General features: G+C 40.5%; 1 protein-coding gene and 1 long non-coding RNA gene across 4 annotated transcripts; both read right to left on the bottom strand.

Annotated features, from left to right (window-relative positions):
- Positions 1 to 46,564: 46,564 nt before the first annotated feature.
- Positions 46,565 to 112,452, bottom strand: SLC38A4 (solute carrier family 38 member 4). Of its 3 annotated transcripts, none has more exons than XM_045184187.3 (16): positions 112,354 to 112,452; positions 73,646 to 73,875; positions 69,827 to 69,917; positions 69,201 to 69,316; positions 66,767 to 66,840; positions 66,207 to 66,299; positions 62,392 to 62,473; positions 62,219 to 62,301; positions 62,061 to 62,119; positions 60,921 to 61,193; positions 60,709 to 60,788; positions 59,335 to 59,435; positions 57,448 to 57,572; positions 51,480 to 51,624; positions 50,228 to 50,325; positions 46,565 to 48,772 (listed from the first exon to the last, which is right to left on the bottom strand). In XM_045184187.3, exons 2-16 carry the CDS (start codon positions 73,762 to 73,764, stop codon positions 48,671 to 48,673), a joined length of 1,641 nt encoding a protein of 546 aa, XP_045040122.1. In that variant the 5' UTR covers positions 73,765 to 73,875; positions 112,354 to 112,452; the 3' UTR covers positions 46,565 to 48,670. The 3 variants fall into 3 exon arrangements, with proteins under 3 accessions (XP_045040122.1, XP_024431542.1, XP_045040121.1); XM_024575774.4 differs by lacking the exon at positions 112,354 to 112,452 and adding an exon at positions 105,402 to 105,653; XM_045184186.2 differs by lacking the exon at positions 112,354 to 112,452 and adding an exon at positions 84,305 to 84,445.
- Positions 112,453 to 133,679: 21,227 nt separating this feature from the next.
- LOC112318420 (uncharacterized) lies at positions 133,680 to 135,774 on the bottom strand. Its single transcript, XR_002976211.3, has 5 exons — positions 135,361 to 135,774; positions 134,588 to 134,769; positions 134,223 to 134,460; positions 133,957 to 134,130; positions 133,680 to 133,758 (listed from the first exon to the last, which is right to left on the bottom strand). It is a non-coding gene; the product is annotated as an uncharacterized lncRNA (long non-coding RNA).
- Between the last annotated feature and the right edge of the window lie 8,405 nt (positions 135,775 to 144,179).

Here is a 144,179-nt window from a genome sequence, read left to right as displayed (position 1 = left end):
GGGTACATTTAAGAGACTAAATGGGAACAGATTTTTTTTTTCTGTAAGCAACACCTTAAATTCTAGTGATGATAATGCCAGACTTACTTAAAAATTTTGGTTTCTCAAAGCACATTGTTGCTTAAGAAACATTTTATTTTCTTTTTCTAATATGATGATTAAGAACACTAGTTTAAGAAACTAAAGAATTATGGAATGTTAGAGCATGAAGAGGTAGTAAAGATTTCCTAGTCCAGCCTCCTTGTTTTACAGATTGCAACACAAGTGGGATTATGTGTCTTGTTCAAGGCCATTCTTTAATTCATTCATTTAACAAATATTTACTGCATGTCCATCATGTACTGGGTATTGTTCTTCTAGTTGAGATAACAGCAATGAGTGAAGCAGATGTGGTTGCTTTCATGGATTTGTATTCTAATGGAAAGGGAGATATCAAATAAAAATATATATTGATATATTAGGTCAGGTAATGGTACATGTTAAGAAAACAATTAAGCAAGGTAAGAGATAAAGAGTAATGAAAGAGAGTGCTCTTTTATATAGAATGTTCAGTGAAGGTGCCTTGAGCAGAGTCCTGAGTGAGGGGAGGGAGTGAACCACATGGGTGCGTACCTGGGGGAAGAGCATTCCGGGCAGAGGGAACAGCAAGTGCAGAGGCCCTGAACTCACACTTCAAGTTCAAAGTGGCCAGAGTGCATAGATGGAGGGAATGTGATCTGGAGTAGCGAGAACACTGTTTAGCTTCACTGTGGACTAGCTTTCAGGCCACCACCTCACGGTGATCGACTGAGGGTTTCCATTAATTAGGTGACTTAATGGAATTAAGATATCAAGTGTGCTCTCACATTTGGCTGCTTTTAAGTACTTGTTTTAAAATAAGGAATCACAGAATTCCAAAATCCCTGTTGATTCCTGCAAAAACCTTGGCAAATGATTGCCCACCGCCCGGGTTGTGCTGGTGCTCCTAAGGCAGCATTTCCATCACCGGGCTGTTTTGAATATTAAGTTCTTCCTTGCACCGAGTCAATATCAGTAGCTCTTTCAGCCTTCACAGCACGTATAACAGAGCCTGCATGTATTGGGAAATATTATACATGTTCCCATTTGAACTTCTATACTAGATTACTTGTTTACTTGATACTTTTTTTCTCATATAGTTTGAGGTCAGATTTTCATCCTGCTTAATTTCTTCTGCATACATTTGAGTTGATCTCTCTTGCTTTTAGTAAGGGACATTCAAGCCCTAAGACACTTTTCTTGGTGGGGTCAGACCACACGTCTCCAGCCAGGGGAAGGTCGTGTTGCTGTTGACTAGTGAGGAAGTAACCACCAGCTCAAATCCCTGCTGTCTGAGTTTTTAACCCACGTTACTGCTCATAAAACACCTCTTCCTCGCCCTGTGCTAGCACAGTTTTCAGTCCCATTTTCCAGCATTTAACTTTATTCAGTTGCTTTGATTAGATCGGTCCATTGTTCAAAATTATAAGGATATTTTGAATTCTCATTTTAAGACAAACAAAACCTACTTGTAAGAAAATTACTTTGCTTCACAAGTTTTTTGCATGATGTCACTTATTTTCATTATATGAATGATGTTTTGTGGCACAGATGGAAATTTGTGTGTTGTTTTTGAAGTTGTGGGAACGCTACACCACCTTCACAGAGTGGAGGCTGCCCCTGGGGCTTTAGCAGAAGCTCTCTGTTTCCTGGCAGATCAGTCCGCAGCAATTTGTCAGCTTGATTTCGACTTGCAGCAAAATGTTGGGTGTAGAAAAACTTGGCATCTCAAAGGACAGTGAAATTCCTAAAAGTCTTGCCAATGTCCCATCCCACAGTGAGTTTTTCTGATTTTTCAACTATTTGGAACAAGGATGGAAATGGGAATTTGGCCAATCTGTAACACAAAATGATGAAGTTTTCTAGTAGATGAATTATGACTTCATAATAAGAGGGAAATCTTTAAAAGATAGAATGAGCATAAATAACAAACATTACCTATAATGGAGGTTTAACCATTGACAAATGTTCGAATTACCACAGCCTCAGAGTAGGCACACAGTAATGACTAAGGTCCAATCAATTGTTCCAGAATGGGGCTAGATGTTCATAAAACCTTTATTTATTTTTTTATACTATGGAAGCAAATCTATCACAAAACACATCTTGTAGAGGGTGATATTTTCTGTATTATTATTACCAGCAACATTTCAGATATACGCATCTAGAATGAAAGTGTAACAGTTTACCATTTTATTATCTAGATACCGGCTCAAATGCTTTCTGAAAATATAAAATTGAAACTTCCTCAGGATAAAAAATAAAAAGGAAATTGGGAAACGATGGCAGTACTTGAGTTAGATTAAAGAAAGATAAAAACTGTAGGTTGAAGGAACTAACAACTTGTAGTCAGTAACTTAGGTCTACAAAGCAAAATATTCTTGGCAAAGGTCACAAAGTAAAAGCTATCCTCAAATTTATTTATTACATTTGTAATGGGTTTTGAGCATTCCCCAAGTGACTGCATTAAGAGCTACAAAGGAAATATCTTTCTATCTCTTTATTTCTACATTATTACCATTGTTTTTATTATTTTGTAGTATGTATTTCAGTGAACTATTATAGGACAATGGTATTAATTCATTCTATTCAATGGTATTCAATCATTCTATTACTGTTTCCTTTTGAAAATCTAGTTATTTATTCTTGTTTTTTTCCAGATGAAATTTATAATTACACTTAACAATTAAAAAAAATCCTTATTAGGAAACTAAATAGAATATCCATACATTTTAATAATTTTAATATGAAAGAATTGACAACTTAGAATAAAATATCTTCCCATCAAGTTAAATGGGATTTACTTACAATTATTTTTAGTTTATTTTATGTTCTTTGGTAAAATTTTGAAGTTTGATTGAAAAACTTACACATTTCTGGTAGGCTAATTGTTATGTAAGGTCTTCTATTATGAAAACCATCTTTTCCATTATGTATTCTAAGTTTTATTGACATGTAAAAAAGTACTTTATTTCTTTGATAAGTGATCACCTTTGTAAGTTCCTATATAATTTTCTAGTTAATTCTCTGGGTTTTTCTTTTGTTTAATCTACTGGTAATCATAACTTGGACTCTCCTTTATTCACAATCTCTTATCTGAAATTCATTTTGAAAATGGAAAGGTCACAAGTTTGGCACTGAAATCTGACTTGGATGGATGTGATGCTGTTTATATCTATATGTTTTCACTTTATATATATTTACACATTTTAATGTAGAAATAGTGTTTGTTATGGAAATCTGCATCGGTTTCTGTTATTACATGATACATAGTAAACTAACTTTTCTAAAATATGAAAACTTCTAAATTCTGGAGTACATTCAACCCCAGGGTCAGGAAAGGAATGTGGACTATATTCCTATCTCCTTTTCTTTTACTTTTTAAAATTGAGTTGTCTAGAATTTTCAGTGTTGAATAAGTGATAACTTATATTCTGTATTGTTTTTTAATTTAATGAAAATGTAGTGATCTAGTGTCTTAGAATTGTGTATGATACTGGCTAAAATCAAGGTAGACATTCTTGATCATTATGGAAAAACTATCATTATTAAATTAGCTTTCTAAAGGAGTTGGATTTTTTCCTTCAAATATATATTTTGCACTTACTGAGGTGATAATACTATTTTTCTCTTTTAACTCCGTGGTAGTTCGCATCAGTTCTTCACCCCTCACATGACTTTATAGTTAGTTCCTCCTAAAAAAAAAAAAAGTATTATCTCTCCACCCCTTGCCTTTGGACTCAGTCACATAACTTGATTTTGGTTCATAGAATGAGGCAGCAATGACAGTGCGCCAGTTCTGAATGTGTGCTGTAAGGGGTGGTAGGTGTTTCCATTTGGTCTCTGGTACCTTCGCCACCATTGTGAGAAAAATATGCCTTTGCTAGTCAGCTGGCCCAAAGAAGATGAGAGATTTGTGACTAGGAAGTAATAAGACCTAAATCCAATTAGCTACCTTAGAAGGTTAATCTTATTAATTTAGTTGTATATCATATAACCTAATCTTTTTTAAAAAAATCTTTTGGAAATAAAGAAACCATACACAGGACAACTAGTCAAAGCTGGAACACTTGGCAGCAATTTGAGAGGGATTAGAAGAGGAGTATTTTTGAATAGGCGTCCTGCTGGATATGCTGGCCTAAGGAGCAATGTGGGGTTGAGGTTTCTGCATCTGCATGTCCTGTAGCCTTGCGTTTATACCCAGACTCCCCTGAAATACAGGAGTCTGGCTATGCGCAGCAGAAGGGTGAGAAAATGCCAGAAATGCCATAAAAGAAGGGTTGGTGATGGACTGATTAAGCTCTGAGTCAGTCCTTACCTGTATATTTAAGGGCTATTGGTTCAACTAGTTTAGGTGATGGTTTGGTGACCCCAAAGAAAGCCTTTGTTAAAAAGTTCCAAAGAGGCTTCTTTCTAGGGTCTCCATCAAGTCCAAAGAAGAGGCAATTTTCATGACATCACCAAGTGCATTTTTGGGATTTGTCTCTAAGCCCAGCCCCCCAGAGGATGAATTACCCACTTACTGTTGAGGGAAGGGGACAGAGTGAAGATGGAAAGGGCCATTTCTCTCAAGTCTAAGACATTGGTGCACTTGCAGTTTGGCCTGAATAGTTTTTAACACAATATGACCCCAAAGGAGACAGAGATAATCTGCGTAATTCCCAAGTGAGTACTCTGAAGAAACAGAGATTCCCTCCTCTGAGAGGAGCGCGGTTCCCACGTGAAAATTCATCAACAGACACCTCATTTAAAATGAGTGGGAGACTAGAGGAGGGAACTCTCACGCACAAGTTACCCAATCCACACTACTGTCACAACAGGAAGTCACTATATTTTGAACTTTCACTTTCCTCCAATGGACTCTTCGTCTGCAATAGTTCCTTCCTTCCGAGTCTGTAAGAGTGTTCCTCTTTGTTTCTCTGGACTCGCATGTGGTTTGCGTTTAGACCCCGTGTCCTGAATTGCAATTCTTTGTCTCCCTGTGGGGAGGCAGGACAGAGGCAGTAGCAGTCAGGACTGGAGTTGTTATGAAGCATAGGTGAGCCCCCTACTGGAGATGCCCAGAAATATGTGTGTGGTGGTAGAGATTTTGTAAAAAACTAAAAGTCCTGTATTAGCAGTTGAGGCCAAGAGTCTACAAAGTATGAAGTAAAACTATAACTTTGCCTCCTGCCATACCTGTAAACTGAGACGATAGGTTCCGGCTACGTAGTACAGGAAAGTAATTGTGATACTTAGGATTAATAAAGGTGAATGAAAATGAGGAGCTACTGAGGTTCTTCTTGACATCTTTGGCAAAAGCTGCTTGAATCATATTTATTTGAATTTAGGGTTTGCAATACAGAAGTATTTTCTCAGGGGATATTTACTGACTGACTATTATATTTTCAATACTCGCTGGGTTCTATATAAGATGCAAAAGAAATATTACTATCCCTGCCCTTAGGGGCTTATAGGGGAGATAGCACAGGTGCCAAAAACCTTAGAAACAAAGTAAAAGTGGGAGTTAGAAATATATGAGGTCTGTCCAGAAGGCATCCAGCTATGTAATATGAAAAATAGAGACATTTATTGAAGAAGATACAATATACAAGAAACATTGTACATAAGACAATGACACCTCAGTCCCCTTCAAAGTAGGCACCTTGGGACCTCACATAGTTCTCCTAATCACCATCAGCTGCCCCGTTGTATTTTCTAAAATCTCATCGATAGTCTAAAATCTCTTCCTCTTCCAGGGTGATTTTCGTTTTGGGAACAGCCAGAAGTCACAGGTCACCAAATCTGGGCTGTAGGAGGGCTGAGTCACCTGAGTGATTTGAGGTTTCATCGAAAAACTCTGCACGAGACATAATGTGTGAGCAGGTGCATTGTTGTGATGAAGCTGCCAATCACCAATTATAGCTGTGGCCTTCTGAAACATCCAAATAATTTCCATGGAGGAATGTTCAAGCTTAATGCAAAATTGGATGCAGATTTATTGCTCTACTCGCTCAGTCATTTTGAATGTGATGGCCACACAGTACACACGCTCACTCAACGGTGTCTACCGCTGCCACCAATTAGTACAGTGAAGTGGTCATTCTTTCCACAGGTGTATTCCAGTCCACTCGGCTTGGCTGAAAGATTACATCAATGTCATGCTAACCTTTCTTGTTGTATTAACAACAGCTGGACTTTTTCTGGATAGACCTGTTAGATATTTAGTTGATTCTCTTAACTAGTACTTGCAGTTGGCCCATATTGGTGGACTCGAGGTGAGCCATTCCCAAAGCTACCTTGAAATGAAAAAAACAAAGCGGATATGCAGCTTTCCTGCAAGCCATCTTCTAAACTCCTTTTCTCTTTGCTTGGATTTTTTGCTTAACTGTCATTTTGCTTAATCACCATACAAATGAAAACTTGCTGGGCTTACACCATCTATGGCTAACATTGACTCCACTGCACATGTACGTGTCCACTGCTTAGAGGTTTCCTTATGTTTGCACCGACTCCATAATTTCATTGCATCAAACACTCTGAGTGGGTAAATTACATTTATAAACAATCGCCTTTATAATATATTTCATCTAATTTCAGAAGTCATTGATTGTAAAATGCACCATTATTTTATATATCACTAAGGGAAAAAAACCCTGCCAATTAAACTATACCACTATGCTTCTTATCATTCTGAATTTTAAATTGATGCTTGTTCAAAGAGCTCTTTAAGCATTATTTATAGAGAATTTTACCATATATCCCTCTTGTGCTTATATTAAAAGGAATATATAAACAAAATAAATTACTTAAGATATTCCTAAAACTGTACTTTTAGAGTTCAACTCTTCTAAATCACCTTTAAAAAATTTATCTGAGATTTTTTTAAATAGTGGGGGTTGAAATCTATTTCCATTTTTTCTTTGATAATCAGTTGTTCTGGAAGCATTTAAAAATAATCTATAGTTTCCCTATAGATCCACAATGCCAGCTCTGTCATATACCAGGTTTCCATGAAGGGATGGGTCTGATTATGGGATCTCTATTCTTTTTCATTGGACTGTGTTTCTATCTCTATGCTTAAATATTAAATTACATAATGACTGAGTCTTGCTATTTGATAGAGCAAGTCCCCCAGCCTAGCTCTTCTTTAAGCCTGTCTTGGCCTCTCTTACTTGGCTATTTGCTCTTCCCTTTCCATTTTAGAATACACTCATCAAGGCCTTTTAAAACTCCTATTGAAATTTTGATTAAAATCGTATTGAATATGTAGCTCAACTATTGGATCATTGCCATGATTACTATAGTGAGTCTTCCTCTCCATGCATATGTGTTGTCCCTCAGTTCACATCTTCTTTAAATTCTTTCAGTAAAGTTTTATACCTGTTTCCTGCCCATCTTTCCCATCCCTCTCCTCTCTGCCAACCATTAGCTTGTTCTCTGTACGTGGGGGTCTGTTTCTGTTTTGTTTTGTTCATTCATTTGTTTCATTTTTTTAGATTCCATAAGTAAGTGAAATCATATTGTGTTTGTCTTTCTCTGTCTGGCTTATTTACTTGGCACAATGCCCTCTATGCCCATTCACGTTGTCACTAGTGGCATGATCTTTGTTCTTGTTATTGCTGAGAAATGTGGAATATTCTTTATCCATTCACCTATTAATGGCTACCTAGGTTTCTTCCATATCTTGTCTATTTTGTCTTTTAAAATATATAATATATTTTATCTTATTTAGAGAGCCTAGCCTCATCTCCTATCTGGATTGTTTTCATCATTCTTTTATTCAACCAATAAATATTTATGTGGAGCACCTACTATTAAATCAAGAAGCTAGCTTAATATTTTTACCTTCTTTTAGTTTCTTTAAAATATTTTAATACAGCAAGTTGGGTTTTCTTCTTTTTCTTCTTAGTCCTATGAGTTCTCTCTGTAATCAGTGTTTAGTGACAAATGACCTCGAAATCTGGATGCTCTAAGTCCGTGCAATACTTTATTCCTACTTCCTTGGTTGCTTCCCTCTTCTGCATTACATATAAAACAATGAAAACTAGATCGGTAGGTTTAATCTCCAGGCAGCAACAGCAAAAACACCATCAATTTAGCCCAAGGCACAGCTTTCTATAAACCTGATTCTTTAAAACTACCAGACTTTAAAAAAAATTGATAAATGTAACCAGTTTAAAATATTTGCTTTGTTTGATATTGTTTTATACTGTAGATATGAGACCTTAGGAATATAAAGCACTTAATAAACCAGTTGAATCAATTGACGTTAAATGTTTACTGAAGAGGACTAAACATTTTCATCTTCCTTGTCTCTTCAAAAAAGGAGAATAAAAATATAAATGTCATGAGAGACAAAGATGGACTAAGGATTCCTTCCACTTTAAAAGTGGCTAAGGAGTTGTGAAAGCTAAATGCACAGTGGGTCCCAAGTAGATCTTGGGCCAAGAAAAAAATTTCTATAAAGGACATTACTGGGACAGTTAGAGAAATTTAAATAAAGACTAAATTAGGAAATAGCATTGTACTGTGTTACATTTTCTGATGTTCTTAGAAAGCATACTCTGAAGTGTTTAGGGGCACAGAGAAGAAGAGAATGACAAAACAAGTAAGACGCACAGTCACGCATAGATGGCCAAACCGGGTGATGAGTATCAGAGTTCTCTGTAATAGTTCTGGAAAATTTCCTGTGAATTTTAAAGTATTTCAATATAAAAAGTAAAACAAACAAACAAAAAATATAACAAAGTTATAAAGATGGTACCAGAGAGAAGTCCCTTGGTGGAAATCAGAACTCAACTGTTAAGTGAAATTTGCATGTCATTTATCTATGCTTCTTATTGTGAATCAATGTTATATATATATACATATATATATATTCATTATCCTGGACTCAACCTAGCATACAACTATAAATAGTTTATAGTTAATGGTGATTATAAGTTACAGAAGTTTGAATTTAATTGGGGTAACTTGTAAAAAGCCTAACATGTATTAGCCTTGCAGTAAATCTTCGTAGCCTTTCCTCCCTTCCTCCCTTCCTGTTGCGACAATTCTCAGGTTGATGTTGGACACAAAAATATGATACTCTCAGTTGCGATGTCTGGCAAGTAATGGAGGAGAATTATGCAACATGCTCAGACCCAGCTCAGAAGCATTTGCATCAGTTTCTATGCTCATGAAGTGTTTCATATTCAATGAATCTGAGCTGAGAACAGCTTTCTCACAATATTGATTAAGTGTTCAGTCATGTTCCATTTTCTGGAATAATTTCTTATAAATTCCATATCTTAGAGCTAGGTGTGAGGGAAGTAAAATTGTTTCTGGTGAGTTTAGATGGTTTTCTCTTATATTCTATTATGATTTTCTTTATTTTATTTACATGTTTTCAAGCCTTTTCTGAATAAAAGCAGAATCAATATTTTCCTTCAAGGTGGAAAATAGGTTATCTGAGTAAAGTGGGTGACTATTTTCTCAATAGAGGAACAAGAGATATGACCTAACAACACATTGTTTAAGACACAGACTAGAAGATAGAGTCAAACTTTAAAATGTTTGGAGCTTCAGGACATTTCAAAAGTACAAGGAGACAATGGGAAGAATATTTGAAATTAGGGTTTGGCAGGGGTGTCCAACCTTTTGATGTCTCTGGGCCACATTGGAAGAAGAAGTCATCTTGGGCCACACATTAAGTACATTGTGACATGTAATCACACAAAAATATCTCATAATGTTTTAAGTACATTTATGATTTTGTGTTGGGTGGTATTCATATCCATCCTGAGGAAGTCCAGGAAGCTCAGAGAGTCCCAATAAGCTAGACCCAAGGAGGAACACACCAAGCTACATCACAATTACATTACCTAAGATTAAAGATAAGGAGAGAATCTTAAAAGCAGCAAGAGAAAAGGAGACAGTTACCTATAAAGGAGTTCCCATAAGACTCTCAGCTGATTTCTCAAAAGAAACCTTGCAAGCAAGAAGGGGCTGGAAATAAGTGTTTGAAGTCATGAAAGGCAAGGACCTACATCTAAGATTACTCTATCCAGAAAAGCTGTCATTTAGAATGGAAGGGCAGATAAAGTGCTTCCCAGATAAGGTCAAATTAAAGGATTTCATCATCACCAAGCCCTTAATATATAAAATGTTAAAGGGACTTATCTAAGAAAAAGATGATCAAAAATGTGAGCAGTAAAATGACAACAAACTCACAACTATCAACAACTGAAAGTAAAAACAAAACAGACCAAGCAAACAACTAGAACAGGAACAGAATCACAGAAATGGAGATCACATGGAAGGTTATCAGTGAGGAGGGGGTGGGGGTAAAATGGGGGGAAAAGGTACAGGGAATAAGAAGCATAAATGGTAGGTACAAAATAGACAGAGGGACGTTAAGAATAGTATAGGAAATGTAGAAGCCAAAGAACTTATATTTACGACCCATGGACATGAACCAAGGAGGGGACGATGCTGGAGGAATGGGGATACCTGGCAGAGGGGGATACAAGGGAGAAAAAAGAATGGGACAACTGTAATAACATAATCAATAAAATATACTTAAAAAAGAAAACATAAGTCCATATAAAGTGTGTACATGAATGTTCATATCAGCATTATTCATAATAGCCAAAAAGTGGAGACAGCCTAAATGCTTACGATGCATGAATAAACAGAATGTAGTAAATCCATGTGATGCATTATTTGGCCATAAGTGGAATGAAGTACTGACATGTGGTACAACATGGATGAGCCTTCAAAACATTGTGCTAAGTGAAGAAGCCAGTCACAAAAGGCTACATAACATATGACTTAATTTATATGGAATGTTCAAAACAGGCAAAATCATAGAGCAGAGAGTGGTTGTTAGGGGACGGAGGGGAAGGGGAAAGAGGAATATTTGCTAGGGAGTATGGGATTTTTGAGGGGGTGATGAATATGTTCTGGAGTTAGACAGGGGTGGTTTTACCACTTTGTGAGTAGTCTCAAAACCAGTGAATTGTATGTACACTTTAAAATAATGAATTTTATGGTTTTTGAATTATGTTTCAATTATTTTTTTTTAAGTGGCTTAGATTTTCCTTTGTGTCCTGAGCACCTTGCCCAATTGGATACCCTCTGAGTAAATCATTTAACTTTTGCTCAAAGAAAAGAATTAGAATAACAGGATAAACATTACAAGAAGAAATGTTTGATGTTAGTACCATCCAGTCATTCAAAAAATACTTAGTGATGGATTCTCTCTTGCTAAACACTAGGGATATGGTTTGAGCAAGACAAAAATGCACCCTGCTTTTAAGTAGCGTAGAGCTGAGTCAGAGAACTGTGTACAGTTAGAGTCGCACAGTTAGACTTGTCCTTCCTCCGGAAGTGTTAAAACACCTTTAAATCACTGAGGTGTGTAAGCAGAGGCTGGATGACCAGCTGTCGGGATGTGGAAGTCAAGCCTTGGTTAATTGTCCAAGAGCCTGTGAGGCTCCATTAGACCTGAAATACTGATCCACTGACAAACCTCATCAATGTGCCAATGATCGCTACCTTGGTTTATATAATAAAGAAAGTTAAAAAGTGCTTCTGGATTTTGGTTTTATACTTCAAAATGGTTATTCCAGAACTGAAGGCATTAAAAAGAGAATGCATGTGATTTCTACTGCCGTTACATTTACCTATTTTTCCTCCCCTCGTACATTCTGTTTGTTCCCAGCCTGCTTAATCTCTATGCGGGTTTTACTGTTTTGTTTCTCCCTGTAAGATTCGTTTGTCCTTTAAAATTCTTTGCAGCAGTCTTTGCCTGAGAGAAAGAATGGTCAGGTTTCATGGATCTTTTCCAAAAAAAATGGGACCCTTACGATGCTACTTTTGAACAGTTTCTCAATCGAATAGACTTGAGTTTAAATCATGGCTCTTCCTTGTAACAAATAGATGATCTTTCTCAAGTTATTTTATTTCTTAGTGTCTTCACCTGTAAGAACATTTGACTTGCAAGTTTATTAAAAGCTTTGAAAATTACAGTCTTGGTTTAGAGAATGGCAGCTATGATCATCAAAATTATTTTGGCTCTGGCTGGTGGGACTCAGGGGACTGAGCGCCGGCCTGCAAACCAAAAGGTCACCGGTTCAATTCCCAGTTGGGGCACATGCCTGGGTTGTGTGGGCCAGGTCCCTAGTTGGGTGCATGTGAGAGGCAACCTATCAATGTTTCCCTCACACATTGACGTTTCTCTCCTTAGTCTCCCTCCTTTCCCTTCTCTCTAAAAATGAATTAATAAAGTCTGTTAAAAAAGATTTTTTTGACAACATAAAGATGAATTAATAATGATCCAAGGATGATCTTTTTCATTTTTACAAGATTTTTATTCAAAATATGCCTCTAATTTTTAATATAAAGACCAACCAAATTGTTTTCCTGGGATAGAGAAGAAATATTTGAGTATAGAGAAGCTGTGTCGGATATTAGGAAGAATGTTGTATCTGGATTTGGAGATTTGAGTTCCATCTGTAACTCTAATGTAAGTAATCATGTGATCTTAAATAAGTATTTTATATTTTTGGACCTTGAGAGCTTGTTTGGAGGTTCTAGCAGGGGAGCGCAGCTACTCGTATACCCTTGACCGAAGACCGGTCCTCTCCTCTAGTTGGGAAGGTCGTCCTCTTCGACCGAGCGCGCAGCTTCGGGAGGGACGCACATGGATCGGTGAGGGAGGAAGGGGACACCCGCCTAGCCAGCCAGATCAGCCGAATCAACCCTGGCAATCAATGGGGTGACAGATGTCGCAGCCAGATCGCCCTCACATCCGTATTTTATATTTTTGAACATCAAGTCTCTCATCTCCATAATGTAGGGATTACCTTAGGTCAGGGGTGTCAAACTCATTTTCATGAGGGGCCACATCAGCCTCGAGGTTGCCTTCAAAGGGCCTAATGTAATTTCAATTCCTTAACAGTTAAGGAGTAGTTACATTTATACAGTCCTGAAATTATTTCGGCCCTTTGAAGGCAACTGCGAGACTGATGTGGCCCCTGGTGAAAATGAGTTTGACACCCCTGCCTTAGGTCAACATTTTCCAGCAGGGTTCCTTGATTAAGTCAATTTGGGAAACTAAGTTAACTAAACTAAGTTAAACTAAATTAACCTTAAATAAACACTGTAATACTTCTCAGAAACTACCTATAATAATATATGTTATAATTCTCATGTAGGGAATATAATATGCAATGTTACTGAAACTTACTGGGATGCTGAACCACTTTTTGAAAATCTTTTTTATTGTATTATATTTTTTCCATTACCATTTATCCCCCTTATACCCTCTTCCACCTCCACACCCCACCCCTCGCCTCTGCAATCTCCACCCTGTTATCCATGTCCATGAGTCCTTTTTCTTTTTTGCTCAATCTCTCCACCCCTCAGCTCCCCCCAGAGTTGTCAGCCTGCTCTCTGTGAGTCTGTCTCTATTTTGCTTGTTAGTTCAGTTTGTTCATTAGATTCCACATATGAGTGAAATTATATGGTATTTGTCTTTCTCTGACTGGCTTATTTCACCTAGCATAATGTTCTCCAGGTCCATGCATAATGTTGCAAAGGGTAAAACTTTCTTCTTTTTTACAGTGGAGTAGAATTCCATCAGGTAAATGTCCCATAGTTGTTTTATCCACTCATGGACACTTGGGCTGCTTCCAAATCTTGACTGTTGTATGTAATGCTGCAATGAACATATAGGTGTACATATTCTTTTGAATTGGTGTTTCGGGTTTCTTCAGATAAATTCCCAGAAGTAGAATTGCTGGGTTGAACCACCTGTTATAGAGCATCTCACAAGACCAGCGTGGCACAGAACACACGCCGGGAAATGATACAATATCTAAGGAAGGCCCTTCCAATTCTAATGGTCTGAGGTGAGCTGCCTCCTGCCCCTAAGAGTTGTCCAAACTCAAGGGTGTCTAAACCTCTCTGAGTTTTAGTTTTATGTCTATAAAATGGGGCCCATTGCTATCTGCTTACCTCACTACTTGGTGGGAGGGTTAAAGAATGTGTTTGAAAGTGCCTTATAAACTATAAGGCACTCCAAAAATGCAAGGTCTCTTCATATCATTACAACATTTTTTAAAACATGAAGGTTTGCTGAAAATATTCAAGAAAATATAAACAACAGATGTACACACATCTTTATACCAAATTTTAAACAGGAAAGTATGCAAAATTTCTTTCTCCCACACCCAGGGAATTTCCTGCTTATTGTTTGGGCTTGGATTAACTAATATGATGCATTTTTAAAGTATTTGCAATTTTTCATATGCTCAAAATGCCTATTGGTATAATTAACAACTAATTGAACTGTGAAGACCCACTAGGTTCTGTAATTGCTGAGGGACAGAGGATACTCACAGAGATTGTGTTTCTCGTATCTGCTCTCATAGAATATATTCAGTGCCTTTGGTATGTGGGAAATGGATACGGGAGAATGGGTACTGGGTAAAGATACAGATATGTGACGAAGTGGAAAGGATAAGTATGTCTGGAGCCAGGCGAACTGAGTGTGGTCTGATTACTTCACTCCCTGGCTTAGTGGCTCTGGGAAAGCCATACCCCTCTGATAATGAGATCTTTCCTCTATAAAATGCTTTTTTAAAAAAAATAAAATGTTGTATGGCTTTTGTGAAGAAAAATTGAGACAATCCCTTATAATTCTAACTTGCTATAGAAATGCTGTCTTTCTGGCTCTGATAAAGCATTTGAAACTCGTCAGTGGTCCCCACAGCGATGAGCACACAACACACATGGGAAGCCATTGTGTCAGCGTGGGCACTGGCTGGTCAAATGGGTAATGGTTAATGTGGTCTGTTAGGAACTACTATGAAAAACTGATTGTACAAGAATCAAGAAAACAGAACAGATAAACAAGGCTCTAAGGGGATGTGGTTTCCATACCCTTCTTCATCTTGAATATCCAGAGTGGAATGCGTGCGGGTCACAGGAATATCTGAATGCTGCTGTGACGACCCCAGGCTCTTCCTCCTCAGTTCACCCGGCAAGTGCTGTTGGAGTGAGCACACAGCTCAGACTGTACTCCCCGAGCAAAACTTGGGGTTCTTCCGGGATGAGGCTTGTGGAATCACCCAGGAGCTCTCTGTGGATTGTTAACAACAAGCTGGCTGGGACTGGAGGTCCCACTTTCCTAGTGGGAGTGGCTGTACCTGAACCCACCTTGTCAAAGACAAGGCGGCCTCTGGACTGTGGCCTCTTTCCCACAACAGGAGGGGCTGCTAAGTCCCATAGGCCCTCAAGGTCTCCAGGTCCTGGGCGCTAGTGTTTGTCACTGTTCACCAGATCTACAAGCCCTGAAGTTCAATTGGCTCAACACCTGAGTGCAAAAGTGATCGTCTCCTCCCCTAAAAAGTCCACTTTCCTGCATATGCCATAAGGAGAGCAGGGGTCGTCAAACCTCCTCAGATCACTCGTTTCCCCAGTAAAGCTTGCACCTGATGCCTGTTCTGACGTTGTGGAATCCACCTTCATCCACTTCACCACAGAGCCACGCGTGCATGAGTACACACAGGTCCCCTTCTGGTTTCTTCCCTTTGCTGAGTTTTAGCATTGGGTGTAATTTCTCTTCTTCAATCCATGTGGATTGAATTTTTTACTTAATGAGTTTTCTGAAAGTAGAAGTATTAATACTATTACTCAAGGGATGATACATGTTCTTAATGCAATGTTATCCCATAAGTACTCCTGCCAGCTGAAAATAAGGTCTGGGGGAAGGAGGCTCCGGGGCCTCCCTAGGGCGGGCTCCAGAACATCCCGCTTTGGGCGGTTCTTCCATCCACTCAGCCTCTGGAATGTAGCCAAGCAGGGATCAGGGACTGGTTCTTGTCTAGGCAGATTTTAGTCTGTGAACCCAAGGGCTCTGGTAGTTTCTTTGGGAAGGTGAAGCTTTTAGTTCTTGAAAACCTGAACTACTGTTACTCAAGCTGGTCTCTGGCTACCTAGTCTTCTTCTGTCCATCATGATACAATTGATCCTCCAATCCTCAGCAAGCAAGAAGGGGTGATGCCTGCTATTGGCCAGAGGTTCTAGGGTGGGACTGGCAGTCTCCCTACTGGGGCAGGGCTAGGGAACCTCATTGAGATGAAGGGCATACAGCTATCATCCAAAGTACAGGAAGTCTAAGGGAAGAGTTCACCTGTTCTTTATCATTTGCTAAGAAAACTCCGTATTATCTCAATCAGGTAACGAGGCAGAGCCCTTTCTCAGATCAGAAAGCCTCATGGCTTTCTAAAGGCATATCAAATTTCCTCTGCAGGGTGAGCATTTGAGCATGCCTTCTGGCTGTGACACTTCATGACGAGTATGTCAGCCTGCTTATAAGAACTAGTTAGTGTTTATTGGATTTCCAGGAAATACAGGCATAGTTCTATTTGCTTTACAAAATTTAACCCTTTTAATCCACAGAACAGGACTACATATGGCAAAGGCCCTTGCATTAACTCTTTTCTATAGATGAAGGAATAGAGGCATGGGTAGTTAGTGTCCTGCCTTGGGTGGCGCAGTGAATAGGTATGGGAGGACCAGGAATGGGACCTAAATAATTTGGCTCCGAAGCCCGGGCCTAACTACTGTACCACCCTGCCCTTCCAGGTCCTGCCACCCCTTCCATGTGGTCCCGATTTACCTTACAAGTCCATCTCTTTACTTTCCTGGAGACAAAACTGGAGCACTCGCTCTTTTCTGAACAAAATCCATTCTCTGCATTCTTTCATGATTTTTTTCTCTGCCTAAAATGCGCCTCTCTATGCTCCATCTCTGCCTGTAAATCTCACACCCATTGTTAGGGAGAGTTCATCTCAAGGATACCATCAAAGCAAAAGAAATGGACATTTGCTAAGTTCCTACTATCTTTTGAGTGCTGCACCAAGGCCATTAAAATAAGATATTTTAGTTAACCCTCAATCTAACCCTTTGGCATAGGACAGATAAGAAATGGGCCCGAGGTGAATTCCGTGCTCAGCTAGTGAAGGGCAGGGCTGCTCTGACTGCAGCTTGTGCCCCGCGGCACCGCGGGCCCCAGGTGTGTCCTGTTTCTCCCTCGCTGCTCTCACGTGGCATTGTGTGCATCCCCCAGGACGCTTGACCATACCTTACAGCGTGGGTGTTTGTGCAATACCCCTATAATCAGACTTCTGGTAGCAGAAATTGTGTCATGCTCCTTTTCCTTCCTTGAGTGTCCAGCCTAGTCTGTTGTACCTGATTTATCTAATAAATGTTTGTGTAATTGAATGACACTGAATGGAGGATCGGGGAGGCAGCCTTCATGGGACATACAGGCTCACGCTTGCCAAATCCAACACTTCTTCCAAGTTCAAAATAATGAGCTGTCAGTTCCCTTGAGTTGCTAAGTAAGCCTTTTGGGAAGAAAGAAGTGAGTCAAAACAAGCAAGTACGTGCCTCGGTCCACCAGGAGAGGAAGCTCCTGCTTTCAGACATGACGAGTTCCCCAAATATGCGGTGTTCACTCCAATAGTGTGCATCCAGCACCACCTGCGACGGTACAGGCGTGTGCAAACCAGCTCAGGAACAAAGAGACATCCCAACCCAGAAGCGCCAAAATACATTAACACACCACAAAAGCAGCTTAACTCGAACGTTACATGGCTCCTGCAAAAGGAAATAATTTGTTTGGTCTCTCTTTTATCATATGCCATGTTTTTACTTAAATGTGTCTAATTAGCCTACGTTTGTTGTGTGCCAGGTGTGTAAGTAATTAGATAAGGACCCTGAGGCACTGTGCCTATTCCACCATTGTTGGATCTTGAGTTCCAGAAAATAAAATAAAATAAAAACCTAAAACCATAAAACCCAAAAATGAAAAAAACTGTCTTCTTTAATTCCTGATTTTCCTCTCATTCTGAAGCGGAGGGCTGAGAGCCATAAAGATAGCCTATTTTATTTTTTTATTTTTCAATTACATTTTACGTTCAATATTATTCTGTGTTCATTTCAGGTGTACAGCTAAGTGTTAGAAAACCATGTACTTTATAGAGCAGTCTTCCCACTGCTTCAAGTGCCCACCTGGCCCCACAGTTATTTTGATATCATTGACTATATTCCTATGCTGTAATCTATTGTAATTGAAGTTTTAAAATAAAAAAATCAATTGATTGTAGATGTATAGGTTCATTTCTGGACTCTCATTTCTACTCCATTGATTTATATATCTATTTATGCTAGTACTACACTAGCTTTAATCACTGTAGCTTTGTAGTAAGTCCTGAAATCAATTAATGTGAATCCTCCAGCTCTTCGTGACAAAAAAAAAAAAAAAGATAATCTAGCCATTCGGGGCTGCAAAGGACTTTCACAATGCCAGCCCTCTCTATCTTGTCCTGATTCCAGAGGGCTGGAAAACGACAAGGCTTTAGAATACCTAAGCCTGATGACCCAATCACCGTAAAGTACTGGGGGAAGAAAAGAAAGAGCTCAGTTTACATTTTACCCTGTACGTCAGGACACAGGGATGTCGAAGCAGGGGCGGTAGACATCTGATTTGGAATCAGTCAAAAAGCCTTTATTCGGAGGGAGAAAGAAACCTGATGCAGGGCCATCCAGAAAACTATTGCAGTCGTTTTCTGAAAGATGATAAGGACGTCATAGGTCAGTGTTAGCAGGAATGATGAGGCAAATTGGGGATGTATTTGGGAGGGGTTGGAACAGTGTCGGTGATTGACTGAGGACTGGTGAGGGATGAAGATGATTCATTCCCTTTTTGGAGGCTTGGTGACTTGGGTGGATAGTGTCGTCACCACCTGAAATATAGAACTCGGGAGTAGCAGGAGAGACGAGGAGAAGATGCTGTCGACATTGTAGCAGCGTAAGGCTGTCTTCTCCAGCTTTCTGGGTGAAGTAGGAAGCAATGCCATCTGCTAGTAATGGGAGGAGCAGTAGTGTGTCGGGGCCCTGAGGATGGTGGAGGCTACAGTGATAACTGACTATGGAGAAGAGGCTGACCAAAGGTGACAAACAGCGGAGGGCGGAGCTGAGGGCTCAGCTGAGCCTGGAGAAGGCAGATCAGCAGAACAGTGTGAATTTCTCTGGCAGTGTCAGCTGCCTGGCAGCTGCGGGGAAGCAGAGTGTGGCACCAACAGACATGAGACATTCCATAAGGCATGGTGAGTACTTGCTTCACCAAAGTCTCGCCTGAGATGGTGAGTAGTGTCTACCCAGGCCAAATACTGCTGAACCACACAATTTGTGTTTTAAACTAATCACTGTGGAAAACAATATACTTCGAACAGTGATTTTAAACCTTTTTTGTCTTGTGACACACATAAGTAATTATTGAAATTCTGCAGCACACCAAAAATATATTTTTTGCCAATCTGACAAAAATGTAGGTATAATTTGGATTTATTCACACTGGGTGGAATTATTTGGGTAGGTATACTGGGTAGGTATAATTTGGATTTATTCACACTGGATTATTGTTGTGTTGGCTGTTGTCATTTTTTTTAAAAAATTGACAATCTAAGGGAAAAGAGGTCAGTGCCCCTGACTAAATAGTCAGGTATTGCACATTTTAAAAATTCTTGGTGCACCTGCCATGGTCCGCCTGTTGGACATCGCTGACTTAGAGAAATCAGTGTGAGGAGAGAAAAGGGAGCTACAACTGGAAGAAGGGGGACAAGCCAGGAGAGCAAGCTCTGCAGAAGTTATGATTGTGGTCTCAGGCAGAATTAGTTGAGATATGACTGAGAACTTTATGACATCAACAGAAAGGTGGATTTTTTTGGTAGTTTTTTTTGTTTGTTTTTATTTGTTTGTCTGCCTTTATGTATGACTGAATCCTTAAAAGAGAAAAAAATGCAAATGTATCATTTTTAAGAGATAGTATGCTTTGGCAGGTAAAACCACAGGTGCTGGTAAATCAGCTCCCTGAGTTCAAATCCCACCTCTACCATGTTAGAGTTGTGTGGTCTTCAATAAGCTACCTAACCCTCATCTGTAAAGTGGAAATAATCATTTTACTTAGTTATATGGTGGTTGTAAGAATTAAATAGTTTAATACATTAAAGGGCTTGGGGAAACTGCCTGGTACATATTAAAAACTCAATAAATATTGGTATTATTCTCATACATATTTAACCCAAATGTTGTCATCTCAAAGAATCACCTTGATCTTGATATTAAAATGAAAGTGGCCAAAGGGCAGGCCCTGTTGACGGTGCCCTCCCCAAGATTTGTGTACCTTCCTGTGGAAGGCAGCAGCTCTTGCTCGCTAAACTCTTCCACTCCTTTCTCACGTCCTCTGGTTGTTCTCTGTTTTCCTACCTTGTCGGTCCAAATGCAGACCACAGTCTCTTGTCCTGGATTTCCCCAAGGTACCTTCATCACAAGGCAAGTTAGAAGAACTTTATCCAAGGCTTTAGAGGGTAATAGAGCAGCAGCTTATATCACACACTGCAACTTACTGTGGAATATCACAGAATGCCTGTGTCGTTGAAAGTCCACTGGATCTTCCCTTGGCCAGGAATGGCCCCTGGGCCCTGCTTTGCCTCACAGAGCCAAGTTACTGAGCCTCTTCCTCTCTCTCTCTCAGCTTCAACTTTCTCATCTCTCTTCCTTTTCAGCCTAGTCTCCTCACATCCTCTTTCCTGGGCTGCCAAAGAAACTCCATCTTTAAAAAAATATATTCACAGCTGTTAAATTCCTCTTTGTTTCAGACTTCCACCTTCCAGAACCATGGCCTATCCAGGTGTTTTGTCAAATAAAAAAACAATCTCACTAAAAAAATTTTTTTAAAAGCTGCTGTTGACTTTTAAAACAAGTCTTCCCTCCTTAAATGCACTATGTTAACAATTAACAAATGCTACATAGTGCTGTTCTAATATAAATATCTGCCTTGGTATATCAATAATTCATAAACTCTGGTGAAATGTCTCCTCTTATACAGTTTGCTACTATTTTGTGGAGGATCACATTGTTGTTTGTGAGAGAGATTAATGTACAGTTTTCTTTTATTGTAATACTCCTGACAGTCTTTGGTGTCAAAATTATACTGGCCTAAGAAAATACGTTAGGAAGGCTTATTTTTTTCTCTTCTCTGGAAGAGTTTGTAGGAAAGTATTGTTATTTCTTCTTTAATGTTTAGCAGAGTTCACAGTGAAAACATTGAACCTGGATTGTGTGTGTGTGTGCATGTAAAGGTTTGTTAATGGGAATTGAAATTATTTTTATTTTAATGTCTCTCATATAAAAAAAGAAAAATTATTTATAAATTCCTATAACCCATAGTTTCTATACAAACATGAGAGCAAAATTAATTAATATGCTAAAAATCAACAATGCTATAAAAAGCATAATATTCAAAATTAACAATATTATTTCAGTGTGTTGGATAATTGTTTTCCTTGGCTAAGTTGCAATTTGAAACATGAATCTGGTGTTGGTTGGGTCTTCTGAGATTGCTCTACCTAAGCTCTCTTGAGCCAAGGGATTACTCTAGTCTCCTATCTCTTTTCTTCATTTAAAATATGAGAAGCTTTTCTTATAAGGTACACAATGACATCATTTGGCTTTCATTTAGCAGAAATGCCTCATCTACATACTAAATCCTCACATTGTTTTCTTTTTGCTACCAATGTAGTGCTCTTAATAGAAGGCTTTCTCCAATTATCAATGCTGGGAGGGGGTTAGTTTTTGATGAGTAACTTTTCATACTGTCTCTCTCTTATCATTAACTCTCTTTATCAGTGATCTCTTCTATTGAAAGAAGTTCCACTTTCTGTCTCTCCTTTCCTGTCTTTCTGTTTCTTTTTTTTTTTTAAGATTTATATTTATTTATTTTTAGACAGAGGGGAAGGGAGGGAGAAAGAGAGGGAGAGAAGCATCAGTGTGTGGTTGCTTCTCACTCACTCCCTACTGGGGACCTGGCCTGCAACCCAGACATGTGTCCTGACTGGGAATCAAACCAGCGACCCTTTGGTTTGCAGGCCAGTGCTCAATCCACTGAGCCACAGCAGCCAGGGCCTGTCTTTCTGTTTCTCAGTTCCCTGGTCTTCCCTCTCTCTTGCCCTTTCCTTTCCTCTGTTTCCCTTTTTCTGCCTTAAGAATAGGGTTTTTATATTATTAGAAACTGTTTATATTATTCTTTTCTAGAGTAAAGCTCTTTCGACTTCATTATAACAAGTTAATATTTGTAAAGCAGTAAAAATAGTTCCAGGCACATAGTAAGCATTGTTTGATATTCATCTTTATTTATTTATTAATTTAAAAATATGGACATACTTAGGCGTACTCTGGGACCCCATTTGCTTTACAGTGATTTTTTAAAAAAAGCCTTCAGGAATTAAACCACTGTGGATGGGATCCAAGAGAGACATATTTCCCCCCAGTTTTATTAAGATATAATTTACATACATACATTGTATTGGTTTAAGGTGTACAACATAGTGATTTCATATGTGTATATATTTTGAAATATTTACCACAATTTTAGTCAACATGTATCACCTCTCATAGTTACAAAATTTTTCTTGTGATGAGAGCTTTTAAGATCTACCCTCTTAGCAATTTTCAAATGTGCAATGCAGTATTATTAACTGTAGTCACCATGGTGTACATTACATCTCCAGAACTTATTTATAACACATGTAACTGCAAGTTCTTGCCTTTTGATCACCTTCACCTATTTTGCCCATCCCCCCTCCCTGCCTCTGGGACCAAGAGATACCAATATGATCTCAGTATCTATGAGTTCTGTTTTTTAGATTACACACATAAATGAAATTATACAGTCTTTATCTTTCTCTGACTTACATCACTTAGCATAATGCTCTCAAAATTCATCCATGTTTTTGCAAATGTTGAAAAATTGGCTTATTTTATACTAAATCTTGCTCTTAAGTGAAAAACATTAGAGGGTGATTTTAGTGCTGCCACGACAAAGACCTTAAACATCATCCATGCTGTAGCTGATATATTGCAGGGAGAATATACTGATGGAGAACATTAGGTCTAATTTCATGTGATTAAACTTAAATATGCATAAAAGTAACCCAGTTAAGGGAGATCCAAGGTGGCAGAGGAGTAGGTAGAAGCTACACTAACCTCCTCCCAGGACCAATCTGGAATTTCAACTAAATTGTAGAGAAAGCATCCTGAATAAACAACTGAACACTAGCTGGAGAGAAGCCTTATAACTAAGGACAGACAGAAGAAACTACTTTACCATAATGTGACTGGTAGGGAGTGGGGAAACGCTAGAGGGCTGGCTGGGCTCCCACGGGTGGCAGCTGAAGATCTGGAGGGATATTTCAGAGGCTGGGGGTTTCCTTTGAGAATTGTGGGGTCTAAATCCCAAGATGGGCTCCCCAGCCTATAGCACCAGAGCCAGAAAGGAGCTTAGGTAACATCCAGCTATGAAAAGCAGCAGGGTTTCTGTTGACCAGGGAGAGATGGCTGGAGATGCACAGAGCTTCTTAAAGGGCCAGTGTACAAAATTTTGTTTGCAGCCACTTATGCTGGGCTCTGGCAGAGCGAGGGCAGAGTGGACTAAGACACTTCTGGAAAGTCCTGGTTTGGTGGCCCTGGGAAGAGAACTGAAGAAATAGCCACCAAGGTCCCTGTGCCTAGTCATTCCCCATACTGCAAATGCCATTTTTCTCAGGCAGAGCACTCCCCTCCAAATGGCATCAACCTGAGGGGAAGCAACAGCCCTGCCCAGAGGAATTACTCTGCCCCACCCTGTGGAGTTTAAGTCAGGCTACTGATCAAGGCTTGATTAGCTTAATAACTGATCAGTTTAGTAGCTGATTAGTTTAACAGTTAAGATGGAAAATACAAACACACAGCCAAAATGGGAAGATAAAGAAACAGAACTCAAATGAAAGAACAAGAGAACTCTCCAGAAGAAGAACTAGATGAAATGGAGGCAAGCGATTTACCAGACAGGCAGTTTAGAGTAATTATAAGGATACTCAAAAGCATGAAAAATGACACAGAAACCATTATAAAAGACCAGCCAGAAATGAAGAATGCCATATCTCATTAATATACTGGAAGGAAGAAACAGTATGTTAGATGAAGCAGAGGGTTCCATCAGTGATTTAGAAGATAAAATAGAAAAAAAAAAAAAAAAAAACACCCGATCAGGGCAGTGAAAAGAAAAGAATTTTAAAAAATGAGGAGAGCTTAAGAAACATTTTGGACAACATGAAGTTAACAACATTTGCGTCATGGGGATACCAGAAGGAAAAGAAAGTGAGCAAGGGACAGAGAACCTCTTTGAAGAAATAATGACTGAAAACCTCCCTAATCTGGTGAAGGAAAAAGACACACAAGTCCAGGAAGCTCAGAGAGTCCCAAATAAGTTGGACCTAAAGAGGCCTACATTGAGACACATTATAATTAAAATGACAAGGCTTAAAGACAAGGAGAGAATCCTAAAAGCTAAAAGAGAAAAACCTACAAGGGAGCACCAATTAGATTTCACCTGATTACTCAACAGAAACATTTCAGGCCAGAAGGGAGTGGTGTGAAATATTCAAGGTGATGAAAAGCAAGGACCTAAAAGCAAGGCTACTTTACCCAGCAAGGCTATCATTTAAAATTGAAGGAGAAATAAGGAGCTTCCCAGACAACAAAAAGCTAAAGGAATTTGTTAACACCAAACCACTACTGCAACAAATGTTAAAGGGCTTGCTTGAAAGAAGAAGGATGAAGAGGAAGAGGAGGAGGAGGAGAAGAAGAAACAGAGAAAGAAAAAAGCAGAGGAAAACAGTCTAACAATAAAAATGGCACTACATACTACATACTACATAGCTACCAATAATCATCTTATGTGTAAAAGGCTTAAATGCTCCAACCAAAAGACTTAGGGTAGATGAATGGATAAGAAAACAAGACCCATATATATGCTTCCTCCAAGAGACCCACCTCAGATCAAAAGATACACACAGACTAAAAGTAAAGGGATGGAAAAAAGATTCATGCAAACAGAAATGAAAAAAAGCTGGGGTAGCAATACTTGTATCAGACAAAATTAGACTTCCAAATAAAGGCCATAATAAGAGACAGAGAAAAATATTACATTATGTTAAAGGGATCAACCCAACAGAGGATATAACTCTAGGAAACATTTACGCACCCAACATAGGAGAACCTAAATATGTAAAGCAAATCTTGATGGACATAAAGGGAGAGACTGACAGAAATACAATCATAGTCAGGGATTTTAACAGCCCATTGACTTCAATGGATAGATCTTCCAGACAGAAAATCAATAAGGAGGCAGCAGCCTTAAACGCGTCACATAAGATCAAATGGATTTAATAGATATCTTCAGAGCTTTTCACCCCAAAGCAGCAGAATATACATACTTTTTAAGTGCACGTGTAATGTTTTCTAAGATAGACCACATGTTAGGACACAAAACAAGTCTCAATACATTTTAGAAGATTGAAATCACATCAAACATCTTCTCTGACCACAATGCTATGAAACTAGAAATCAATCACAAGAAGAACACTGAAAAACACACAAAGACACAGAAGCTAAATAACATGTTATTAAACAATAAACAGATCAAAATGAGATCAAGAAAGAAATCAAAAGATATCTTGAAACAAATGAAAATGAGGACACAAGAATCCAAAATCTGTGGGACACTGGGAAAGCAATCCTAAGAAGGAAATTCATAGCATTACAGGACTATCTTAAAAAAAAAAAACCAAAAAAAACCAAAAAAAAAAAAACCAGAAAAAGCTCAAATAAACAATCTAACTTTACACTTAAAGGAACTTGAAAAAGAACAACAAAGCCCAAAGTGAGTAGAAGTAAGGACATAATAAAGATCAGGGCAGAAATAAATGAAATAGAGTCTGAAAAGACAATACAAAAGATCAATGAATTCAAGAGCTGATTCTTTGAAAGGATAAACAAGATTGATAAACCTTGAACCAGACTCATCAAGAAAAAAAGAGAGAGGACCCAAATAAATAAAATCAGAAATGAAAGAGGAGAAATAACAAATCACACGAAAGAAACACAAAGGATTGTAAGAAAATATTGTGAACAACTATATGCCAACAAACTGGACAACCTGGACAAAATAGATAAATTCCTAGAAACATACAATCTTCCAAAACTAAATAAGGAAGAATCAGATAATCTGAATAGACAGATTCACATGATCATATCAATAAATGCAGAAAAAGTATTTGATAAAATCCATCACTCATTTATGATAAAACTCTCAACAAAGTGGGAATAAAGAGAACATACCTAAACATGATAAAGGCCATATATGACAAACCCATTGCCCGCATCATACTCATTGGGCAAAAACTACAAGCGTTCTCTTTAAGATCAGGAACAAGACAGGCTTGTCTGTTTTTACCTCTCTTATTCAACATAGTATTGGCAATCCTAGATGTGGCGATCAGACAAGAAGAAGTAAAAGGCATCCAAATTGGAAAGGAAGAAGTGAAACTGTCTTTATTTGCAGATGGCATGATACTGTACATAGACAACCCCAAAGGTTCCACCAAGAAAGTATTAGAACTGGTAAATGAATTCAGCAAAGTGGCAGGATACAAAATTAATATCCAGAAACCTGTTGAGTTTTTATATGCCAATAATGAACTAACAGAAAGAGAAATTAAGAAAACAATCCCATTCACAATTGCTTCAAAAAGAATAAAATATCTAGGAATAAATCTAACTAAGGATATAAAAGACCTGTGCTCAGAAAATTATAAGACACTGAAGAAAGAAACTGAAGGAGATACAAATAAGTGGAAGCACATACCGTGTTCATGGATGGGAAGAATTAACATCATTAAAATATCCATACTACCCAAAGCAATCTATAGATTCAATGCAATTCCTATCAAGACTCCAATGACATATTTCACAGGACTAGAATGAATATTTCAAAAATTTATATAAAAGCACAAAAGACCCTGAATAATCACAGAAATCTGAGAAAGAACAAAGTTGGTGGAATCGCACTATCTAGTATCAAACTATACTATAAGGCCATATAACCAAAACAACATGGAATAAAAACAGACATATAGATCAATGAAACAGAATAGAGAGCCCAGAAATAAACCCACACCTTTATAGTTAATTAATATTCAACAGAGGAAGCAAGCACATACAATGAGCTATAGATAATTTATTCAATAAGTGCTGTTGGGAAAATTGGACAGGTACATGCAGAAAAATGAAACTAGATCACCTTCTTATACCACACACAACAATAAATTGAAAATGGATCAAAGACTTAAATGTTACACCCGAAACCATAAAAATCATAGAAGAAAACATAGGCAGCAACATCTTGGACACTGCATGTAGCAATATTTTATGGGTAATATCTCCCCAAGCAAAGGAAACAAAAGAAAAAGTAAACAAATGGGACTACATCAAACTAAAAAGTTTTAAACAACAAAAGAAATCCTCAACAAAATAAAAAGACAGACCACAGAATGGGAGGTCACATATGCTGATACATCTGATAAGGGGTTAATATCTAATTTATAAAGTACTTAACAAACTCAACACCAAAACATCAAACAACCCAATTAAAAAATAGGCAAAGGACCACAATAGACACTTCTACAAAGAGGACATACAGATGGCCAGTAGACATATGAAAAGATGCTCAATGTCACTAACCATCAGAGAAAAGCAAATTAAAACCACAATGAGATATCATCTCACACCTGTCAGAATGTCTATCATCAATAAATCAAAAAAAAAAACAATAAGAACTGGCGAGGATGTGGAGAAAAGGCAATCTTTTTGCACCTTTGGTGGGAATGCAGACTGGTGCAGCTACTGTGGAAACCAGTGTGGAGATACCTTGAATAATTAAAAATGGATCTGCCTTTTGACTCTGTGATCCCACTTATAGGAATATATCCTAAGAAACCCAAAACACTAATTTGAAAGAACATAAGTAGCATTATTTACAATTGCCAAGATATGGAAGTGGCCCAAGTGTCCATCAATAGACAAGTGGATAAAGCAACTATGGGACATTTACACAACAGAATACTACTCCACCATAAAAAAGAACAAAACTTTACCCTTTGCGACAGTATGGGTGGACCTGGAGAACATTATGCTAAGTGAGATAAGCCAAATGACAAATGACAGAGAAAGACAAATGCCATCATTTCACTCATATGTGGAATCTAGTGAACAAACTGAACTAACAAGGGAAATGGGGACAGACTCATAGGTGGAGAGCAGGATGACAGTTCTGGGGTTGGGGGAGAACGGGGAGCAGGAGAGGGATTGAGCAAAAAGGCAAAAGGACTCATGGACATGGACAACAGTGTGGTGATTGCTAGGGGGGAGGGGTATATAAGGGGACTAAAAGGTAACGTAAAAAAATACAGTAAGGTTAAATAAAGTTTAAAATAATAACCCAGTTGTTTTACATGCTCAATTTTGCATTTCTTTTAACACCCAGTTTCACACTTACTTGTACTTCTGCTTAACAAGGCTGGATACCGGTTTTCCAGAAAAACTCAGGAAAATTTGAAAGGGAACTACACACCTATTTATCACATGCATAATGTATTTGGGACAATTTAATTATAACCTAAGTATGGGTTTCTTTTAAAAGTACCTTAAAGACAGTAAGAAAGTAGTACACAGAGAATAAACACTCCCAAGTCAGAGCGAATGTACCAGAACATGCATTCAGGTCCCACATCCCGGGAAGCTCATCCCCGGAAAGCCTCGCCGGGAAAGATGTTTAAGCCTTGCAGGATGCGGAGACAGATTCTGAGTGGGAGACCCGACTCCCGCTGACCTGGGCCCTTACAGCTATTAGCTCCTTTGTTTTCCTGCACTTCAAGCACAGTTGTGTTTAATACATTTGTTTGATGGTCTTTTCATCTACACGTGCTTCCTTATGTTTTCCTGAGTTATGACCAGCCCATATGGGGGTATTATGTGCAGGGCTCTCAGCCACCAAGATAGCAATTTACCCCTTAAATCCCTTCAAAGGAGCGTTTTACAACCTCTGCCTCTCAGCTTTTGAGTGTGAGGAAATGACCATTTTAAACAAGGGTTGCAATAGACCTCAAATTTCTCACCTTGTTTGTCAGATTTAACCCCTTCAGGAGTAAACAGGATGGCAGAGTGGGTGCTCTCATCAAGAACAGCCTTTAGCAGAGTTTAAGTCAAGAACTTAGAGACCCTGAAGGTTGCAAACCACCCTTTTACCTGGAAGTACCTACTTTGTAATGTGAATTCTTCAGCAATGCTGATGAAAACACGTAAGGGATATGTGGCCAAGAAAGGATCCAGCTGTTTCCTCCAACCTGACAGGGTTCTCTGTCCAGCATAGTAAGTGTGACTGACAGATGACTACCTTACAGGTAAGATGACCATATATCCCCATTTTCTAGGATAGTCCTGGCTTATGCATATTGTTCCTGCATCTGTCCAGTTCATAGCCCCATTCACTCTCAAGCATGTCCAAATTTGGATACTAAACTTAATGGATAACTTACCATATTTATAAATAAACAAGAGGTCAGGAAAAAGTCACATCAGGATATGTAGCATCTCCTCTTGTCCTATAGGATTTCTGGAGTTCTGATAAATTGTGATTTCTGCTTATTGAATTAAGAACTCAATGGAAATTCCAGGGACGTTGTGTGGTTGGGCTCCTTCCCACCAATCTGTACCCTGCTGAGCACTGTACCCTCCCTCCAGCCTTCTCTTAAAATTATACAAAACAAGACCATTGGCATCATTTTGCTCCTTTCCCACTCCCCGCCTTTATCTCTCCTCCCTCTCCTCTCTCTTCTCCTTCTTCTTAAACAAGTGTTCCAGATTGTTTTTAAGTTGCATTTTCTATTTGAGGAATTTTTGCTCAGCAGTTGGAATACATATTACAGCTTCATGATAGGAAGTTATGTATTTTAGTTATATGCTTTACTGGTTACTTGTTCTATTTCTTCCACTCTTGTTCTATTTCTTGTATCCCATGTTATTCCATTTCTTGGATTACATTTTTATTTTGACTAATATTTTCAGAAGGTTTGTGGGTGGCAAAATTTCTAAATTGCATGCATGTTTGAAATTATCTTCATTTTGCCTTCATACTGGAATAGTAATTTGACTGGGAAAAGTTTCCAAATGCTTTTCCCTCAGAGTGTTTAGGCTATTTCTCCAAAGCTTTCTAGCCTCTCCGCTTGCCAGTCAGAAGTCTGGTGCCAGATTCATTCCAGCTCCTAATTTTCCTTTTCTTCCACCCTCTCTGTGTTTGAAAGTTTATGGCATTTTCTTTTATCCTTGGAAGCCATAAAAATCCTCAAAATGCATTGTTTCTTAATATTTGCATAAAGCACATGATGAGCCCTTTTAATGTGAACACGTGTCTTTCTTCAGCATATGGAAATTTCCTCCCTTTTTTCCTTTGATTTTACTTTTTCCTCCATGCTCTCTATTCTCTGGTTTTATTGGGTAAATATTAGATTTCTGGATATAGCTCCATGTTTACTAACTTTCCTCTCATAGTTCTCTTCCCCCCCTTTTTCGTGTTCTTGGAAAAGGCCTCATCTTAAGCTTCCAGGTTGCTCAGGAAGCCTCCAGTCCTCACCACTCTTCTGTTCAACCCTCCTACCGAATTTGCACTTCCGCAACCCAATTTTTAACTTTCAGGAATTATTTACCGTTCTCATGCTTGAATTTCGTACTACTTTCTTATTTAATAGATAGGATTTTCTTGAATTCTCAGGAGACATTTCTTTAAATAATTTTTTAGGATTTATTTCATTTCTTCCATTAATTTTGCTTCCCATGAAAATAATTCCTCGATTTATTCCATTCTTTTTTTCTCAAATATTGGGACCTGGCTCTATAGTAGGTGGGCCTGTGTGATAGGGGGGCTTCTTCTGAAGGCCAGAGAAGCCTCTGGTCTGTGTATGGAGATCCATGTCCACAGTGAAAGCAGAAGTGACCTGGGATATTACCCTGTTTACATCTCCAGCCCCAGGGCTCATGCTGGCATTGCTTAGAAGTAAACTCTATTATTTGGAGAGGTATTCTTAGAACTTTTGATTGGGGGCAAATGCTACAGGCAATTGCCTGGAAAGCAGATTCCCAAAATCTGTTGAGTTTTGCCAACATCCAAGTTTAGCCCTTGTGCTTTATGTCATACAGAAATTCCCCACGGATGTGGACAACAGTGTGGTGATTACTGTGCAGGGAGGTGGAGGAGGGTGTGGGGCTGTAAAAGATGATGGACGGAGACTTGACTGGGGGTGGTGAACACACAATACAGTGCACAGATGATGTGCTGTACTTGTGTGCACCTGAAACCTGTATAATAGTATTAACCTGCATCACCCCAATAAATTCAATGAAAAGGAAAAAAAAATTCCTAATATCCTGGTCTGCTAATGCCAGCTTTTTGGTTGTCTAGTGCTTCTAAGAATTTGATTTCTTTTTTCTATGACATTTAGAAGAAAGCAATAAGTAGTTCATCCATTTTGAGCTTTAAAACACATCAATTTACCAACTATTCTAATCCCAGAGAAGATTTGCCCAATTTGAACTGTTGGACTTCATAGCCAATAAAGGTGACCGTGAAACAGCCCTTCCTACATGCTTCCACGCATTGGTTTCTAATTGTGTCTCTAATTTTATAATTTAACATTTTTTCTAATTAATTCATGTTGAAGGAAATCCTGTCATATGTTACAGCGTGGATAAACCTTAAGGACATTATGCTGAGTGCAGTAAGCCAGTCACAAAATGACAAATACCGCATGGTTCTACTTACATGAAGTGTCTAAAGTAACCAACTCTTACCAGCAGAAAGTAGAGTGGTGGTTGCCAGGGACTGTGTGGGGTGGCGGTGGGGCTGGGGGGAGGAGTTGTTCAGCATGTTCAGAGTTTCAGTTTTGCAAGATGATGAAGTTCCAGAGCTTTGTTCCACAAGACAGGACTTTGAGTTAACGCTGTACACTTAAAAATGGTTCAGGTGGTACTTTTTATGTTATGTTTTTTCTACCCCAATAAAAAAAAAGTCAGAGCTTTGAATCTTAGTTTGAGAGAAGCTTTGTATGTAAATACTTCAGGAAGAGGGAAACAATGGGTTTAAATTCAATTGTCACTAAAATGACCGCTGCCAGGTCCCATCTGAACAGCAGGTTTTCCGAGGAGGAAGAAGGTGAGGACTTGAATCTCTGGGGTTCCTAAAGGGTCTGGGGACTGCACGACACGGTGCCAAAAGGTTAGACAAAATGCTGATGGTGTCTCGATGGTGAGGGGCACATTTAGGGGCTCAGCAGTACAAGTTTGATTGGTACATCATGTTCCTGCAAAATTCTTTCAAGGAGTCAAAGAATGTTCGGAAAATGAATTTCCCGTGGGATTCTGCATGTGGTTCATGAAGCCATGCGCTTCCTTCTCTGGTTATATTGTATGTGTGAATGTGCTGTGAAGAGTGGAAAATGTACACGGTTACTATTAATCATGATGAAAGCAGCAACAAGACGTTGTTTTGACCTACTTTTCTTTTTTATATCCCCAGTCACCTAACTTGCTAAAAGCTAAATTTAAAAAAAGTCCTGGGTATTGCCAACAGCTTCATTCGTGAGAATAACATCACACTAAGTGGTAAGGAGAAGTTATAAAATATCAAAATTCCAAATAAATTAACTAATGTATGAAAATTAGGAAGTATTAATGTTATCATTTGATGGAAGATTATTAAAAAACAGTACACTCAAATTTTTAAGCTGGGAGCAGAATTATCCTTACAAAACGTTAACAGTTTTAAATACCTCAGAACAAACTATTCAAAAAGTAATATTTTATTTCAAAAGGGTCTTGCTGATGTGATTTTCTGCCCTATATTTTCATTACTATGATTTGCTTTATAAATATGTTCTCCCTTCTAATCAAATCAGGTGACTAAATTCCTGTACTGAGATATCTGATATCAGAAGACTTTGTTCAGGTCATTTAGAATTCATGTTAGCCCGATGTCTATAAGAAACTGATAATCATACATATTAACATGGAAAAAGGAGACATTCTCACAGAAAAATGAGCAAAGAATATGAGCAAACAACTTTCCAATGATGAAGCCATTGTTATTAACATATTACTAGATATGTAGTCAGATTTATGCTAATTAAAATAATGAAATTCTGTATTTCCTCACATAGAGGCAATTATTAAATAATGAGACTATCAAGGAGTCATCAAATTGTAGGAAAATGAGTACTCCCATATACTACTGGTGAGAGAATAAATTTTTGCAGTAATTTCGGAGAGTAATGTGGCTGTTTCAATTAAATTAAAGATGTACAGACTATTTGTATAGAGGGAAACATTTGCATCTGTATATAGGAAGATATGAATTAAGGTCTTCATAATTCACTGCAGCATTTTTGTAATAATGAAGAAATTAGAAACGATAAATGACTGTTACTTGAGTAGTTAAAGAAAATGTGATATAGTCATACCCATATAAACTTACATTTAAACATGACACAAAACAACATTATATTTTTATGTATGATGTAAAAATGTAGAAAAAGGTCTGGAAGAATACACAGAGACTATGAAAGAAGAAGCTTCCAGGTCTCCAAAGTGCCCATAACTGGCATTGGGTCCTTTCAGCTACGTTCAAGGTCCAAGAAAGTCTCAAGGCCAGCCCAGACTCAAGGGGGCTTCCCTCGTGGTGGGGGGCGTGGCAAGCACATGGGCCGTGGTAGTGGTGGTGGAATTATGGTGACCATCTTTGGAGATGATCTACCTACTCTCCTTTCCCTGTTTTAAGCAGTTAACATCCTCCAGCTCTTGGCTCCTTTATTCTCCCATTTATCTCCATCAAAGTTAGCTTTGAAGAAGATTTTACAGGATTCTTTTACTTGAATTGTGAACTTGAAACAAGATAAGCCCTTTTAATGGAACGTTTACATTTTATGTCTCTCTCAGATTGTGACAAGAAATGATTTATCTCTCTTAAGGCAAGTTCAGGCATTACCAAGAGGGGAGAGTGCTTTTCAGAGTTTTGCTTTAGAGTCACACCTCATGGTTTTCTAAGTGCTTCACCCCATCCACCTTCTTAAAAGCTGGCTGGGCATGAAAGGGTAATATCGCCCTGGAGGGACTGAGTTCTCCAGTCACAGATGCTGCCCAGAGCTCGGCTCTGAGCTTCTGAAAGGTGTCCATTGTTACCTGAAACAGAAGTGTCCTGTAACCACTTTCCCACGGCTTTCTGGGCACAGTTAGTTATTGGCCGTGTCAGATGTCAAATACGAGAGGGGCAACAAGAAGTCATCTAGTCATCTATTCAAACATACACGTTGAGGTCAACGTAGCTGGACACCGTACAAGACACTGGGTGCACCGGAAGTGAACAAGACAGGCAGGGTCTGCTCTCACAGACTTTATAGTCTCGGGGGATATGTAGACAAGGAAACAACAAGAGTGATATGTGTTAAGTACAAATAAAGGGAAATTACAAGGGGCTGTGGGAAGACCACAGAGGGATCTAAACAGTGGTGTGCTGGTCAGTGTTAAACTGGCTCTACCAAGAAGACAAAACAAAACAAATACCCCTCCCCCTCATTTGTAGTGTTGGTCAATTTCCACAGTCTAAAAACTCCAACCAATTTCAAGCTATTGACATGATGTTACTGATGGAGTTATAAAGAGGTGCTCTGTATTGGTTGGCAGATCTTGAAAGCTAGTACAAGACAACTGTGGTGCTTCACTGGACCTAAACAAGATGGGGTAGGAGGAGGAGGGGGATGTCAGATGTCAGAAAGGCTTTCTGGAGGTAGACCCTTCGAAGATGAGAACTGCAGGACGGAGAAGAATGAGCCACATGAAGAGGGTCACAGAGAAGCGTTTCATATAGAGGGAACAGCATGTACCATGGCCTGCAAGGTGAAAGAGAACATAGCACACTTGGAGAGTTACAGAAGATGAGTGTGAGTCAAGGCCATGGTACTGAGTGGTGTGTGTGTGTGTGGGTCAGGGGGGAAGTGGCACATGTGCAAGTGTATGTTTGGGTGTTGTGTGACAAGTATATATGTACATGGTACATTAAGGTAGGGATGTGTGTGTGTGTGTGTGTGTGTGTTTTGCCTCTAGCTGATTAAACAAAAATACCATTGGCTGGGTGGCTGAAACAGTGGACATGTATTTTGCACAGCTTCTGGAAGCTGAGAAGTCAAGGTGCCTGCAAATTTGGTATCTGGTAAGGGGCCTCTTCCTGGCTTACAGAAGGCTGCCTGCCTCCTTGCTAGGTTCTCACATGTAAGAAAGAGAGAAAGAGCCCTGCTCTCTTTCTCCTCTTTTTAAAAAAAATTATATTCTATTGACTATGCTATTACAGTTGTCCTGACTTTCCCCCTGTGCTCCTCTCCTTACAGCACTCCCCTACTCCCTCAGGCAATCCCCCCCCCATGGTTCACGTCCATGGGTCATGTGTGTAATTTCTTTGGCCACTCCATTTCCTGTGCTGTACTTCACATCCCCAGGGCTGTTCTGTAACCACCTATTTGTACTTCTTAATCCCCTCACCTCTTCACCCTTTCCCCCACACCCCTCTCCCATCTGGCAACCATCAAAACACTCTTTGTATTCATGATTCTGTTTCTGTTCTTGTTTGCTTAGTTTGTTTTTTAGATTCAATTGTTGACAGATATGTATTTTTGCCATTCTATTGTTCATAGTTTTGATCTTCTGTTTCTTAAATAAGTTCCTTTGACATTTCACATAATAATGGTTTGGTGATGGTGAGCCTTTAGTTTTTTTCTTGTCTGGGAAGCTCTTTATCTGCCCTTCGATTCTAAATGAGAGCTTTGCTGGGTAGAGCAATCTTGGCTGTGGGTCCCTGCTTTTCAAGACTTTGAATATTTCTTGCCAATCCCTTCTAGCCTGCAAAGTTTCTTTTGAAAAAGCAGGTGACAGTCTTAGGGGAGCTCTTTTGTAGGTAACTTTTTTTTCTTGCTGCTTTTAACATTCTCCCTTTATTTTTTACCTTTGGCATTTTCATTATGATGTGTCTTGGAGTGGGCTTTTTGCATCCATCTTGTTTGGGACTCTGTGCTTCCTGAACTTGCATGTCTATGTCCCCCACCAAACTAGGGACGTTTTCTTTCATTATTTTTTCAAATAGATTTCCAATTTCTTGCTCTTTCTCTTCTTCTTCTGGCACCCCTATGATGCAAATGTTGGACCCCTTAAAGTTGTTCCAGAGGCTGCTTACACTATCCTCATTTTTTTGGTTTTTTTCTTCCTGTTCTGATTTATTGTTTTTTGCTTCCTTATGTTTCAAATCATTGATTTGATCTGTGGCTTAATCCGATCTATTGTTTCCCTGTAAATTGTTCTTTATTTCAATTAGTGTATCCTTTGTTTCTGACTGGGTCTTTTTTATGCTGCTGAGGTCCTCACTAAGTTCCTTGAGCATCCTTATAAGCAGTGTTTTGAACTCCGCATCTGATAGATTGCTTATCTCCATTTCATTTAGCCCTTTTTCTGGAGTTTTGATCTGTTCTTTCATTTGGTCCATGTTCTGTGTCTCCTCATTTTGGCAGCCTCCCTGTGTTTGTTTGTATGTATTAGGTAGAGCTTCTTTGACTCCATGACTTAGTAGTGTGGCCTCATGTAGCAGACATCCTTGTAGGGTCCAGTGGCACAGCCACCCGTATCACCCATGCTTAGGTACTTGAGGTGTGCCCTTCATGTGGTCTGAGTACACCCTCATCTTATAGTTGAACCTTGGTTGCTGTTGGAAGATCAATAGGAGGGATACACCCAGGCCAGTCAGCTGAAAAGAGTGGCTGTGACCACTGACCACCACCCTTTGCGCTCTGGGGAGGATCAGCTGTGCGGGGGCAGGGTGGTGGTGCTCTGTTGTGGTCTTTAGCTGTCTACTGGGTACACTGGCCCTAGGGTTTCCTGGGTGGTGCAGGCCAAGGTCAGTCCCCACCTGTGTTTTTCCCAGGGCCACCCTGGCTAAGCTATAAAGCAATCTGAGATGGCTGCTACTTGTGCTGGACTTGGAGATTCCCAGGTGAAGCCAAGCTATGAATCTAAGCCGGCTGTTGCTAGTGCTGGGCCTGGGGCTCACTGAGGCTAGCTGTTGCATGTTTGAGAGGATTTAGGAAGTGTCTCTTTCTCCTCTGTTAAGGGTACTAATCTCTTTATGATGTACGAGGTCATCCTCATGACTTCCTGTAGTGTAAGGCCTGACAATTATTTTATTTATTTCTGTTTTGTAATACAAGTGGCTGACTTAAAACTTTGATTGCAGAGACATCTATTTCAAAGAGGTTCCACTTCTAAGACAGCTATCTCAACTAAACACACAGCCAGACACACAAGAGCCAGGCCGCCTCCCCCATTGAAGATCCTTTGTTTTAGAGACCTTGGTTGATTTCAATAAGTGTCCACATGGAATGCTTTTTTTCTCTCTTCCAACACTTTAAATTCTCACTCTTACATTTTAAATTCACCAATAGAGAGTGACCTCACAAAACCTCAGTCCCACTCCCTTGACCCCAATAAAAGCAGAACCCCAGGCCCATGTTCTCTCTGTCTCTCTGTCTCTCTGTCTCTCCCCCTTCTCCCTGCCATGTTGCTGTGTGACCCCAGGTGTGCTATGCAATTTCCAGGTCCTGTGAGTTATAAACCTTTATTCTCTTCAAAGTTTCCTGATGGCTGTTGAGGAAGGATATCTTGCAATCATAATAAGAAGTGCAAAGGCTGGTCCAGCCACTACTTTGGTTTTGATAGGCTGAGACCAATACAAAACACGTCATCTAAACCTAATTACCTCCCAAAGGTTTTACCTCCAAATACCATCAAATTGAGAGTTAGCGTTTCAACGTATGAATTTGGCAGTGATACAGATATTCAGTCCACAGCAGTCTGGGTGTGTTACTGATGAGAGAAACGTGGGACTGGGGTGTGAGGAGCTGTATAAACCAGGAAGGCTATCCTGGCTCTCGGCCGTAACACAAGATTCTGTCCAAACTGTGGGCCACTGTGTCTTTCAGGGAGATTTTAATAATATCACAAGAACCCAGCAATTTTCCAACTTTCACTTCATAAATTTTCCTCTAGCTGAAGGCTCCTTTGTGGACTCCGAGGGCCCCTAGGGAAGATCCAGTTCAGTTCATTTGTGTTTTCTGTGGATAGGGCTTTGATACAGGGAGGGGCTTTCCCAGGTCGCCTGGCAGGGAGAAGTAACTGCCCTTCAGGCCTTCAAGTCTCAGTTCGCAGACTGTAACTCTGCCACCAGTAGAGCTGGGGTTGGAAGTAAAATAATTTAATTTAGTTAACTCGTATTCTATAAGTAGTAGTACATAAGTAGTCCAAGTCCTTCATAAACCTCTGCTAAGCAGTACTTCATTTCATAACATTATTAAATAGGAAATTATTCATGTGATAAGCATCCCTTATAGGTAAATAATTTTTGATGGCATAGTCTGTCTTATCCTTTCACTTTCTTGCACAGCAAGGCGAGGACTGCTGTCATCCTAGCAGCTACCCCCTTTCCAACAACCCATCAGTGGAGGACCAAGTTTTGTACCTTTAGAAAAAGAGAGCAAAGCAAAATGGCAACTATTTTTGTCCCTCTTTAAATTGCTGAGTTAGCATAAGCTGGAAGAAATGCTGATTATACTTCTGGGAACAGAGGTTTGGGCTTCACACCAGGTTTAGATAACCTCTTATTCACCAAGTAAAACTTGGTGAGTTTCCAAAATTTTAAGTTAAAAAGCTGACGATGATGGAAGAAATATGCCCATCACTTTATGGCGAACAGTCAAGTTTTCCTCTGAGGCGATAATACCAGGCAGCGGACTATAAAGTAATTAATCTCAAGTAACTTATTCACAAATAACTTGGGAGCACAAAATGCTCTTGTGCCGGGTGAAGCTGGGTTAGGCTCAGCAGAGAAGAATTGGGTTTCTGTTTTTCTCCCTGCAGGGCTGGTGGAAAAACCCCAGCTTAGTGACACTTAAACTTAACGTCAGTCTTAGAGTACAGATCGATGCCCAGGAGCCTCTTGCTAGAACTGCACGCTGCCCTGGCCAGGCTTGGAGCTTCAGAGATCAGGAGGCCAATTGCAGTGTGGTGAAATTTCACTATTACTCCTCTGTTCCTGGAGCCCCTAGGTCCCTTCAGTAAAATGGGTATAATATATTTTTTTCCATAGTAGACTCTATGCTAATCAATTAAACTAAAGTCAGATGAATTTGGAAAAAATTAGATTGCAGTGAGTTCATGTTTTATTTGGTTATCTTCTGTAACCTTCCTTTGGTCTGGCCTGGCTTCTCAATCCCACCCCCAAAACACACACACACACACACACACACACACACACTTCCATCCTAGACTCGGAGTGGCACATGGTGATGGTTACCATACCATTTTGTACTACCGTGCACAGAACCCTAAAAAACATGAGTCCCATATCCTTTCGACCACAGAAGGCTAAGGTCTTTTTTTTTTTACAAAAGCATACTTTATTGAATGTAAGATTTTTTTATTTTAAGATAAACCATGATGTTATATACCGCTAGAAGAGGAAAACTGCTGCTAATTAAAATGAGACACAATGCTTTCTTTTCTCTTTTTATTTGTGTCAGTCTTGCTAGAGGTTTTTCAATTTTATTGTTTTCCAAAGAACTAGCTATTACTTTATTGATTTTTTTTCTGTTGCTTTCCCATTTTCTGTTTCATTGATATATGCTCTTTATCTTCATTAGCTATTTTGTCTGCTTGCTTTGGGTTTATTTTGTTCTTCTTTTTCTTAAAAAAATTACTTATTTGTTTTTAGAGAGAGAGGAAGAGAGGGAGAGAAACATCAATATGAGGGAGAGACATCAATAGGCTGCCTTTTGTATGCACCCTGACCGGGGACTGAAGCTGCAACCCAGGCGTGTGCCCCGACCAGGAATCAAACCAGTGACCTTTCACTTTGTGGGACGATGCCCAGCCCACTGAGCCACACTGGTCGGGGCTTTTTTTTCTAGTTACTTCATGTAGGAATTCAAATTATTGATCTGAGACCTTTCCTTTTTCTAATGTAAGTGTTTTGTGCTATAAATTTACCTGTCAGCTCTACATTAACTGCACCCGACATATTGTGATATGGTTTTTTACCCCATATTTATCCATGTCTATGTGTTTAAAATTTTTCTTTGATAATTCTTTTCATCCTTTTTCTGTGACCCATGGAATATATAGAGGTATGTTGTTTGAATTCCATGTCTTTCTGCTACTGATTTCTAGTTGATTCCATTATAGTCGGAAAACATACTCTGTATGATTTCAATTCTCTTAAATTTGTTGAGGTTTGTTTCACGGCCCAGAACGTGGTCCATCCGGATGAATGCTCCATGGGTGCTTGAAAACCCGTGCATACTGCCGGTGGTGGTAGAGTGTTCCATACATGTCAGTTAGAAACTGTTGATTATGTTGTTCACATACTCCATGTCTTCGCTGATTTTCTGTCTAGTCATCCTGTCAGCTTCTGAGAGACGAGCGTGGAAGTCTGCACCTACAAGTGTGGACTCATCTTCAGCTCTGTTGTTTTTGCTTCATGTATTTTGGGGTTGTGCTGGTTGGTGCGTGCACATCTAACATTAGTATGTCTTCCCGCTGGATTGATCCTTTCATTGCTGTGGGCCAAAGAGGGACGCATCTCTGTCTCTAGTAATTTTCTCCGAAGCCTACTTTAGCACATAGGAATACGGCTACTCCTGTTTTTCTGTTATTATTTTTTTCATGTTTGTCTTCTCTACCCTTTTACTTTCAAACTACCGAAGTCATTGAATTTGAAGTGAGTTTCTTGCAGTCAGCCTAGAGTTGGGTCATGATTTTTGTTCATTTTCCAATCTCTGTTTTTTAACTGATATACTTACACTTTTACATCAAAGTAATTATTGATGTGTTATTGCTTAAGTCTGCCCTTCTATTATTTGTTTTCTCTCAATTTTTTTCTGGTTTTCATTTCTCAGCTTCCAGCGGGTTACTTAAACATTTTTGAGAAATTCATCTTGATTTATATAAAGTGTTTTAAGTGTGTCTCTGTGCGTAAGTTTTTGTAGTGGTTACTCTGCGTATTATAGCACATGTAAGTGATTTAGTCTATTGCTATCAATATTTTACCACCTTGAGCAAATTGTGAAAACCTTGCTTTTATTTAGTCCTTTTTACCTTCCTCCCATAAAAAAATGTTGCCTTGAGTATCAAATGGCATCTAACATTTGCTTCAATCATGAAATGTGTTTCTAAAGCTCGTGAAGGAAATGATAGTCTATGGTATGTATCCATATTCCTGGACTTTTTGTTTGTTTCTTTCTTCTTTCCTGATGCTTTATCATTTACTTTCTGTTCAAAGATTTTTCTTTAGTCGATGTTTAAGGATAGGTCTGCAACAATTCTTTCAGTTTTTCTTTTTCTAGAAATGTTATTTCCCCTTTATTCCTAAAGAAGAGTTTTGCTGGATATACCTTTTCAGTGACAGTTCTTTTCTCTCCTCATCACGTGAAAAATGTGCCACTTCCTTCTCATCTCCACATGTTTCGCTACGAAATCCTGTGACATTTGAGTTAGTGTCCCCTACAGGCAATGTGTTGTTTTTCTTAGGATGCTTAGGATGTTTTCCTTGTCTTTAGTTTTCAGTTGTTTGAATATTACTTGGTGTAGATTCCTTTGGATTTATTTTATTTAAGATTCACTAAGTTCTTTAAATATGTAGCTTGATGACTTACACCACATTTTGAAAGTTTTCAGCCATTATTTCTTCAAATTGCCTTTTAGTTCTAATCTTTTTTTCTTTTCCTTCTGGGACCGTGACTTTTTACCTTTTGTCCCACAGGCCCGCAGCCCTTTTTCTCCCCTTTCCCTTGCTCTTTCTGTCCCCCAGAATCTCTCCTCTCTATTGTCCAGATTAAGTGAATTCTATTGATATTTATTCAAGCTCACAGATTCTACCCTCTGTTATTTCCATTTTACTACTAAGGACATCCAATGAATTTTTCTTTAAATTTTCAGTTGGCTCTTTTCTAAAACTTTAGGCTTTTTGCCGACATGGTCTATTTTTTTATTTATTTAAAGAAAATTTGTAATTGATCATTGAGGTCTTTTTATAATGGCTGCTTTAAAATCCTTATCAGTTAATTTGAATATCTGATTTGTCTCAGGGTTGGCATCAATTGATTATCTTTTTCTCACTCCAGTTGTAATTTTCTTGGTTCTTGGTATGATGGGTAATTTTCCATTGTGTCAGACGTTCTAGTTACATCTTTTATTTTGCAAGCAGTCACTCTGTCTAGGCTTGGCACACAGGTCCTGGTCTACTTTGTGGCTGTAGAATTAAATCACAGTTTAATTTTAAGAATTTGGCGTTTAACTTGGTCTTTCTGGTTTATATGGCTCTGCTGGGGCTTCTGCTGATCCTTGCTGGTGCTAGTTGTAGGACAATAAAATGTGTTCTTTTAAGCCCTCAAGTGTGTGGTAATTTGTTGTAGCAGAGAAAGGAATCGAATGTAGAGTTCGTGGAAGTTACAGGCATATCCGTGTTTGGGAGAGCGTGTGGGGTACAAGGGCAATAAGAGCAGTCCCGTTTCTGTGCATGCTGCTCGCTCTGCTCCTCCCTCTCTTTGCCTGATAACTCTGCTGTGTCCTTAAGGGTTCAGCTCGGGAGGCATCTGCTGCCAGAGATCTCTGACTACTCATCTCTCCCCAAAGCTGACTTGGGCACTCCCTTTAGATGCGCTGTTGAATCCTGGGTGTATAATGTAGCACTTTCCATTTTATACTGTGACTGTCTGCATATACGTGACCCAGCCTCTAGACTGTGAAAGAACTACTCTGTTCCTGTGCCTAAGGAAGTATCTGGCAGACGGACTTCACTGAACAAACGTTTATCTATTAAATTATTCAGTCTGCGTGGCAAGGCAGAGTATTCCTCAGAAGCATTTGACTTGTCTAGTCGCTTTCAGGACCAATCTACAAAAATCATTACTGTAAGGTATTCTTTATAGCTCTCTGATGATCCCTTCTTTATGACTATTGCTAAGCATTTGTGCTAGAGATATGACTGTTGTAAGGACCTTCTGATATTTCCAATGATCTCCAGCTAAATGGTCTTAGTAGTTGCATTACACAAAAATTATCCCAGCAAAAATGAAGAAACTAAAGCTCAATAAAATTGAATGACTTGCTCATATCAGGAGCCGAGGCTGAAAACTGCTATGCTACACTGTTTTCTGAACCAGTCATTCCTTTCTCTTTCCACGGCCCCTCTGGCTAGGGTCTGTCCCTGCCTTTCATCCTCTGCTTCGGGCACCAGCAACTGTCCCCTAATTGTGAATTGCCCTTGCATCAGTTCTGCCTTTAGACCCAGCTGAAAATGTAAAAATATGTAGGCATGGGCAGCATGCTTTATGTGTTTTTCCAGAAAATATAAATTGGTGGAAAGAAATTTCTCTTTCTTAAAAGTTTTTTCTAACTATTAAAGGAATTTTATAGAAAATTTAGGAAATAACAGAAATGTATGAAGATGAAAACTCGTATCACTCATTGTTTTGCCGTCTGTAAGTACCTCCTCCCCCTTTCAGTTTTATTGGGAGATGATTGACATACATCACTGTATACACTTAAAGTGTACAGCATAATGATTTGATCATGTATGGTGAGATGATTACCATAATAGGCTCAACTAACATCCATCCCGTCATAAAGATACAACATAAAGACTGACATCTACTTTTAACATTTTAGTTCTATTTCCTTTTCTCCTGTTCCTGTTTTACTGTTCCATGCGTTTTTAATATGTGAAATGAGATAAGAAAACATTTATTCTTTTTTCACCTAGTATTACACCATAGTTTTTTATTTCATTAGCGATTACTCAAAAACATTTTATTCCAGGAAATGAAGATACTAGAATTTATTTAACCATTCCACAATTTTGGACATTTGAAGTATTTCCAAGTTGTAACCTGTTATATGTTGAAAGAATAAAAGTCAAATCATTTTTCTGATTATTTCCTAAGACTAGAGTCTCAGAAAAGAAATGAGTGGATCAAAGAACATGAACATTCTATTTCATAGTTTCCTATTGCTAGCACTTAAAACAACACTTCTTCACTCTCCAGTAGATCTGATGGTCAGAAGTCCAACTGGCTCAGCAGCCAGTGCTCTGCTTAGGGTACTGGCTGTACCCCACTACTAATCTGCTTAGGTTTCTCAAACCATAAATGAGGGCATGGGTGCCCTGGGCTCCCGTTTGGAGGCTCAGGAGGAGAATCATCGTGGCTCACTTAACTTGCTGGCAGAATTCATTTCCTTCTCACAGTTTCCATGTAGTCTCTTCCATCCTCAAGGCAGTAATGGCGGGTGGAGTCACTCTCATGCTTTGAATCTTTCTCAATTCAGCTGAAGAAAATTCTCAGATTATTCAGGACAATCCCCCTATTTTAAGATTTGTACTTCAATTATATTGGTGAAGTCCAATATCCTATGTAAGGTAACACATTCTCAGGTTCTAGGGATTCCGGTGTGAACATCCTCGTGGGGTGGGGGCATTCTGCCTGCTACAGACATTTTTAGGGACCTTTGTGAGCATCGCAGGAATACTGTCCAGATACACTGAGCCAAGATTTCTGCCACCAGCGTGGAATGGGAGTGGCCAGTCCCCACACTTGGATGTCTGACTCATAGCGAGGTCAAGCTTTGAAAATACTCATTAACCAACCACTTTTCTTCTGATGTCATGTCCATTACCCATTCTACTATTGGATTCTCAGTGTTTCCCTTACTGATTTTTACTATCTCTTCATACATTAAAGATACATTGCCCTTCTTTTGTAGTAGCTAGTCTTGAAAAGTTACTTATTCTGTAAGGTACAGGATTGTTTGTTACTGGTGTGCAGTTATGGGCATTCATCACTGCTCTTGGGATTTGCTCCGTGGTGTCTGCTTTCCAAGGCAGCTATCGAGTAGTTCTTCCTAGACTGTCCACAGGCTATGTTTTGACTCTCACGTTGAAGTTTTTCATTTTGATGTGTGATGTGAAGAAAGACCCTAAACTTATTTCTTTTTTCAATCAGTTTCTTAAATACTGTCCATTAAATAATTAATGCAAAACTTTGATTGGGAAAAGACAGTCACGAGTGTGCATGCTGCAGAAGCAAAGGCTGTGCCTCCTGTTTCTGCACATGAAGCAAAAGGCAGAGTCAAGAGAAGACAGCAGAATTTCCAATGTGGTACATAAGAACCAAATGGAGTAGTTTCTCCCATTTCACTTATATGTGTTTGTAACAAGGGCTGTGAAAACTATCAAAGTAGATGGCAACTAGCCAATATGGGTTTTTCCTATCCTGGGCCTGTCTGTGTAGTACTGGGTCTCAACCAGGATTCAAAGTGATTTAGAAAAAGTTATTTTAAATCAAATATCAGTACAAAACAAGAGGTAGATTAGCATATATTAATAAGCTAGCTACGAGGCCAAAAAAAAAAAAAAGAAAAACCCAAAACCAACCCAAAAAGAAGACTCTTCCCTCCAAATTTGAAAATCTAAGCATTATTTATGACAACGCCATGCTGATTAATCTCACCCTAGGGAGACAGGGATGGCAGCCCTTCCAGCCATGAAGACCTGGCCCCAGGCAGATGGGGTTAAGGCGCCCTCAGGAAAACGGATAGGTGCGCCATGCACGCCATGTACTGAGAAAGCAGATCTGCAGTCCGACAAAGGACATATATCCAGAATACATAAGGGACTCTGACAAATCCACAATAAAAAGACAACTGAATTTTAAAAGTGAACAAAGTATCCACACACACTGTATAAAAGGAGACATGAGTGGGCATGGAACACATGGATGTGGCCAACACTAGTTATCGGGGGAATAACAATGAAAATCACAATGAGATACCATTTCACATTCACTTGAAAGGGTATAAAGTATGAAATACAAGGCCAAATGTGGAGCAGCTGGAACTTGTTTGTATTACCGGGGAAAGTGAAAATGGTAGAATCACTTTGGAGAACTATGTGAAAGTATCTCGGAAAGTTAAGCACACACTTACCACATGACCCATCATCCCACTAATTGTCCACTTCTATCAATCCTCAACACTCATATGTTGCTTTCCTTTCTCCCAAATCCTCCGCATTTTTATTTACTATCTCATGATTCTTTTAGTGAAAAGAATCCCTCTTTCCACCTCAGATAAATTCTCTCCAATTAACCCTAAAGACTCATTTCTTCCACATTTATTCTAGGAGGTATATATGTGATGACATAAAGGTGATGAAGGTTAGCTGTGTATTTTGCCTGAATAAGAGGGCAACTTTTTTTTGACAGCTATAGACGTTAGTTATATGTCAAGAATAACAATGAAAATAGAACCCATACCAATTTAGGAAAGTCAATATGTAGATTTAAAGTGTTTTCTTATACAAATAATTCATATTCTTCAACAATAGAAAGAAAATCACATCACATCATTTGAAAAGTTCATTTATTATATACTAATATACACTTTCTGTAATAAAAAAGCCTCCCAATACATTGAACCATCTTACAAATGAGATAAGAAAATAAAATTTTCACCTGTTCGTAAATGGGGCTAAATTAGCTGGTACAAGACGGGTACGTACGCCTGCCCCGCAGTCCGTGAGCTCCTCCTGCAGTGGCCACGAGAAAGCGGTGGCGCTCTGTTGTTTGGCACGGTTGTGCTTCTCTTGAATGTTTATGTAATTATACATGCTGATGTTTTCAAGTCAGTCATTTTAAATGTGACACATTCAAAATATATACAGATGTTGCAGTTTTCCATTTTTTGATTAATCTTTGATATTTACATTTAAATACATTCAGATTAAACATTTTTTAACACTCAGAAAGTACCTTTTCCATTTGCTATCTCTTTAGATGAGGGAAAATATACCTAAAATGCTATTTGGTGAATTTTTTTTTCCAATAATAGTAACTTAAAAGTTATGATAGTTTCTAGTAATGCTCAATTTTCATAAAAAGTGCACCATTTTACATATTGCACCCCTAGAAAAGAATACATGAAACAAATACATACTTTCTTACAGCACATTGCAGACAAACAATTGAAATGTGATTTAGTATTATCATACTTGTAAGATACTTATATTTCATACTTGACTTTACTAACATGTAAAATATATAACACATGTTCTTGCTCCTGATTTGAAAAAAAGTAGCAAACTCAATTTCCTGTATGTCGAGGAAGTGAGCAAGAACAACGGTTTGCTTCTCTGTGTAGTGTTAGCACTTTTGCTTCCGTGGAGAACCACTCAACATTATATTAAATGGCAAATGGATGTCAGCAAATACCTGTGTGAGATACAATGAACTAGATGCTATTTGAGATATGCTAAATTCAATGAACATTAGTATTAATAATTATTTTGCAAATAAGAACTTACTTTCTTGTAAATGATTATGATGCTATTGTAAACATTGAAGAGCATTACTGAACTATATATAACTTGGGTGGCAAAGTTAAAATATCCTCAATAGACAGATACATACAAATGGATTTTTGAGTCCATCAACTTAATTCCCTGCCCCCACCCCAAATAATATAAATGTTTTGACTGTAATGAGAGAAAAACTACACGTGTAAAAAATAAAAATCAAATGTACCATACACTAAAATTCCGACGACTACAGAATAAGATTATATACATAAACACATAGCAATCACAGTTTCCTGCACTGAATATTTACCAAATACAAATGTATCAATACTGGGTAGTACACCTCCACATGAACTGTGGTCTTCTAAAAATTCTGAATGAGGATGGAAGACGAGAGGGAGAGCATTGTTCAATGATAAAAGTACAACGAGAGGACTAGGAATAACATTACAAAGCAAATGCCTCCAGAACAGACAGTTTAGTTATAAGCATTATTTTTGTTGTTGCTCTATAATTTAAATAAAACCCCTCTCTTACGTTTACGAAAATATCTAAATGAAGAAGTCACTAATTCAAAGTCACAAACAAAGTGGGCAAAATATTCTTTGACTGTTGACCATAAGGTACTCTGGCCTGGTGTCTGATCATTCATGTGCCTTACTGGGACAGTTCAGAAGACATGCCTTTTGCCTCTGTTGTTAAATAGACCCAGAGTACTTGGTGCAAGATTAGGGAAAGGCATTAACTGGTGATAGCTTTGCCACCAGGGCATTTTGTTTGATGTTCTGAGAATACAAGTACTTGGTTCTTTGGGAAGGAGGAGGGGACAGGGGAGCGGATTATCCAATGACCACGATACTCAGCTACCTGTATTCTGCTTATACAGCAGCAAAAATACATCATCTTATTCGCCTCTTGCGAAACCTGGGTAGAAATGTGCACCACAAATTTCAAACACATGAACAACCATTCTTGACAAAAATGATGATTTCCTCTTCTGAAGGTGCCTGGTGATACTGCTAGTAAACGTCTTCAGAGTCTTCTTGTTATTTCCTATGACTAACATCCCAATCCTTAGGGCAAAATAACTCATATGTCTTTTGGAGCATAATTTGCAACCACTTCCAGTAGAAAAAGAAGGTAATTTTCTTTGGGTTAGTGATGCTTGGAACTTGGGGGGTTGTAAATCCAGTCAATTATAATGAGCGCCATGCTCCCACTCATGAAGATGATGCCAACCACAAGGAAAATCAGAGCCTGCAAGGCAAAGAGAACTTGTGAGGGAGCCCAGAAACAGCACGTTGTTTGCCAAACAGCGCTCCGATTTGCATAGTCAATTGTATTATTCCTACAGCTCAGATACCCATGCCTAGCAGTTCAGCCAATTTAGAACCCTAGTAGGGGAAAGTGGGTAAATACATTGGAGAGATTGAACTCAACAGTTTAAAATACAGTAATGGTTCACTGATGTGGTACAAAAAAATGATGGAATACCCTGTGACACCCGTTTCCTGTTACATTAAAAATCAAGTAACAGAAAACAATTTAATGACCTGGGGAGAGCTCGCAATGTTTCAGGTGAAAAAGGGCAGGTCATAAAAGAGTAGCATGTTTGATATAATCAAAATTTATAAAGAAAACCAATAAAAATAAAATCCTAATACATGTTGCATATTCCTTGGGGGGGAACAAAGTGTGTATGTGTGTGTGTGTGGAACACAATGTTTAAGAATTAGAACAGTAGAAGCAGCCTTCTATAGTACTGCACAGGTCAACCTCCTAATTCTATATATGAAGGAAGCAGCCGCTAATTTTTTTTTCAGTAGAAAGAATCTAGGATATAATTTTACTCACTTTTACATCTGATAAAATTGCAAGTGGGTATCTCAAATAGGACAAGTAACCTGCCAAGGTCACATTGTTATAAAAGTCCAAGAAGGATGGGCTACATAGAGTAGAAACCTAGGGGTGAGATGAAGGGGGGAGCTTTCGATGCCAAACTGTCCTCAGTGCCTAAACAACTGGACAGGTGGATGACTCCCAGGCAAAATTCAGGGTAATGCAGTCAGAGGTATTCTTTCCAAGCCTTAATATAAAACCTGGTTAAGCAGTCACTGATAATATTCAATTATTGGAAAAACAATTATTTCTAGTATATATTTCTATAGTTTTATTATGGAAAGGAAATACGTACTCTGTAGTTTAATGAAACTACATTTTATATCTAAAGAGGTTAACTGGAAACCAAATGCTTCCATTCTGGACCTCAGTCCACACCAGAGAATGACAGGTAACTGTGGAGGGGAAACAAGAGCAACATCTTTTCTTTTGGCCTTACAAACACAGTGAATATGGCCCAAGTGTTTGAATTATTTCATAGCGCTGCCAGGGAGACTAATTCCTTCCTGCGCAGTTCCCTGTAGATGGCGCAGCAGTGGCCGAGTGGTGGAAACTGGTGTACATGTCGCCGGCGGGAAAACTCCATTAGCCTCTGACAGGTGGGGAGAACTCAACACAAGATACTTGACATTTGACCAGAAGAAATCCAGGAATCTTCTGGGTACCAGAAGTCCTCCCCCCTTTCTCTCCAGCTCATCTTTAATTTTTCATTCTTGTTCATCAACTCATTTTTTTTAACAATGTGTATTTTCTGGTTTATTCTAAGTTGTTAAAGAATTACTTATAATGGAGGAAATTGCAAGCCTTACTTACCCCAACCTTCTGGGGTGACCGAAGAGGTTCTTTCTTGACGAGTTTAAGATAAAAAGCTGCTGGGAGGATGAAAATCAGCATAGTGGCAGAAGAAGCGCCTGAGGAGAGAAACACGGGGCAGGTCAGTGGCTTACAGAGAAGGTCTGGCGCAGCTCGGCAGTGACCGAAGGCATGAACTTCGAACACACCACGTCCAAAGCTACCCTCATCTTAACACTGAAAGCACCATACAATCCCCTTGGTTGCTTATTCAAAGGAGATAGATAGGTTCATAAAGAAAATTAAAATCTACCTAACATCATAGCTGCATACTAAGTATGCATAAGCTATAATTGATAATAAAACAACTGGTTGTCACACATGTACAGGAAATTAGTAATACTGTCAACACCTATGAAGGAGACTGAACTCATCACACACCCTTCCTATCTACTTCTGACTTTTCAATTGGCTTACACCTAAGTTTTAGAAGTTTTATATGGTACTGTATTTTAAATTGGAGTAACCCTTCAAATCAGCAGAATAAAGAAATTAACTATGTTAACAGGCCACACAGTAAAGGGAAATAATATGCTTTACAAAATCAGTCTTATCCTCCTCCAAAGATACCCTTACTGCTCAGCTAATGCTCACAGACCTGAGAGAGCATCCCGTAGGTAAAATCTATCTTCCTTACTTTCTGATGCAGAGTTAAGACCTAAATGCAAATCCTGGGTCCAAGGTATAGGACTTGACTTCATGGGGCTCAGTTTCCTCGTTTGTCTGAAAAGGACTAGATGACCTATAAGGTAGCTTTTGGCACTAACATTTTCTGATCTTGTGAATAACTTCCAGTGTCACCTGGGAGGGAGGGAAGGTGACACCTGGAGTCCCACTGGACTGCTAGGAATCCTGTGAGCCTGAGACCAACGGGGATCCTTGACCTCCCAGCAGAGGCTCCCTGTGTGCCATTTAAGGAGCTTGAGTCAACTAAATAAAAAGGTGAAGGGATTAAGAAGCACGAATTGATAGTTACAGAACAGTCACAGGGTTGTAAAATACAGCATAGGGAATACAGTCAGTAATATTGTAATAACTGTGTGTGGTGCCAGGTGAGGACTGGAAATACTGGGAAACCACTTTGTAAAGTGTATGATTGTCCAACCACTATGCTGTCCACCTGAAACTAATACAAAGTAATATCGAATGTGAACTGTAATTGAAAAATAAAACTTAAAAAAATAGATAGAAAAACAAAGCCTTTCTGACTTACCTATGAATCCAAAGATGTATTTTATAGTTGGCACAAGGATGACCAAAACGTTATTAAGTGCAAGAAGCATGACTGCAATCAGGAAATGTCTTATCCAGCTGAAGGGTCTTCTGGGAAATAACAGTGTGGTCACTGAGGTACGAATCTGCAACAAGAAAGTTCAAAGGCAAGGTCACAGCTTTGTTTTCAACTTTATTATTTGAAATATTCTCATTGCTCTGGAACATTTTCTTTTTTTTAGATTGAATGTATTGGGTGCATTGGTTCACAAAGCCATACAGGTTTCAAGTGCACAACTCAACAGAACATCATCTGCACCCCGCACTGTGCGCCCATCGCCCCAAGCAAAGTCTCCTTCCACCCTCACTTCCCTCCATCTTTGCCCACCTCCACCTCCGCCCCGCCCCCTTTCCCTCTGGCTATTACCACACTGTTGTCTGTGTCTCTGTGGTATGTATATATGTTTTTTGGTTAATCCTTTCACCTTTTTTCCTCCAGTCCCCTACCGGCCTCTGACAGCTGACAGTCTGTTCCATGCCTCTGTTCCTATTTTTGTTTGCTAGATTATTTTGTTCATTAGATTTCACATAAGAGTGAGATCGTATGGTATTTGTCGCTCTCCAACTGGCTTGTTTCACTCAGCATAATAATCTGTTCAGCATCTTCTTTGTTTCTCCCAGAAAAGATCTTGATGCTGACCTTCTTTAGAATTTTTTTACTGTGGTAAAATACACATAGAATTCACCATCGTAACCATTTTTAAGTGTACAGTTCAGTGGTATTAAATAAATTCATATTGTTGTGCAACTTTGATGCTGATTTTTGATGTGTTATTTTTCCTTGATATATTTATCTTGTGCTCACTTCCTCAGCATTCAGAATTTTTTCTTAAAAATAATCTCAGTCAGAAAAAGATAAAATATCATATAAGAGGTATAACTCAGAGACACATTAAAACCCTTGTTGATTTCTAATTATGTCTCATCAGATTGGATCACGTATTAAGGGTGAACACTGAATTGATTTGCTCGGGATTGCAAATGGAATTTTTACAAATCTGCGTTTTCCTTAATTTTGCATTGTACTTAACTTTTTTCCACATGATATATATTTTTAAATATAATACTCTGTGTTTACTCCTTTCTTTCTCTCCTCTTTTATCACCCCACCCCCAATTATAGATTATAAACGTACAAACAGCAAGCAACTAATAACGTTAACATTCCTCCGAGTTTCTAGATTACAGTCTTGCACACAGCAGGCACTCAATAAATGTTGAATTAAATTAAGCAGAATGAATCTTTCTCTTCCCTTCAGGATCCTTGACGGATTTCAGCCCTATTTTAACAACCGAAATAAGTAGGTGAAGGGTCAAGAGAGGCTCCTTTTGCAGCAGCAGCAGCTCAAGTTACTCTGATGTAACCGGGTAAAAAGGTCCTTGTGGGTGAAGGGAGGGAGCGCCAGTCCTGTCCGAACAGCTTAACAAAGTTGAACATAATCTTATCTTTGGGATTGTTTAGAAGACACTTTTGACTTAGTGGAATTAGTCTATTGGCTTTTCAATAAGTGAGCACTTCAGTGAAGCTGGGACTTCACACTTTTAGAAGTGCTGGGATTCATTTTCACTTTAAAATCTTACTTCTGAAGTCTCTTGTGGCATGGAGATGGGAATTTACTTGAAAGAGAGAAAATGTAAAATATAGTATTTTGAAACACATGTATGAATGACAAAAACTTCGAACGGAATTGCTTGCAGTTTCTAATGTGACATTCCGTTCATTCCACTCCACCAAAAATTAAAGCCATCTGTTCGGATTTAAAAGGCAATTTCATTTCCAGAATGGCAAACCAGATAGTCTCTGGAAATGGTTTAAGGGAGACTTTGTAACAGATTTTAAAAATTGGATTAGCGAAAATTATGAAAGCCATTGTGAAAAGGACCGAGGAAGGCAAACGCCTTGATTTGTTTTCCCAGCAGGCTATAAATTCTACATTATGTCCTACAGTTCCTGCTTGCTTAATATTGTCCAACTGGTCTAATTAGTAGGGTTAACATGAGCTTTCTCTGGTGCATACATAGTGCCTAAGGATTTATTTGTCTGAAAGTGCTAAGTTTCTAGAATAAACAACTAGAATATAGGTTATTTTCAGGCAGAGGTCACATCTGTGTGCTTCTTAGTCTTTTAGTAAAATAATGCCTTTAACTCAGTAAGCCGAGTTAGAGGCAATCCTATATGTAGAGTATAGGATTCTGCATTAGGATTCTACATATAGGTTTCTAACAGTCATATGGTTCCCAGAAGCACGAAGGTTTAGGCCAGTGAGGTAGGAGGCAGAAAGTTTACAGGAATAATGGTCGGAGAAATGGTGGATGCTTGCTCCTCCTAGTGAATAAGGAATAACAAAACCCTGAACAGAACCGGAGCTATAGAGAGCTGCCAATGCATTCCTGAAGAAGGCAAGCAGGCAAACATGGAGACAGCAGGCTGCTGGTGATAGTAGGCAGAGGTGGGGAAAAATAGAAGGAAACTTTCAGGTCATTCCATGTTAAAATGCAACTTTGAGAAGTGAACCTGGGATCGAAAGATCCTCAGCAATTCTGTTGTCCTATATCAGGATAGAGGTCACTCTGGCCAATTACCCACAAAGCACTGCCTGCTGTTCCACTTATCTAAGTGCCCTTTCCTCCACAGACACAAACTGATAAGAACCTGGAAATGTAGGTCAGATGCCGTGGGGGGTGGGGGGGAGTCCCCAGCAACAGCCATGGCTTCAGACTCAGAACGACTCCAGAAAAGTTCTGTGCAGCTCTAGAGAAAGTGTTTTGAACAAGAGCCTCTTTGGAGGTGCTATGTTGTAATGTGGGGACCTAATGTCAAAGTCAGAAACGCAGTGAGAGGGTAGAAAGGGGGAGCCTTAGGTCTGACTTCTACCAAAAGGGAATAAATCACAGTATTACTTTATAGGATTGCTTAGGACAATACCTATGGATCACAATTCAATTCTAGTTTTCCTAGCAACATCTGCCATATTTCTATGTCTATACCTACAGACACTTCAGAACAGGAGATCTGAAGGCAACATACCTGAGAAGAACAACTGTACTATGGTAAAATAAAATAAAAGCAGAGAATCTGAGACGATCTCTTTTTTGTAAGCTGTGGCAGGTGGAACTTGAGCATCTGTTCTCAATAAGCCTGTTAGGATTACTTGTTTTTCTGCTTTTCATGGTGTGTGTGAATTTTGCTACGTAAAGGGAAGCACGGCTAACATGGCATGATTAGTCCGTGGGGAGGAGTTGTGGTCCAATAGTAGACTCCGCTGCCTCATATCATCTCCCTTCCATTACTGAGAAAGAGAAAAGAAATGCTGGATTGCTAGTGAAAAAGCAGAGTCTTAATTCACTTCACTTATTCATGTGTTCATCCAACATTTCAAGCTGTCACTGTGTGCCTTTTACTAAGAAGGAAAAAACTAACCTGCTGGGAGAAAACAATATGACAAATGGATTAATCAAAAGAAAAACCTTCAACCATCCCACAGCAACAGAACCCTTCTTCTGTCGTCCTGGGCTTCTAGGAAAGAGATCCCAAGTATATATTGAAAGGAGGATAATACTGAAAAAAAAACCCTAAAATTGACATATTTTAATCCACAGTAGGTTTTATTGCTTGTTTGTTTTATTATTAGTGTGGGGACATCAAGATAAAGTAAATAAACTTCTTACAGGTCAAGAGTCTCTTGATACAGAGAAACCTGTCAGGAGAACCACGCGTTACTCAGCACTTGACACCTGGGAAACCTTGGCTCTGAGACCATAAGAAACGAATAGAAACACCGCTAACAACTTTTCTGTCCCTTTGGGGGAAAAGTGTCTGAATGCAGCCTTGCGGCACTGGGAACAAGTGACAAGGACACTGGACCCGCTTCCCTGTCATCCATCCATCACACCCACAGAGGCTCCCTTCGTTCAGCCCAGACCCTCATCCAAGCCGGGATTCGTGACGAATGTCAGCAAGGAGAACGGTCGATGCTGTTGCTGAAAAGGAGAGTTTGTACTTCTCCAGAAAAGGCAGGAGACCGTTTGGAGACTGTTTTTCTTAGCGAACTTTTCTGAGACTACCCTACGCCAGTCTCCGTGTATGTCCCTAACCTCCAGGGACTTACCGCCCAGGAACATGTGGACAAGTATACAGATCATCTCGATGTGACACTGTGAGGGCAAAACAGAGTTGCACGCACAATGTTTCATAAAAACTAAGGTTGGGTAATGAAGGATGATAGCAGTTAATTATTTTTCTGAAATTTGTTTGTAATGGCCAGTTTTGGTTCTAGTGGACTTCAAATGGGGGTATATGCAACCTACTACGACCCCTGATGCTTAGAGTTGTGCCAGTGCCTTACCTGTGACACAGGGGAGAATGCCTATGGGGAGGGCAGGGTTGTTAATGTCAAGGTGAAAAGGTCATCAGTAAGTGAAAGGCTGACTTGTACTTCCCATTGTCATGACCCAGCCCTCAGGGTCACTCCTGGCACACAGCTTTAGTTCAACTGCTGCCGACTAGCTGTGTGAGCAAAGCCGAGTCTGTTCATCTCCTGAGACCTCGGCACTGTAGTCGGCGTTTATGAATAAAGCAACACAGAAGCACACACCAGCCTTCTTTTATAAAGTGCTTTGATTGAACAATGATGTTTCTATGATGTCCCAAAATTTAGTTAGTGCTCTCTTTACGCACAGAAAGAAGGGCTCTGATATTCTTTTCCCAGTGACGTCGTTGGCTTAGAAACGTGCCCCTATGATACACTTTTAGTCTACAGCTGTCTTCTGCCTAAAAGACGTTATCCTTGTACCCACCAAGGAGCCGACTTTAGGCTAAAGCTGTGTGCATGTCATTTAAAATACTCTCAGATATATGAGAGGCAAGACATTATTTAACAGTAAATATTAGCCAACATAGTAATAAGGATCTGATTTCATGCACTCATGAAAAAGGAATGTGCCAAAAAATATTTCAGGACACAAACTGCATTTAAAGTGACCACAGAGTCATTATATGAGTAGTCCTCATACGCTTGGCCCTGTATGGAACATTCCGTACAGGACAGTGCTGGTTACTGTGTCGCTTATTTTTTCCCCTAAAATGAATGAGTAAATTCAGTGTTTATGAAAGGAGAAGAGTTGGCAGGAGAGCACAGACCTATGTTTATCCATAGGTGGTGGTTTTAACTCACACAGCCCAAATCTCCACCACCAGCCCTGCTCTGTGATCCCAGAGCAACTGACGTCAATGGCAAATGCCAAGGAGGGGCAATGCATTAAGGACATGTGTCAATTTGGGGGGCAGGAGAAGAGATATATGATGGATAATATCACATTTTCAAGAAGTTTGGCTTTAGGATGTAATTTACTTAACATGAATCCCCTTTTCATTAGTCTTCAAGGAATTACATAAGGTGACTTTTAGATGTTATCGTTGCACAGTAAACTGGGGGAAAGATGGAATACCTTCAAAACTATGGTGAAAATGTAATATGACTTGCAAGTTATTGCGGTTTTGGCTTTCAAGAAGTTATATGAACTCCCACTCATTTCTACTAATCCACAAGTAGAAGCTCAAGATATGATTTTTGAATTTGAATTTAAAAATAAATTTCAGTCTCAATAAGGCTGGAAAATAAATGAAAATAAATTTTGTGATTTTTCCCTACACTTCAAAAATACTTAACAACAAAAAATAGTTGCTCTACTTACATATTAAGTAGTCAATTTTAAGTGGCTCCAAGTAGTTGTGGGGAGAAAATGGAGACAACTGTACTTGAACAACAATAAAAAAATAAAAGAAAAAAAAATGTCTGCCGGCATTGCAATTGCAAACTCACATTATAATTAAGTCGATATCAAGTCAGAACATACGTACTAATCTATGGAGTCAAGCAGGATTCTTTCCTCAAAGCTCCATGTACTTACTGGGAACAGGACGATGGGCACAGTTAGCATTACTGCCACAAGGACTGCCAGGCGAACCATGAGTAGAGGGGTGTCAAAGGTATACACTTTGATGTAAGCATGAAGTAATTCATCTTCAACTTCTCCTACAAAGAGGAAGAATAGAAAGAGTTCATGTGGTGCTGTCAAGTCGTTCCTGATTACCTGTGTCAATATTCTATAGAGGGAACATAGTATTGTAGAAAAAACCCATGTCTGGGAATCCAGACACTTCTGTTTTCTCTATGTGTCTGAGCTTATTAGCTGTATGACCATTGAACAAAGGGGTCCTGCAGCTTGTAAGTCGCAGAAGCTGATATGAAATTGCCGAGGGGCTTCTCTAGCTCATTTGCATGTTTGCATGGTGATAAATCTATCTCTGCTCTACAGAAGCATCACAAAACAGATGATAGACTGAGGTGCTCTGGTTGAAGGGCACAAAAAGCCCAAGCCCCACCAACTGACCCTCACATCCTGTCACCCCCTCTTCTGTCCCCACCTACCCAGGCAGCCTTGAGGCAGCTTCTCCTAATGCAGTAGGAAAACCCTAGGAGAAATGATCTCTAACATTTTCTCAAGCTCAACAGCTATGACTCCATGACAACACTGACACAGAGGTACGTTTGGGCTTCTTCAAGTTCTTGCTTGTCTTATGAAACTCAGAGTCAGTATAAGCCACATGCAAGGATGAGTTAGTATGATTTTTACAAAGTCTCCAAGTGAATATTGCTCTAAGATTAAGAAGCTGCCCTCCCGGAAAACACATTCATTCAGAATTTCAGGTACAAAGAGATGCTGATAGAATCAAATGTAGTCTGCTTTTCCCACTACCCCCCTCAAAAATCAGACACAGGTGGATAAAAAAATACCTTCAAATGTATTGACCTGACTTTCATTAACTCACAACCAGCAAGGAGTTAATGCCCAATGTAAAGCAAGTACTTGGTTAATAGCCAAATATTAGTCAAACAGAATAAAACTCAAGCACATGATGATCCCTCTCCCCCAGTCTTTTCCTCCCCAACTTGTCTTGCAATCAATATAAGTTTTCAAGTCATTCGGAGAAACGTAAAAAGTTAAGTTTATACAAGAAAATATAATATGTTGGTCACATCATTAGTGTGAACAAATGCCAGCAGCTCCACGTCCAACTCCCTGGAATTTGTCTATGAGGCCATGCTTCCTGGAAGGGAGTAGCAGTCATGCTTCCTGGAAGGGAGTAGCAGTCCTACTCCCTTTTGTGTCCTGCTAAGATGCATAAAGGAAATGTTTTAGGTATTATCTAATGTGGCCATAGTCACATTTTGTTTTGATAGAACATTCCCAGATTGAAGGGAATTCTGTCATGTAGTTTTCTTTCTTTAGGAAACCATTCACTATAACAAAATAGAATGGGATAAGCAAAAAAAAAAAAAAAAAAAAGCCTAATGTTCCAAGCCCTCAAATTCAACTTGACTGGTAACTAAGAAGCAGGCTCCAACTCAGCAATGTTGTATTTTTTTCTGCCGTTTGCTTGGTAGTTTTCAACATGCAATTGGATTCACTCTCATTGCTTCCAGCCTGCGATGGACTAGGGAGTCAAGCCAAAGAAATATCATCTATCCCAGCAGGAAAATAATTAAATTTGAGGAATCTTTTAAATACAATATGTATGGATTTTCAAATTGTTGTAACCTGTTAGCCAAGCTGGTTCAGATCCCATTTTCTTAGGTCAAGTGTTAGCATGAGTAACATCTCATGCTAACTAAGTACTTGTGTCTACAGTCCCTGCTGCTTGGGAGGGTAACCAAAAAAATGATACCTTCCTGGGTTAATGATCAGTCCAACTAGGATTTGCAGAAAGAAAATTACTTTGGCAAAGTGACCTACCATAAAAAGTTAGGTAACCAAAGAGGGCGGCAAGCAGGTACATGATGAGCATCCCTGTGATGGAAATATTTGACACCGTTTGCATCTTCTTCTGAGACCGACTGAAAAGGAAAAGAACGGTGAGGTTTTCTTTAAATTTATGAACAGATCGCTGTTTACAATTAAACTAAGGCAATAATGAAAGAATGTATGTTTGTGCTACTCATTATAAACCCTCATTTCTGGTGCAGAAACACAGCTTATTTCAATTTGTCTTAGGGAGTTGTGAAGAGTTTCTTTCCATTTTTCTAAAACATTACTCCTTCAGTCTTCTATTTTCCAAGAAGAAGACCAGTTTATTTTGTGTTGATAAGTAAGCTTGTCTACTGAGTATTTAGGAATGTAATTATCATGAAAGTCTTAATATTTCACAGTGAGGTGGGTTAAATGAGGACAAGTACCTACTAGAACCAGCAAAGCCCTACTTCCAGGAGTTCTGATATTATCACCAGGATGCTTGAAATTTTTACGTGGACAACTTCTAGAAACCATTCTAGAAGGTGCCCAGTGGCTAAAATTCAATTGCCAGGCCTCTAAAGTAACTGCTACATATGATTTTCCAAGTAAATTAAAGACATCAAAGTACTTAAAAATTCCAAAAATTTCTTATGAGGTAAATTAGAATTTATGGGGAAAGTTATTGTTATTTGGTAAAAACGAAGACGGATATTGCTGTTGTCTAGGATAAAGAAATTGAAAATTATTATATGACGTTGTCCCTCAAAGGTAGAGAGGGAAGTTTCTATAGTGGGCTCATACCCAACTCACCCTCTAGTAGCTGCCAGCTCCCTCAAAGGGAAAAGGCTATTAACGATTCATGGAATGTCAGCTGGGAGAAATGAGATTGCCTAGCCCGTGTCTCCATTGTACAGATAAGACCATGAAGGCCAAAGATATTGGCACATCTTTGTGGTGAATGTCTTTTAGACAAGGATTAGGGACTGACCATAGGTGATATCAGTGGCTTAGTAAAGTCTCCCTAGTCATAATTTTTGGTTTTCCTGAGTGTGGTAATTTCCAGTTCAGGTGACATCACTTCCTTCCATCAAAATTCAAAATTCAAATTCTCCTTGCCTGCCCAAATCCTTATAGCCATTGGCTCCTACCTCCCCTGGACTGTTAGGATGGAGGAACAGAAGAGAAGGAAGCAGACAGGGTAGTGCAGTGAGGGGTCTAATTCACACCTTTTTGGTTAAAGCACATTACTGAAGAGTGGCTGGAACACAAACTTTCTCTGAAGAGAAAGCTATAAACCTTGCTTCTGGGTAGAGCACCTTTGAACATAAAAGCCCATTTTCAAAGCGAATTAGAATGCTAAAAGGATGGCTGTCTTACTCTTTCAGTTCACTGTAGATGGGAAGGACCTCAGGGTGGCATACAAAAGCAAATGCTAGGATAGGAATTGCATAGGCCGTCTGCAAAACAAAGACAACACCGCATGTTTAGCATTCCAACGCAGATGGCAATCCCAGACCATTTCAGCTAATGAAATAAAAACTCAGAGGCCACATTGCTAGGCTTGTCAGAGGCCCAGGCCTCACACTTACCCGGGAGTTGAAAACAAAGTATTTGGGTTGACACTTGTCACTGTGTGCTTCATACTCTACTCCACTGCCATGAAGAGAGCTCTCGGCCTGGTGCTCATCTAGCCCTGTAGGATTCGGGTGGGTGTAATCCATCATGAAGTTCACACCACTGCTGTCCGAGTGGTTGGGAAACATGGCCATGTGCATTGGAAGTGTATCGTTGAATGTCAGATTTCCAACATTGTGATCCAGAATGGGCAGAGGGCAGGGTATTTGAAATTTCTTGTAAATCACCTAGACACAGTCATTTAAAAAATGTTAGCCTTTTGAGGAAAACGATGAAATGAAAATCCATGCCTTACAGGGTGACGGTGAGGAGCCTCTGCTGAGGATTCCATTTAGCCTAATGGACGATGGAGACTCCCTCTAGCCTCTGTCCTAAGGAGAGTTGGAACTGCGGTTGGCAGCCCTCCTCTTTGAGTCAATGGGACAGTATTTTGCATGAATCACCTTAAGCCTCTTGCATACCCTTCCATGAGAAAGAGGATCATTTCCTTGCTCTATTTCACATCTTTTATTACTTCAAACTAACAATAATACGGGTTATTAAAAATTCTCCTCTTCCCCTTTATCTCTTTGGAGAAATGCTGTATAAAATTTGGCAGCCATGTTATTATGAGGGCACCCCCCCCAGTCTCTTTTGGTGGGGATTGGAGGGAGGTGAGGAGAGACTTCTGTGTTAATCCCACTGTGGGTGCCCTCTCTTCATGGGCAGAATGTGTAAGAGAAGATGGCTGATGTGCGCGGATGTGGCTGATTCTGTAGCCTACTCATTTCTCTCCTGGGACTCGTACCATCTTCCTTCTCCACCTTTCTAAGTGCTGAGTTATTGTCATGTTCCTGCTTGAAGTGTTCTTTTTGTCCAAATACATATTGTGTGCCTAAGTCATGCTATTAGCAATGGTCTTGACATTCTAATTCAACTATTTTTAAACTCATGACTGTTCTTTTCTCATTCCTAATTAGAATACAAAAAAAATTATAATGCAAAAACTCTTTCATGCTAGTGAGCTGCTTGAACAAAAAAGAGAACACTAATTCAGGCACTGAATGGGTCTCATACTCCCCAAGCTACAAGAATCACGTCAATCAATCACTTACCACACTGACAAAAAACACCATGCAGGTAAGAGAAAATCCACTGGTATAGCCAAGGTAACCTAGGAGTTAGCAGAGAAATTCTGGAAGGTTAATATGGCATCTACAATCAGCTTGCTATTACAATGTAAAATAAAAATAAAATTTAAAAATGACTTTACCTAAATTCTTAAGAAGAGAAAGTGGAAGAATGATCCCCACAGACACAAATATGACGAGGTAGTTGCCGTTGAGGTACCATTCTCTGGAAGAGAAAGGCCAACCAGAATATTGGGATTGGAAAAGACCGCCTAGAGTGAGTCACTGGGCATTACGGGGAGAACCTAAGACATACCCGGTATTTTCTTCAAGTCCCATGAATGCTCTGATCACTTCAGGTAGTTCATATTTAATGATAAAGAGGTAGCTTGACATTGCTGAAATGAAAAACACGACAACTTGGTGGGGTGCATGGCGCTAAAGGCACATGTGAGTTGTGAGAAATCCCTGCACTTGGGATGTACATTCTTCCAGTGAGATGAGCATTTAATCCACCAAACTGCATGGAAAGTCACCCACTCTGTCTTTTGTACTGCTTCCAAGTTCTTTTCAAAAATACACACTTGGGCCTCTGGCTCTGGCGCGTGGAACTTCACTAACCGTATCAATGATGATTCTGTGTTAACTTCCTCTCTGAGGTTTTGAGTGAAGCTGTACCTGGAACGTTTCCCTCTCTTTAGTTCTGAGTCATCACGGACTGTTCTGAGTGTGCCTGTTTCGGTGTCTGTACAATTTGAGAGGGGGCTGGCAACAAAAGGCCTGGACCAGGAGAGAAGGCCAGAATGGCAGGGCGAAGCAGGGCTGAAGCACTACGTGTCACTCTGGCTGTCCCCAGCTGGGTGCCAGTCTAGGTCTCCGTATCCTCCCTAAGGGGCCCGCAAAGTCTCGGGCCACAATTATCTAAAGTGGAGTCCTACGGGACCGGTGAGAATACAGGAGAGGATAGCTTCTCCCCACTTTGTCAGTAAAGTGTTTTCCTCCTCTACATCCTGGTTTCCCTTTGCCCATATTAGAAGTTAGACAAAATGGCAACATTTCTTGAGCATCTAGGTAAGTGATATATGTGTGATCATGTACTCCTGTGAAAACCTGATGGAATCTGTAAACCCAAACCCTGGAAATATGTATATGTATATATGTGCACAATAGACAGTTTTGCCAGCAATTGTAGGGATTTCTGCAGCATCCCTTTCCCATTCAGTGAAGTCTAATACTGATTTGGTATTTGACACACAGTCAAAAGGCTCAGTTAAAAATAAACTGACAAGTTTTGCGTTGGCAGCATTAAGTGTATGTGCTCCATCCTTCTGGCGAGTTTTTGCTAACAGACATTTTAAAGCAGATAGTTGTAGATCAAACTATTAATATTAATGACTATTAAGCTATTTCCTTAATCTCAAACAAAAGTAATAATGGTGATAATAATTCCCCATATTCTACAGTTCTGCACATTACTCCGTTTAAACAGCAAGATATATGTTAATTATCTTCATTCCACAGCTGAGGATATAAAGCTTACATGACCACATATGTCCAAGATCACATAGCTTGAAAATGACAGTCCACGTGCAAAATACAAGTTTCCTGATTTGGGGTCAGTGGCTTCTTCTCTATTGGGAAGTGGGATGATTCTTACAGCATCTGATGTATCTTCTGCAAACATTACTTGGTTAATCTTTACAAAGACCTTGGCCGCAGCTAAATCTTACAGAGCGTGAACAGAGGAGATATTTCTGATTAACTGGCTCTGTGAGGCACCATGCAATTTTAGACAGCTATTATTGCTGACTTTCAGTGATGTTACCACTGTTAATGTGTTTGGTCCTTAAAAATTCAGAATGACCCAGACCTGTCTGGGTAATGTCAACATTATTCTGCCAGTGTTGAAACATCCATGGTAAATGTTCGGTTTCAGGGGACTGAGAAAATTGAATGTTCTAAACGTGGAGTTGCTAAATACAGAAATACAAGTGATTTCCCTTCGGGCAAAATAACCACTGACCATGTAGAGTAACCAAAGTGAGAGCATTGTCAGGGACAATGTAAAAGTGTGTCTTACTCCCTGAAAGCCACACTTCCTTTCATGTGTGTGGCTTGATGGAGAGACCACTTTAAAGTTCATTCTGTTATTTAGAAGCACAATAGCAGCTGAACTTCGAGCAACAGACAGTTATTGCTATTGCCACTCGGCCTGTCGGGTTCAGGGCTAAATATGTGCGTGGTTATTTCAGTTGTCCCAACAGGTAACACAGATCAACTATGAGGTGATCCTATGAAATCCTCAGTACTTTAAATCTTGATAAGGCTGAAAATTTGAACCCAATGCAGAGCAGTCTACTTGGGGGAGGACAGGAAGGTGAGAGGGGGTGCGCTTAAAGGCTCATGACCCCAGACAAGTAAAATGAATGGAGCAATCCTGGCATTATTGCCAAATTCTGCCCAGGACTGTAGTCCTGATATATAAAAATATGGGAAGAAACAAATACAAATCAATATATCTTTGGATTTTATCTGCTTAACTACTAGCCTGACTCTGCTTCACAACTATCCAGGACCAGGAGCAGGTATAGTTAGGTAAAGGTTATAACGAATTGTTGCACCCTGACATCCTAGATGACTCCAGTGAGATTTTGTTTATCAGAAAAGGTTACCTATTTTCCAGACCTCTGTGCGAGTTTATTTGCTGCAGCATTGTTTGTTATTGTGAAACACTGGCAACGGTCCCGCTGCTCGTCAGTAAAGGGTTAAGTAAACTAAATGTGCTGTATTTGCACAATGGAAAACTCAAAAGTCATTGAGAAGAATAATATGCGAATATATTTGAGGCATATTGTTAAATTAAAAAAGCAAACTGCAAGCTAGTATTATAAAAAGATCCAATTTTAACAGAAACAATATATTTGTTAACTTTGGCATAGAGAAAAACCTGGAGTTACTATTTCTAAGGGTGACTTACATTAACATTTCTTTGTCATTTATATTTTATGCAATGTTTTAGTTTTCACAGTTAGCATTTATTTATCTTAAAATTATAATAATGCTCATTGAAAAAAATAATCAGAAGGGCTCCAGAGACATGGATATTGCATTGAGAACCAGGCAGGAAGGAAGCATGCACTGAACCCACATTGTGTGCTGTATGCTGTCTTATTTCATCCTTGCAATTGTGTGGAACATTGCTCTCATTTTCATAGATGGCAAATTAGACTCGGAGGAGTAAAGTGATTTTCCCAAGGTCACAGATAGTGACAGAAAAAGACTCAAATTCAGAATCCACAATGCATCAGAATCCACAATTCTGTTATCTGTGCAAGGGTTTTAAAGTACCTTTTAAAAATAGTGACAGACAAGATACCTACAAAGAGGGCTAAAGGAGCCCAGAGGAACTAGGAGAAGTGCTAGATGACGGGAAGAGAGCAAGGAGACAACGGATCTGCATCATTGTGTGCTTGTGTGTGTTAGGATAGAGGGCTACAGGAACGGGGGCACTGAAGATAGTGTGTTATGGAATGACACGGGGCACATAGGGGGTTGATAGAGAAGCAGAGATATAGATATTAGTAGATAGATATGAGGTGGGTAAGGAGGGTATCAGAAAGGTAGGCAGAGGAAGAATCTTATGCACAGGAGAAGCAAAAGCAGATTTGAATGTGAGAAGGTTAATCTGAAGAATGAGTTAGAGATGGGAGCAGGGGAAGCTTAGGCTCAGGTGACCACCATGGCAGTGAGAACAGAATGAGAGGAAAGACTGAAGAGGTTCAGTAAGAAATAGAATGAATAGGAGCTGCTTGGTATTTGACTGGATGTTCAGGGTTGGAGAGAGGGAAAAATTTAGGCTGACACCCAGATTTCAAGGAAGCTTTTACTCTATATTTCAATTCTAGAATTCAGTGAGTAGGGTTTTAAATAGTATTTCATTCTTACATATTGCTATTTTTAACTAAAGAGGAACCGTGAGTCTATTTTTAAAAACTTATGTTTTTAATTCAAAAACTACAAAGCAGCTATTTTTCTGTATTTAAAGTGCTGTATGTTGCTGTAAGAGTTTTCTTATATATTAAACATTCTTTAGAAAGTTGAAGTAGCCTATTGAAAGCTATATCCCCTTACCTCCAATGTTCTGCATTATAATGGAAGTAAAAGCTCCCATTTTTCCAGGCCATCCAAATGCTTTTTCCCCTAATTTTTCATAAATTAAAGACCCTACAATCAAAGATAAAATAACCTTGTTAAAAAACAGTGTCTTAATGACTAAAATATTTCGGTAATATAATTCTACACCGGCGTCCCACATGTGAATAAGCACCATGTAGAAATTATAAACTCAAAAGGCCCAATCTCAAAAACCAATTCAAAACATGTTAAAATATTCTCAATAAGAAGCAGTGGCTACATTCATGTGAGCTCCATGCAGCAAGCTGAAACTCTTATTTGCATTATTCACCAAAAATCTCTTTATCTATTTGGCTTCTACTTGAGCCAGTTGACTTTTATTCCTCTCAGTTGCTCAAGTAACTAAAAACATTGAGAAACCATGTCTTGGGGGTCAGAAGAAAATGAAATATGTGAAATTGACCAAAATCATCCTATAGTTACAGAGCTATAGACTGACATACCCTTTAATGAGAATCAAAACAGAACATTTTAGACTTGATGAATGGGTAGCGTACCTCCTTCTTTCGACGTCTTTAGTAAGAGGTGAACTGAATAGAGTGATAATATTGCCACAGCAAGCAGCATGATTCTGTGAAGGGAATAGAGAGTAGAAAATAAATAAGACATAATAACAGATATTTTAATAAATTCTCACATTGGTCTTTTCAATCATTAACTTTCAAAAGTGTGTGGATTGGGGGTAAGCTGAGACACTCTTTTCAGAGCTCCATACATACTCTTCAGTGTCAAAGAACTGGAATTTGCTATTTGTGTTCTTCCTGATCTTCCTAACATATCTCATTTTAATGTTACCCCGTAGTAAAATCTGGTTCATAACTTAACTCAGATGCTAAATATATAGCAAAATTAGCAAATACCACATCTACTTACTGAGCCCGTGGGTCTATGTACATCATATTTGCATGATAGTTGTGTCAACATTTATAATTGGAGGGACATTCAATAGTCTGACTGAACCTTCATCTGAAATCTAAACGCAGAGAAGCCGAAGCCTGCAGAGTCTGAGCTCCATGCACAGTTGCAGCTGTACACTTGGGCCATGAGTTGTTAATTTTACAACTACTCTACTATGCTGTACCGGAACTAAATAATCAGTGACTTGTTCATATGTATTTTATGTATGCCTTATGAACTTATCTGTTTTTAAAGGATTATGTAATTGAGATGACATAATTTTGTTTCTTGGAAAAATACTGAACATTCCCTGTATTCTAAACACAAGGTTGCTTTGGCAGAAAACACTAAGAGTAAAACCAGTGAAATCCTGCGTTACTTGCTGTGAATTAGGAGAGAGAACTGCATCCAGTCTGTGCTGCTTAGACACGCAAAACAGACCCACAATGTCTAGCAACTTAATTTCTCTGGCCAAATGAGTCTGCTACAGGCTTGTAAGCCTGAAACGAGGTCCTTGGTTTTAAAGGAGAATATTCTCCTCCCATGAGAATGACCTGTGGCTCTAGGGTTGGGGGAAGCACTTCTTTTTTCATCAGTGATCTATGCTAACTTATTAATTATTTTGATAGTATATGTAATTAATGAGAAAAAATATATGTAACTACATATACGAATATATCTATAGTCACTAGGATTCAGAAAATTGAAATCAATGAGTTTATTTCAAACATGGCTTATAAAAGTAAAGTTGATTTTGAATATAAAAACCCATTCAGCTACAAAACATTCTAACTAAAACACTTCAGTGAGAGCACTACCACAATGTAAACATTTATAGTCCCGCCTGATCTCAGCCCTCAAACAGCTGTGCGATTGTCTAATCATACGTGACGCTCCGAACATCCACGGCGTTGCATGGGTGACACAAATGCCACGTTCTTAGACAGTTATTTAATGCTCTAGCATCGCACTGGGGCTTGTGAGCTGCGTTCACACAGAGGCCTGACTAACGTTAGACTTTGTTCCTGTGAAGAATTCCAGGGCTGCCAACTGTGTCTTGGAAAATACCCGGCAGTGCATAATACACAGACATCTGTGGCTGTCTGTCACGGACAAGGCGGGATCCACCCTCCAGGTCAGCTATGTGGCATTACTAATCTTAGGCAGCATGTGACCACGTTTGATTAAAGTACATAGGTTTAGGAATAAACTTGGGCCATTCTACAACTATTCCCTGTTCCAAGCCTGTACTAGGTCTTGGGGATACGGACATGTGATAAGTACAAACAGACTTAAGCTCAACTGTCTGGAGATTGCAGTGTAGCCAGGGAGGTAGACATTAATCAAATGAATCATACAACTGCACTCAAATATTAAAACTGGTGAGTAAGTGTATAATCAGGTAGTTTGTCCCGGTAGTGGAGGTCAGGGAAGCCAGCACAGAGATGAGGCTAAGCTCATATAGCAGGAGTTAGCTACAAGGAAAGGAAAAGGAGAGGATTCCAAGAGCATGTGCAAAGGCCCTGTGGTGGGAGAAAACATGGTGCCTTCATGGGATGGCGAGAAGGTTAGTGCCCAGCATACCTGGTGCACGGAGATGTGACAAATGAGGTGGGACATAGAACCAGAGCGTGCAGGGCCCTGGTTTGGTGTGGGTCCTTTTCCTAAGAGTGTTATAAAGCCTGATGTGCTTCTGAGAAAAATCTTTTGACTATTAAACACCAAATTGTTGTAAGCATCCACTAAATAATGAATTACTTTTTAAAATGGTCTTATAGCCTAGGGTTGGGGAGCTTCTCCATCACTTTGCTTGGCTGAGCACATACAGTTTCTGCCATTTGGTTAGGAATGGTTGATTGAACAAGTACATGATTCGACTGCTCTGAATATTCTTCAAGTTGCTGTTTTATCTAAAAGCAAGAGAGACATGCTAATAATTCCTCAGATGATTTCTGTTCACAAAGATCAAACTACGGTTCATTAATTAAAAGACCACCAGGTTCAAACCAAGTGCAGATATGTCCATTCACTTACATAAACAGTATGATCCCTGTGTTGGCCATAGCGTAGGACAGGCCCAAGATTCCACTGCCCATGATGGCATTGCTCAGGTTAAATGAAGACATCCCAAATGAGGTGGTTCCAGGATGCTTAAAGAAAAAGAGATGCATTATAAGCAAATATTTTCCTGAAGATGAACCACTTTTGGATTATTCTTATTTTCACATTATCTTTACTGGAGATTATTATCTAAGATACAAGACTAAGATAAAATCACAGCTAATGAAAGCTTTTTATTGACTCAACTTCAATAAAATCCATGCAATTTTCAATGCAATGCTGTGCTGAGCCTTAGAAAGGGTCTCAGTGAAAATAGAAAATACAGGTTGAGTATCATAAAGAAGGGAAAGCATGTATGATTGCGGATTACATTTGGGTTAGAATGATTTTTCCAAAAAACAAATAAATTTCATAAATGATTTATGTAGCCATATGGCGAACAGGAAAAACAAGCCTTTATTTCAGTAAGGGCCTGAATAAACAGAGAATGTGCTGATCACGGCTTGGAAAATTTCAGTCACACTGTTTTCCCACAGAGACCTCAGCAGGTCAGGCGCCCTCAAGTCCTGTTTATCACCTGGAAGCAGAGGTGCACTTACATGTTCATCATCGTAATCTGCCAGCTTCTTTTTCCCCAAAAATCCATTTGTTAGGAATTTCTGACTTTCATCATCTTCGTTAGCAAATTGACTGAACATACATATAAAAAAGAAAATAAAAAAGTAAACACATCTAAGTCAATGCTCTGAATTATATTTATGTTTCAGGCGATCTCAGGAACTGACTGGGGAGGAAAAACAAGACACCTAGAACTCTTTTTTCTCTTTTCGAGTGTTCCTTCAAGACCAATGACTGGGCACCAGTTATGGGAGTGAGGGAGGAAGTTGTAATGGAAGAAAATGTTAGTTTTAGCTGGAATTTTAAAAGCCACATTTCTTCTCCCCATATTAACTATGCAAGAAAGGGAATAATTAGAGCTAATTTTGTTCCCACTTAGAGCCCTTCCCAAGGAGGGATAAAGAGTTGTAACCGACGTTTCTCCAGTGCTAGCACAACAGAATCAGATAATTAATTCAATAAATATTTATTCATGCCTAGGCACTGTGGTCCTCATCTCATTCGATGCTCAGATATCCCCATGAGGGGTTTGTGTGCCCCTACTCTAAGGACGAAGTGGCTGTGGCTCAAGTAAGTGCAGTGGCGTGCCTAACCCCACCCCCGGACTCCAAGCCCAGCGTCCAGTTGATATTTTCCTCTTTGTTGGCTCCACCTGTTTACTCATATAGCCCTTGCTGGAAAGTAGTTCAATGGTAGCTCGGTGTTGTGTTTGGTTGTTTTCATTGTGCGAGTTTGTGTATTTTAATTACTTTGAAAATATGCTTGTATTATTAGGCAATGGGTGTAACTAAGCAAAGCATTGAAGAAACCCAGTGAATTAGTAGTAGGGAAGTTGAGAGGGAAGCAGGGCATTGAAACGTCACTCTTTATGGAACATTGTGGTTGTGGTGTGCTTGGGTGCAGGCTGGAAGCTGCACACCCCTAACTGCCCTGGTCGGCTCCTGCAGTCACGTGCCAGGGGCTCCGAGGGTGTGAATCTAGTCTCAGCCACATTCCCAGAATGCTTGACTAATGAGTCCGGCCGCCACCATTGCATTTTGACACTGCAAAATATCACACAGGTTTTCTTTGAAATGCTCAACTATGCATGCTTCTTAGTTAAAAAGGGAACACTTTCATACTATTGGTGGGAATGAAGATTCATGCAGCCACTGTGAGAAGCAGTATGGAGATACCTCAAAGAATTAAAAATGGATCTGCCTTTTGACTCAGCTTCCCACCTCTGGGACTATATCCAAAGGATCCAAAACACTAATTCAAAAGAACATAAGCTCCCTAAGTTCATTGCAGTGTTATTTACGATTGCTAAGATATGGAAGCTGCCCAAGTGTCCATCAGTAGACGAGTGCATAAAACCAACTATGGAACATTTACACAATGGAATTCTACTCGGCCGTAAAAAAGAATAAAATTTTACCCTGTGTGACAGTATAGATGGACCTGGAGAATATTACACTAAGTGAAAAAACCCAGTCAGAGAAAGACAAATACCACATGATTTCAGTCATTTGTGGAATCTAATGAACTGAAGTAACAAGGAAAATGGGGACAGACTCATAGATGGAGAGCAAGATGACAGCTGAAGGCGGTGGGGAGGTTAGGGGTTGGAGGGACTGAGCAAAAAGGCGAAAGGGCTCATGGACATGGACAACAGTGTGGTGATTGCTGGGGGCAGGGGGGATAAGGGGATTGACTAGATGGTGAAAAAATACAATAAATATAAAAAATAAAGTAAAAGGAGAGAACAGGTATGGTTGAAAATTATCAGTATTTGCCATCGTGCTGGGCTTTTGGTTATCATAATGTTATTCTTGTATAATGTAATACAGAGCCTTGTCATCAGAGACATGGTTTATAAACAAGGATAATTTTAATTAGGAAAGTGCTTTATAATTAGATAGGTTGCAATTTGGGGGGCATTTCTTCCATGCCATAGTAAGATAAAATAACTAGAGAATATTTTATTAAAATAACCCTTAGAAACAGAAAAGTGGAAAATAATTATTATGGGAGATCTGTGCAAATTATAGTTAATAATCGGAATGAATCCTGAAAATAATTTTGTGAGGAAGAGGGACAACGAGGTTACTTTTTGAAAGTGGAGAACAATTATCAGGTGTTGATAGAACCAGCAGACAAAATCATAAATTTTACGTGCTTTCTAGAACCCAAGGTGTGGGTTTTCAAGAACCTCAAGTGCGCATACAAGTTAGGAGCATTTCCTGGCATTCTCCTCCTGCTTCTTGTGGGAAGCATAATGCCCTCAGATGCTGCTTCCTTCCACCTCTGCACTCCCCCAGTTTGGGGCTTCGTTGAGTCTCTAGTTGATATGCTTGCTATGTGGGGGCTGGTGTGTAATGTTCAGAACTGGAATCTGAGACAAGATGAAAGGGAGCCTAAAATGGGTCTAAGGATAAAAACAAAAACGAGTTCAACTCTGAAATATCCAACATTCTACTTTTTTACCTTAATCAATAAAGTAGAATCCTTTAGTCCAAAGTAGTTTTTAAAATTTAGAATATGGAAGTAATTAGATTTTCTTTTTCAAGGCATTTGCATGCTCTTTATTTTGGCAGGGGATGAGTTGTACTCATAAAGCATGCCAAGACTGTATAAAATATATGAGAAATGTCCCCAGTGTCTTAAATATTTTGAATCTGAATCCAACATGCACTGAAAACACAAGTATAATGATTCCAAATAACTGCATTATGTTGAATTTCTCAAAAATGTACGTTTAAGGGCTCAATTCAAAGCAAACAGAACCAAAACTCCTTTTAAGGTGATTGTTCAGTTGGGAAATGAGGGCCCATGGTTGAGTCAGAAGTGAAAAGGTAAGGCCCTGTGAGCAGCCCAGAGCCTGTTGTAGGAAGCTGAACAAAAGCATCCTTGCTCTTTCCATTACGGCTTCTAGAGGACCGAGTGGAATGGCTCGAGAGGGCTCTTCTTGGGACAGCGTCTCCCTCAGCTTGGCCTCCTCTGCAGAGGCCGTGCCTGTGCACATCCTTCTCAGAAACAAAAGAGCTCAGATTTAGGTTGATTTGCCAAGGGTGATGAAGCGGAGGAGAAAGAACAGCAGTTTACTGAATACCATCTATATTCGGGGCACTCACTTTATTCTCAAAAAAGTGGGTGCTGGTTTGCCACTCTGCATTTTCCAATGAAGCTCAAAGAAGATAAATGTCTTCCCCAGCGTGAGGCAACTGCTATGCAGATTCGAAAGCCCCGTGTTTTGCCACATTGTTCTCCTGCTCTAGAAAATGCCATGATTTACATCTCCAGGGCCCTTTAGTCCAACAACCCTAAAATTTACTGCACTGGCTCCTTACAGGAGAACAGTGCTTTCTCCCAGGGGCCTTTCCATATACATGCATGGTGTATGTCTGGTGGGTGAAACCATGAAAGCTATGAACAAGCTTGCTGATAGGACACTCAGTGAGAAGAGAATCCCTACAGCACTCGAGGTGGAGCAAGTTGTAAAGGGTAGTCAAAGGGAGAGGAATCTAAGACAGAATGATCCAGCGGGTAAAAGCAGTGATACCCTAATATAATTTAATTTACTCTCTCTATTTAATAAGGATAGGAACCGTGTGACCTCGATTGTAAATTAGTCACACAAAGGATTAGCATAGAAAAAGGGTATAATATGTGTACTTCAGGATCAGGCAGTTGCTGTGTTTAACATCGATGTCATTATTCTCTCTCAAATCCGCCCAATTCTTCTTGACAAGCCCCTTGTTCTCCCTGTCCACAAACCCATCTAATTTCTCCACGGAGCCTGCTCATTTCGAACCTCATACCTGCTCATCGCTGCCTTGTCTAGGTTCCCCATCCCGCCGTAGCTATCTTGAGCACTTTCTCCGCTGCTGCTCTCGTCGTCAGGTCCCATGTTGACACTTCTCAGCTCCACGGGATCCATTTGAGCTGTCAGCACTTTCTGTTCCACACAGAGCTCCTTCAGTGTAAACAGTATACCGTACCTTCAGCTGCGGGCTCTTCTGCTTGGTGTTGGTGTTCGGTACACACTGTTCTGCAAGCAGAACGCAAAACAATCGTTCTAATTTCCTTTAAATGAGATAAATGAGTAAGCGTTACCTACTTTGTGCATGCTCTCTATAAAAACATGGGAAAGAAGTGCACTCCTGAAAACGTCACATAAGTATGTCCAGAAAGACTGGGTTGAATTGTAGGAAGCAAGAAAAGTATGAATGGATTGCCGAATGCGCACGTGTTTATAGTAAGAGTGCCTATGTATGTGCACAGGGCACGTGCTTTGCTAGTCACCATGGGAAGAAAAAAAATAAACCTTAAGATGTAGCAATAGTCTTCAACAACCTTTAGGTATTTGGTTTTTAAACATTTTTATTGAATTTGTTGGGGTGACATTGGTTAATAACATTATGTAGGGTTCAGGTGTACAGTTCTATCACACATCATCTGCATATTGTACTGCGTGTTCTCAGCCCAAAGTCAAGCCTCCTCCCATCTCTGTCTTTACCTCTCCTACCTCCAACAAGCTTTAGGTACTCGTTAGCAGATTGCATGACATGAAGGAGAGGGAGACAGAAGTAAATTGTTGACAAAGGAAGATCTGCATGTGTCAGTGTCTCTGCTAGCAGTAACACACAGAAATTACCACTTTAGTCTGCTAATTGTGCGTGAAAGAACTAACACACCAAGATGCTGGACCACATGCGACATGGGGTAGGATCAGGCCCAGGGAGCTGCTGTCCAGGCCCTTGGATCATGAAGCCAAAGTTAAGAGTAGCAGCAAAAGGTACAGGTTTGTCTTTGAATCAGCATCAGTCACCATCCACATAAAATTAAAATACATTTTAACAACAAAGAGAGTCAGCTTTCATATTTTCTTCTACCTTTAATTCACTAGATCTCAGCACAAGTTATTGAACTATTTGCCCCTTATTTAATTGCTCAATTGTAGTGAAAAGTGGCAGAGTGGCATTATGGGGAACAAAAAAGCTACAAATCCGTCATGTTGTTGATATTAATTTCTTCTGAAATTTTTACTACTAGAATCATTCAATTCGTGTTAAACCGCTATATTGGGGAAAATACTATCACTCTTGCAAGGTGTGGTTCTGGAATGTGTACTACCCATTTGGTAAGGAAATCCTGGGCAGAGAAGCAAACATAAAAATTGCTTTAGAACTCATGATATCCACAGATCCCCTAGCACATACATACAGAAATGCCGACCCAATCCCATGCTGCTGCAGCCTATCCGTGGAAGGCAGCTCATACCCTAAATTACAAAGTTACAAAACATCCATAGAAACTCATCTGGATGAGTGTCAGTAGGCATGAGAAATGACCAGACTCACACCTGAGCAATTACAGATAGCAAAGCAATTAAAAGGGGGCTTTAAAATTAATGTGATAAAAATAATAAAAAGGTGTAAAATAAGAAATGGCATCTATAGAGTAAGAACATTATAAAAGAAGACCAGACTGGTTTTAAAAAGAGACAGAAAACGAATTCTAAAAATAAAAAATATAGTCATTGATATAAAGAAAACTCAGCTGAAGGGAGAATAATGGAACTGGAGGATAGATCTGTGGAAATCACTCAAATTATATCACAAGGAGATAGAGAAAAATATAAAGTTAAGAGACGGGGGAACAACAGGAATAAGAAGTTTAAATACACTCTAGTAGTTATTCTAATATGAGAGAATTCTGAGACTAGAGAGAGACCAAAATAGACGTAATGGCAAAGAATCGTGGGGGGCTGAATAAAAGACAATGGCTTTTCTGGCTTAAGGAAAAGCACACAGTACCTCAAGCACGAGGAATAAAAATGGATATAGTCATTAATATGAGGTAGTGTAAGACATCAAAGAGAAAGAGAAGAGTCCTAAAAGCCACCAGAGAGAACGGTAGTCAGACATGCATATGGTTAAGAAGAAAGACGGAATCCTGCGTGAAGCGAGCACTAAGATCTCTCTCACTCGTCACACAGACCAGCCTCACTTCTCAGCAGCAACCACTAATGACAGTTTCTGGTTTTAGTTCTCCACTTAAAGTTAGCCATTCTAAATTTAAATTATTCACGAGAACCTCTCTGACTTGGCTTACCAACTCTGAACTGGAACCTATGAAAGATAAGCCAAGTACAAACTTCTTTCTATCCTTCCTTATCACATATTCCCGTTTTAGTTAATGACGTACTTTTACAAAGCTGAGATTCATATTTTCATACTATTCCGTAAAACAAATCTCTAATTTTCTATACATCGTTTCTAAACACTGAAAGCCGGTCCTCAGGATTTGTAACGTGGTGACTGTGGGCATGGTATGCCCCAAAGAACCCAGTGGTGTATTTGACTAGATAATAAATGAAATATAATCTTTTATTACTCAAATTTTGAAAGTGCATTTGCCATATGTTTTACTTTCTGAGTGGTTTCCCCTTCACCCCTTGGGTCTCATTCAGCTGCCAATGTTTCTCGAATGCCATTCCACCATTTTTCTTCCACTGATTCCTCACTGTGGCGAAATACGACTTCTAAAATTTTTTTCACACAACGTATCCATGTTTGTAAACAAAATTTCTGACTTTTTCATGTTGGAAAATGTCTTTACTTTGTCCTCAAACTTGGTCAATTGAGTTCTATATTCAAAATCATTTTCCTTCATAATGCTGAAGACATTAGTCTCTTGACTTCTAGCTTCTGCTCATGCATCTGATTCTTCGTTTGATTTTTCCATCTGAATGACTTTAGAATTTTTCTCATTATTATCCGAAATTTCTTCAGTGTGCAGCTAGATGTGAATAGTTTTAAAAATTCATCTTATTCTGGACATGGGGAGCCCATTCAATTAAAAGGCTTGTATCTTTCTTCTGATCCGAAAAATATTCTATTATTTCAAAACTGTTTCTTCCCCTGTGTTTGCTCCTTCTAAAACTTTATTAGTTAATATTAGACTGCTTGATCTGTATTGCTAGCTTCTTCTCTTTATTTTCTCTTAGTCTTACTTCTCAGTGTTCAGGGATATACCTGTGATGTCATGTCCGAAATAACACAGTTCATCTGCTGCTGCGTGATATAGTAAGAAATACGTATTTGGTCTTCTTCCCAGGTTCCCAGGCAGAGCTCCTAATGCAATACAATACATTAATGTTTTTTGTCCCTAGTTCCCCCCACCCCAAAATAATTCTGAAATAATAAAGGTGAAAGAAGCATCTTTTGTTATTCATAACAAGTCTGTTTGAACCACACTGACTTTAAGTTAATGGGGTAACTTTTGGAATGCCCCTCTGGATGGGGGCTGGTTGCCTGGGAAATCAACCACGTGATTGGAGGGTTGGAACCTTCAGCACCACACCCCACAACGTCCTGGGTGAGAGAAGGGGCTGCAGGTTGAGTTAACCACTAATGGTCAATGATTCAATCAATCATGCCTCAGTAATGAAGCCTCCATAAAAACCCTAACCGAATTCGTGAACACGTGGAATTGTTGGAAGGCAGCACAGAGGAGAAGGCATGGAAGCTCTGTTCCCTTCCTTCGTAGCTTGCCCTGTGCATCTCTGCCATCTGGCTGTTCCTGAGTTATGTCTTTTTATAACAAACCAGTAATCTAATAAGTAAACTGTTTTCTGGCATTCTGTGAACAATTCTAGTGAATTACTGAATTCGATTTACAGCTGGTTGGTCCGAAGTGCAGGATGTCGGGACTTGCAATTGCATCTGAAGTGGGGGCAGTCTTGTGGGGCAGAGCCCTTTTCCTGTGGGGTCCAACACTAACTCCTGGGAGATAGCGTCAGAATTGAACTGAGGTGTAGGACGCCCAGCTGGGGTCAGAAAATCGGCGAGTGTGGGACAAAACACACATCCGATATCGGAAGCAAGTACTGGGAGGAGAGTAGATAAACATTGTTTAAACTGTATCCATTTTATTTTTCAACCAGTTCACTAATTATTTTTCACAATCAGGTTTTTAACTTCAAATAATTTGTTCCTATCTGCTTCCTCTTTTTTGTATTACCTTTTGTTTTGTTTTGTTTTGTTTTCAGATGCAATATTTTCTTGACTCTTCCTCAGAATATTGATTGGAAATTTTCAAGAGTTCCTTTGTTCCTCAAATTATGTAATTTTTTAAATGAAGTTAGTTATTTTGTTTGTTCATTTTGGCTCTTCTCTTTCATGCTGCTGATTTTCCTTAAATTCTCAGTGATCCTTGGTTGTCTATTCCTATTTATGAATGAAGAGTATATTGGTTAACTTAGACAGCTGGTACTCAGGGTTTCTCTGAAGTCCTGTGGGCCTGTGTCACTGATGGGTTGCTCCCTCATAGGCCCTGTGTAAGTGGCTTCTCTGCAATTGTCTCTGTGTGGGGCACCCTTGGGGGAGCCCATGCCCCAGGCCCAGCCGGCACTCTGGGAAAGGGAGGCTCCTCTGGCAGCAAAACACTGTGAGGTATTTTCTTCTTGGTGGAGCTTCTAGTCCTGCTTGTTGCCCCACTTTGTCTGCTGCGAAGGCCCTTATACCCATTCTAGAACCTATTCTCAGATTTTCTTCCCAGACTACATCACAGCCGTATCCTGTGGGCAAAGGTGGCAGCCCAAACTGATCCACTGCTCCCAGGTTCCCTCTGGTCCCACCCCCTACATAACCTGGTTTACGCCGGTTCTTTCTCCCTTTCACAGAGTTTCCAGCCTTATCTGCTTTCTGGCTCCTAAGAAGTATTTAAAACTTCTGTTTGTTATTTTTCAGAATTGTTTTTCTTTTAAAAAGTGTGATTTTGTTTAAAGTTTCATTGCTTGCATTCCTCAAGGCTAGGTCCTAAGCCCCCTGTCTTCCAATCTACTCCCAAGACTTTAAACACCGAGGACTCCTCACGCTCATCTGTAGCCCAGGCCTCTACTCTGGTCTCCAGTTCCATGGGTCCCGTGGCCTAGCAGATGTGCACATCTCAAAGGCAGTTGAAATTAAATGTCTCCAAAATCTAACTGTGACAGGTCTTTCCTCTCCCAATGTTTCCTGTCCAAAGAATGTTGTCGACCTTTATCCAGCTACTCAAACCAGAAGTACCAACTTCTGTTACAATGTTTTCCTTCTTCCCCCTAGCATCCAGTCCTTTGCAAAGTCTGGCCGATTTTACAAGTAACTAAAGTGTCTCTCAAATCAGTCTACTTCCATTTCTTCCACCATCACTGTTGTCCAAGCTGCCGTCATTTCCTACATTGTCAACTGTAACAATCCTGATGTCCTTGAATCCTCTCTTGCCCACGCAACGGCCAGAGTGGTCTTTTAAAAACAAAACTTAGATCGTTCATTTGCTTAAAATCCTTTAATATCTTCCCTTTACTCTTAGGATAAAGTCTAAAATTCTCAATATACCCGCAAGGTTCTACATGGTCCACCTACTTCTCTGGTCTTATCTCCTTCCACACCTTCCCTGCAGTGTCCTAGCTGCCTAGCCCTCCAGAGCGCACCTGGTTCTGCACCACCTCAGGCCATTTGCACATTCCAGTCCTGGTTCCTGGCGTGTTCTACCCCTCCCGCCTCCCCTACCTGACTTAGCCAGCTCCTGAGTGGTTACAGACTGTACATTCTGGCAGTCCCGAGGACTTCAGTGGGAGCCTCTCTCACTTTGTACTTACCCATAGAAACCTCACTGACTGCTTTTGTGTTAAACCATGCTAATCCCAGAATTTTTTTTTTTTAGAAAAAAGAATATCAGACACTCATATGGCCTGTATTACACTCCAGACACTGTGGTAAGGGCTTCACATCTACAAACGCATTTAAATCTCACAGCAGCCCTCTGGCCGGGACACTATTTCTGTCCTCATTCCCATCTTACAGGTGAGGTAGTGGAGGCATGGAGAGGCTAAGCAGCCGCCGTGCGCTGCCCGCTCTGCACGGCTTGCTGTCCTCTGCTACAGGGAACGAAGCCCAGACGGGGAACAGACAGTCTGGCTTTGATGAGTAGAGGTGGGTGTACATCCTGGCCACATTAACGAACTTCTCACTGGTTTGTCTTTGCAGATGTAAAAAGGAGGAAAACATCATTTACCACAAAGCAGTGCTGCGAGGGTTTAAAAGATATTATGTGTGTCAAATTTGGTGTGTAGTAGGCCCTTAATAAATTTAACCCCCTTGTGCCTCTTCCAATAGTCAGCGTTTTACCTGCGTGTGCACACGCATGCAGTTTACCTGAGGCGGGAGTCACACAGATCTCAACCCTCGCACAGACATCAGGGAAAAGGTAGGGGCCCTCTCCACCAGCAAGGGAACTGAGACCTAAACGTACGCCACTTTACCATTTACAAAATACTTATTCCACTCTCTTTTGAGGTCATACAATAGAATAATATGCCCCAATGTAGTGATTTAAGACCTCGCCCCTAATCCTAATTTTGGCTTCAGAGAAGAGACAACAAAAGTTGGAACATGTTTTCAGAGCTCATATCTTTATCCCTTAAGATTCTATTACTGATCTATTTTAAGGGAACAACAGCTAAAAACACAATTTAAAATAATAGAACACCAGGAGAACCATTTTCTGAACCATTTGCCTGCAGCTCAAAGCACATTGAAGAATTTATACTGTATCATAACTGCTAAAACTTAATCTCATGATTAGTCACAGAATTCTTCTCCAATGGAGAAGTATTTTACGGGTGGTATCCATTCATTCAACAAATATTGAGAATGAAACATGAGCCAGAAACTATGAAAAAACTATAAAGCGTGAATAAGACAGAATCCTTGCACCCAATGAACTCTGTTTAGTAGAGAAAACAGATTTTTGAGCAAACTGTTATAACATAGTTTACACTTTGACTTTTTTCTCTGAATGAATACTTGTTGAACTAATCAATGGTTCACTGCTTGGGTGGGTGAGAAAGAATGATGCTGGCAAACGCTGTGATTGAAAAATACAACAATAGAATAGGATAGTGTATTATGTATACCATATTACACGGTGTAATTTCCACGGGCACAGATTCTTCTGCAGCTCCCTGCGTCTCGATGCACAGACCATCCGCTCACCCACGCTCACGAGAGGAACCTGGCTGTCAGTGCTGATGCCTCTCCTTCTCTGTCCTGAACCCCTCTACCCAGATCCAGTCTGCCTCCGAATCCTATCAATCCTTTTTCAGTATTTACTTAGAATTCATTTACTTCTCTCTCCGTGACCATTATTGTTATGCCAAATGACTACCTGCTAAAGGCCCTAAAACAATTTTCTCATAACATTTTCAATGCAGTCACATTCCCTAATATGCTGCGAGGCTCCACGCACTTTAATGCAGACATAGCCCTTTAGGCCCGTGTGGAATGGCACCTGCCCTCACTCGCTGGACAGCTGGCCTCCTTTCATTCCCCATTGCCATGCCAGGGCCTCTGACCACGCTGTTCGCTCTGCCTGGAGTGCTCTGCCTCTCATTCTTAACCCGGGTGTCCCCCAAAGTCAACCAAAAGAACCCAAACATCCTTAAATGTCATGTGGTCAGCGAGGCCCCACACTGAAAACTGACGCCCCCGTTACACGTTCTCAAAGTACGTTCTCCCCTCCCTCACAGTACTTGTCACGCTTCGCACTTAGACGTTTAGTTGTGATTAGTCGATAAAGACCTTCCACTAGGCAGAAAGCTCCATGAAGGTGGAAACGATGACCAGGTTGTGGGCTCATATGTAATCTCAACGTCTAGCACAGTGCCTGGTGTTACATTCCACTAAGCCCAATGCATCTTTATGTGATTTTCTTTATAGATATCAGTATGCGTTCTTGTTATTCATTCATAGGTTAACATTTCAAAATGAAATGTAAAGTTTTCCTCTTGTTACCAGAGAAAGAGCAGCTTTGTTGCACAACGAATGTTCGAAATTATCCTGAAAGAAAAATCAGATTTGATTGGACAGAACTTCGCGTGGTCTAGCCTTTCCCTCCCGTGGAGTTAAGTCGCTCTGTGACGGGAAGGTGTGTCGCGGAAACGAACTGGGTGCTCCAGTGCGGCAGTCTCCTGCACTGTCGCTCGAATTCACGCATTCATGAAGATACAAAATCAAAACGTGAAACAAAAGTATTTGGAATATTACCAGCATTAAAAGACTTTGTTTCATCACATTTATTAAGAGATGTCTACATACCCTAACTAGCTGATTCGTAATACCCAAATTCTAGTTTTTAAACACTAGAATGCCTTGTTCTTTGAATAAGTACCTAAGAAATTCAGGATAGAAGATTCTCAAAAAAAAAAAAAAAGCAAATTTCTCAATTTCTTACTTAGGTTGTTCAAAAAAGAGCATCAAATCTGGAAAGCAAAATTGCCCTTGAGCCAAGAGGCAAAAGTTAGGCCTTCCCTAGTTAGCTACTGCAAACACTTATTACATGGGACAGGTGAAAGCAAAAAGGGAGCTAACAGGGTCAGAGCATTTCCCGCCATCGCGATCTGTTTTTCTTCCACGCCAACCCAGTTCTGGCAAATCTGCCCTGAAATCTGGGTGAGGGGAGCAGATAGCGTCACACGTCATTTACCTCCCGGTTGAGCAAGCAGCAGGTAGCTGGTCACGCGACTCCTAACAGCCAAACTACCTTGGAGCCAAGGAACGGATTTAAACCCACACACACAACATATGTGAGAAAAGTGAACATAGCTGCGACAATGAAATCAACCTCATATTATGTTTATTTTAAATTCTCTCAAACCATTTCCCAAACAATGCCATCCTAGTCACACATTGAGAGTCAGATGGCTTGCTGGTCTCTGACATGATTTCTCAGAGAAATTAATTTTCATAAAAGCATTCACCACAGTCAGTCGGGGGGCATCGTAGAAAAGAAACTGCCAGTAGCAGCAGAACCGTATTCGCTTGACTCCCCCCTACTGCCGGTGCTAACATAGCATTGTCACTCCTCTCCTCTACTCAGACATAGCTCACAAGTAATATCTAGGGAGAACTAGAACAGTTAAAATAAATAAACCCATACTGAGGTCTTTTCCCTTTGCTAAGAAGACTACATACTTGTTCATATAAGAATTAAAGCAAACACTTGATGAGGTGTAAAGAACTATTCATAAAATCTGAATATGTTATTTTGCTGACAGACTTTCTACCTCTGCTCTTAGAAGACAAGGATTCTCCAGTCATCTTAAACATTAAGAAACATCTCAAATTCCTGCTTAACTTTTAGTTCCTATTTCCCCAAACAGTAGTTCCCAGAAATGCACAGGGATATGCAGCATGTATGATACTAACACAGTGGACTGTCTACGCTACCCTTGTTCATGCTTGGTGTTCAGTAAGCTCTAATGAGTCGTGGGTACCGTAAATTCTAAAGTGTCTAGTTCTATATAATCGATAGCCAGCCACCACTGGAGGAACGTTGTTTTTCTGAAGATAAATTAAACAACATGGTTAAAGAAAACTCAAGAGTTTAGCCCTCAAAATTACATGTCCTAGTACTTAAATGTTACTGATATACTTCTTAGGAATATAAAGACTCTCAAGAAAACAACTAAAACATTACCTAAATATAAATCTGAACAACTGGTAGAAGTTGGCCCGTGAAACAAATGGCAATGTTTTCTAGAACACACACCTAAATTTCTTTAGCTTGTCAAAAGCAAAACTTTCAGCCAACTGTCCATGAACATGACCTGTATCATCAGTTAAAATATTTTCCCACCGAGTTGGAGAACACTCTTAGTTTTATCACCTGCACATTTCATTAGAACTATCACCATATGCTCTGTAAGATGCCCCGAATGCAAGGATACCTAAATCCGTCGACAACTGTCCCCCTTTTTAATGGATACATTTGAGTGTAGTTCTAATTTTAGATAATTTACTTCAGGTCTTCAAAGTCTAAAGCTATGCTTATATTCTATTCAATTTCTCCATTTATTCTAGTAAATTTGCTCTAAAAATGCCCCCATTAACATGGTCGCACATGAAGACAGGGTGAGACCCAACCGTCCCTTTTTTACATGACAGTGATGCCGCCCAAGCCCTTAGCCTTTCCCTCTGCTGCCTGTGATGTCTCTTCTTTGATGACTTTTTTGTTTTCAAGCTAAAGAAAATCTTCAAAGTTATAAATCGAGAATGTACTTCTAAAACTTTAGACTTTTTTCCTAAGACAAATCATATCAACCCTTCACTCTATGCAACAATTAACCAAGAGATGGAAATAACTAAACCCTTGTCAGCTGCCGGTTTAAAAATGTTTTCCTTTCCTGTTACCCGCGGTTCTGATTTTAGGCTCAAACCTGACATTATCAGTGAAAGAAAACCTGCAATCAGGATCTGGGTAAATTATTTCAGTGTCTGACATTACATTAAACTGATCCTTTTGTTTATGAGAAAAAGTTACCCAGATAGTATTTTCAAACTTTTTAACTTGTAAAAAATAAACAGTTGACACCATAAAAAGAAGAAAAGAGCACTATTTTAACCCTGCATATGTTCGTGTAAAAACAGCTTTACCTTAATTATTCATCCAGTCCTGGCAGTCTTTTCAGAAATGTTTAGAATGACAGAACCCTGAAACAGAGTTGACTTCTGTGAACCTCTGGGCACCTAGACATTGATTTAAAGACCAGTGGGCGTGAAGGAGACCAGCCAATCACCACGACCCCCTCACCCCAGCACCGCCCTCTGTCCAACTTGCGTCAGCTCTTAAAAAAAAGAAAAGCTAGTCAGTTTACTGTTTTTCACTTGGACTAAACATCAGTTACACCGGTTTCTATTTGCTTTTAGGATTTTGGCTTTTGTTCAATAAAATGCTCACTTATTGAAAGTTCTACCTTGATCGGTGTCGTTCTGTATCAAGATTCTATACTCTGGTTGACTAATAAATGTTAATGTTCCCAAAGGTTTATGAACTGAAGTCAAAAAAAGAACACACTAATAACAGTTACGGAGTTAGACTGTTAAGTGAAATATTACAATCATAGAAATACTAATTACACAACAGAAGATTTATTTTCTTTTGAATTGTTGACTTATTTAGAGAAAATGTAGAAGGACAGACACTTCCAAATGGCACCAAGTTACTGGAGGTGCTGTGAGGTCAAAGTCATGAGCCCATGCGCCGCTGCTGCCGGGCCGAGGCAAGTGTGCTGAGTAAGCAAAACCCTTTTGGGTGGTTTTAAAGAATTTTTAAACAGACAATTTCCCCCTTTCAAAAAAAAATGTACTTGGCTTTCCACCTATCAGAGAAGGAATTAAAATGTGCATATCTTTCTATATTAAAAACTTTTATATGTTTTGCCTCGCCAGGTGGCTCAGTTGATTGGAGCATCGTTCTCTACACCAGTAGGCTGTGGGTTCAATCCCACTGGGGGCACATACTCAGGCTGCAGGTTTGATCCTTAGTTGGGGTGTGTGGGAGGCAATGGATCGACGTTTCTCTCACACCAGTGTTTCTCTCTTTCTCTCTCGCCTTCAAATCAATTTTTTAAAAACCATATCCTCAGGTGAAGGTTAAAAAATTTTTAATCTTTTATACATTTTCAGTTTTTAAAATCAAAACTTTATATACTGAAAATCAGTTTTTTTAAACATGAATGAACAGTCTGGTAAGCTTTCAGAAGAAATGCTAGATCACAACACTGTGTTAATTCCCTGTTTCTAGAAAAAAACAACTAAACATTGTTCTTGGAGTAAGAAATTCTTAAGCTCATGAAAGACATTAAACATGAAACAAAACGTTCAGTTACCCATTTTCCTTTTCCTTATCAAACGTGCCCATTTGGTCTATTAACTTGAATATATTTTCTTTCATTTGTATTTTAGTGACTTATCCTTTGTTTTTCAGAGTTAGCCTATGTTTTTTCCCCTTTATCAGATGAAAATTATTATGGTCTAAGGAAAAATAATAATAAATATACTATTTTAATTTCAGGGAAATTTGAAGAATATTTCTTTACAAATATTTTTGTCATTGAATTGTGATCTTTCCAATTTACAATTTCCTTCTGTTTGCAGAGTTACCAGATGAGTGTAAGATGAAGCAAGCAAAAGCCTGAAATAACTGTTAGAGAATTAAATACTTGTATCCTAATAAAATCCCATCTGATAGTAGGTCAACTGAAAAAGAATGAATCTACTACAAAATGTGAATTTCGTAATATGATATCTTCATATAAAATAGGGTGGAGATAAATGTATAAATACCTAAAGTTTTACCTCTTTAAAATTTTAAAGTTTTCGATTCCTTATAATTCTGATCTTCTTTAAATACACTAAATAATCACAGTAAATTAGCATGTTGGATTCAAATAACGAGCACACATAAGAGACTTCTATGAAGGGTCTTATATTTCTTTTGAACCTACCCTAGATGCAAAATTCTTACCATAAAGGTTTCCTAACATTGACCCCAAATCAAATATACACAAATGAAAACTAATTTGACAAAAGTCAGCTGAATTCAAATAGTTTAGGAACTTGTTTTTTGTTTGACTGTCTTCCCTAAATATTTGACATGTATAGACATCCCAAAATTAATGAAGAAATGTGTGGTCCGGTCTTGACAAAACTCACAGTAACTTTCCTTTCATAAGGAAAGCACAGGCTTAAACATTATAGTTCAGTGTTCTGAATATTTCTTAAAATCATACCATAATGTAAATTTCATATACTGTTGGTAATAGGTGCACACTCTTGATATTTAAAACATGGCAAATGCAACATATTTAGTGAGGTTCTGATTTGGTTCAAGTATCACTGTAGAAAGAGGTAATAGAACAGAATATATATCGACTTTACAAAATGAAAAATATGTGGGCAGTGAGTAATGAAGTCTGAGCAATAGGTGACACTTTAACTGATCCATCACATACGGAATTCCTGTAAGTGCCTCTGAGAACAGGTATATAAGACTTGGTCTACAGAGGGCACAGAGGGGTGGCCGACGTATGACAGGTCCATGTGAAGGGACACCTAGCTTTTCAGACTGTTACACGCTTAATGTTAGCAGAACTGCACAATGTGCCCCAGGACTTCAAAAGAGTCCCAGGGGGCTGAGGCCATCCAAGAAGCCTTCAGGGAGCCCATGCACCTTGAGGAGGGCCTCCAAGGTGCAGGTGAGATTCCAATAGGTAGAGAGGAAATGGAGAGGCATCCTGGAGGAAAAATGCAAACATGCTAAAAACTTATTCTGGCAACACAGAGAACCAGTCTGGCTACAGTGGAGACTTTCTGGGGCAAAATAGGGCAGAGTGGAGTAGTCCAGACCGTAAGAGGCATTAACTCTAGGAAATCTAGGAAACCCAGATTTTTAGTGATGGGGAACTCTGGAAAGCTTCTAAAGGAAATCAGAAAATCAGCAGGTAAGGAGTACAAGTGGATCCTGGGGTAGAGATGGAGGTTGGGACAAGGACAGTGAGAAGGTTTACTGATAGTTTGGCTTTGGTGATATTTGTCTGTCTGAGAAAAGATGGCAGAAGAAAAGGCCAATGGAAAGGGTTTGAATTGGGGTCAATGATAGTTTGACTCTTCCTTGTACTACCATTTCTATTTATCACTTTCACTAGCTAATAATGCATGCTATAAAAAATGTTATGTGCTCATTCAATGAGAAACAAACACTTGCAATAAGATCTTCATTTTTATTTACATAGAGAGAGAGAGAGAGAATGTATGGTGTGATTCATGCCCTTCAGCAACCCTTTCGGCAACCTGTGGCTATCATTTTCCAATAGTACAGAGAAGGCCCTAGAATGTGTGTTCCAGTATATTATCTATTGATGCCCAAGATTGTTGGCTCAAAATAAATTAAGTGATTCAGATCATACCCATGCCCATATTTAAAAATCACTGATCATCTTGTTTAAAATGTCTACCTTCAGCAATGTCCTCAAAGAGAAAGTGCCAGCTGGATTCAAGTCAAAATTGGTCAACAATTAAAAAAAAAAAATCCCTTAGCCAGACCTTCATGGCCTTTTGCAAGGACACTGGGAAAGATAACCTCTTGTTCTAATCATGACTGTACCCAAACTTCTAATTTTAGTCATAGGACAAAATAATACTTGGAAATGAAATCTGGTTATAGCCAAATGAGAAGAAAACAGGTAGAAACAGTGATAACTGAGAAACCAGATTATCTAATCTTTAATAACTTTGCATTGCTTTTGTACCTGCAATGACTTGCTTTTTTTTTTTCCTCTCTCTCTCCCACTTTAAATTCCCTTTTGGTTACCTACCTTTTTTCTTTTTTCTATTTCTTTTTAACCTTTCTGCACTACACTGTTTTTATGATGCCTTATTTTCCAAGAGGAGTTAGCTTTTATCATTTCCAGCCTCAGATCTGTAAACTCAAAATCTAATAAAGTAGATCAAGTTCCAAGATTGTATATTTATCATCACCCTACAGTCGATATTACCGCCTCCAAATACAAAAAGCATTTACCTTAATCCAGCTCTTTGCTACGGTACTGTAGGTGGATGTCTATCTGCCCCACGGAGGCATTCTCAAAGACGGGGGACACTAGCGCAGCTGCAGTGAGAAACAAGATGTCGGTCACTTCTTTTTAAGGTAGGTTTACCCCCTGGCTTTTGGGCTTCAGGCTCACAGGGATGAAGAGAATTTGTGACCGTTTTTGATATCATGCTCTGGCACTCCAAATCCTTTATTTTAGCTCTCTTAATATGGATACATGCAAAAAAAAAAAAAAAGGAGAAGGAAGTGGAAGAGAAAGAGGGGGAGGAGGAGGAGAAGATCCATACAGATATATTACAGAAATCTCCATAAATCATTCAAAAAGCAGAATCCCATGTTATTCTGAAAGTGAACTGAGTGCTTACATACTTGTGTTACTACATCACCTACCAAGTGGTGAAAGTTTAACTGTGCTTCATGATTATATAATTACATAATTAAAAATCCCAAACAGGATTATTACATCGTAGTACATTTGTAATGTTTCTGTTTAACAAAACAGCACCTTAAACACACATGCAACATGAATGACTTTATGAATTAACCTCATTGGATGATAACTTCAAAAAGTCTAAATTTGGGACCCTCCTAAACACAAGGCCCCAAAGGGCTTCCTTGTCCAGGCCCCTGGGAGAGTTCCTGCTTTTCTGTTCTAAAAACTTCCCTAAGAGAAATTCAGTGACCCAGGTGTGCTGAGGACATAGCCTCTAGTGGACGGCACCCCCCCTCTCCTTAGTCCAGCCCACGCCACTTTTACAGTTATACAATGGTACATTTGAGAAATGTTTGAGTAGTCAATTGCTATGTTGCAAAATTAGCAAACAAGTTTGGTGCGAGTGGACAAACCCACTGACTTTGCCGCAGTCCTAAATAGAAAATTCCTTTTAGCCTCAGCTGACAAAAAAACAAAACAAAACAGGGGACAGCTCATGTTGTTGATAAAGTTTTGTTCTCTGCCTTTGAGTTTCAAGCAACTCAAAGCCTTCCAGTCAACTTCATTTCTTGATCCCACATCGAAAGGGTGCAGAGGAAAGAGTACCACCAGTTCATTCCTGGCTAAGCAGACAGGTCGTGGTAAAGAAGGAAAACAAGGTCCGAAAGGCTTACGGCTGAGTACAACCGAAGTAACTACTGCTTCTGAATGTTAAATTAGAGCTTTTAAAGTTTGTCTGAAAGAATGATTCCTACCATTTAAAATGCCTACTTGAGAAAAAAGCACTGCTAAGCAATGCATAATTATAATAATTACTATAACGATTCCTAAACAACTAACTCACCTTGTTAATTTAAGTTCTTTGTATGAAATGCAATATTAATACACTGCTACGTTGAGCTGACTGCCTTTCTAATTCATAATAGCAACTGATGATTTTTTTAAAACTTACATTCTTTGGGGGCTACAGCACATTAATTTCCATTGCTTTCTTTCATAGTACTACCCATTCCTTTCCTTTAGAAACACATTCCCTTCCAGAACAATGTCTATGCATTTTGATTTTTGCAAGTTCATCAGTACTGGACTTTGTGAATCTGTCATCTTGCTTGAATTTGGACTCCCACAGCATCTTGAGCTGTGACCCGATAGGCTGAGTGGCGAGGCTGGGACGAGACAGGGCACAAGAGAGGGAGAAGAGCACCCAGCAGGCTCTGTAATGGGGAGGGCTCTCCTGAAAGATGATAACACAAACCTGTGCTGCGAAAGAATCGGGTCCCTAGTAACAGGTGATGTGCTAGGCTGGCCTTCGCAGTATCCTATTCAGCATGTTGAAATAAGGAATGCATGTGGCCTTCAAAGGAATTTAAGCACAGCAAGATATATAACAGATAATTCATATACATAAAATGGACATTAACATTTCCTAGTGGACTTTTTGGTGACTGCAAAGAAGGATTTCCTGAGTCAGGTCTGCTCAGTGAACGTGTGGGGTGCTTCCCTCTCCAGCTGAGCTGTGAGCAGCTCCAGGGCTGGGCTCCCCACCGGGCACTTTGCTACAAGGGTTAGCAGTGCCAGCCTGGCTAGATTAACTGAGTTTTTTGTTCTTTATAGGTTGCATGAGTTAGGAATTGTATTTCCTGGAGGGGTGGGTAGAAAGCTGGTAGCACCACTCTTTCTTTAAATATAGGAAAGCCGACTCAGAAAAAGTAAATGTCTTGACCTCCTTCAGGAGGACAAGAGCAGAGGGGGACATTCAGGCAAAAGGTATATTTAGTAGGTTTGGGATGGACTCAAGCATTCCGCACAGCCAATTTAGGTTAGTGGTGACCAATCTCTTTTGTCTGTTTACCCTGGTTAATATTAGGCCGTGGTTGGTTCATTGGAGGCACCCTACACATTTTGAATAAATGGAAGTCTTTATTAAAGGTACTGTGCCTCCAAAACAATTCTTTAGAACTTATTTAAGGGTTGCAATAAGTAACATTCTGATAAATACTCTAATTGATGGATCCTGCCTTATATTACAATGCAGCAGCTCCTTCTCATGCTCAGGGCCGAGAGTGAGGTGGTGAAGTAAATGCCCGGTGCGCGCAGGGAGCCACTAGTCCCTTCCCGGACAGAGGGCTGCCTTCCCAGAACATTAAGCAGTAATTAGCAACCATGTGTTCAAAGAATATTTGAAGAATAATAAGGACGTGGCAAAATTATAACTATAATAAGGTGTTCAAGCAAGATACAAAATCTAATAATAATATGATCCCTATGTTTTTTTAATTATGCATATGATATATAAAAACATTTGCAAAGGAAAAATGCCTGAAAAACTCAAAATATAAATAGTGGTTATTTCCAGATTGTAGAAATGCAGATAATTTTTATGTTTTCTCATCTATATTTGCCAAATAACCTTTTAAAATCGTGAATTACTTTCACTCTGAGAAAAACAATAAATGTTATTAAAAAACAAAAAACAAAACCAAAGAGCTCCTCTCTTAGGTTTTGTAACAGACGTTAATCAATCCTCGCCGTTAGCCACTAGCTACATCTCTGTTTTAGTGAGAATGCCGTGGGTGCTCCACCCGAACAATCAGTTCTCTTGAAACATCTTCAGTTCTAAATGAGCACTTATGAGTTACTTAGAGTCTAGATGAAATTGTGTATGTCCAGTTTGTTCTGGAAGGATGTGTTGTTTTTTCCTCCTCAGCAAGAGGTACTCTAATAGACCGCAAAATATGGTTGAGAAAAATGGGTATTTTAAAATATATTTAGAGCCTCAATATTTTTTTCATAATGTTATGACACACTCAATTTTTAAGATAGCATAATAAGGAGTCATCCTCATTTATTCGTTCAGTGAATATTATTGAACACCTATGTCCCAGGCTTTATGGGTAGGGGTTCAGGCAAAGAAGGCAATAAAAACTACTCTAGTTCCATGACTGGGTGAACTCCCTGGGCCTTCATTTTCTCATTCACGAAGAGCACATAATTCCTGGGCTATAACAAGACCATTAGGAGGAGGAAATGAAATCTACTCATTCATTTATTCAGGATCTACAATGTGCCAAAAATACACTATAAACACCATCTAGTTCAAACTGGCAAAATAGTTATTTCCTTCTTCAAGTAGAGCTTCTTTTGCCACCGTTTGGACTACGAAACCTAGAAATGTAAATCGTTGGCAGCTACACTCATAGCAACCAAAGAAACTGCAAAGTGTCCAATACAGACTCATCCAACGTATAATTCTGATATGCTGTCATAAAATTCTGATTCTAAGTATTTCAATTTCACTGATTTTCCTCACAAAAATTTTCACCAAACTTAAAAGGTGAATGGACTGAAATGTCAGTAGTCTTTTTTTCTTTCCCTTTCCTCTTTCAGTCAATCAAGCAAGTAATCACTGAACACCTACTATGTGTCCAGAATGAGGGTCACAAGTGTTTCCATGTCTGTAGACTTTCCTTCTACTCGCAAATACCGGCTCTGTTTCATCTGACTGGTCACAACCTCTAGAATAACTGGGGAGCCTCACAGCTGATTTGACACACATGAGTTCTTTCAGTATCTACATACACATTAATTCCTTATTATATGTTACATACATGAAGAAAGAGATCTGCATACCTGCACTGATGTCTGTATCAATCAGGAGTCACAGTGGGTTTTTTCGTATTTAAGGAAACTCAGCTTTTATCCTTTGGTTCATATGTATGTTTTTGTAAGTAAGTGCACTTTTGTTTTCCCGCTCTAATTCCAAAATCTTTTTATTAAATATGGGGCTGCCCCATGAATGGGGAGCATGCTGGAGTTCACATTCAAGGGTACAGATGTGATCCTCATTCTGCTGCCTCCTCTGAGAGACTTTAGACAAGGTAGATTCAATCCGTCCCTCCCCTGTGCTATCAGCTTTGCTGTTGTGCTTACACGCTGAGCTAACGTCTTTGCTTCTGGGTCTGCCCTTCTAGACTTTGAAGTCCTCAGGAGCAGACACCGTGTCTTATTCAGTGTAGCAGGGGGTCAGCTGGTATAGATTCTAGAGCTCAAGGGCCTAGACTTACAGAAATCTGATTCCGGTCACTTCTAAGCTGTCTGATTTGGGGCAAGTTGTTTCCATCTCCATGCCTCAATTTCCTCATCTGTAAAAAGAAGATAATAATAGTGCCCACCTCACATTGCTATTATGAGGATTCACCAAGTTAATATTTGTAGAGCATTTAGAAGAGTGTCTAGCACATAGGAAACCTGGTGTAAGTATTTGTTAGACATGTATATTTAAGGAATTGTCTCTAACATCAAACCTAATTGTGGTGGAGATTCAGTAAGTCTTTGTAGAGAAAGTAAAGTCAAGTAAATATCCTGAAACTCAGTTTTCTCTTTAAAATTGGGTCTAATATAAACCATGATACAGAATTACTTTGAGACTTAAATGCGATAATGGATATGTAAGCATTATAAATGTAAGAGGTATTTTCATTACCATTCATTCATAAGGGCAATATGACATTAGCAAAACTGGTCATAGGATTAAATTAGTCGCAATGCCTTTTGCTTTGGAAGTGTATCGTCGCTGTTCATTAGACCATTATTTCACTTGTTAAACTATTGATTAGTGTTGTAGAAAAGCTAGAAGAACGACAGACTTTGACCCTGACCCATGGAATCTCAGAAAACAACCACGTAAAGAGACATGGCTTGCAATGTGTTTGTTTAACATTAACCAAACTGTGAAGTTGAACAGCGCCATGGTACATATTTACCCCTGAACTTGTCCTCAGAGGCAGTGTTTAAATATGCAAATGTTCTGGTAGATTTGGGAGGATTTGGTTTGACTTTCTATGGGTTATTTTTCTTTTCAGTCAAATTGACAAAACATGAAGACCCAAAGTGTACCAAGGCACATTTTCCAAATGCCAAAGTAAGTGACCTACACAATGCTTACGTTCTAGGATTTCAGACTGCTGAGCATCTTATTACTCATTTTTAAATTGGCCAGCCACATAATTTTGATCTAATCGTAGTTGATTCAAATGTAAGATCCTTTTAATCCACATGAATTAGTGCATGGATAAACTGGAAATATGAATGAAAGACTGGCTCTCTTTGAGGTACCTTGTTGATCGAATAGGACCGTATAATTAGTGGGCACCTTCCATTTTTACATCTCTTAAATACAAGGAAGTCCTCCAAGCATGAATATGTGCTACTTCTCACTCCTTTGAGGTCAACCTGGATACGCTTGCTTAAAATTTGCGTCTGAAAGTCTGCAGTGTTAAATCCTTTATTAGGTCCAGCCAAATTCATTCTTTAAAATTTAGAAATGAGGAAACACACGTGCAGGTGTTTTCCAATAGGAAGCTTTATCGATATTAAAAATAACATTAATTAAAAACCTTTAGCGTTCTTATAAAATAGTCTTATTCCACCTGAGGAATATACCAGTTTATTTACCTACTGGGTGGTATGGGTACAAGTGGAAATAAATATAATGCTGATGGAAATTGGTGATGTGCACTCCAATATTTTACATCCTTCCCATCTCTTTCCCTTTCAAACAGTTGGTCTTCTAGTTGCTGACATATTGAGTTGTTCCCACATGAGTGTAAATATACTGACATGAGTAAGTGCCTGTTTTCCTCCTAAACAGAATACTATTGAAGTACATCTATTATATAAATGCAGGTGTCTTAAGGCTTAGTACCTATCCAGAGTAGTAAGATTCATGGTCTCAACAACCCAGTTTAATTTTTGTAAGGCAAATTTAGTTTAAAAAATCAGTAGCACTATTTTGTGGTAGGATAATAATAAGTAGTCTGATGAATTGTTTAATTGTCCAGTGCATAATCACCTAGACTAGTTTTCCTGGGGCAATTATTAAGTAAACAAGAATTTTATCACTTCCATGCCCAGTTATGAAAAGAACTAACAGGAGCAAGAACTACAATACGAAACAGAGAAAATGACCTTCAGTGAACTGTTCGAAAACCCCCTAGGATTTTACTCAGTGTTTTCTGGTCATAGCTTGGTCACAGAAAAGATTACTTAGATATTTATTTCATAGTATAACTTATTTTTATCACACTAATATAAGGATTCAGAAATATGTTGCAGTAAAGATGAAACACATTTTTATTGTCAACTCAGCAGAGTAACCTCTTTCTGATTACCTCAGTAAACTACATCACCCCAGCTATAGTGGCGAATCTGAGGCTCTGTTTATTCGTTTGACCCCTAGGGCTGCAGCAAATAGGAGTACCCATGTGCACTATCACAAATGTTTAGATATGCCCGTGAGAAATGTTTAGGTGTGTATTTATATACCGATTGATTGGTCGATTTTCAATGTGGAGAAATAGATGAGGTCACACGGCTTTGTAGCATATGATTTTTCCTCTAAAATGTTTAAGAAACAACTTTCTTTCGAAGATTTGCGTTATCTAATCACACGTGGGTTTCTGTGTTGTGACCGCTGAGATTTCATGGGAATAATTCACACAAGATGTACAAGACAGCATGCCTGTGCTGAGTAGGTTTGGATGGGCAGCAGGGGGCAGGTAATTTTTCAAGAATTCTAAGTAGTTAGAAGGTACCTATCTAGGGCATTTTATTTTATATCTTGACTATACTGAAAAATTAAGACCTCTTTTTATTTTTTCCTCTATTATTCTTTTCTCCCTCCCTTCCTTCATTTTTTCCCTTAATTTTGTACAGAAAAGTACCTTGTTAAAGAAGGCATGTGTATTCTTTATTTCCTTTTCTGCAAGTCAGATAATCCATGCAGAGAGATTAGAACAGGGCCTGGGATATAGTAAGAACTAAATAATTTTAATTGTTTTTGGTGGTTGTATGTACATTTGTAAATCAGTGAACCACATAAAATAGCCTAGCTACTTAATATTTTTATGATAATCTACTCTTAAGCAGCATATTAGTTTTTATTCAGAAGAATAAGTATCATATATTAACTAAACCTTAATTCAAAAATTTCATTCCATATTCTTGGCTGACAACCAGATGGCAAATTTAACTCCTTGGCCTACTGGGCAAACACATTCCAGGAATCAGCCCCAAATGTCTGTCATTTGTGATATTCACAGATCCCCAGGAGATAGAGCTTTCTTTAGTGGGCCCCTTAAAATATTCACCCACATGAACATTAGCATTTGTTGCCTTGTGTTAACTTGTGAGGAGGTTAAAGTTTCATGTATAGGGAACCCTGAAAATATACATAGTTATAACAGAAATAACAACCCAGGTTGGATGCCCCCGCACTACCTCAGCCTGATGCAACATCTGTTTACTCTGGTCTGGTCTGCAATAAAATATGCAAACTTGCCGTAGCAACCACTGCACCAGGGAGCATACATGTGTTTCTCAGATAAGGAGCACTTTTTAAAAAAAAAACAAGCATACAGAAATATGTTAGTTGTAGAAATACAATGAGAGTTTCTGCAAATAGAAATGTGTATGGTAATAACATTTCTAAGTACTTATTATTTACAGTAGGAATCGTACAGGTGTGGTGTGTTTGTATGCGTAACAGTGACTCTGGCAAAGAATACACCACCATAGCAATGTAAGAATTTGGGTTAATGGCCATCATTTTATAAAAAACATGATATGTAAATATAATGCCTTATTTTTATTTTGTTTAATATTTTCTGAATGCATTTGTTAAAAGTGAACTTTGAGGAAACTGAAACAAACCCACTCTGAGACACCTATTCCTGAAAAACAAGCAAGAAACATTTCTTCTTTTTAGTGAGAAAGTGGTTTGTGCTTTATTGTCAAGTGGGCAGATGACTGGGTCTTCTTTTGGTCTCAATATTTGGTATATTTGGTGGCTTAAATCCCACAAAATTTGAAGCCCATCACACTTGACTATTTCCTTACGTTCTCTACTCAAAAGTTTGTTGCCTTCATTTATTTTTCTCACTTAATTTTGGTGGAGAGCAAGGCAGTAAAAAAAGGTACTCACATGGTTTTTCAAATTGTTTCTCTAAATTTTTTGCAAAACCTAAAATACTTACAAATTTAGAAATTCAAAAATACATACATATATAATATTAGTTTTATTGAAAAAATTACAAAGAGGCACCAATTAGTTTTTTATTTCAATTCTGATCAAAGATTTTAAAAAGTGACTATGCAGGAAATAACAGCTCGGCGGGATTTGAAGGTACAGAATAACCTCTCACCAGATGAGAGGGTTAAATTTCTGAAAAGTCCGTGACAAGAGAATTACAGGATGAGTAATTTCACAGCTTATGGGGAGGATATGGTTACATGGTTGGGGCCGAGATCGTGTGGATTGGTAAAATATTTTTACATTCACAGAAATAAAAATATTACCAATGATATTGCTACATATTAATGCAATTAAACTTTAATTTTTCAGCTTTTGTTTATTAAAATGTTCTCAGTCTTACATTTTGCTGTTGCATAGCTAATTATACTTAAAAATGAATTTCTATTAAATAAATAACATATAATACTAATGAAGTAATAGAAAAGTATTAATAAAGCTGAAGGCCCTTTAAAAAGTATTTTCCAGTATATATGTCTAGTGTAAGCATAAGTCATTAAATTCTCCTATCTTTTCGACAGTTGAACAGAATAAAGAGAACTCAGACTAAAGTTAAAAGGTTGTAGGCTTTGGGAAAGGTTTGCTATTGACTTTCACCTTGGAAAGCAGAGCCTGCATGTTCATCTGGCATAGTAGCAGGAAATGCTTGGAAGTGTGACCTTCATAACCCACTCTAATGTCTTTTCTTACGGGATAAACAAATGGTGGGGTCATTCCTCTTCTAGGAGTCTTTTGTCAGCTATCAGTAGACGTCTTACAGGGGTGTGTCAGTGAGCTTTGCCACACCACAGCCTTAAGGGCAACTTAGATAAGTCACAAAAACTATGGCGCACCTCTCCATGACTCATATTTTTCAGTCATTCCAAACCATTTACCCAAATACTAGATATTTAATATATAATAAAACGTAATAATATAAAATAATGAAAATAAAAATACTTAATATAAAATATTATTTATATGCTGAATTTTTACTTTATTTTTATTGTTTATTCTATTACAGTTTTCCCAGTATTTTTCCCCTTTTGCCCCCCTCCACCCAGCCCACCCCTTTCTCACACAGTCAATCCCTTCTCCATTGTCCATGTCCATGGGTCATACATACATACATGTTCTTGGACTATTCCCTTCCCCTTCCTTCCACCATTTCCCTCCTCTCTCCTCCCCTCCTACAGCTATCAGCCTGTTCCATGTTTCTATGCCTCTGGTTCTCTCATTCTTGTTAATTTATTTTGTTCCTTAGATTCCAGCTATAAGTGAGATCATATGGTATTTGTCTTTCGCCAACTGGCTTATTTCACTTAACAAAATAGTCTCCAGTTCCATCCATGCTGTCACAAAAGGTAGGCGTTCCTTCTTTCTTTCTGTTGCATAATATTCCATTGTGTAAGTGTATCACAGTTTTTCAATCCACTCATCTACTGATGGGCACTTGGGCTGTTTTCAACACTTAGCTATTGCAAGTAGTGCTGCTATGAACATAGGGGCATGTCAGTTCTTTTGAATTGGTGTGTTGGGATTCTTAGGGTATATTCCCAGCAGTGGAATCACTGGGTCATAAAGTTCCATTTTTAATGTTCTCAGGAAATTCCATACTGTTTTCCACTGTGGCTGCACCAGGCTGCATTCCCACCAACAGTGCACTAGGGTCTGCCTTTCTCCACATCCTCACCAGCACTTGTTGATTTATTAATGATAGCCATTCTGACAGGTGTCAGGTGCATCTCTGGGATGGCTAATGATGTTGAGCATTTTTCATATGCCTCTGGACCATCTGTATTTCCTCCCTGGAGAAGTGTCTGCTCAGGTCCTTTGCCCATTTTTTAATTAGGCTGTTTGTCTTCCTGGTGTTGAGTTGTATGAATTCTTTATCTATTTTGGAGATTAAAACCTTGTCTGATATATCAGAGGCAAGTATGTTCTCCCATATAGTTGGTTCCCTTTTCATTGTGATGATGGTATCTTTAGCTGTGCAGAAACTTTTTAATTTGATGTAGTCCCACTTGGGTTTTTTTTCCTTTATTCCTCTTGCCCTGGGAGATACATTGGCAAAATTATTGCTGTGCGGGATGTCTGAAATTTTACTGCCTGTGTTTTCCACTAGGACTTTTATGGCATCATGACTTATATTTAAGTCCTTTATTCATTTTGAGTTTATTCTGGTGTCGGAATAAGTTGGTGGTCTAGTTTCATTTTTTCTTTTTTGCATGTACCAGTCCAGTTCTCCCAACACCATTTATTGAAGAGACTTTACTCCATTGTATATTCATGACCCCTTTGTCGAACATTAATTCAACATAAAGGCATGGGTTTATTTCTGGGCTCTCTATTCTGTTCCATTAATCTATGTGTCTGTTCTCAGGCCAGCACCAGACTGTCTTGATTACAGTGGCCTTGTAGTACAGTTTAATATCAGGTAGTGTGATTCCTCCAAATTTGTTCTTCTTTCTCAGGATTGTTGTGGCTACTCAAGGTCTTTTTTGTTCCATATAAATTTTTGGAATATTGTTCAAGATCTGTGAAGTATGCCATTGGTATTTTAATAGGGATTGTGTTGAATCTACAGATTGCTTAGGGTAGTATGCAAATTTTAATGATGTTAATTCTTCCAGTCCATGAACATGGTATCTGCTTCCATTTATTTGTATCCTCCTCATTTTCTGTCTTCAGTGTTCTATAGTTTTCCCAGTACAGGTCTTTTACCTCCTTGGTTAAATTTATTCCTAGGGACATTTGTTTTTAAGGCAAACCAGACTTGCAGAATGAGAAAAGCAAGTGCTTTTTTCTTCCTTAGACATTATTTTTTTATTTTTTATTGAATTTATTGGGGTGAATAAAATTATATAGGTTTCAGGTATACAATTCTATAATACATAATCTGTACATTGTATTGTGTGTTCACCACCACCTTAGACATGATTTTTTGATGATCCTTGGCAAAACTGTTACAATATAGACCCCCAAAATGAAATGTTTTATTACTTAGCTTAAATAGAATGGTAAATTTCATTTTTATTTCTTATTATGGAAAATCTCAAATTCGTACAAATGTAAATGGGATAACATAGCGAAACCTCACATGTGCATTATCTAGCTTCAGAATTATTGACCATGGCCACTCTTATTGCCTCTAAACTACCACCCCTCCCACCCATTATTTCAAAGCAAATCTGAAATACATGATTTCCTAGTAAATATATCTGTATATATCAAAAACAGAAAAGTACTTTTTAAAAAGTAGTCATGTGTCACCATTGTTAAAGTCAAAACATCCCCTACTGATTGCTGTGATGTCTTGCAATCCTCGAGAAAGCCGAGGTAGCTCCCAGTGATTGGACCAGCACACGTTTTGAAACCTGACTGAATGGCTGCTCCAGGTCAGTCAGGTTCTATGAGGAAGAAGTGTTAGGTAAATCATGGAAGATTCACTTAGAAAGAAGGATATTTGGGCAAACTTGGGCAAAATGTAGGCCAGAAGATCCTCAAGGAAACAGGCAAAGGAATGACAAGAAGTTGCAACTTGTTTTTTAACGAAAAGCAATTTTATGAGATTGAAGGAGCAGAATACTGATGTTTCAAAATTACATTTTAAAGGTTGGATAAATCAACAAAATTCAGAATATGGGAAATTCTGTAGGACATATGATGCATCATCAAGTAAATTGTAAAAGGAAAAAAAGACAGATTGAGGGTGGTTGAACATACAAATTAAGACAGACTTAAGAGACAGACATATCAACCAATGAGTGTATGAACACTGTTTGGATTCTGATTCAAAGAAACTAAGGGTAAAACAAAAAGTGAGAGACAGTCAGAGATATTTGAAAACTGTGGAAATGTAATAACATTAAGGAAACGTTGGTTTATTTAAGGTGTTATAATATTTTAGTTTGTCTTAAAGACTTCTTTATCTTTTTGAGATACATGCTGAATCATGTTTGGATCAAATTATATGGTGACTTGGATTTGCTCAGAAATAGTCTAGTAATGATTGTGGTAGGCATAGAGGGCAGAGAGATGTGGGTACGGATGAAATACAACAGACAAGCATTGAACATTGTGGAAGCTGGGTGAGGATGGAATTTCGTTATACTATTCTCTACTTTGGAATATGTTAGAAAGTTTTCATATTAAAAAAGTTTAAACTTCTTAGCTTAGAACTACTATAATGTATGTCTTGATAGTCCTTCCAAAAGTTTGAAAGCAGAATGAAGATACTATAAATTATTTCAGCCAACCAGAAATTTCTATTAACTAGCAGTTATGAGTTTTGCCATTATAGTTGAAGTTAACAATGCTGAGCACACTGAAACATTTTTAAAAGGCTCTGGCTGTATTCTAATTCTTTGAAAATTGACAGTCTATGGCTAGTATGATTTCTTCCTAACCAGAATATTGCATTCATTCCCTAATTAGTTAGAAAGAGTTTCAGTATATCCTTAGCTAGACAAGTGAGACTTTTGTGCAGAAATTTCCCTCTTCTGTGGCTGTGAAATTTGTGCGTGTCCATGTGCACATGTGCACCACACCTAACTTTTGATGACATCTTCAAAAATTATGAAACACTTACATACACACAGCTCCAATCACCTAACAAGGAGTAATTATTTAAGGTGTGGCCTCTGGACAGAATGAAATCAGAATCTGCCTGGGACTGCATCCTTTATCCCAAACCCAATCTACCTTGCTATTAACTCAAAGTATTGTTCTGTTTGTAATAACTATAATTGCATGCTGTGGTCTAAACAACCATTGTTAGATCTGTAATTCAAAACACAGAAGGGGTTTGTTTAGACATCAGTGTAACCAAAATAAGTGCGAATGGCTATGCCCTTGATTGGCCTGAAGCCATGGTTCAGTGCAACGTCAACCAATTTATAGGGAAATATCAGAAAGCATAAAGATTTTGAATGTGTAGATCAAACAACCAGCTCATTTGTTGCAATTTTCACTTTTCTCAGGCCACAGGTTGTATTTGTAAATAGTTCAAAGACAGATGACTCATCCTGAGGCTATTTTAATTACTCTTTGAAACTAATGTCTAGCATTTGTTCCCTTCTTTATAGAAATTCATTCAGCATTTGATTACCTCATACCAAAAGAAAATCTCTGCCAAGCCACACATATTTCTATTAGATCTGAGAAGGAAAGGACCATCCTGTTCCAATCTGTTTGGGTCCAGTCTCAGTGGGTGGGCAACTGGAGACCCTCTCTTCCTGGCTGATAGGTATAGAGGCACCATGCCCCTTCCTATGGCAGCAGTTAGGGTTCAGAGACACAGAGAAGCCTAAATGATCGAGTTTTGTGGTCTGCATCCTCCATATCTGTGAATGTTGTGAAGTCTAAAATCTCAGTTTTTAAAGTTCTCATTAGTAATAATCATATTCATGATAGCCCAGCACTGTGCCAAACACACCACATGTATCAAATCAGTAATATGTCAGCTTTGGGGTAGGTATTATTATTATCCCCATGTTACAAGTAAGGCAACTAACACTAAAGAAGATTGAGGAACTTGTTTGAAGACCCAAGCTAGTGAACAAATGGCTGAGTCGGGACTCACACCCCCATGTCTGACTGCAGAGCCCGGCTTCTAACAATACTCCATTACCATTGGGAGCCTACTTTGTGGGGGGCATTATTCCTAGCAGGGTCACCGGCTTCAAGACCTATGGAAGTGAACTGGGGAGCTCAGCAGGAGAGCTAGGGCAAATTCAGCAGCTATCATGGAGAAAGAACGATACGAGAGAGCAGGGGGTTCCAGGCAGGAGAAATGGGATCAGAAGTTTGGCCCCCAAACAACTAGAGTTCACTTTAGCTCAAATGGAATGTTTGTGGAGAGTCTGGCTGAGGCTGACCTTGACTGCCAGGTTAAGGAGTTTAAACTTTATGGAATCCTGGTATGAAAAATAATGCAAAGCATTATTTGCATTATTTGTTTCATTCTTCTGAGTGGGGATACTGCTATGTTACTACACAATTGTTTGAAAGTAAAGTTAGCACTTCATTTTTGTCTGTATTGATATAGTACACGAGGCATTTCTATTTTACTTTTCTTTCAGAAAAACTCAATTTCTTCTCCTTAAAGAAAAAGTTCAAAAAGCCAACAAGCCTTCCCATCACCCCTTAAAAAGCAATGCCTGCCGTGTTGGGCGCCACAGCCTGGGTGTTTACACCTCCTCTCATGCCCCACTGACTGGCGCCGTCAGTCACGCAGGTCACCGCGTAGCACCAGAGAGGCAAGCGAAACTCAGTGGGCCTTTGTCCAGTCTCTGGTTTAGAGTGAAGGGTTCATTCCCTCAAGATTACCTGGCTGATTTGTCTGCCCTCCCACCTGCTGTGGGACCTTACAGCACACACACCGGAGGTAGGACCCACAACAGCCTGCAAGGGGATGCGTAGTGCCTACTGTCTACACAAAATGAAATAAATCATAAAGACAGCACATGCGATTGTGTGGCATTTCGGGAGATTCAGAAGAGCAAATCTGCCGGTAAAACGAGTTCTGAATTATTTGAGCCATGTCAGTCTTTTGCATGTTTAGCTTTAGAACCAGCATCCCCTACCTGCCCTCCATCCTCCGGTAGGGGGTGGGAAAAGGGCTATTTTTCGAATAGTAGAAATCACTAAAGGTGACGACTTAGGGCAGTGCCTTCAGTTAGATTTGGGTCCAGCCAGGGCTCCAGACTGATAGCTTGTGTTATTTCATGAATTATCAACATGTCTCTGAGAGCCCAGAATGGGAAATTCTAAAAACTCAAAGGGGTGTTTACACTCCTAGATAGCAGTGGATATTTTGTTCTCTCCTTGGCTGGGAAGGCAGGCTGGTGGTGGGGAGAGCTCTCCAATGGGGGCTGGCTGAAGGGAGGGGTTGCACCTCATTGTCCTAGGTACTATTCAGAAGTGATGCGCTTCCCGTAGCTGGTCCAGCCACCAGTGTCCAGGTTCCCCATGCTTGTGAGAATTCAGGTGAAGACTAACATTCTCATTGTAAAACCCGACTTAAACCACCTCTGGGAAAAGCTGCTCCCACGGGCAGGGGGGCTGAAAGGACAGAAAAGCATAACACCGACCATCTCTGGGCCCTTGATAGTTGCCCTGGGGCTAAAGATGCTGCTTTGACTCCCTGTGACCTGTGTCAAACTGAACAGCCACTTGCTGTCACTTCCAGCCATGCCTCTGTCCCTGACTTACCATCTACGTGACTGAACATAGACAGGCAGGGGATCTCCTGTAGCAGACGCATTGTTTTTATTAGTCTCAAGAAATCTGAGTTGTCTGAAGAGAAAATCACAGATTATTATATGGGTGTGAAATTTTTTAAATGTGCCAGATTTCATACCTTATTGTCTAAATACATACTTTTCTCTGCCCTGCGCTGTTTCTTCCTTCCAACCCTCCAGTGGCATCTGTTTTGGATGGAGATGCAGTTCATGCATGCTTCTGCCCTGTCACACTCTATTTGAAGAGAAAAGCTTACTCAAACTTTGTCCTCACACTTTGTACCTCACCAAGTGGCTTCTGCACTTCTTTAATTCAACTGAAGCTCTAAATAAGTATACCCATTGAGAAAAGAATCATACCATTAAATGTAGTCAAGCAACTGGGATACTACTCAGCAAGGAAAAGGACCCAACTATTGGTCCAACTTGAATGGATCTCGAAAGCATTATGCTTAATGGGAAAAAAAATCTCAAAAAGATCATGTACAGTGTGGTTCCTTTTATGTAACATTCTCAAAATGATTTAAAAATATAGACAAGGAAAACATGTGGTGGCCGGGGATTGGGAGAAGGAGGCGGTGTGACTAAAGGCGTAGCATGAGGGAGATCTCTGGGGCAGCGGAAGTTCCGTATCTCGGTTGTGCTGGTGGCTACACAAGTCTGTCTGTGATACAAATGACATGAAAGCTAGACATACATATTGTACCCAAGCCAATGTCCTGGTGTTATTATTGCAAGAAAATTATATCTAAGTAACCATTAGGTTCTATATATGACCTTCAAAATAAAAAGGTCATATATATAATTATATATATATACACACACACACACCTATACTATATATATGTGTGTGTGTGTGTGTGTATATATCAACCAATAGTATGGACATCTCTGTACAGCAAGTATAAATATACCATAGCAACACTGGCCATAAAAGTGTCAGATATATTTTTTAAGTGTACTGTTACTAAAAAACTGCTTCAAAAGACAGAAAAGAATAAAACGGTGATGCATCGTGCTCTCAGGACTATGAGCGCCCCGTTTAGGTAGTGCTCTGAGCCGTCTGATTGCATCTCAGGCATTCACAAAGGCCTGAAACACAAACTCCTTTAGTTACATCACTTTAACAATCAAGGTCAGTCTGGTCATAGAATTTACAAGAACACTCACATCCATACAGCACATTCCTCCCATATGGAAAAACTCCAGAAGATAAGATCATAGCCTGTGTAGCCATGCAGGAAACATTTCTTAAAACAGACAGGGCCACCACAGGGATTCTAATGAATCCCTCCCTCTTCCCTCATTTTTCAGTTCTTTGCTCCTTCCCCTTCCGGGCTCCTCTCATTCACTCGCCTCGTGTCTCCAGCAAAGTCAAGCAAAAGCAGACAAACCTGTGAGCAGTGCTGTGTCCCTGAAGGCACTGGCCTCCCTCGCTCCTCCTGGCTTGCCCACCACGACCCAGCTCATGCTCCCTGAGCCCTGTGCACGACCGGGTGGCCCAGTGGCCGTTCAGGACACAGGTGTCACTGGAGAGCCAGGAGCCGCCAGCCACCAGCCACTGCGGAGATGCTGCTGGGCGGGAGCACCGGCACTGCAAACAGAGCGGCGGCCCGACCAGCTGTCAGCCAGCCTGGCCTCTGGTCAGGTACATCTTTTTCCTTTTCCTTCTTTAACATTTTTATAGTACTGTGAGTGTACCCAATGTTATAAAAGTATGCCAAAACAAAGAGCAAAGTCCTTGTCCTGAGGAGCATGCAATGTAAAAGGGGCAATGACGCAAGGCAAAATGACAAGACAAACACAGGCTAAGTAGACGAAATTAAGTGTGAAAGGTAAGATAGAATCAATAAGACTTTCAATGGACCCAAAAATGGAAAAACTAGGTCAGGGCCCCAACCCCTCATAGCAGCAAATAGAAATAAAAACTTACAGTAGTAGCAATAGGAAAGGTAAGGTTGTAGGAGTGTTTATTATGTACCATGCAGTATGAGCGAGCCAGTTCTGTAAGGTAGGTACTATTGTATCTATTTGAAAACCAGGGTTTTAAAAAATGTTCATTTAGCAAACGCTTCTAATGCTCACAAAGTGCCAAATACGAATCTAAATGCTTTATATATATTATCTCACTAATCCTCATAAAATGTTTATGGAATAGGAACTAGTCCCTTCATTTTTTCTTTATTTTTATTGTTGACACCATTGTAGACGTTCCTATTTCTCTCCCTTTCCCCACCCCACCCAGCCCCCGCCCCCCTTCCCTCTGGCCATCGCCGCACTGTTGTCTGTGTCTGTGGGTGATGCATATATGTTCTTTGGCTAGTCCCCTCACCTTCTTTCATCCTCATTTTACAGATGAAGAGAGTGAAGCAGTCAGGTTAAGTAACTCGCTTAGGGTCACTCAGATAGAATGTGGCAGAACCAAAATGTGATCACAGGTAATCCAAGTGCCAGAGCCAAGACCTGAGTCCAGGAAGCCCAATTCCATACCGACACTAAGATCCATGTCCACACACCTGGACTCCTGGGACTAGGCACTTAATCCTGCGCACCAATGCACACTGAATAAAGAATTTAATTCAAAAATGTTTATATTGCCTACCAATGAGGCACAAATTCACTTTGCAAAGGCCTTAAACAGTCTAATGAAAAAGTGTTTGGTTAAAGATAAATACTGTCAGGGGGGAAAGTGAAGCAGATTTTCATTCCTTCATTCATTCAGCAAATGCCCGAGGGTCTGTTTATGCCAGGAACTGTGAGAAGCACCGAGGTGACAGCAGTGACCAAAAGTGACAAAAATAAAACAAGGAAACTGGAGATGAAGTGTATCCAAATGATGGATACACATTAGATTTATCAGGCGCAATAGGGGCAAATACCCAACAGGAAATAGGAAACATTTCCATCTTATTATATAGGAAATGACATGATTCTGGGCTGGACTGGTCTACATATGCATCATGTAGCCCTTTTTTCCTTTTTTTTTTAAAGATGTTATTTATTATTTTCAGAGAGAGGAGAAGGGAGGGAGAAAGAGAGGAAGAGAAACATCAATCAGTTGCCTCTCACACGTCCCCAGCTGGGGACCTGGCCCACAACCCCTGCAGGTGCCCTGACTGGGAATCAAACCGGCGACCTTTCAATTCTCAGGTCAGCACTCAATCCACTGAGCCACACCAGCCAGGGCAGCCCTTTTTTTCATTTCCTCTCTTGTGTTTCCTTCATTTTAGTTATGATAGTAAGAGGAAAACACATTATCAAAGAACATTTAGTATGGACATATGTTAGCATTTCCAAACAATCCAGAAGTACCAACAGCTGTCACATACTGGGTGCTTCCTAAAGATCAGACATCGTTCCAAGCATTTTACACATCAACTCATTTCATTCTTATTACACATCTTATGAGGTAAGTACCATTATAATCTCAGTTTTATAGATAAAGAGATTGAAGCTCAGAAAGATTAAGAAACTAGGATATAGTAGCCAGGATAGAATGCTAAAGAGTGAAGGATTTAATCTACTAACTGAAATTCGGTTTGGGGTTATTCGTAGATTTCATTCACCCTCTGAGTTCCCTTCCTAATAATAATATGACTTGCAGTATTTTAAAAGTTTGACAAGGTGACGAGACATATGCAGGTCACTGAGCCTAGAAGGAAAAATTGGTATAAAAGGTTCCTGAAGGGAAAAAAAGGACATTGGGAGTTAAGTTTTCAAAGTCTGTTATCAAAGCCAGATTCTCAACTGGCATAAACATCTAACTGTTATTCCTTACCATTAGTCCATCCCCCATCTCACTTTATATTTTAAATACATTTTTACTTCTTAACTCCTCTATAATACACTGAAATAAAAAATAAAGCCCTAAAAACTAAAATGAAGAGAGAAATCCTTGCCTCCCCCATAGTGACCGCTTGAGGAAAGCACAGAAGAGCATCTGTTTGGAAGTCTTTTTCGTGACTGTGAGGGTTGTATCTCTGCTGAAATAGAACAGCCCCTTGAGGACCAGGGAAATAACTTGGTTTTTCCAGGCAGAGGGCAACAAAGTCCAGTTCTTCTGTTTGTGTATGTGTTTTAAAACACTAACATTATAAGGAGTCTAAATAACTATAATTCTCTATTACAGAGCCCTAAGAAAGTGATAAAATAATAAAATATATTGCTAATTCCTCAAATAATGTCCTTTCATTCAATGCCATTTTAGAGGAGCTTAACTCTTGTTTATGTCAGTTGGCCTGTGGTAACCTGTGGTAAGACTGGTTTTGTTACATGCCCTTCTGTTTAGAGTTGCAGAACCTGTCCACCACGTTAAGTGAGGATGGTCATTTTGTTCCCTAGTTACTTCAGAATGTCATGGGGGGTGCAGACACTTGCAGAGACAGCACACAAAGACCTCCTAGGTCGCACCTTTCTCCCAGCCACCTCCCTTGCACCCTGCCCTTCTTGGTACTGAACTCCTATGTCCCCAGAGGGGCTCTCACCTTCTCCTTTCTCTGTGCAGACTGCTCTCCCTGTTGAGAATCCTCTCCTACTTCTCTTGCCTGGCTAACTTTTATTTCTGCTTCAAAACCTAGCTCAGGCATCAGCTAGTCTTGAAATGTTCTCTGACCCCTTTTCTCAGCCAGGTTCAGTGGCAGTGCACTCAAATCTGATTTCTCCCTGGCCCTCAACATGCTGTTAGTGTAACTGTTGCTTTATTCTTCCCCCCTTCCAGACTGATGCATGTAGTTAACAAACATTTCTTGAGCACTTAGTATTTGCCCAGGACTGGGGTAGGTGTCAGGGAGACAGGGATAAAGGAAACTCCCTAATACAGTTTCTGAAAGACAGTGATGCTCAATGGTTATTTGTGGGATGCATAAATGGAATTAGGTCATTGACAAAAATAGCGGAAGGGAGACCTGAGGAAGATTTGCAGTCATATGACAGTGATTCGATTTTTCCATTCTCCCATCTCTCACATCCTACTCTTTTATGCAACACCTTTCTAAGCCTCTTCTTTCCTCAAGTGTCTCTACCCCTGGAAGTCCTTCTCTCACTGCTGCCTTTGCTGGAGGCAGGAACTTTGACAGAGAAGAGACATAGTTCTGATCCAGCACTGTCACTTACTAGCTATGTGACCCTTGGCTCTTTCCTTAATTCTCTGAGCTTCAATATCCTCCTCCATAAAATGGGGAGAACCGACACCTATAATAACATGGAGGGCTGTGTGAGGACTGAATGTGATCCGCATAGGTAAAGGGCTTAGCTCAAAGGCTGGCTGAGGGGGTCCTCCCTTCCTTTCTTTCGCTCTCCCCCATGCCCGTCCCTGACCCTTCCTACAAGATGTCCTCAAGGCAGTAGTGGCATGCAAGGTCATTTCGGGTGATACATGGAAGCGCATTTTAAAAAAGTATTACTTTGATATATATTAAGATATATCAACCCTTATTAAATATTAAATATAATTATATATGAAATATATTAACCCTCATTAAACCTTATTAAATCTTTGATTTTTATAGAAATCATTGCATTGGCTATATAAAATGTAAACTAAGCAGGCTTTAGGTTTTTAAAAATAGTTAGAAAATATCAGTAAGTCAGTATGAAGGGTAGGGGAAAAAGGAATAGATGCCTGAAAAACACTGATGAAAATGAACAAAGGCAATAACATAGAAGAAGGAAAACATTTAGAATAGAGTCCACAAGCTGCTATGCTGATTACGCTTGCTTTCAGCGTTTGCTATGCTGATAGGTAGCCATAGTTGTAGTAGGCGTTTCTCAATATCACCTCTTTAAAAAAAAAAAACAAACCAATCTGGGGGCTGCAAAGATTTAGTCTTCAGTTGCATGATTATGCATTGACTTTCTTAAGATAGGGGTAGCCTGCAATGGACCAAAAGGTCAGCTTTGGGTCCCTAAAAAGTCGCCTGTCTAGTTCTGCCCATGATAAAGTACAATCCGAAGTGAAAGAGAATTGTTCCTTTATATTTACGAAAAACTAATGTCCACATAGAACTTCCAAAGATGTTCTGTGCTCCCCACATGTGTATCTATCTCCCTTTCCTAACCTTTAAGATAGATATAATAATGGAATGTATCTCCTAAGGTTCTGAGAGTAAATGCTAACATAAAAGAAGCACCTGGGGATATAAAGAGATATATGTATCACTGAGATCATTAGTCTAGCAGAGACCAGCCTCCCCAGAGCACTGAGCACTGCAGCCCGGGAAGTTACTTATCCCCTGATGCCAGTCTTCCTGCTTTTGGGTGTTTGTGATAAAATCAGCTTAATCAAGGCTGCCTGTGTCTGAACACCTGGTATTCAGTAATTTGGGAAGATCACATGTTTTCTTCAGTATCTCTGTCCTTAAAAACTTCGACCAAGAGCACAGATTTTTCTGTAGCTTCGTTTGTTCGAATTTGAGAGGCGACATCACTCACACACACGCTCATGTGCCTTGAGAGACAGTCAGTCCATCAGTCTCACTGACTCTTTCAGACACTTGTTTCCCACTGCAACCCCCACCCCCCAAAGTTAAGGTCTACTACAAAAGGCTCTAACCAAAGCTGAAACAAGCCCAAGCGACAGCCCTGGCCACCAGGCCTTGGAAATTGTGACCTTAGCAATTGTGATCTAGGTGTAGGATGCTCTCTTTACAGCACAACCCATTTTAGTCCTAATAATTGTGCTGCAGGAAAGCAGCCGAAGATGACTTAAGAAACCAGGAAACTGGGAAGCAGGCCTAGCCGCTCTCCTCTTCGTTAGTTAAGGTGAGAAGCTGCAACTCTCCCAAGCGGATCACGAAGAGCGCAGACCTGGGAAGTGCCCAGCCCTGTTCAGCCCGCAGCCCCACGGCAGCAGCTGCCGCCTCACCCCTACTCTCGGGATCTAAGGCCCCCCTGAGACAGGAAGAGATGCACTTTTGCACCCAGAAACAAACAGTAGCAGTCAACCTTTCCCCTTCTAAAGCCTCTGCGGGGGTCGCCGGGTCCGCGCCAAGAATCTCAAGGCCCCCGACTACTGCGCCCTCACTTCCCCGCTCACGCCCTGGCACAGCAGGGACAAGGGTTCCCTGGCCTGGGTTTCCCGAGTTTAGTTCGTCCCCTTTCCTCTAACCAAATCGGCAACTCGCTGTGCATCTCCTGGGCTGGTCCTGGCACGCACAGAGAACAGGGGGACTCACGGGTACCCCCCCCACGACACTCAGCACCTCCACCCCCACATGGCCCCCATGCAGGTCGCAGAGCTCACCTGTACCTCCCCTCCGACGGCGAAGAGCCAGCCCCTCCCGCCCTCTGCCCCCCGCGAACAGCTGGCTGGTCCCGGTCCTCACTTCTCTAGTCTCCGGACTCGGAGATGCTCCCAACTCACCCAGGCGCTCCGAGTCCGGGCTCCTTTCTCTCTCCACTTCATTCATTCTTTTTTCTCCATTTTTCCTCCCACTGGCCCCTCTTAGGGTCTGGACTCTTATCGTTCTTGCCTTCTCCCCTCCTCACTGGACTTCCCCACTCTCCCCCGACGTGCTCTCTCGGTGCTGCAGACTTCATCACTTTTCACACCCGGCGTTTCTGCGCCCCTGCCGCCTTTCCAGCGCGACCACTACCCCACCTGCTTCCAACCTGACTGCGCACGCCCCACCCACCGCACCCCCCACCACGACCCCAGTCGAGGACCCTGGACCCAGCACTGCTCTGGCTTTCCTCCTCCCTTGAAGGAGACCCCCACCTGGGGAAACCCGCTGGCCTCTCGGGTGGCCCAGCTCTCAGGGACGACCGGTCTATTTTAAGTCCTGCACCCAGTCCCCCCACGCTGAGGCCTTGGGCACTGGTCCCGCGGCTCGGGTAACACCTTGCCAGCTCTATCCTGAGCTGATGCGGAGCCAGCGCCCGATAGGCAGGCTGCACGGCCACGGGCCACCCAACTCAAAATCCCAGCGCTAAGGGAATCCCGGAGCCGGGCGACCCCACATTCAGCCACCCCCTTCCCGCCCCCGGGGACAGGCGGCCGTGGCACAGCCACCTCTCCTTGCAAAGGGAGTCACTCGAGCCCTCCCAGGCAGACTCCTCTACCTCCGAGTTACTTAATTTCTGTTCTGTCGGTCATTAGCCTGCAATAAGCCACCCAGAGTGTGGTCCTTTAGAAAATAATAAGAAGAACTCGGGATTATCAACAAGTTACGAGGAGCCGCAACGCCTAACCTAAGCCCCAGACGGTTGAGAGACGGGCTGCACACGTGTGCGTGTTTCCACACGCGCGCGCGCGCGCACACGCGCACACACACACACACCAGCTAGGATCTAGCCACGAGTTTGCATATTGACAAGTCTCTAACAGAAAATATAAAAACTTTCACTCACCTGCCTTTTTTTCTACCCTCTCCAGATTGGGATCCAGGGGAAGTATCGGAAAAGGGTGGATTGAGCGAACCTTCTTCCTTTTCTTTTCGCCTAAGAGTGGAAATTTCCATCATGTGATAGGGGGCAGCATCCCCAGTGTCGCGTTTCCTGTGGACCCTCCCTTCCAGCCCAGCCACCAATCGTCAGGCAGCAACCTGAGATATAAACAAAAGCATCCTCCCAGGTGGGGCTGAGCTGTCTGTTGTCCCCAGGAGCAAAGCCTGAGAGCTGCGAATCCTCCTGCTCCCTGTCCTGGGTTCCCCCAAACACAGATCTTTGTGTGACTGGGGGTTTTGTTTGTTTGTTTGGACGATTAAGTTTCTTCATTAGTCAAGGTTGCATTTATGGAATCTGTCCTTTATGCGGAAATACACGTTGATCCTCATTTTGAAGTCTGTAAGAGTCTTTCTGGTAGGTGGCGGAAATTCCTCTGGGTTTGAGGGTGTTACACCTGAACTTAACATAAAGAAGAAAATTAATAAACATATGGGGAAGGGACACAAATGAAAAACCTGTCATTCACAGTTAAAGTCACCTTATGCAAGAGGAAAGTGGGGCATTATTTGCCTAACACTGAACCATGGGTAGGAGGCTTTCCTAGGGGTAATTTTTTTCCCCTGGGAGTCCAGTGTAAGCAGAATCCCCATTGTATATGAAAAAGAAATTAAGATATAACAAATGACATTTCAATTTCAATTCTGTTTATTAAAGTCACTACCTACCATTTTAAGTAAAAATTGTTTATATTAAGACCATTTTCTGATGTAAAGCAAAATTCTTGGTTCAAAGAAAGCTCATATATAACAGATATGTTCACAATCCCCTGTATATTTAGTACTCATTTGTCATTCTTTAGGGGAAAAATATTCTCCTTTGGAGGCCTAACCTCACAGTTTAGCAAACTCACCAGGCAACACAAGTTACTTTCTGGATTCTCACGTGTCCAATTTAACTTTATTTGGAAGAGTCTCATTGTTTGTTCATAAAACGAATACCTTGAACTCTTTCATTTTACAATTCCCATTAGCTAAAATTCCAGAGCACCTCAGCATTTTAAGAAACAGGGTAATAACCATAAAAATCCATCCAGATAATGCATAATAGTAAGGAACATTAAAAACATGACTAGCGAGCCCTGGCTGGCTAGCTCAGTTGGTTAGAGCATCATCCCAATACTCAAGGTTGCAGGTTAAATCCCTAGTCAGGGCACATACAAGAATCAACCAATGAATGCACAAATAGGTAGAACAATAAATCAATCTCTCTCTCTCTCTCAAAACAACAAAAAAACCTTTAAAAGGTGACCATACGCACAAACACAAGTTGTGCTAAAACCATTCAACAATGCAAATTTAATAGAAAGATGATGCAATAAATATTTTCACTGGAGTAACCATTGTGGAACCTAAAAGCAATTAATTATTAAAAGGACTGTATAAGAAATATTTGTTTTATTGAAAGCTGGTTGTCCCCCATATGACCAAACATGGTATATTTTTTTACTCTTTAGTTTATTCTAATGTTTCCATTTTGTAAAATTAGAATACATCAGAACAATTTTGAAAGTCCTTTAAACTTATGGAAACTAGATTATCTTTACACCGTCACCCTTCTCTATTTGATTCTTATTTAATAAATATAAGCAACGTTTATAAAGCTACTAAAATGTTAAAATTGGTAGGCTTGGGAGAGAGTTAGTGGGAGATCAAGCCAGATACATATTTCTCTCCTCCTAACCTGAGATTCAGTGAAAGTAAAACCAAGATTTCTTAAAGCCCTTCCAGAGAAAACAAATGAATACAGAATCGAGGCAGTTCTAAGACAGATACTAGTTTACTATGCAACTGTTCAGCGTTTTAAAAGCACTGCTTATTTAATCAGTTTTGTCTCTCTATCTTAGCTGTTACAAAAAAAGACCAAAAACAGGGGTTTATTGCCTAATTTGTCAGAGGACTATGGATTACTCGTTTATATATGCTCTTATTAATTATTAACAAGATTCTGGGGTGAGCTGAAATGAATTGCATTCATCCATAAAACAATGGAGTGCTGAGCAAAGTTCAAGTTCATCATCTTTTGAAGCCACGTCGTTAGAGTTTTAGAAGAGCTCAAAGCAGTGTCTAGGTGATATGAGAAAACTGAGAATCTGTCATCTTCTGTGCTACAGTAAAAAACTTGAGCCATTAATGACCATCCTGAGTCTACCCAACAATCCTTCAGGGTTTGTTTTAACCTGGCGTTTGAAAGAATGCGAAGCAGCCCTGACCGGCGACATGATTCTTCCTGCAGGACCACAGTATGAAACACCTTTTGATTTATCATCCGCTTGTTCTCTGGCTCTGGAGCACATACAGTTAGTTTGAATCACAGAGCCACCACTTACCAGCTGTGACCTTGGCCAAGTCACTTTATGTTCTAAGTGACTCCGTTTCTTAATACATTCTTTTCCTGTCTTATTTTCAGAGAGTACTGTAAACTCATATAGGGATGGAGGGACATAAAATGTGTACAATCGAGAAAAAGGGCTTACAGAGCAGTTAGAATGTGTTACCCTTTGGCAAGGCTGAATTGACTGAGGCTCTCTACTCTAAAATTATATTAACATACTGGTCCTAGAATTGGTATTATTGGGTTTGTTGTGGGTGCTTTTGTCTTAAGAAGAGTCTACATTAAAAATATTCCAAAAATATATGCTTTTGAACTAAAGAAAACACTTGAGAACAGAGTTCTATTCTCCAAGAAGTTTGGGAGGCAGGGTAGTACAAGTTACTGTGGAGATAGATCCTCGGAGGTTTCCATCAGCCTAAGTTGGGTGAGAGTGTGCAGTATTTCCCGTTGGTCCTGAGCCCTTTCTCACGGACTATCTCTAAGGTCTAATGATCTGGAGCCATCACCAATTTTAGTGTAAACACACACCTTAGAAAGGAAATAGAACACAATTATTACTCCAACACCATGCGCGTGAAGTTCCTTCTTTACGGGATATCATTGCAAAGTCTGACAGCAGCGATTTCCGTAGGCATTTGCATAATACTTTTTGATAGTAGACTTTTAACATGGGTTGTTTTTCCAATTAATTATTATAATTAGTAAAATGGCTTTAGGTTATGAAGCATCTTGACATAATACTATGCTTGATACTCTTAACATAATACTATTTTACTTGATACATAAATCAGTCAACCATGGAGGTATTACTATTTTCTTTATTCAATGGGAGAAGAGCATGAGGCTCAGCTAAGTTAAGTGACTTCTCCAAAGACAAAGAGCCAATAAAGGGCAGACTGGAGCACGAGCCCGGTTCCTGCCTTCAGACCCAGTGTCTCTCCGTCTATAACTCATCTCTTTTTTCTCCTGAGCACTTTCTTTACAAGATTGCTGACCTTTTCCCTGCCTACCATGTAGCCAACCTTAAATAACATGCTTAGCTCGAAAATTGTGGTTTTAAGAGAACTACTATAAAAGCACTTGTTTATCATAATTATGTAAGTCTCTGTAAACTTCTGATGTCAGTATAATGATTTTCCTCTCTATGAAGTTGAATTTGATTTGTGTGAGCAGCTGAGTAATAGCATGACATGATTGTGATTGGGGTTCTTCAGCTTACGGGCTCTAAGGGACTACCGTTTCTTGCTGGCACTAGGAAAAAGATGCATGGATAAATCACTCACCATCTCAGTTTCACACATGATGTAATAACTAGACACCAGATCTCAAAACAAAAATGTCAAACTAGATTTACAGTCTTAGAAAGTCCAACTGTAGTGTCCAAGATTGAGACGTCAGGGCTCAGATTCCAAGGCTCCCTCCAGGAGGCGAAGAGGGAGAGCAGAGCCCACGCTGCACATGGTTACAGTTCAGGGAGGAGAATGCGGCTCCTGTGCAATGCTACACAGCACCTGGCCTCGGGGAGGTCGGTTTTCTTCTTCTTTTTCTTTTTTTTAGTCCTCACCTGAGGACGTTTTTTTCTGCCTTTTAGAGAGAGAAGAAGGGACAGAGGAAGGGAGAGATAGAAACATTCATGCAAGAGAGAAGCACGGACTGGCTGCCTCCCATGTGCGCCTGTACCAGGGATCTTACGCATCCGGACCACAGACCCAACCCGCAACCTAGGTATGTGCCCTGACTGGGAATTGAACCCATGACCCTTTGTTTACCAGACGACACTCCACCCAACTGAGCCACACTAGCCAGGGCAGGGAGGCCAGCTGTTGGTCCTCTGGTCGGGAAAGGGCACTACATGCAGACAGCTGACTGGCCACATCCTCCTCCGCTTTCCATCTTGACGCTTGCAGCACCAGTCAACTGCACCCCTCAGGCACCCCGTAATTTAAACCACTCACCATCCCCAGCTCCCCAGCGCCACTGTCTTCCATGCCTTAGTGCTTTTGAACACGCTGTCCCCAATTCCTGGAAGCCCTTGCGACAGGCCCTGCCTGTCAGCTTTGCCTTTTACTCATCTTTCAAGCCCCAGCTCACATGTCACCACTTAAGTGAATAAAACCTTCCCCAGCTATTTTTTTTTTTTCTTGGTAGGCTGGTACACGGAGTGGTGGAAAAATCTGAAGAAGGGTGGAAAAGAGGACTAGCAGGTATTGGGCATGGAATTTAGTACTTACAACTACCCTGCGAGGCAGGTATTTTTACCCTCACCTTACAGATGAGAAAACAAAGAGTGATGAGTTGAGTGACTTGCAAGAGGCCGAATCAGAATCAGGACTGAGGTGTCTGTGATTGCACAGTTCTCCCCGTTCTGTCCTGTTGTTAGACTCGCCCTGGCTTGGGCTCCAGAAGCACATCAGATGACACTGTGTTGGCCCCCATCTGACTGCCATCCCCTCAGCAGCCAGTTCTCTGAGTTATTATCTGCATTCCCGGCATTTGCCACAGCATGTGGCACCTAGGTACTCTGCCGACATTTTTTGATTGAGTGAGTGAATGAATGAAAGAACACCCCTATGATTTCATATTGTAACAAATTCTCTCTGCCTAAGATATTTCTTAAATAAAGTTACCTCTGACTTATCCCTAATGATGTTTTGTATCTTCTCTCTATTGTTTTTTCTCTAAGGTTAAGAGGCACTATGCGTGGGTGGCTAGTTGTCATTTTGGTGCCCAGAGGGACAATCCGTGGTTGGGTCAGTCAGGCTACAGCCTCCGACATGCTTTGCACAGCTGGTGTTTGAGCAGAGACTGACGTTGATGTGCTATTGCCGGGTAATGCAATAGTGTGGCAGCTCTCAGAAAATATCCGATTACTCTAGAGGCAAATTTTGCCCTTTGTGACATTCCTCTGAGAGTAAGAAACTTATTCTTGTTGATAGTAACTTTATATTTTCTTTATCTAGAAAAATAAAAAATTGGGGGGCATCACCAAAACTAGACAAGTTTAATGAGAATTACCACATTAAATATATATATTCATAAATGTAGTCCAGATGTAATGTGTGAAGTTAAACACTTGGTTTCTGATTTCCGGAACCAGTCTCCCTGGGTTTGAATCCTACCTCTGACAGTTACTAGCTCATAACTGGTCATTAGTAATACAATAATTAGGCAAATTATTACCTCTCTATGCCCCAGTCTCCTCATCTGTAATTTGGGGAACAACTGTACCTATTTATAGAGTTGTTAAAAAATTAAATGAGTAACTAAAGGCACTTAAACCATAGATCCTTTTCCAATGGAATTTGCTAATTAAAAACATATTACTTGTTACTGATAAATTCTTGTAATTACCCCCAAATTCTATTCTCCTCCCCGGGGCCTATTTCCTCATTCTTAGTACAAGAGGGGAGCCAATGGGACCCTGCATCCTGTGTGGGTTTGACCATCTACGATTGCACAGCGGCTGAGTTTCCACTTCTTTTACCCCCCTGTTACCTCACCCAAAGCCCATTTTCCTATTATTTGTATTCTGAAGAGGTGGAGAATAGGAGACTATTATTAATCTATTCCCTAATTTTCTCAAGACTGAATCTAAAATAAAACAAAACTTGCCAAGTTCCATGAAAATCTGTAACTTTTAGCCTTCCGCGCAGGAGAAGGACGGTGTGCGAGAGGCCAGGATTCTGTGCTCGTTTCTCCATCTACCCCAAGCACCTCGTGTTCCTGGCTGCGGTGCTGTTTCGTTCCTTCTCACTCTGTGATAGCTTATCTGCGTGGTTCCCCTTGAGATTGTAAGTTCTGTGGATGTTTTTCAAAATATATTTTCAGAATGAATGAATGGGTAAGTCAGTTTCCCATTCATTCATTCTCTGATGTTTCTCTGGTTTCAAGAAGTTGAGAAACTAAGTAAAAATTTTCTTAAAGATAAGGATGGAAGTTAACCAAACAATAGCATTTCAGATTGAAATATTGTGAAGAAGATACTGGTTTTACGGTCAGCCTAGTCTTACTTCAGTCTGGAGGGGCACCCTCCTAACCTATGTGGGGTATTGGAGAAGTTGAGTCTCCTTGGGGTCTTCTGTGCCACTCCATGTAACTGCCACTGACCGAGGGGAGGAGCACCTTCTGTTCCACCTGGAAGGCCAGGACTCTTCCAGCCTCTTCTCTAATGAGGCTCAGCAAAGAGGGGCGTCCAGGCCCTTCTCTTTCATGCCATCCTGCTTGGCCAGCTTTCAAAAATGCACAAACACAAGACTATATAGATCTGCCAAGTTCTAAGGAGTGAGGCACATCTCAGAAGGGTATCCAAGGTGGAAGACCCAAAGTTGAAATTCTGATTTAACTGCACAAAGGAAGGCTCTGACCCGTTGTGGATGCTGCTTCATTGGAGACTTCTCTCCCTCCCGTGCTCTGAATGCCCACAGGCAGCCTCCTATTCAAATCTGATGACTCCCTCTTCTCCCCCAGAAAACCCAGTTCTGTCCACCTTCGTGCATCCTCTGGTTTAACAGACATTGGGGGGCCACCTCCCAAGGGCTAGGTGCTAGGGACAGAATCATCAGCAAAACTAGACACAATCCTTAACCTTGTGGAGTTTATAATTTGGTAGAAGGAAATACTTTAATCAAAGAGTGATGCTAATAAACATGGAGTGACAAAGACTGCAGGGAAGGAGGGGTGCACTGGGCCTGGGCAAAGACTTCCCTGGGAAATGACTCTTGACGTTGAGTTAGAGGAGGATGTGAGGGCAATCTGGCTGCGACATCTGTCACCCCAGTGATGGCCAGGGTTGATTTGGCGGATCTGGCTGGCAAGGCGGGGTCCCCTTCCTCCCTCACCGATCCATGTGCATCCCTCCCCAAACTGTGTGCTTGGTCGAAGAGGACGAACTTCCCACTGGAGGCAAGGACCAGTCGTCAGTCAAGGGTATGCGAGTAGCTGTGCTCCCCTGCTAGAACCTCCAACCAAGCTCTCAAGCTGAGTGAGAGGAAAGGTTTGTTTCTCGAGACAGTGGTGACTTAAGATATTTATAGGTCTATGGAAAGGCCAGGCCTGCAGTTGAGTCAGGACACGCTGTTGCTACTGAGATGGTCGGAGGGTGGACGCAGCTCAGGTGGAGCAATTGTCTTAGGTATCAAGACCTCTTCCCTACTCAGCGTTCTGTGCTCATTCTCTCCAGATGGGACAAACACCAGAACCTGATTCTAGTTCTGTCTCCCCATCAGTGAGACCCATGGGCTGGCGGGTCTGTGTTTCGAGGTCCCCTGTCAATCCATAGGCATGCAAAGATAGGCTCTACTCATCTAGAGGTAAGCAGAGTTACTCCCCCTCTTGTCAGATCCTTTAAGAGTAACTAAGGATCCCATCCCACCCCCACTACAGTGCTTTTGACCTTTTCTGCCCTGCCTTAGGCCAGTCACATCACACTGAACGTCATCCATAGTACCCCCTCGCACGTGCCCTCCTCTGCCTCCTCTTCTGCAGGCTCTTCAGCCTCCATCACAAGTCAAGGATGACGTGCTTGACCTGAACCTCAGCTCGAACTTTGACAGCATGTCCCTGGGTAGTTTCAGCTCATCATGGGTGCTGGACCAGGACCTGGACTTCACCCCGGACCCGGGCTCATCTCGTACTTCTAGTTCCCGGACTCCTGCAGGGCCAAGGTCAGCCGGGTGATCTCAGGGGCACTGGCTCAATTGCAGTGTCTCCAACCCAGTCTTCATCTACTGTCCCCAGGGAAGGTGTGCCCTGGAGGGGAGGGCTGAGGCAACAGAAGGAGAAAAAGTAAACAGAGAGGGTAGAAAGAGAAAAGAGGGGGGTGGGGAGGAAAAGGGGAAAAAGTTTAAAAAAGTCAGGTTTGCTCCCTTTGCTGTCTGGAAGGAATGATCTAGTTTGACAGAATTTTTTTGATACAGGATCTTCTGCTGATGTGTGAGGCCGGGGAGGGAGGAATCTGCTGGTTCCACGTGCCACAGAGTTCAGGGGGAAAGGGGGCTGGTTCTTACAATAAGCCAGATTGTAAACTGGAGATGGTGTCTGAGTGAGTGTGGGAAAGAAGAGTCCCACATGTGGGGACAAGAGTGCCATCATTTTGAGGAGGGTCTGGTACGTGAAACCCAGAGAGGTTCCTTTAAACCCCAAACAAACAAACACACAAAAACGTGGGAAAGTCGCTTTGAAACTGGGATTTACAGTCAGTCCCCTCATTTCTTCTTAAACTTATGTTGACACATTGCAGCACGTAGTACGTTAGGAAAGATGTGTTGCAATATTTAATGTGTGAAGGACAAAGTCACACCTCAATCCCAGGTTCTGGATTTTTTTTTTTTTAATGTAACCAGTTTTCATGCTAGCAGTTTAACTTATAACAGAATGGGGAAATCCCACCAGATGAACTTGGTCATCCTGATTCAAAGTTATGAGGTAGTGCACAGGTTTGTTAAGATGATCACAACATTTGGTTTCCAAATATCCTTGTCAAACTGAGCCTCCTGCTCGTAAACCCAGCATTTTGCTGGCTCTCACTTTAAAATTGTCCCACGTCATAGGCTGCCTTTTCAGTTGGCATTAGACGGAAGAGTAAATTGGATGGAATGTGACTTTGGCACACTGGCCTATTTCTCCTTTGAATGTCCTCTGGTCCCTGCATGCGTGTTTACTGCCTTATGCCTTTTTTTTTTTTTTTTTTCCTTTTTGCAGGACCGGAAGGAGCATTCTGTCCATACAGGAAGGCAAACTTCCTGCTTTGCTCCCCGCTATAGTGTTCCAATCTCTGGACACCCTATCAAACTTAGTGTCTTTTTTTTCCCCATTGAATCACAGGCTTGTTCTTATTTAGATATCAGCAGACTGAATATTTAGGGCGAGCAAGCCTTTAGGTACAACGTAAACCCAAACCCACAGAGGTACACCCTCTTCTTGCTTGCAGACAAGCCCTGGAAAGAGCTCTGTTAGGCAGCCTAAGTAAGAGGTGCTATGGGAGAGGCACCCTTTCTAGAACTGACCTCAGCATGAAGCACAGCCATCGGATGTGTCAGGCGTGTCTTCAGCTTGCTCCTGCCCATGGGAAGTTCTGTGTGTGTTGGAGGGGTGGCAATGTCCCAGTGTCCTCAGATTCTCACCCTTGTCCATGTCAACACCTATTCAGAGGGAAAGGCCTGATAAACTCACTGGCATTGAGGTGTAAGGATTTAAGGTACTATCTTGTGTTCATTAGGCAACAATTTATTGAACATTCACACACTGAGTAATGTCTAAAACATAGAGCGAAACCAGGCGTTCTCTGGTGATAAGCATTTGGAGTTTGCTGGTGGGCAGTGTATGTGTAAATAATAATTGTTCTAAATGAGAGTAAATGTTGGGATGGGGTAGAAGACAGTGTGGAGAAGAATGGAGTGTGAAAATATGGCCCTGGCTCGTGTGGCTCAGTGGCTTGAGCACCAGCCTGTGGACCAAGAGCTCGCTGGTTCAATTCCCAGTCAGAGCACATGCTTGGGTTGCAGGCCAGGTCTCCAGTTGGGGGTGTACAAGAGGCAACCAGTTGATGCTTCTCTCCCTCTTTCTCTCTCCTTTCCCCTCTCTCTAAAAATAAATAAATAAAACCCTTAAAAAAAAGAAAATATGTAGAATTAAGCAGCCTCGTGGTTCCAGGTGGGACATTGTTGAAACTCATCTCAATACCCTCCTCAGAGGAACTCAGTAGTGTTTGATGTTAATTATTCCCATTCTTTAACATTTGAAGGAGTCCTTTTTCCTAGAGATGTTTAATGTTAGCAGAATAATAAGACATCCTTTAGGCCAAAGCGATGCGTCTCTCATTTTGGGATTTTGGGTGCCAGGAAGAAATACTCCGTGGTGTCCCGTGGAGCCCCCCCCTCACTGACAGGTGCACACACCAGTTTGTACCAAATTCGTGTGGAGCGCAGCGTAAAATAGAAACTCCCCGACTCCATTCTGGAGAAGTTAATTCAGCAATGTTGGGCTGTGACTTTGAATCTCTATTTTAACAACATGCCCAAGGTCATTTTAATGTGTGAGCGAGTTTGGAAACTACTGTGCTATATCTTGAAATGCCTGAAGTTGTACCAGGCTGGGACATGTCTGCGTGGAAGGCCAGCTCTTGCCCTTTCCTAGGACCATCACTTAATGCAAGAGTATGACTTAGGTCCCTAAAAAGATTGGGTTCTTTGAATTGCAGTGTCCGTACCTATTACATAGATGCTGCTTGCTCCAGAATCCTGGTCCATGAACTTCAGCAGGGGACAGTGGGGGGGCAGCAGAAACTGGCGTGGGGCCTGGGACCAAATCAATGTTTTGCAAAGGAGGGTCCCTGGGTGGCCGCCTGACTGAGAATTCCTCAGAGTCCTTGTGAAAAACTCCCTAATCCGCCCCGAGGCCTGCTGCTCAGAATCTCTGGAATGAGCAGGAATTCACAGGAACAGATTCCTCAAGGCATTCTTGCTCCTACTAAGACTGAGAGCATCTAGACCAGGCTCCCCGAGGGAGGAGACAGACTTGAGGGCTGTGTGGGGAGGGCGGCAGGTCCAGCAGGCCAAATACAGCACCTAAAGGACCTGGTGATGACTCAACCGTGTGTGAAGGTACAAGAGGGCCAGGCAAGGGGAGTGGCTGCTGAGGAAATGCTAGAGGGGGAAGTGGGTGGTGGGGGGGGTGGGGAGGGAGATGAAGAGAAGCCCTGATGCAGGAGATTCAGGAAGCACTTTGGTCATGGGGTTCTCTGAGCCTCAGAAGGACCTTGCTGAAGGCAGGACACTGGTCTCTTCAAGGAAACTGGAGTCTAAGGAAGGTCCCCAAGGAAGAATTGAGGTGGAAGAAACAATGCAGGAACACACTGTTGGCTCTGGGTACACCAGTGACGGGAAACAGGGTCCCTGAACTTCAGCCTCTGACCTGGGCTGAAATTGACCCTGCAGATGGACATCCAGTGGCCACTACGAGGGAAGGGCAGTTCAAGGCGAGGAAGGGTACGTCTGACGGCGGTTAGCATTCAGGCCCCGGTGCAGAGGGGGCCGCTGGCCGCCGCCCCCTAGCGGCTGGAGAGAGGAGAGGCCCGCACCTGCACTCTGGGCAGTCGGTCCGTCGTTCCATTTCCTCGTGATGTTTCAGTCCTACAAGCAAAAGATTATTAGAAAACAGAACCCTGAGTAGTTGCAAAAAAGCGTTCATTCCTATTTTCACTTACAAAAAGTGCCGTTTTATATAGTTGAAAAACTTAATTTGCATAACTTTTGCCCATTTTAATAACAAAAGGAAATGAACTAAAAGGATATAAAGGAGAGTACATAACTAAGAGAAGTACACAAATAGACTTTTGTTAAAACAATCCCATTCTGGATTGTCTTTTTCAAAAACACAATTGTTTTACCACCGATCTGTGTTATGTGAATTGGAACAAGTAAATTTTAAAATGTGAAATTAGGCAAAAAGATAAACTCATCTGCTGTCTCTTTCTGCAGGTCCGTGTATATGAAGGCATTATACAGAACTTTAATTCCTAAAAATGTGTATTTTTTCAGTCATAAATATTTATTGCCTGTTTATTCTAAGATACAAAGTTCTATTCCTATGTAAGCCTAAATCTAATGGAGGGTAATACAGTACTGTATGATCTGACAAAATATATGATATCATATAATACATCATCACATAGTACTATATTAATGCTCTTTACACACACACACACACACACACGTATGAGCTCCCATTGGAGTTACATGAGGTCTGGGGTCTGGTTCTTCCTTGCAGAGTGCCCCCAGTTATTTCCAAGTGTGTCCGAAGGGGGCACCTCACACATGCACACACACCAGTCATTATGGTCAGCTGCAGTCACCACCCTGCTCCTCCTCCCCTGCTCCGGCACCTACTCCACCACAGCTGCCCTAGGAGCCACTTGGTAAAGTTCAGAGAGGGACACCCTGGTCCACACCCGCAGTATGGTCTCCAGAATTCCCAAGCGTCCACCAGGGCCGGGATTGGCTGGGGCAATGGTGGGGCGAAGGGGCGTCTCTGATCCTGGGTCTCTGGGCAGCAGGCAGAGGCCACCCTGGCTCCTGCATCCTCCTCCTCCTCCTCTTGGCTCAGCCCTGAGAGTCTTCCCTGCATGTTAGTGGCAGGAAATGAGTTGGGAGCAGGGGAGAGAAAGGAGATGGGGCCTGGCAGCTCCTGGACTGGCAGCCACCAAGCCCGAAGGGTGAATGTGTCAACTGCTGAACCCATGCCTGGGCTATTCTCTCTCAAGAGAAAGAATAATCATGTTTTCTGTAAGACTTAGGACAGCTACCAAGGATACACCTACCATTCTGGCGGCCTTGGAGCCAAACATTGCTGTTAGGCAAATGTTTTACCTCTATACATGAGTGTATTAGAAGTGTTTAGAATGCTAATATTTACTTATTAAATTTTGCTTTTCTGGCAAATTATGTTTTATTGTTCTGGGAAACACAAACACATACAAAATCTGATATTAGAATCTCAAAGTCACAGGGACTGTGGTAATACTGCATATTACCACCTCACAAGTAAGAACTGTAATTAGTGACTTAACTCCGATAAAATAATTGGGATCTGTTTAATGTTGAGAGAGGGCTGGACAGAAAGTCATCAGCTGGCTTCAGCCTTTCCTTTGGAAAGCTGAGGGCCCCAAGCCCTGCTTCCAGGACAGAAGTTGCCCTCCCCTCCCCCAGGGCACAGTGGGGATGTAGGGGGAGATGTAGGAGAGGGGAGGGAAGATGAGAGGGGCTGGTTCTGCTTCCCAGGCCTCACACTGGGTGCCGTGAGGTCTCCTCAGCCTTGTACCACCTGAGACCTCAGTTTCTGGATCTCTGGAATGATCAGGGACAGGCCCTCATGCTGTATCTCCAAGAATGTTCACAGTTCTCTACACCTAGGAGCTCACAATGAGATATAATTTCACACATGGTAGAATGGCCATCCTCAAAAAGACAAGAGGCAAATGCCGGCAAAGACGTGGAGAAAGGGAACGCTCATGCATTGTTGGTGGGATTGTAGATTGGTGCACCACTATAGAAAAACAGCATGGAAGATCCTCAAAAACTTAAAAATAAGAACTACCATATAATCCAGCAATACCACTTCTAGAGAAATATCCAAAGGCAATGAGAAACTAACTTGAAAAGGTATCTGCATCCTCATGTTCATAGCAACATTATTTGCAATAGCCAAAACATGCAAACAACTTAAGTGTCCACGATGGATGAATGGATGGATGGGTGGGTGGATGGATGGATGGAGGCATTACTCTAAGTGAACAATAGGCCAGACAGAAAAAGACAAATGCTCTATTATGTCACTTATATGTGGAATCTAAAAAGAAACCCCAAACTTATAGAAAAAGAAGTCAGGCCAGAGACAGAAGGTGATGGGAGGGAGTATTGGAAGAAGCTGGTTGGTCAAAAGCTGCAACCTTGCGGCTATACAATGCATAGTACTAAGGGGGATACATAGTAGCAAGAGGGATACATAGTACCAAGGATGCAACCTACAGTGTGAGGACTGCAGCTGGCACTGCTGTGTAGAACATAGGGAACTTGTTGACAGTAAATCCTAAGAGTTCTCATCGCAAAGAGAGTATTTACTTCTTCCTCTCCTTCTTTTCCTTTTTATTGTATCCAAGAGATGATGGATGTCAACTTAACCTCTTTTGGGAACCATTTCACAGCACGTGTAAATCAAACTGCCATGCCGCAGCCCTTAAACTCACACAGTGACGCACGTCGGTGATTTCTCAGTGAAACTGGAAAGACCTGATTGTTGCACAAGTGTGTGAGTGTACGAAAAACCAGTGAATTGTATAAGTACTATAAGTGAATTTTTCGGTATGTAAATCGTATCTCGATAAAGCTGTTTTTTAAGGTAAAAAGAAAACCGCTTTACTTGATAGCTCATTCTCTGACAATACTCAAGAAATTTTATTTGACGTTAATTGAAATTTAAGCTCGCTTTATCTCAAATTGCTTATAATCCTCAGACGGAGATGGATGAGGACACAGGTGAGACATCCCTCTCTGCCAAGCATGGAATTCTGATGGTCTTCAGAACAGGAGGGGAGGGGCAGGCTACCGGTGGCACTCCTGCAGTCTCGTGGACCCGTGCCTCAGGCTTTTCTCCTGCCTGTGGGTTTCCTCCTTCAAGCATGGTTGCAAAGCAGACAGGAGTTGGTTTCACGTTCTCCAGGTTTCATGTTCTGTTCTGCTCCACTCCTCCGGGCCACTGGTCTCGACAGTCCCAAACGCACGGATTCCCGCAACTCTCAGAGGAGCGCTGCCACGTTCACAAGGGCCTTCGCGGAGGTGAAGTAGTTTGCTAGGACTGCTGTAGCAAATTCATACAAACTGAGTGGCTTAAAACAACAGATATGTATTCTCACAGTTCAGGAGGCTGGGAGTTCAACGTCCAGGAGCCAGCAGGGTCCCTCCTGGGGGCCTGGAGTCCCTTCAGCGCCGCGGTCCTAGCCCCTGGAGGCTGCTGTTGATCCTCCTTGTTCCTTGGCTTACCGGTCTCTCTAATCTCTACCTGTGTCTTTACCTGGCCTTCCCTCTTCATCTCTGTGTCTTCCCTTTTCTGTCTCTTATAAAGGACACTAGTCTTTGAATTTAAGACACTCCTGAGTCCAGAGTAATCTCATGTAGAGATTACATCTACAAAGACTTACTCCACATGGGATCATGTTCTGAGGTTTGAGGTAGATTGAATTATTGGAGGACGCTGTTCAGCCCGCTGTAAGAGGTGCACGAACACTCCCGTGTTTGGCCCATCCTTTTCGCTCTGCAAGTCACCATGCCAAATTACGTGGGTTAATCAGACTTTGCTGAAAGCTTGCTGAAAATAAAATGGAACTACAGCATAGAAGGGGAAAACAGCTATACGCTTGCATAATTTTCTTGCACCAGATAAAAGAGACTTAAGAAATTAAACCTTTCATAGCCATCACCCCATGAATAACAGAACTTCTACTTCAAGCCCATGAGCCCTGAGGGGGGACCACTTTCTTCACAGAGCAACTGCCTCTTCACCCCAGCAGGTAGCCCGTGAGACGTGGGCATCGTTAGCCATTTCCCTGAGCCTGGTTATTTACCACTGGAGCAACAGGACAAGGATGAGTCCAAAAGGATGGTTCAAGGTGGGCTTGGGAACCCCCAGCACGGTAGAAAAATCCGGGTTAGGTGGAACACTCCGTGCCCTTTTGAAATAACACCACCACTGTAAGTTACAGCTACGCCCCTTTCTTGTGCTAATTGTGTCCATATCTCCACATAAGGACAATTTCTCAAGGCAACGGCATTGGTATTCTTTTAGGTACTTTGAGAAAACGGGTTCATTACTGACCCATACATCCTTTAATATAAGGGCTACGGTCAGTGACTCGATAAAGCAGCCTGCTCAAATCGCTCCTCCCCTCTGTGGGTAGGAGGGGGTGACGGAGGCTGCAGTCGCAGGAGACAGGAGTTTTGTTGCCGTCTTATTTCAAAGCCACTTCTGGCTGGAGATCACTGGAAGGTCACTACTCTTGTTTCCGATGTAGTTTGCATCCAAATTTTAAATACAGTTTCTGTTTATGCTATATCACAAGAATAGTATCTATTCACTAAACCAGACTAATGGCTTCTATGTGCAGCCAAGGCAAATAACGTTGGCCAGCTTCTTGCTCTCAGGGTACATCTTATTAGGCTGGGCCTAAAACACTTCCTACTGGGGCCAAGGGGCTCCCTGGCAATACCTCTGACTCTTTATGTTTTCCCTTAACCACTTCTGATATTTAATTTTCTGACATGACTTTTTATTGACGTGGGTTTGTATTTCCTGGAATATTTCATTGCTATTTGTTTCATTATGAAATATTTCATTCATACAATAAATACAGAGACATATATATATAATCAACACCCATGTATCTGGCCCTCGACTTAGACAAATGCCAATATCTTGTATGCTTTGGAATTTTTAAAAAATAAGTAAAACATTACAGATTTATTTGAGGTTAGAAAGGTACAGGGTTTTTAAAAAATCTTTTATTATTGATGTTAATATTTTAAAAAATTGTTAACAGAGATTTTAAGAAGTGCATACATTTCTTCAGCAAATGTTCTCCTGTTAAGTGACTGTAAAGTTAGTGCTTTATATCCCTGTGGCCCCGGACCCTCTCACTTGGCCCTGCCTGCACAGCCATTGTTGATCTCCTGCTGCTTTCCCTCCACCTGTACTTGCCTCGTAATTTCTTTAGCCTGCACTCCCCCTTAAGGTCTGATGACTCATGTAGCTTCTCTGGCACCTGGCCACCGTCCTCGGCCAAGCTACTGCCCTCACCCTCAGCTGTTGCAACTCTTGGCCACGCTAAGTAACCCCCCCCCCAGCGAGCCCCCCTCCCTGACTTGGCCACGTGGAGGGAAAGTGGTTCCTAGAAGAGACCGCAAGAGGATGAAACCTGGGACTCTGGGAAAGGCTGCTTCTGGGGCTGGAGAGGCGAGGTGAGGGAGGGGCGGGGCATGTGGGATTTGCTGGGGAAGGCCGCTCGCTCGGACATTCCCTTCAATGTCATTCAGTACCATTTGGGGGTTTACCATGATAGTATATTACATTAAAATCAAAACTTCTCTTTTTATTCTTTAATATCTGAAAACACCTGATTTTAGCACAATCACAAAAATGTATAAATGAGGAGGAGGAAGTACATTTATTTATTTATGGGACAGATTCTCTGGAGTCCCTGGTAGACCCTGGGCTGGGTGCCGGGGACACTGGGGAACAGGTGCCAACCCTAATCTCTCGGAGCTTTCTATTGAGCAGGGGACATGTGCAGACACTCAGCAAATAATGACACACCTACCTGCATCAGTACAAAACGCTGGGACTCTGCGAGAGTTCGACCTCCTGTTTTCACTGGAAGGTAGAAGGCAAGGTCACTTGCTGAGGAAAGGGGATGGAATTGAGCAGAGGGCTTGAAAGGAAGGGTGCAGATTGCGAACAGGAGTTGTAGGGAGAGAGGAAACAGATGGACCAGGAACGTGTAAACAAGAGCTCTGTACAGCTCTCTGCTTGCGTCTCTCTAACTTCAAGTCCCAGCCCTTAATTCCAAGCTGGCCGGGTATGTCACAGATTTGCTTCTAAAAAGCAAACCCTTTTCCTTTCAGAATCTGTTCATTTCTGCTGTCTTTTTAACATCACCAACTACAATCTCCTTCTGTAGAGGGACCTTCAGTTCACAGTAATTGTAGTAGTAATAGATAATCCATGTCTTTGGGAGTGTTAAGGACAAGATAGATGTTTAGATTAAAAGCAATACAACCGTCTCTGTCCTTCTTAGGTTCTTAAACAGATTTCTAACACACTGCTTTGGTCACTCGGCCCTCCCCAGTTTGCCGAAGGGGGTGGGGCTTGCCTTCCCGGAGCACAGGCACTCGGCCTGACCTGGGTTTCACAAGTGTCACCAATCAAGGGACTCCCGCTGGATGTAGCCTATTTAACAATTATACCTAATTAAATGCTTGTACAAGTGCCTCAGAACATTTTTTCTTAATCTTAAATGCACATTTCATAATATCATTTACTAGTTTGTAAGAACATATTTACTGAACGCTGGAAAAGAGAATTGAAAATAAGACAGACATCTTGAACATTTTTCTCTTGTATGAAATATCATAAAATAGCTTACTTTAATGTACCCATCACAGGTTTTTATCTTCTATATAGTGAATGTCTAAGTGTATTTAGTTTGCTTTTCAATGATTGTGCTAAAATCCGGTGTTTTCAGATACTAAAGAATAAAAACAGAAAAGTTGGGACAAAGAGAAGTATTTTACCGATATACTGATATTTTGTGGATAATGGATTCATTTGTTTTCTGTGTCTCTTTTCTATATTCCCTCCATTCGTCTCTTTTGTTTTTATAGGGGATCTGTCCGGGGCGGCTGGATCTGTTATGAGCTGTGAGGAGGGAGACAAAGAGGGAAAAGACATGTTGCTGAATTTCGAATGACATCTGCATATGTTGCACATAGTAGACAAATATCGATTCAATTGACTTCATTGAACCGGGATCAAAAACGTGCGGCTGATGGTTGAGAAACACGATGCTTTGGTATCAGGTTGAGTCAATAGTGCTGGGTAAAAGGAGGGAGGAAGGAGGTAAAATACAAGATGAAGTGAGAAAATAGAAGCGAAGTTACAAGAATAATCACAAGCACAGAGACAGATACATATATATGTTATATATTATGTTACATGTTATATGGACACCGTTACACACACATACACATATATACTGCTACACCTATGTCTCTCTGTATAACATAGCACGCTCCATCCTTATGTGTGTATGTACAGCAATAACAGTACAGGGTCAAACTCAAATAAATGAGACATGGAGTTAAACTTAATCGCATCTAGTTCTTTCATTTTAAACTAACACCTACATTACTGCATCTCCTCGTGTTACACAATGATCCATTTAATGGAATGAATCTCAGTAGCCTGAAAGACAGTCAAATTATTAGAAAAAAAATTTTTTTCAGTTAAGATCCTCACTCGTACATGGGCTGTTTCAACTGACTTCCCATAGTCTTTTGTTGCATTTAGGCATCTCATTTGTCTGTTCTTTAGAATGCCAGAAAGGTCAAAAAAGAAACAAATACCAGAAACAGCAACAACAAGTAAGTGTGTGGCAGTCTTCTCGGCAGCCCAGCCTCCAAACCCCCTTCCAGTGGTTGGGGAATTCCTCACCTTCTGGGTCTTGGGGGTGGGGGGAGGGAGTGATTCAGGCACTGCTCCTTATTAAAGAGGAGTATGTCAGGGACTTGCTTTCCTCACCTCCTTTGAAGGGAGAGCCCAAAGTAATTCAATTGTTGCCAACACACTCCATCGGGCACCTGGAGGATGCTGTCTCTCTCTGGCAGCAGTGGCCTGTGGCATGGGCTGAGCCTGTCCCTGCTCTGTCACCCTGCAGGTTGCTGTGTTCAGGGTGGTGCAGCGATGGCCTCCTGAGGCCAACCCTCTGGTGTGGTAGGGGCATTTTCTACATCTGTCACCCTGTATCAAATTGTCCACCCAAGGTCTCCTGGAGCCTGTTGAGGCCTTTGTGTGAAAAAGAGAAAGGTGCCCCCTCCTGGCTGGTGCAGGGCTCTGCCAGCATATTTGATTTTTATTTCCAGCAATTTTGCTAAACTCTTCTTATTTCTACTAGTTTTCTTAGAAGCTTCTTTTGGAGTGTCTGTACACAAAGTAATATCGTTTGCAAATAATTTTGTTTTCTCCCTTCTAATGCTTATAGTTTTACTTTTTTTCTCCTTGTCTTCTCTGCATATAGCCATGCTTCAAAAGGAACGGTGTTACAGTGATGTATCACACGAATTCCACGGTTATTTGTATCCGTTTGCAATATATTTATTGTTCATTGGTAGTGAGTGAAGAGGTAACTGTATAATGAAGAACATTCATTAAAACTATTAAATGTCATGTTAATGAAGATTTCTAAATGTTGCTATATCATCTTGATGCCAGTAAGTAAACGGTGTAGAACTATCAAATTCTGCCTCATTAAAAATTCCATTTGAAGATTGTCTGTTGGCAAAATTTGACTAATATGCTATCTGATTATGTTGAACTAGGAACTGAAGCTTTGATGTTAGTGATATCACTTTTTACAACACATTTGAGAACAGGCATTTGCATCTATATTGTTGGTGGTAAAAAAGTAAATAAAAAGAGACTGCATCTGTTAACTACTAAATCAAGCTTTGGCAATTTAGTTTTTGCAAAAGAACATCTTCTATAATAGTATATATCAACATCCTAAATTTGAGTTATATTTTCCTAGTGTTTAATTTGTAAATTGATTTGGTTTTGTAGTAGTAGTATAAGAACTATAATTATACATTGTTTATGTCTAGTTTTATTACATATTTAAGTAATATTGTCATTAACATAAGTTTCATAAATCTTAGTTGTCTATGAGGATTTTTTCTTTTGAAATAGTCTCTCCTCTTAATACTTACGTTTGAGAAATTCTGTTGTAACAAACCAGGAGACTCCCCCTGGTCTCACTTAGGGGGACCCTGCCTTTGCTGGCCTCCCTAAATTTGTCACTCGCCTCCTTAGGTTGGTTCTAGGCACCTTACTGCATCAGTCTCGCCACTGGGAGGGCTCCTGTGTGCTTTTTAAAAATACAAATCTGGTTCTAACCTTTGCCTACTTAAAAGTCTTTGATAATTATTCTTTATTTTTGAGATAATGTTCAAAATTCTTACCATAATTTAGAAAGCTCTGTATACTTTGGTTCCTACTTATCTCTCTAAACTCATCTTTGCAAATTGCTCCTCCCATAGTTCTCTATTTCAATGGAAACTCCATTCTTTTTTTAAAAATTAAATTTATCGATTATGCTATTACGGTTGTCCCAATTTCCCCCTTTGCCCCCCTCCGCCCAACTCCCTCAGGCAATCCCCACTCCTTGTTCAAATTCCATTCTTTTAATTGCTTAGACCAAAAACCTTGGGAAGGCCTTGACTCTGCCCAATCACACACCACATCAGCAAATTGCGTAGGCTCCGCTCTCGAAATGTATACAAAATCTGAGCACTTCTCATCAATCACTTCCATACAGTTGCCTGGACCATGCCATCAACATCTCTCGCTAAAATTTTGGAGTAATTTATTGATTAGTGTTTATGCCCTTACTCCTGTATTAGTTTTCTGTTGCCGCAGTAACAAATATTCGATCAAAACTCAGCATCTTAAAAAAAACGCTGATTGTAATCTCACAGTTCCACAGCAATCCGGTAAGCAAGCGTGGCTGGCCTTCTGATCTGGGACCTCCAAAGTCCAAAGAGTTGACAGGGCTGCATTCCTTTCTGGAGGCTCTGGGGATGAACCCGCTTTCAAGCGCATTCATGTAGTTGTTGGCAGAACTGAGCTCCACGTGGATGTAGGCAACACAGGGCGGCTGTCCTGAGAAAGACATGCAGGTGGAGGGTGAAGACGAGGCGGTGCCGGGGGGGCTCCGGGGGCGGGGCTGGCTCCCACCGAGCTTGCGGGAAACACGCGCACCACTGGGCATTGCAACAAGGACTTTGCATACAGCGTGCACTGTGTGTGTGTCTTTTAAAGAACGCGTTTCAAATATAAATGGCGTTACAGCACATCTACCCTGCAAATGTCGGCTGGCCGTAGGAGAGGCGTGTGTGCATTTGTGCGACTTTTGCAGGAGGCCCTTCCCCTGCTGGACTGTGAGCTTCCACAGGGCAGACGGCTGCGCGCGCTGTTCGCCCCTCTATCCTCCGTGCCACAGTGCAGGGCACAGAGGAAGTTCTCAGTAAGTACCTGTTGAATAAATAAATGAACGACGGTTTCATATTGGTCAGTGAAACCCGACTACAGAAATGTTTTAAATCCCAGTATTAGCTAAATGTTACCTTCAGAAGCAAGATAAAACATCTGTTTCTGAGTGAGTTTAGGAGAAAGTAAGTCTGCGGGAAATACCCTTCTGCTCCTGATGGGATAGCCCCGGGGGCAGGTCAACCAGGAGGGAGCAGATCCTGTTCCGATGGATGTGAGGTGAGGCCTGAGCGCTGGGCAGGCTGGGCCCCTGTTGGATTTAGCTCTCTAGTCCAGGCGGTGTTGTGAGCCTGGCCTGTTCCCTTTGTCTTCTCCCTTCCGACAAGAATGCCAGAGTGGAGACCCAGCAGCAATCAAGCTGTGGTCCAAGAAGGGCCCTGATATGACCTTTGTCCCAACCACAGCTGCCCAAAGCCAACTATACAGACTCAGAATATCCTACCTTAGACCCAAAAGAGCAGGCTGATGGGGGATGGGCTGCTCAGTCTTCTTCCAGAATTTTCTTTAGCATCTACTATTCCCTTTAAGGAAGCCCTTCTCTCTTTTGTGAGGGCCCACTATTGAAGGCTCCGGTTGATCTGACAATGTGGGTGGGTCACTGTGGATGTTTTTAATTTCGTTCAACTGTTAGAGAAGAGATCCCAATTAAACTTTGCAAAATAAAGAGAACGAACCAGTGCCACTTGTGACCGTTTTTCTCTACTCCAAATATCATAGAAGCTGCAGGAATGACTGTTCGGGTCTGTGGACGCCATTCCACAAACCAGAAACGATTCAGTCAGCTGATGACAAGCAGGCCTTACAAGCAGTCTGGCTCTTTAAACAAGAATATTAGTTCCACATTTGAAAAGCAGGCACATATTTGTTCAATTCGTACATTCAACAGACATTTAAAATAGTCATCATTTGATTTTTGTCAGTGGGCCAAAAAAGAAAATGCAATCAGGTAACCAACCCCCCTGGGTGTCCCCTGAGTTTGGTGGACTGCCCCAGTGCAATGAGCACTTACCCTTCAGGGTCAAAGCCAAGGAGACAGACTTTGGGGTGAGGGCTAATGATTTGCCATATGACTTTTAGATTCGGTTTTCTGATCTCTCTGGGCTCAGTTCCCTTACCTCAGAGAAAGGGTGAACATTTCTCCTTAAGCATTCTGAGAAGTAATCAACAAGCTACTTATAAAACTCTGCCAAAATACTATGCCACACAAGTACTCACCAATAAATGTCTCTTTGTAATTGCGGAACATTTTGAAAGAAGATCAGAGACGATGAAGGTGGTGTTAATTTCCAGCCTAAAATTTTGGTTAAATTTTTTCTTTTCTCCTGGGGTGGTCCTGTGAGGAGGGCTGCAGGTCAGGGCAGTTAGTGGAGGGTCTAGCAGCCTGTGTGGTGGGCATTTTAACAAGAAATGCAAAGAGAGCAGTGAATAAGTAGTTCTTGCCTTCAAGGAGCTTAAAGAACAAGAAAGTCAGAAAAAATATTCCGGGTGGTAAGTGCTTCAAGAGAATAAATATTAGTGCTATGGAGTATACAGAGGGGGAACCGTAGTAAAGCAGCTAAGACTTGAAAGAATTGTAGCGGGGAGGGGAGTACAGAAGATGACGGGCTCTGGAGGAGAGAAGAGAGAGAAAGCCAGATGTGTCCGAAAAACTAAAAGTGGTTCCTGTTTGGCTGAGGTGCAGAGAAGACGGGCCTTCCAGTGAGATGATGGAGGGCTTTGACCATATTAGGGATTGTGCCCAGGGCGACAGGTAACTATTAAAAGGTTTCAGACAGGGAAGCAACATAATCAGATTTGTGTTTTAAAAGGTCACTCTAGAAAAGCATTTTAAAAGGTCGCTATGTTATGTCTATTTTACCACAATGTATTTTTTTAAAGGTCACCACTATGGATAACTTTTCCACAATTGAAAAAAACTGGGCCTCATCAAAAGCTTTTGCTCTATAAAAGCCTATGTGAAGGAGAAAATGTCTCCAAACCACATATCTAAAAAGAGTTAGTATAAAGAATATATAAAGAACTCTCCAAATTAAACAGTAAAACAGCAGCAACAACACAATAATGCGATTTGAAAATGGGCCAGAGAGGAGCAGTCATTTCACCCAGGAGGAGACACAGCAAATAAGCATGTGAAAAGGTGCTCAATGTCATTAGCCATCGGGAAGATGCAAATTAAAACCCTAACAGGACATCACGACACACCTGTCAGAATGGCTAAAGCAAAAAATAGTGACAAAATCAAATGCTTGCGAAGATGTTGAGAAAATGGATCGTTCATTCTTTGCTCTGGTACTGTAAATGGTATAGCCACTCTGAAAAATAGTTTGGGAGTTTCTTATAAAACTAAACCTGCGACTACATACCACCCAGCAATTTCATTCCTGGGTATTTACCCACAGAGAAATGAAAACTTAGGCTCACACAACACCTGCATTGAATGTTCATAGCCACTTTATTTGTAGTAGCCAAAAACGGAAGTTCATCTAGAAGTCCTTCAACAGGAACGAGGAAACTCTGGTACATACTTACTGTAGAAACTACTCAGCAACACAAAGAAACACACTATTAATACACACGATTTGAATGTATCTCCAGGGAGTTCTGCTGGGTGAAAAAGCCAGTCCCAAAAGGTTAGATACTATATGATTCCATTTTTGAAACGACAGAGGTTTAGAAATGGAGAACAGATTAGCAGTTGCTAGGGGCTGTGCTGGAAGAAGGTGGGTATAGTTACAAAAGGATAAACCAAAGGATCTTCATAGTGGTGGAAACTGGCTGTGGTGGTGGGTGCGTGAATGTATACAGTTGATAAAACTGCATAGAGCTTAATATACACACACGTTCAGACACACACAAAACTGGAAATCTGAATAAAATCGGTGCATTAGTACAGCACAGAAACTATAGTCAGTAATATTGTAATAAATACATATGGTGCAGATATCAGGGGAACACTTTGTAAAGTGTATGATTGCCCAACCACTACGCTGTACACCTGAAACTCATACAAAGTAATATTGAATGTGAGCTATAATCGAAAAACACTGCTGTATTATATCAATGTTAAAATCCTTGTTATGACATTATATGATCGTTTTGCAAAATGTTACTTACCATTGAAGGGAAATGGGCAAAGTATACAAGGAATCTCCCCATGTTATTTCTTGCAGCTGCAGGTGAATCTACAATTATCAAATAACATCTCAATTAAAAACAAGTTCGCTCTGAATGGCAGGACACTATAGAACAAGACCAAGCACTCATCTCATTTCAGCCGTCGAGTCATCTGCCATCTACTCGAATCCCACTGGGCAAAGCAAGTCAAATGTGCAAGCCCCAAGTCAATGCCTGTGAAAGCAGACTTCGCCAGCATGAAGTCGGAGCAAGGCCATTTGACTGAGCTCAGTGGCTACGGTCTGGGAAACACGGTCTTCCTGTGGAGGGGCGTGTGTGTGTGTGTGTGCACATATGTCCTGGGGGACTAGGAAGAGGCTAGTAACTGAGCAATAATAAGCCAAACTGTAGCAGACTCTTTACTGTATTTGTCAGATGAGGTTTGCTGGAAGTTTTTTCAGTCAAAACCCAGAGAGGCTCTTTAATCTCCGTATTTCATAAAAACAGAAACATTTTGGTGTAAATAAGGGAGTATGAAGCTCGCTGGAATAGTAACTGTATATGGAGTACACTTGTAACAGGACAGACATGGTGCACCAGCCCCCCAGCCCCAAGGCGGCCTCAGTTTCCTCTAACTTCTAGCCTTTCACACTACCCTTTTGCAGGATGAAAGGGATGACTATACTATTTGTTTCGAATCTACAACAATTTACCTTACTCCTTTTGCAATAATAACTTTTTAAAAACCTAACAAGGAAGCTTTATCCTTTTTCCGTAGCTATGCCCTTCTTCCTGCCTTCATCTTGCTCAAATGCCATGCCTGAGAAATCAGTGGCCGTCTTTCACCCAGGACGCTGAAAGCTGCGGGCCAAAGGTGACTGAGCTAAAATAAAAGGGTCTGAATATGAATGACATCTTAGAGTTGTTAGACTAGCTCTGGACTTCTAGATGCACAGGAAACAAACCTATGTAGTTAAGCCATTGAAAGTTAGACTATTACTTGCAGCCTAACGTAGTTGAATATAATAAACTACAAATGAAAAACAGGATTTCCATTACAAATGTCTGAGTATCTTTCATTAACTAATAATAATAATAAAGGCCACTCTGCTTGTAGAGAATAGATTCAAAGCAGTAGTTCACCCACTTCAGTGCCTGGGGGAGGGGCTAGTAAGACACCAACTGCTGCGCTCCTCCTCCAGAATTTCTGATGCAGCTGGTCTGGGGTGAGGACTCAGAATTTGCAATCCTAACAGGTTCCCAGGTGATGCTGATACCTCTGTTTGGGGAACCACAGTTTACGAACCACTAAATCAGAGAGTCATTGTGGCTTTCCCTGTTTCTATGCATTTCAAAGGGGAAAAACAGAGTTTGGCTTTTTTCATCAGTGTCTCTTTTCACAAACGCCTGAGTCTCCACGCTGGGCATCTGCCAGGCTAGGTCACTGGTTGAAGACTGCCCACTCCTTTGTCTTCTGGGGAAGCTTTGAAGTGTTGCTGAGAGCAGAAGTTGCTCAAAGTGTCCCCCCCACGCCTCCTCCCTAGCTGGTAGCATCAGCATCACCTGGGAACTTGTTAGAAATGCAAATGTAGGGGCTCCACCCTACACCTAGGAAAGCAGGAGCTCTCAGGGTGGGGCCTGCCATCTGCACTTTAACAAGCCCACCAGGTGAGGACCACTGGAGTAGAGCACAGCACCAGAAGGTGTCCAGAAGCCATTTAGGACCTTTTTCGTTAAAACTAACAAGTGTGAAAGGCCTTCCAGGTTTATATGATTTCAAAACAAGGCGTGGCCCAGGAAAAGATGAGGGGACAGGGCAGGATTTCTAGCCCCTTACCAGTAGAGGCAGAGGCAATGCTAACTTACCTGCTAACGCATCTCCTCAGCAGCCCGTGCTGGCTAACTAAGCAACTAAGGGATGGTAAAGCACACAGAAAGAATAAAGCTCCAAATTAACCCTAAGTGGTAATTACTGGTGTTAGTCAGCACCCCATTCATTGTGTGCGCATAAGCATAGCAACCTGTTGCTCTTAACAGGGAGTTCAGCCGGACAGTGGTCAGGAAAGCTGGGCTTCCAGAGGCCTCTAGTGACTGCAGGGCACAGGGCCAATTGCCTCTTGAACAATTACACTTCAGGCTTTAAGTCGGCCATCCCAGAATGTAATCGTTCGGCTGCCTATCGAAGACCTACCTCATTACGCGGTGGTGAGATTCTGGAAGTGGAGAGCCGTGTCTGGCCTCTCAGTTCCCTTCTGTTCCCCGCAGTGATTGTAGATGTGGCTGGCCGTCAACGTGCAGAGACGCAGTAAGTCGCTGGGGACCACAGGTCGGGGTGAGTGTGTGAGCGAGGGGGGTTAATGCCAAGTCCGTGCACAGAAGCCACCACTGCTCTATTTGTGCCACGAGAGGCCAAGATTGCCAGGCCGTCTTCAAAGCCTGACTTGGCTCAACGGCTATCTCAGTGGGTGTTAAGTTAAAATAACTCTCCTCATGTATTGTTTTGCTTGCAAAGTTAACCAGTAAAATGTCTAAAACTTTTAACCCTTTTCCAACACATTGTTAGGGAAATATTGACGGCGCTCAAAAACGCTCCTTTCTTGAGAACTGCCTTCAGGTGTTCTGAAACTTTTCGCCAATTTTGGACTTTGTAAACAGATAGTGTGGTGTAGAGGAAAGAACCTGAGTGTTGGAGTTAAGAGGATTTCTGTTTAAGTAACAGAACAGCCACTCACTAGCTGTTTGGTCAAGTGACGAGCTCTCCAAGCCTCGGGTTTCCATCCATAACATAAGCTACGATGCGTGCCTTATGTGGTTGATTTGAGAAAAACAAACGACACATATACAGTGCCTGGCATGTACTCGGCACAAAAAACTCTTGGTTTTTTTCTCCTAGTATTAAAGATAATTGCTTGATCTTGCTATGAGTTTTCCCCCATAAGTTTAATAGTGTTTGAAAACAATTCAAGTGATTTATGACAGTTTGCCTTCCCCCTCTTTTTTTTTAATCCCCTGCTTCCGTCAGCATAAAGTCAGTCCTTCCGAGGGTCAGGCAGTTCTAGTCCATCTGCCAAGGATCCTATCATGCCTTTTATGGCCTGAAAAGTGATACTCATGTCTGGAAAGCATCCAAATCATAATGATGCTTTAGCTCGTGTTTGTCAGACAGGACTCCAAAACACAGACTATAAAATATTAAAAGTAACAGAATTCTTTTCCTATACCCTCAAATGAACTAAACATAAAACAACTAAATGCTTAACCAGTATAACCAAAATCATACTGTGGTATGTGATTGTAACAAAATGATAAAGCAGGATATAAATCAATATTACTCAACTCAATGAATAATAACATACTGTCTGTACATTAGGCCTTTGGTAAATCTTAAAATCAGGTTAAAAAAAGTAAATATTTAAAATATCTTAGGGAAGTGAAAACAAACAGACATAGAATCTAACTGAAAATCCGTTTTGTTAGACAGAATAACCTTCTGTAGAAATCAAATCCAAGTGCCTTGGGGCCAGGCATGTGTTCTCCTGCTAGTCATAGTTCCTACCGCCCCCGTTACTTCATGCCCACTGGCCCACCTGCTTCATATGTTGTGGGGCTTGCCAAGCCCCTGAAGGCATTTATATTTGTGGACCGGGGTCCCAACCATTTAGATCAAATTACTGAGTGCCTGCTCAGGCAACTGGGCTCCAACAGCAGGAGCCTTAGCAGCACATCCGACCTGGCGTTGGGGTCAGGTTCTCCCTCTTCAGCACAGAGATGGTAACAGTTTCCTGTAGTTATTAATCTCTGAGTAACTTGACCTTACTTTCTTTTGTTCCTCTAGAATTTCCAATAACCTTGTAAAGAATCTCTCTATTAAATTTGACCTGTAGTGGTGTGCGGTTTCTGTTTTCCTGTTTGGGCTCTGACACAGAGCCAGCCTGGACGCAGCCCCAAAGCAATGTCAGGCTCGGTATGCGCTCTTACTGATACTCATACTCCTAAGAAGGAGATCGAGGGTCACGAGGCAGCTGAGGAAAACAGCACCCTGAGAGAGAAAGACCAAGCCGAACAAAAGAAATACTAACCCTCGAGAAAAGGAGATAACTTGGTGAACAAACAAGAACTTATACTTTAAAAAATCATATTAGAATTGAGACGATTTTGCAGCCAAAATGAAAACAAGCTGCTATGAAAATGAAGCAATCAGAAAATGGGAAAGTCTTTGTGGTCATTAAAAATACAAGTGCCCGAATGAAAACAATTAATGAGTGGTCTGAACAATGAATTGGACTACTAGAAAGGTGGTGATATGGGAGGGAATTCAATGAACTCTTTAGAAAATATAAACAGTCAATGAGGTGTGAAAAATAGCACATAATATGCGCCATACTTCCCTGAGTGCTTTAGTTATAATTGCTTATTTAATTTTTATAACAACTCTCTGCTGAGAACTACTATTATGGACACAGAGAGGTTACGTAACATACCCAAAGTCACACAGCTAATGAGGTAGCAGAGCCGAAAATCAAATCCAGGAAATCAGACCCAGGAGACCTTACTCTTAACTAGTATTCTACATTGCATGTTTAAAAATAGGATGTAAGAGATACGGAAGATATATTCAGAAAGTCCAAAAGCCACCTAATTGGAGTTCCAATAGAAACAAACAGGATGAATAAAAGGAAGGAAATAATTGAGAAACAATAGTAGAAAACGTACTGAGCTAAAATGTACTGACAGATCCTACTAAATGCTGAGAATAATAATTTTTTTAAAATAACTTATCTAGACACACACTTGTAAAAAAATTTTAGAACTCCAGGATAAAGAGAAAAACACCTTCCATGAAAAAAAAACAACTAGCTACAGAATACAGTAAATCAGGTTAACACCAGATGTTTCGTATACAGCAATGGACAATGGGTTGTCAATTCTGAAGTTTTGCATTTAGAATTGTGTGTGCAGACAGGTATGAATCAAATTGGCAGTCAAAATAAAGACTCTTTTGGATATATAAGAATTCAGATGTCAGGCATCCATCGCTATTCAAACAAACCAACAAAGTGTACAATGTGCCTGAGTCAGTTTGGGTTGCTTTAACACAATTCGATGGACTGGGAGGCTTATAAACAGCAGACGTGTTTGTCCCACAGCCTGGGCGTTGGAAGGTCCAAGAGCAAAGTGCCAGCAGATGGGTTGTCTGGTAAGCCTTAGTGACCTCACATAAGCCTGACTCCTGCTTCATAGCCGGCTGTCTTTGCCGTTCCTCACATGGCAGAAGGGGTGACAGAACTCTCTGGGGTCCCTTTCAGAGGAGCACTAATCCCACACTAATCCCGTTCCTGACAGCCCCACCCTCAGACCTAACCATCTCTCCAACGCCCCTCCTCCGAATGCCATCACACTGGGGATTAGGTTTCAATGTGCAAATTTGGGGGGATGGAAAAAGTCTGTCTATGGCAAAAGAATTTTAAGAAAAAGGAAGACTTAAGATACAAAAAACATCAGCAGTTAAGTATTATTCAAAAATGAAAGACTCTGGAATAAAATTAAAAGTGAATTCATTTGGTTGGGACTTGTGAAAGGTTCTCTTTAAAAACAAGAAAAAAATGACAATAATATATTTACCTCTCTGCTCAGTATATGGTGCTACCAGCAAAATATTTACATAATCATGGTATAAAAAAGAAATGTAAATGACTTTTTTAATTATTTTGAGTTTTTTTAAATATAATTTTTAATATACCCACTATATCTCATTAGTTATAAAGAGATTTAGGCCAAAAAACCAAAAACACAAACAAAACAGATTAGAGTTATCAAGCAGAATTTCACTGAAATCAAACAACCTTTCCCCACTTTGGGGGGCAGGAACACTTTATTTCTACTTTTTGTTAGAATAATAGGAACATATTATTTTCAAGACTGGTGTCTCAACTATTCTTAAAAAGACAAGCAACCACATCTCCTAGCCACCATAAAGAAATTGCTCGGCAGTTTCCAAGACTTGGGCTGAGACCGACTTAACAACTTAGATGTGCTCTGAGTAAAAGCTCCCTGAAACTTTCTCAGCAAGCTAAGCATTTTGAGAAGTCAAATCACCAAAACCTCCTATTTTCCATTTCCAGAGTTGATCCAAAGTTTACAGATTAAATTGAGATGTAGTAAATATGTTGACTAAAACCATATAAAATTATAACCATATATTATAATGTTCTCTGCCTATTTTTCTCCTGCTTCCTCAACTTCAGATAACTCATTGACACCTATCATGGTGTCTTGATGACCTCATACAAGAAAAAAGTATTAAACTCAGAGCAAATGCCTCCAGGGATTTTAATAATAAAATTTCTAGGAAAAGAAAAGAGTAGAGAATATGGAGTAAAGGAAGGCAAAATAGAAATAGTTGTAATAACAGTAATAATAATAATGCTTATGACTAGAGGACATGAACTTCCAGATTTAAAAACTTCACAGAGAACAATAAAAATAAGGCTAAAAAAACTTCACAGAGCACTTTGAATATCATATTAGTAACAAATTTATTGCAAGACATTTTGATATTTAATAATGCCAAAAAATTATATATATAATTCTTAGAGACAATTTAAACACCCTGAACACAACTACATATAGATTAACATACGTACATATATAGACATATGTATATTTCTATGTATATATGGACATATATACATTTCTATGTATAGGAAATCAATGGCATGTCATCAGACCTTTCAGTTGTAACAATGGAAATTATAAGACAATGAACCAATGCCTTCAAAATCTGAGGGAAAAAAAACTGTAGGCCAAAAGATCTGTACTTATCAAGTATGAGGGCAAAAAACATTTCTAGATATGCTAGGACTCGGAAAAACAACCACCCGTACACCCTTTCTTAGGCATGTACTGGAAAATATTCTTTA

This window comes from Desmodus rotundus, chromosome 3 (genome assembly GCF_022682495.2).
Source record: "Desmodus rotundus isolate HL8 chromosome 3, HLdesRot8A.1, whole genome shotgun sequence".
Lineage (NCBI taxonomy): Eukaryota > Metazoa > Chordata > Mammalia > Chiroptera > Phyllostomidae > Desmodus > Desmodus rotundus.
The sequence above is the reverse complement of the archived record's forward strand: the minus strand, read 5'-3'. Positions and strand labels throughout refer to the sequence as shown.

What these genes read in the sequence shown, in the direction of transcription:
- SLC38A4 (XM_045184187.3), bottom strand. Translation starts at nt 73,764, where the DNA reads ATGGATCCCGTGGAGCTGAGAAGTGTCAACATGGGACCTGACGACGAG. An exon ending in ACTTTGTTTTCAACTCCCGG is followed by an intron (nt 60,789 to 60,920) that starts GTAAGTGTGAGG and finishes TTTGTTTTGCAG; the next exon opens with ACGGCCTATGCAATTCCTAT. An exon ending in GGTCACCCCAGAAGGTTGGG is followed by an intron (nt 48,773 to 50,227) that starts GTAAGTAAGGCT and finishes TTTGCCTTGCAG; the next exon opens with GCTCTGATTTTCCTTGTGGT.